Source organism: Saccostrea echinata, unplaced genomic scaffold (genome assembly GCF_033153115.1).
Source record: "Saccostrea echinata isolate AGI-Se365-2 ecotype Australia unplaced genomic scaffold, CSIRO_AGI_Sech_v1 ptg000064l, whole genome shotgun sequence".
Classification (NCBI taxonomy): domain Eukaryota; kingdom Metazoa; phylum Mollusca; class Bivalvia; order Ostreida; family Ostreidae; genus Saccostrea; species Saccostrea echinata.
The window spans coordinates 5,203,195-5,347,373 of record NW_026889813.1 but is presented as its reverse complement, the minus strand read 5'-3'; the positions used below and the strand labels follow the sequence as shown (position 1 = coordinate 5,347,373).

General features: G+C 33.6%; 4 protein-coding genes across 8 annotated transcripts; 2 read left to right on the top strand and 2 right to left on the bottom strand.

Annotated features, from left to right (window-relative positions):
• Positions 1 to 1,222: 1,222 nt before the first annotated feature.
• LOC133175917 (uncharacterized) lies at positions 1,223 to 18,455 on the bottom strand. The gene is made up of 3 exons (XM_061311053.1): positions 17,517 to 18,455; positions 13,905 to 15,046; positions 1,223 to 1,458 (listed from the first exon to the last, which is right to left on the bottom strand). Exons 1-3 carry the CDS (start codon positions 17,545 to 17,547, stop codon positions 1,312 to 1,314), a joined length of 1,320 nt encoding a protein of 439 aa, XP_061167037.1. The 5' UTR covers positions 17,548 to 18,455; the 3' UTR covers positions 1,223 to 1,311.
• Positions 18,456 to 33,162: 14,707 nt separating this feature from the next.
• On the bottom strand, positions 33,163 to 41,020 carry LOC133175613 (sodium- and chloride-dependent glycine transporter 1-like). The gene is made up of 13 exons (XM_061310724.1): positions 40,867 to 41,020; positions 38,827 to 39,004; positions 38,474 to 38,605; positions 38,158 to 38,340; positions 36,733 to 36,835; positions 36,219 to 36,351; positions 35,331 to 35,694; positions 34,791 to 34,903; positions 34,474 to 34,608; positions 34,055 to 34,154; positions 33,826 to 33,926; positions 33,544 to 33,705; positions 33,163 to 33,421 (listed from the first exon to the last, which is right to left on the bottom strand). Exons 1-13 carry the CDS (start codon positions 40,987 to 40,989, stop codon positions 33,203 to 33,205), a joined length of 2,046 nt encoding a protein of 681 aa, XP_061166708.1. The 5' UTR covers positions 40,990 to 41,020; the 3' UTR covers positions 33,163 to 33,202.
• A 6,242-nt stretch (positions 41,021 to 47,262) lies between these two features.
• LOC133175831 (kinetochore protein NDC80 homolog) lies at positions 47,263 to 63,205 on the top strand. The gene is made up of 16 exons (XM_061310960.1): positions 47,263 to 47,340; positions 48,393 to 48,642; positions 48,857 to 48,968; positions 49,577 to 49,663; positions 51,493 to 51,678; positions 52,637 to 52,720; positions 53,059 to 53,152; positions 54,133 to 54,239; positions 54,353 to 54,497; positions 54,657 to 54,862; positions 55,360 to 55,500; positions 56,262 to 56,351; positions 58,736 to 58,828; positions 59,284 to 59,414; positions 60,109 to 60,211; positions 61,941 to 63,205. The coding sequence occupies exons 2-16, from the start codon at positions 48,398 to 48,400 to the stop codon at positions 62,049 to 62,051; spliced, it is 1,935 nt and encodes a 644-aa protein (XP_061166944.1). The 5' UTR covers positions 47,263 to 47,340; positions 48,393 to 48,397; the 3' UTR covers positions 62,052 to 63,205.
• A 12,390-nt stretch (positions 63,206 to 75,595) lies between these two features.
• LOC133175934 (solute carrier organic anion transporter family member 5A1-like) lies at positions 75,596 to 115,105 on the top strand. Of its 5 annotated transcripts, none has more exons than XM_061311082.1 (12): positions 75,596 to 75,699; positions 96,213 to 97,082; positions 99,207 to 99,533; positions 105,019 to 105,183; positions 106,252 to 106,332; positions 107,829 to 107,961; positions 108,417 to 108,597; positions 108,805 to 108,992; positions 110,218 to 110,282; positions 110,504 to 110,632; positions 112,334 to 112,434; positions 112,639 to 115,105. In XM_061311082.1, exons 2-12 carry the CDS (start codon positions 96,320 to 96,322, stop codon positions 112,783 to 112,785), a joined length of 2,280 nt encoding a protein of 759 aa, XP_061167066.1. In that variant the 5' UTR covers positions 75,596 to 75,699; positions 96,213 to 96,319; the 3' UTR covers positions 112,786 to 115,105. The 5 variants fall into 5 exon arrangements, with proteins under 5 accessions (XP_061167066.1, XP_061167068.1, XP_061167070.1 ...); XM_061311084.1 differs by lacking the exon at positions 75,596 to 75,699 and adding an exon at positions 86,859 to 86,907; XM_061311086.1 differs by lacking the exon at positions 75,596 to 75,699 and adding an exon at positions 93,073 to 93,095.
• Positions 115,106 to 144,179: the final 29,074 nt, after the last annotated feature.

Genomic DNA, 144,179 nt, shown 5'->3' with positions numbered 1-144,179 from the left:
TGAATCATGTTCGCTTTCAAGCAGACAGAGTCTGTCGTTCCGTCCGTCTGTCTGTTACTTCTTTTGCGTAGATAAGCATGCATCACATAATCGGGCCATTTTGCAGAACACTATACAACTTATAATTACCATTAACGGTTTGTTTTGCGCTGTACACATGCCACTAAATGCATTTACTCCAAAAGTGCATTTACGATCTGCACTTTTAATGCAGTTTCGTAGAACGAAGACTGTTTTTGTCATTGAAAGCGCACCCAAATCACGTATATGTAATTGACGGAAAGTAGTTTGCTTTTGACTTAATAATAAGTGACCACTACAGATTGACAGACCAGAGTTTTCAAATAGAAGTCTTAACTGTCAGATACAGAAGCAGTGAAATGTCAGTCCAGCACTGCCTGAAGACCGGTTCCTTAATTGAGGTCTTTTTCCCGGATTTGAGATTATAAATCAGCAAAGCATTGACGGCTGCTCTGGGACTCTGTTTCAATCAAAGATACCGTGGAAAATAATGATTGAAAATCTCACTATTTGTCAATATACTGCAAGCAGTCCGAAATGAGGATGAACATATTTCAGCGATGAGCTGTCCAGCTGATAATTCAATTAATCATAAGATGGAGAAAAGTCACATTCATGTTACATGACGCTTACTCGCTCTTCCGTCCTCGCCAACAAAAAAAATCAGATTTAGCTCAGATTGGCCAATTTCTTTTCGTTGTCACAATAAATGCCATTTCAAGGGGGAAAACGTTCTGAGTATAATAAAAGAAATGTTTACTTTTTCAAGTCGAAAGAGAATTTTTTTTTTATCCAGCTAAACTCTCTCTGTCTAAGTTTGCGTAATTTAAATCGTCTGATAAATAATTGTGCCAGACATATTAAGTCTCCGGTTACAATGAAAGAAATGGTTCTCATTAAGGAATAGATAAAAATTTATGGATACGTGTCCTCTTTGTAGTTTGTTTTAGATTATTCCGATGTATTCGAGCTTTTCATTTATTTTCTGAACAAGGTACATGTACGTGTTAGATCTAGAAAAAAAGAGTAAATACATTATATGAAATCAAACTGTGTTCTTTTTTTTCTTTTTTTTCTTTTTTTGATTCTCTTTAAACATGGAAAACAAATTCCATTGAAAAGCCTGCCCCAATCAAATTAGTCACAGCTTACCCTCAAAATATAAAAAAAGTATTTAAAAAAATCAAATGTATGAAACAAGTTTTAATTAAAATGGAAATCAACGGTTTTTAAATTAATAAAGTCTTTCCAAAGCTCCAACATTCAAACATAACAAGGTTAGAATTTACATCACAGAAGGTAAACAAAGACTAAAATCAGTCCTATCACAAGTCCCAAAACTCCGCATGCGCAGTAGATAGTTCCTCTGTCTGCTTTTTTGCCAACTCGCTCCAGCTCTCGGATTTCTCGATCCAGTCTGTTCATGTGCTCTTCACTCTGAAAAAAAAATAAATATGGCCATATATCGGGATGTGTAAGAAATGGAAATCCAAAAGAATATTCGTACTAAAGAAAAAAATTCGTCTTTTGCTGAAATCATTCTGCATGAAAATAGTCCAAGAAGAGACAGGAAGGTGATTACAATAAACATTTACAGTTTCCTGTTTCGACGTGTTCAACGTGTTTTTGACCAGACTTGATCTATTCTGCATTTTTAGAGCACTGACTTAAATAATTTTTTGCAAAAGTTAAACTTGAAAACAGCGTGAATACAGAATCTGAGAGCATTATCCATGTATCCCAGTCTTCTTTCTCTGGGCCATAGTAAAAAAAATAAGGAAGTCGTGGTCAGTTACGTTTTTACATACATTGTACATCATATGTTTATCACGTGGAGAATTTTGAATTTACTGAGTGGAGGCAAAAAGTTATGATGTTGTAAATTTTGCATTCACCTCTACTCGGTACACTCAAAATTTCAAATTTTTCACTAATTCTGTTGATTAATGGATGACAAGATTTATTTATTTATTTTAATTTTTAAGGAAGCTCTATAAACACTGCTCATTATAGAGTGCTAATTCTATGGTAGTTTTATGCAGTTAGAGTGATCTGCCCTTTGATGAGGAAAAAAGGAAATCTTCAGTAATGACACAATCTGATATAGATAAAAGTATTTTTAACATTACATTAGGCCAAGATAAAGTATAAATTGAAAACATTACTTGCATCTATTTTCCCAGTTTAGTATACTGATTGATTGATTATTGTTGTTTTACGCCGAGTCGGCATTATTTCAGCCATATTTCGGCGGTATGAATTTAAATATTGTAGGAACGGTTGTTTAGTCATCGTCTCAAGCCACGGTACGGAGTCCGCATATGTATAGCTCTCTCCTACATCGTCTCAAGCCACGGTCCGGAGTCAGCATATAGCTCTCTCCTACACGGCCAGAATGGGAGAGGATCTTACATTTTGGCCGTGGTTTGCGACGATGTTGTTTAGTATACTACAGTGATTCCTGTTCACTAATACTTCATTGTCTTTGAACACTTTTTCTGGAGGAATATGGCAGGTGCCCTATGTTGAAATTGTACTATATAAACTCAGTATGTATACCTATGTGATATACGTGTAATTTTCTCAAAGTCCGAAAAACATTTTTCATCAGTGTTTACAGCTTCCTTAAAAACATTCTATCGGAAATACAATCGATGTAATTGAATGAATATTCGTATACTCGCTGTTCAGTACAGCTGCACTGCCTGAATGCATTCATCAATCCATAGTACAACAACAACACATATTATTTCCCGGAGGAAAAATTAGACTTCATTTGAATGAAACACGAAACATCTTTTAAACGTTACCTAACTGCTTCTTATCCAGAATTTTCCACACATTTCCTTCTGATAATAAAAATTATGCATGATAACAAAATTGTTTTGCGTAACACTATTAAATAGAGGATTATTCAATAGATATTCAAGAATCAATTTCTGGCATTCTGCTCCATATTAATACATCAACTTTAGTTGCACTTCATGGATTGAGAGATCTGAGCACCACACGTACTTGTACACCCAATGGTGAAATTTGTTTCTTTAGGGTTGTGTTGTCATGTGTTTTTATGATCAAAGAATTCCCCTTTTTTTAGCTCACCTGAGCCGAAGGCTCAAGTGAGCTTTTCTGATCACATTTTGTTCGGCGTCCTTATTTAAACTTTTCACATTTTCGACTTCTTCTCAAGAACAACAAGGCTAATTTCAACCAAACTAGCCACGAAGTATTCTTGGGTAAACGGGATTCAAATTTGTTCAGATGAAGGGGCATGTTATTTTTCAAAGGGGAGTTAATTATGAATTACTGAAAAACTGATGGCATCTTTTAAAAATCTTCTTCTCAAAAACCACTGGGTCAGAAAATATGCTTGTTGTTAAACGTCCCTCTCGAGAACTTTTCAGTCATACAGAGACATCACCACTTGCCGGTGGAGGGCTATACTCGACACTTAGGGTCATTGTGCAGTGAGGGATCTTTTTTGTGCCAACATCTACTACGACACGGGACCTCTATTTATAATGTCTCATACGAAGGACCGGTCTCCACGTCCCGCAGTTGATTTGAACCTGCGACCTTAGGATTAGCTCCTTACTCCGCGACTCTAGAGCAGAAGCTCTAACCATTGTGCGCCATGCGGGCGACCAGAAAATATGGAACTTATGTGAAAGTATCCCAGGTAATGTTAATTCAGGTTTGTTCAAATCATGAACCACAGTGGTAAGGTGGGGCCACAATTGGTGATCAAAATTATACATAGGAATGTATAGGGAAAAAATCAATAAAAATCTTTTCTCAAGAACAACAAAGCCATGATTAGTCATGTTAAATACAGAAGTATCCTCAAGTAATGTAGAATCAAATGTGTTCTAATCATGGCCCCAGGGAGTAAAGGGGGGACACAACAGGTGAATCAATGAAAATCTTCTTCTCAAGAACAGCAAAGCCACGATTAGTCATGTTATTTCAGAAACATTCTCAAATGGTGTAGATTAAAGTTTGTTCAAATCATATCCTAGGGGATATGCGGGGCCACAATAGAAGATCAAACGCATAGGAATAAATCTTGAAAAATCTTCTAAAACCATGATTAGTCAAAGAAATATTGAAGCATCTTCAGTTAGTGTATAGTTTCAAGTTTGAAGAAATCATGCCCCCGGGGGTTATTTGGGACCACATGTATATATTTAATCTTTTTAATACTGAACTTTCTGCTTTTTTTCCTGGCCAATGTGCTAGGTGAGCGATGTGACCCATGGGTCTCTTGTTTTTCGTTGTTTTCATTTGGTTAACTTTATTATAATTATATGTACATCGCATTTGTGTAGGATTTTTTAACTTATAGAAAAGGTCTAAATTATAGGCTTTTCCGGTAAAATTGTGCCAAACTGTCTGAACGAATTACATAGTACATATTCCAGAGTCAATTTTTCATATTATCTACGTCTAGTGATCAAGCCTAGTTAAATGTTGCTTGAGGGATTTGAAAATTTGGTCGTTGATTCAAAAATGATTCACTGACTCTGATTGGTTGAATTATTGCTACTGCTCACAGTCACTAAATCTGACATACATATTTTTCTAGTGTCCTGGGGCATTATTAGCAATGTTTCCAATTTCCATTAGAACTGCAGGCAGATAATTTTCTGAAGTATTTTTTGTTTTCATTCACACCAATTACCTATTATCCAAAGGTCCTCAAAAATGTTTAAATATGATTTAAGGAAGTGGACCCTGCCATCAAAAGTGGCAAGAATTTTTTGTAAAGTATATTTTTAATATCTACATACATAACTTTATCAAAAATCAAAGAAAAAAATAGCAGTCAATATGCGTCTTTCGGCGCTACGGTATACAGGCCTATTTAATATGACCTTTTTGCACTACAATAGCAACTTGTACATTACTCACTTTTTCAGCACATTTTTTCTTATACTTTTTTATCTGAATGACTCAAGAAACCAAACACAGTCTTATAATTTGTAGAGTACATGTAGATACATTGACAATTTTTAACCAAAAACCCCAAATTATTGCGCATAATCAAGTATACGACCTTTTTGCACTCGTAAAATGCGATTTTTTTAAAAAAAATATTTAACAAGCAATGAAATTATTTAAAAGTCTTATTACTAAAATTCTAGTGATTTTACATCAAACTGGTAAATAATATATTTTCAGGGGAAAAAAATGAAAAGTGGAGGTCAATGTAAAATTGTTGTTGATTTTGAGATATTGCCAAAAATATGTTGATTTTAGGCTAGAATTTGAGGGGTTTTTCCCCTGTACATTTACAATATATTATCTATGTTTGACAAATTATGACGACATAATTGATAAAAGTTAAAGTTACATAATGAGTCACAATCATGTGTTTCTTTTAAGATATTTGTATCATTAAGCAAAAGATTTGTGTAAAATATGAATATACATGTATTTAAGTTTTGGCAGTTAACTGCACTGCAAAGCAAGACAAGTTTATCTTTTAAAATAGGTAGGTGAGCTATAGCGCTCTAACCACCATAAAACATCCGAACCATTGGTTTAATTTGCTGAATCGATTAATTATTAAAAGTAACAAGCATTCTGAGAGTATTGCATTAGCAATACTAGTCCCCTACCGGCAAGTGTAATCTGGTTCCCGTTAAAAATTGAAAATGCCATAATTCCGTCAAAAATCAATGAAGCGGGACGAAATGCAAACTTGATCTATAACTAATCAAGGTAAAGTCACATACCAAAAATCAGCTCAATATCTGAAAGCGTTTAGAAGAAAATTGCGGAAAACCCTTAAAAATTGAAAAGGCCGTAATTCCCTCAAAAATCAATGAAGCGGAACGAAATGCAAACTTGATCTGTAACTCATCAAGATACACTTACATACCAAAAATCAGCTCAATATCTGCAAGCGTTTAGAAGAAAAGTGCGGAAAACCAAGTGGGACAGACTGACAGACAGACAGAGGGACAGACGGACAGACAGACAGACAGACAGACGGACGGACAGACTCAGAGGAAACCTATAGTCCCCTCCGGTTCCACCGGTAGGGGACAAAATTGAAAATGCCATAATTCCGTCAAAAATCAATGAAGCGGGACGAAATGCAAACTTGATCTATAACTAATCAAGGTAAAGTCACATACCAAAAATCAGCTCAATATCTGAAAGCGTTTAGAAGAAAATTGCGGAAAACCCTTAAAAATTGAAAAGGCCGTAATTCCCTCAAAAATCAATGAAGCGGAACGAAATGCAAACTTGATCTGTAACTCATCAAGATACACTTACATACCAAAAATCAGCTCAATATCTGCAAGCGTTTAGAAGAAAAGTGCGGAAAACCAAGTGGGACAGACTGACAGACAGACAGAGGGACAGACGGACAGACAGACAGACAGACGGACGGACAGACTCAGAGGAAACCTATAGTCCCCTCCGGTTCCACCGGTAGGGGACTAATTAAGACACAGTGGTACACTGGGGGTGGTGTTTGGGGACAGGGGTCTCAATTCAGAATGGTGAATCTAGAGTGAACTGTTGGCGGTGGCATAAATGTGCTTAAAGCATTCGATCTGTAGTTTACTGTAATTTCAATTCTGATGTGAAAAATACAATTATTTAAGAGATCTGTAGAACCAATGAACACCTTTATTAAAATATTTCATTGAGCACCTTGAATGAAATATTTCAATATGATACTGTTTTTAGCAACCGCATCTTCTAGAGCCTTTCCGGCAAGCTCGGAAAACATATCCGAGGTTGTTTTTCCGAGCTTGCCGGAAAGACCCAGGAAGGTAGTTAAGGAAAGCTAGGTTTTAATTAAGATTTTATAAATAATTGATTTATAGAGTCTTAGCATTATAAGACCTGAGTTACTGTTACTTTTTGTACATTCATCTACAGGATAGAGAACAAAACACCAAACTTCAGATCATATGTATTTTCATATGTATATGATAAAACGAAATTGATATGGCACAGTTTATCTACAGTAGTATTCTCAGAATGCCATACCGTGAAGGCGAGAATGCGTATTCCAGTAAAAAAAGACTAACGTAGTTGCTAGCGCTCGAGAGAGCTAGCAAAACGATTGCCAAATATATAAAACCCAGAAGAACAAAGGTTGTATCTACCGTATGGTTGTTATAGTCCATGTCGAGGTCACGCGACTTTTATTTTTGGCGTAAAACTTGTTAACAACATTGAATTGTATCATGCAAAGGTTGCAGAATATGTTCTGCTAATCTTTTTTTGAAATTATATCAAAATCTCGGTCTTCCGACATTCATTTCTTGGAACTTGATACCATGGTAACTTCTTCAACTTCCATGCGCAGAAGGGGGAAGTGAAGCAATATTTTCGTCTTGGGGCATACAAAATTGTTTATTCTCTCTATGAAAGTATATTTTTTAGGTTCTAAAACTTGTAATTCTCTGAAACCTTATACTTTCAAGAAGTGAGCAAAAGAGCTTCGTTCACGTTATCCATAAAAAGGCCCTGTCCATACACTGATTAACTGACCAAGTCCCAATGTCCCATTTCAAACATCAATATAAAGTAGAGACTAAGTGCTTTCATTTCCTATCAAAAAGCTTCCACATAAAAGAGACACAGGCTTTGTGAAATTGGAATATTCTTGAATTTTGAAGAAAGTGGGTGTATTTGAGTACTTTCAGCAAAGAATAAAAATATGAGCCCACCCCTCGATCCAAAAAAATAAAACATGGATTATAATCTTCTGAAACAGTTCTTTCATTATATGATTGACCATTTTGGATCAGAGATTAGGGTCTATGGAAAAAATATTGAAAAACAGCTTAAATGCATATGTTTAGCGATTTTTGAAATTTTCAGGATATGAGGATAATGAGGCAATTCATGACGTCATAATACATGGACTAGCGAGAAAATTGCGTCATTTTTAATAGATATTAAATATATTATACGACTCGTATATGCAGTCAACAAGGGTCCAAGTGAAATTTAATGTATTTTCAACTAAAACTGAGCCGTTTTGATTTTTCAGAAATTCACAGAGCCAAAAAAGGCCCAAAGTAAGCCTTGTTCTTTGCATGGGTAATGCAAAAATTCTATTTTTGTCAAATTTCCCATTTTTGCGTCACGGTTTGGTTTTTTAATATAATAACTAGTCTATGAGTAAGTTGTGATCAACAAAGATTAACTTGCTGCACACAAAAAAAGTCTAAAAGTAGTCTGCATCGATTTCTAGGAGGCCAAACTTAACAGTGCTGTAAATATTTTGTAATAGATACTTGATCATTTTCTTCTAGACATCCTTCCTCCACAAAATATAGTTCCTTAGGTAATTGTCTTTGTAATTTAAACGTAAGTTTTTAAATTAATATGGTTTCATTGAAATCGTAAAATCCAAATACATTGTTAAAACATAAATATGACATAGAATTTTTAGACTAGAGATTCAGGCAAAAATCTATTCAAAAGCTGAGGATCGAACTCTCTTAATAAATTTCACACGTCCAGAATGGTTTCCGATTAACAATTATATTTCCGACTTCTCTTCCAGGATCCAGATCATGCAGGCCATTAAAATTGACATAAATATTGTTTTGACCATGAACATCGTCATGACCGTCGTGGTTTCAAATTGGTTCATACGTTTTCATTTTCCTTTCTACTTTGTCTACATCTTTTCGAATCCAATCTCTGCAGATAGAGGCATTTTGCTAATTGCTAGTAATCTGATAAATCTGCCGTGACTCTGGTGAGCGCTCTACATGTAGCCAAAGTGTCTTTTGAATTAGCAAAATTATTGATATCAAACAGTTCCCAGTGCTTAGTTAGGATTCACTATCGACCTTTATTATTTATTACTTTGCATTTTTACGCTTTTTGATAAAATTAGGAAATGTATAATAATTAAATGTGGAATTATTAATGCTCATGAGATGTTTATGAAACAATTTCAATGACAGAGAACGGGAAAGAAAAATTCAATATCGAACATTAACAGTGACAAACAAAAGAGGGACCTGTATTTTCTCCTTGGAGACTCATCAAAACTAACAAAAACATATGACTTTACCTGGCCATCAATTATTACATAAACGCACTGGTATCTACTGGTGCACGGTAACAGTTGAGCACAAATTACATTAATTATTCAAGTATTTTTTGTGTAAAATTACCATACTAATATTGTTAGAAAAAACATGAATGTGACAATAAATTTTCAAACATCGTGCATTCTTTATAAGAAAAAGTGATATATTTAATAATTTTCAGCGTGACATTTAAAAGTTTATGAATTACTAAATAAATGGGTTTTTTAAAATCACATGTCCGTGTCAACTTGATTGATACATATTCCTAATGAATTCTACAACTGTTCTATAAAAATATACCCGTGCCACGGTGATATTTCTCATCACCGGTGCACAAGCATATCTTCATCCGCTGGTACTTGTAAGGGTATATAGGGTTCTCATCAAAAAGGCTTTCTTGCCGACTCGTCCAGCATTTAAAACCCATTGTTCTTAATCCATGTGCTTTCTAGAATCCGTCCATTCAGATAAAAACCTAATTAGAACCCGACACGGGGTGCCGTTCCGTCTCCGAACCCCCTAAATACCCCGTAAATGTGGGATCGTATATTGATTTATCACATACCCACATTCGTCCAGTGATAAAATAAGCATGAAAGCATATTACAAATCAAAATTAGTCAGAAAGATTTTACAAGCCCCGAAGGAAAATCTAATGCTTTAACCTGGACTTGTTTACTTAGTATTATATGTCCTAATGTTTCTAATCAATATGGAGTGGTTGTAGTATAAAACTTTTATCAAGACAGGGAGGTGCAGTTTTTATGCTGATGCAACCATGTAGATGTAATATGTCAGATCAAACTATGAATAAATTTTAAAAAAAATTCCATAGTCATTTTTAAAAATTAAATTTGACGATTTCAATAACTATATGAATATTCTAAAAGAGTTTAAAAGTAAGGACTGTAAATATTTCATTTAAAATTAATCAGGCTCTATGCAGTGTATGGTACATGTAACTACTGCACCCCCTGATGCCGTTAATCAGAAAGATGTTCCTACAACTGAATAATGTTTATATTTACTTTTCTTTCGACCATTTAATATTTTAGATTTTTTTTTTACTTCTACTTCCGTGGGATTCATCACATATATTCTACTCTTAATTCTCAATTTAAATTCTTTCATCACTTAATGTTCGATAAATATTCAATGGAAAGATCTAGTTTTTTTTTTCTTTTTTCTTCCCATGTGTTTCCTCAAACTCAATTTAAATGAGTGTGCAGAGAGAATTTTTTTAATAGTTTTTTTTTTTTTCTATCTTTTCAAAATAATGAAGGCACTTACTTATATGAGCTATAAACATATTTTCATAGATTTTTTTAATCGATGAATGAAAATATAAAACAAACAAATATTTCGTGGTATTAAAAATATATTTAAAAATATAAAAATACAGAACGCACAAATCAACTACGCAGACATTTTAATCTTATTTACATTTTAAAAATTTATATTCATTGATATCAAAATATAATTAACGCAAACATTTTTTTAGTGTAATCAGGTGCCCATAAACCTATTCACAGTTTTATATTATGCACGTCGATATTTGCCAAGTATTAGTGATATTATTTTTTTAATCGAAAAAGATCTTTTTAAATAAAATATTCAACTTTGACTAAACCTTCTCATAGCTTATCAAAAAGAAATATATATCTCGTAAAATTGATACTGCAAACATGCATATTTATTCTTTAAACTGTAACTAGTTGACAAAAATATATTGAAACAAGATTGATTTACTATAATTCTTTGGAACACAATACTAGTACTCTGAAAAGATCATCTTTAAATGGTTGACAATGATGTTTATTTATTCATCATTTATTTAATTATTTTGGTCATATTGATAGCAATAATTGTATTTTTCAGTAACGTTTTATGGAACGATAGCTCATTTCCCTATTTTCAAAGAAGAAAAAACAATAAAAAGACTCAATGGAACTAAATCAACAATTGTCTCTTGATTCTAGACGCGTTGACAAACATATTTAAAACTAAAACTTTCTATATAAAATTATAAGTATGTTAAATATAGTTTTATAACGTTAGTAACTTGTTACACCTCTCCAATAAGAGTATTTGCGTCGTCATCATACTTAATCTCAACATAATCTTCTATACACATATTACATGAAATTGTGTTCTTACAACATTGAATATATACATGTACATGTAGCTTATATGCTCCCTTTCCAAAACAGAAGAGATGATATAAGTCTGGCGTTTAATTATCCACAATTTTAACCTACATTATAAATAGTTAGCCTACCATTTCCAATTCTAGTTGACAATTTCATTTTGAAGGTCAACTCTGTGGTGGTAATCAAACACACAGAGACATTAGTCATATTATTTAAGAATTTGTGAACAGTGGACACACTGTTCTCCCATGACTTTTACTTTGAAATTGTCATTGTACGCATTTGTTGTCCACTATCATTTAGATTCACATCAATAAATACTCGACTAGGTTGATTCAGTGAAACGTATTGCAAAAACTGTTCTACAAGACGTTACATTTAAAAAAAAAACATTTCCACCACAAAAAATTACACTGTTAATGCAATAATTTAGAATGCTCACACTTTCTATTCCAGAAAGTTAATTATATCTTGCAGAAAGCCCTACGTGTAGCTATACATAATGAGGGAATAACAGAGAAGCCTTTTACTAGAATTACAGAGCAGGGATGGGGGAGAAACTGTTCAGTAAAATTTAAATAACTTAAAGTATCAATCTATACATACTCCACTGAAGAAAATGAATGCTCAGTTATTGACTTCTTTTGCAATAAGAGCTTTCTCTACAAAGTTATGTTTTTTACTATCATCTTACGATATTGAATTACTGTTTGAACCCCCTACTTAAAAAGTTTTCATTAGCTGGGATATAAATTTGCTTTTTGTTAATTCATGTACAACTTGATCAATAGCATATATGTAAGAGCGGTCTGATTATCAAATAATATACAATACAATAGGGAAAACCGTGCTTATAATCTAATTTACATGCAATGAGATTTTACTGCTGCTCTAAATAGCGGTATTATTCTACATTCTCAAAAGATACCTTAGCTTTTAGAAAGGCGAACATTAGTGATGCAAGAATGAATCAATCTGCTAAACAAAAGCAGAACTCAAAGAAATTGATTTGTAAACAATTGCATATGCATCTTTTCTTTCAACAAATACTACATCGCCATTTGTTTACATTTGAAGGCTACTTCTTCTTTCATCAAGGATCTAAAAATGGCAAGAGGGGCCTTGATCGAATACAAGTGTTTTGGCATATACAATTTGCATCACTCTACAACGAAGCTTTAAGCCATCGTGTGCTTCTGGAATTCCCATATTGTTAAAATCATTAGTTTATTGGACATTAAGTGCATACATGTACTTCCATTGTAAACTCAACTCAAACAGAAACGATAGATATTTAGAATAGGAAGGCACTGAAGCCTTGGAAATAATGGAATTTTTAAATTAATATTTTTGCATTGTTCATTCAAACAAAATACCAATGCTGCTCGTAGTTGTTACGTCATTTTAATGTTGAACGGGGGTGTTTTCTGTGAATCAGTCGTTTATCAGTCACATGGTCAACAAGACTGGACAGCTTCTGGTATCGGAATTACGTCACTTCAAGGAATCAAAGTGATTCACAAGATTAGTCAGAATAATTAGTACAGTGTACCTTTAATCAATAAAAATGTAATTGGGCGAGGAACTGTGAATTACAGAAGTATTTTTCGTGGAATTTGTTTCAATGTTGCTTTGTTGTTCACCTTTTTTTACACGAACATGTTTAATTTTTTGTCTTCAATGTAACCTTTATAATAGAGAGTACATTCTTGTTTTTCTATCATTATCTAGTTTTCCTCGAGTCATTTTTGTCAACTTTTTAAAGTTTTCTGAATAAATTATTTTCTGGCACGAGCTTGTAATGGACAATTTTTTGTAAACTTTGAGAAAACGTATTTCAGTACAAACTACCCTGGAAACTGCTCAACTGCAATTTTCAATCTCCTCATGTTCTGAAAGCTTTTGTCAAAACCAATCATAATCTACTTCCTAAACATTAAATAACTAGCATGTTAATGTGACAAACTTGGCTAGACAGCTGGATTAGGCGATATCTCGTTCTGGAAAGACAGGAAGTGACGCAATGTAATCATTTTACAAATCTAAATTGGGAAACAACTTGATAACGTTCTGGTCTATCATCGGTGTTTTCTGATGTTTAGCGTGGTCTGAATTTATCTTTTACGTGTCATTAAGACAGATATATAATCGATTGGGAAGGCTATCATGGACCGAGTGTAAAACGATTTCATTTTGTCAGAAGACTGCCGCCCCCAAGTTGTTACAGCAATCCTATCATCTCCTTCATCACGAATGAGAATAATAAAGCTTAAGTTTCCCCCAATGTAGCAATTTATTTTTAGCTACTGTTTCATACATGCATTTTGATTTTTCAGATATTTTCATCTGAATGAAATTTATGAAAATAGGCTAGAGGTGGAAATTTTTTTAAATTTTTTTTTTAACATCTAAGAGTATTGTTCAAGCGCACAAAGATACAACTTTGATTACCACTCAGGAAATTGAAACATATATTACAAATTGCAGAGGATATAATATAAACAACCCATATACTTCAGCCATATTTCTTACTAAAACTGTATCTTCAGAATTGCCAAATTATTTTTTTTCATTGATTAGAATACTGATACCATATTAATTTTAAAAAAAAATTGTTAGCATTACACAACAGCTAACAATTTGACTCACTTACCAGAGTGGTGGGGAAGTTATTAATGCTGTTAGAACTGCCACCGGACGCCACAGTGTGGTAGCTTCCTATAGTGTCGCTATATCTCACCGTTTTCTTCCCGCTGTCTCTTTTGTGCTTGGCGTCATTATAACCACTTGGCCCTGGCTGTGGTGAAATGGACCGTGACGAAAACCCGGATAAAGGTCGACCCTTATTCCATATATTGCAAGGTTTCACAGACAAACTGGATTCAGAATCTGTCACACTCGTCTCGTGTATCACGTGTGAATGTCTCTCCAAACTACTCGGTAAACTGACCGTTTGGTCCACAAAATCGTCTGGCACATTTTGCCGCGTTTTTTGCCACCTAACGCTTTGACTATGTTTTACAGAACAGTTTGACTCGGAACCACTGGCGCTTTGATGAGACAAAAATGGCTGTCTCTCTGAAGTCCCATCTTCCTCGTGATATGACGATATAAGCGTTCCATTGCACACAATACGTGGTCGCAAATCTATGTTGATGACTTCCGGTTCTGTTTCATCTGGATAGCTGCTGTTGTTTAATAGTAAATCCGACCCAGACAACGCTTCCGTTTTAATGTCCCCACAATCAGTCGGATATCCATAAACATTTTCATTAGTTTCAGTTGCTTGATCATGTAAATCATCAATTGAATATGTATTTCTTGAGGTTGAAAACTCAGTTTCTAAATTTCCATTTGGAAGATTTCCATTAACTTTAATATGACCAGGTGGTCCACCATTACACATATGATTCTTGTCTTTTCTGTGTATGTTGGCAATGGCAGGGTGAACACATAGACTATTTGACTGTTCGCCGGACCCGTTTATGTAGTGTCCTTTATCACTTTGGCGTCTTTTTTCACGTGCTATTTGGCAACAACTACCGAACTCATCCTCTTGTCTCACACGAGACTGTCCATGAAGAAGCGGGTCACTATTCCTGTGGTAGAACAACGATGCAGGTAACCTAACGTCCGAACAATTTTTGGGAGTAAAAATAACTGGAAATCCATTTAACCCATCTTTTTGAAATGGTAATAATTCCAGGGATTTTGAAGTGTTATTATTTTCTGTTGTCGTTTTCTTTTGCAACAACTTGACAGCATCCATGCACGAATATGCTAAGGTTTGTGTACCTGCAATACAACAAAACAATCAATCTTGGCTGAATTACACAGCACCAAAACACCTTCAGACGATTCAGTATCCATTAAATGGGTGATTATCCAAGCCCTATCTGCATAATTCGTTCTCACCTCATTTTACTTCACGCAGCTATTTCTAAAATCGAAATACACAGAAGGATGAGGAGGCCTAGTCTTTTTACCATAGAGAGAATGCGCCTTATCAGTTCTTGACGTTTGTCAGTCATAATTGCTTCGTGCCATACATAAAATCTTCAGCTGTACCAAACATGAAATAACCAAGGCATGCGTTGTTTCTTATATTCCATCTCAAGGGGATTTTGATAGCTTTGTGCTATAACCACTATTCAAAATTTCTTCAAGGAAATTCCTTCTCCGAGAGAGGTGCTTGTGCGAAAAGATTATCCCCAATGGGGCCTATGACAGACCTAATCAATTCATTGTATTAATATCGAATAAAAATTGCTCATAGTATACTTTTGTTAGAACCGGGAGTGGCGCATTTCAACAAATATTGCCATCGGTAAAACAGCTGTAAAATCAATTTAAAAATATACAAATGTTTGTAAAAATAATATCATGCATGTAGTTACAAGTCTTCATCTGCCATTTTTTGGCCTTGTTTAAATTATGTGATCTCATTAGTTAAAATAAGAATGATGAAAACTTAATGCTTCCCTCGAACCACAGCCTTATTCATTATTAAAAACTTTAAATAACCGTCAAAACTTATTTTACGTCATCTTATATTCAAACAGTATATAGGGTTTCTCTTGGCAAATAACAAGATATGGACATCTATTCTTGTTTATAAACTTTAAATGCCTTAGAAATATAACCCAAATCAATATATTTTATCTACTACGCCCAATTAGTTAGTTGGATAACCATGCAACACAAGGAAAAATGACGATCTATTTACTCTCGTTTTTCGTGAGTGGATCAAAATTTTTGACATAACTCTAGAACCCAACTTAAGCCTCTTTATTACCTTTGCATCCTTTTATACGTGTTTCACTTTTTAAAAATATCTCTTGTTTGGTTTTGTGATGAAGTTTTTGAAAAGAAGGTCCGAAAATTTTTGGAAAGATTTAGATAAATCGATACAAAACCCTCACTTGTCAGAGGGGAGAAGTTGACGGTTCTTCCAGCGGAGTTGTTTTAATTACACACTGTGCGGGTCCTAATAGATTACCCTCCATCGAAGTTAGGATCAAGATTGTCAGAGAATCGATACATATAACTGAACTATTCTTTCTAACCATTTCTCAAGTTTCAAACAACTAAGGGATTCACATTCGAGGTTAATACATGTAGTTAAAAAAGCGATAAAAATATGGGAATGCTTTATTTTCAGAAGGAATATTTTTATTTATAAAAAAGGGAAGAAGATTTTTTAGCTTTTTCTTGATGTATACTTCTAAACAATATTAAAACTTATGGATTTAACCCTCAGCCATCATGCTTGCGTTTAAACATTTTTAATATGATTACTTTACTATGATAATTTTGGTTATTCGAATTACACTGCCAATTCATATATGGCATTACATGAATTAGCTTTGAATGTTTTAGATTGATTCTGCCGCCCCCCCCCCCCTCCATTTCGAGATATTCTCAAAAATATTTCACTGATCCACAAGCAAGTTCTTTCATTACACCCAAGTTTTTTTTATTCTAGAAATTCCACTATTACGAGAACGACGTTTTCTGTAATCAGTAGACCCTTTGGATATATTCCTTGCACCACAACCCCCTAAAGATAGTCCTGACCATTCAGTTTTCATTAATCACATACAGACAAAACCCGGCTCCTTTCGTCTTAGTCGGGTTTTCCTCTTCACTTTTCAATAACTGTTGTTAATTTGTCCAAATTTGATTTTGTAGCCACGTTGGAAGCGCCTATGGATGTACTGTAATTGGACTTTCTGAGTGGTTTATGCCCACAGTAAACCCGAATCGCTACAGCTGGTCTTTGGTTAACCCTTCAGAGTCACTTTCTAGTACTATATATAGTATATATGTATATCAAAGGGTAATAAATGGATACGGGACAAAAATTAGAAAGGGAAGGCGTAGTTAAAGCAGTAACCAAAATGAATGTTGTAACATATCAATGAACAATGCAAAAGCTATTTCACTAAAACAATTTGTTGGGAATAGTTTTTTTTAATACACAACATGTGCAAGTAAATTCAAAATAAACTTGTTCAAAGAAAATTATTTAGGGTAATATGTAATAAAATTGTAAAAATAACATGTCTGTCTTACAGCAAATATCAAAATACTATAGAGAATAGCGGTATAACAATTTCAATTTTTAAAAAATAAAATATACGCAGTAAACAATTTGAAACTAATTTCATTCAAAAAACGCTGAATAGTAAGGCAGTAAAAGGATACAGAAATATTGACTATATTGTACAACTTAATATTAAGAAAAGTAATACAAATATTATACCTTGTAAACTGGTCCCCACAGACGTGGCCATTTTGTCACTGGTTTCTAACAGACATGCGCTAAAAGTGATCTAAGAATAAGTTCAGAATTTCATAAACGGAATCTGATTCTTTGGGGGTTCAAAGCACATTGTTGACTGCAAGCTTTCGGCAATTTATTTACATGATCGTATTATTATTAATACAGAAAGGTGCGAATCTCGGTTTATATTAAAAAGGCTGACCGTCAAAGTTGCTACTGTGGAATTGTTTCATTTTTGAAAAATAACAGACACAATTTCAATAATCTAAAGAAATAAAGGAATAAGCATGGTACTAAACATTTGACGATCGATGCTTAGAAAGCACTGTTTTGACGCCATATCGATCCAAATCACGTGACTCTTGGTCTTCAGAAATAATTTGATCTTCCGTGAGATGACAAAAGATAATGATTTATGAATTTATGTTTAAATTTTAATACGATTTCCAACACGGCAGATTAAAAATGAACTATTCTCGTGTAATCTGTGAATTCCAACACACTATAGCAAGTACAAGTGAATTAATCCAAGAATAGCTAGATTTATTTAAGACGCACAAAAGTATTCCGCAACACAAATTGGAAGTTCAGAAGAACATTCCAAACGAATCACAATTCCTTAATACAGCTCACTCTAAATAGTTCAAAATCCTGTAAATTCGTTGAGGTTCACAATCGCTAACCGGAAGTTGTCTGTCTTAGCAATGAAAATGCTGCTGAACATAATTTAAAGGGAAGTAACTGTTGTATTTTTCAATTTATTGATCTGTTTTTTGCCATTTATTGATTAGAATTCCGAGATGGCGGTCGGGACACAGCGTTTGCATTGATTGGAATTCTGGCCAGAGAACATTAACGGTTCTCAACGTCCAACGATGTCCCCTTCCAAATTAACTAAGTATATGTTCACAGAAAGAACTGCCCTGCACCATCGACGTTTTTCACTTATATTTGAAGCCCTAAAACGATTATATTCACACGAACATGATGACTCTCAGCTTACACAAATATTTATGTTTTCTGGGTTTTCTTTTTTGCACTCTTATACAGATTTCTTTTAGCTTCATTTATATTCTACATTCACTCGCTTCCGAAACGAGCATAACAAATTGTATTCGAAGAAATCAATCAGAAATAATTATCGTTTCATTTTCTGGTGGGATTGAATACAGAAAATAAAGTTTGATTATTTTATGAGGTAACATTGATTAAACTTTATGATCGGAAAGAAATGCTGTTAAAGGAGAAAGTTCCTATAGTTATTTGTTTTCTTTTTTAATTGATGTACGGTTTAGTATAATGTTATCATTCTTAATTGAGATAAGTTTGTTTCACGGAGATAGCTTTTTAGATTTTTGAATATATAATAAAAATTAAATTGAATACAGTTAAAAATTAGTAAAGCTTTATTGGTACAGTTAAATAATGAATATTATCCATGCTTTTAGATCCCACGGGTGGATTGGGGTAATTTGTTGGCAGTTTCTTTGTTCTTTCAAGCAGTTGTCTTGGTAATGATCTATTTCATATTGGGGTGTAGAAAACAAGAAACAAAGCCTGTATGAATATCCCATCTTATATATAAATTTTCATCACACTTGAGCATCTTGCAAGCAAACAATGTGCGTAAAAATGTTAGTGAACCAATGACTAGAAATGTTGGCTGGATTGAGATTTAATGATCATTTATATGAAAGGAGTCCCTGGTTATTGAAAATGAATCTAAAAATGAAAAGACATTGTGAGCAATTATTCGTCTGCAATATACATTGTATATTCCATAGGTAAAGTGTCAGGTTTGAAGGCCAGAAGTTTACTGTTGGTCATATACTAGTATAAGCAAATGAACCAATGTTTTTTTTTTCTTTTATTCTCCTGAAATTTTTAGAACCAAATTTAACGCATAATTAAGTAATACTAGTAATAAATAATGGCAATTGTGAATTTTGTATCCATTAAGTATGCAGTCATAACGAAAAGATCTGTCCTAACCGGTACTGATATTCTTCTTCCTTTTTTAAAAATATAAACAAACAAAATTCTGATCAGTTTTTCATCTCCAGAAATTATGCAATATTTTTAGTTACTTACATGTATGTGTTAAGGTTTTAATTACAAGATTTTCCATAAATATTGCCAAAAGTCATGTATATTCAAAGTCACGGGGGGGGGGGGGGGGTAGATTATGAATTACATGTATTTGTCAAAAATTTAACTTACTTACAACATAAATACAAGGTGGTAGTATGAGAGACAATTTTGACTTTCATAATTTTTTCTCCCAGTAGCTCCATCCAAAATGTGTATATATAATAAAAGGCATTGGTCTCTGCAGGAAAAAGTATAACGTTCAAGATTGTGTGATAATTTCGGAATTCAAGCTTCAGTATACAAGCTCGATTCTTCTATTTAAAATTGAAATGAATAAATGTTAATGATCTTGAAACCTGTCCTACTGTTCGTCCTTCAGGTTCAACTACATGTATAAGTAAATTAAATCACTGAAAAAAACATCACTTAATTTACTAAATAAAGTGTATCTATCCATGTAATTTTTTTATTAAGTGTGTGTCCTTTTTTGAGGAGCAAATATATAAAAACATCACTTCAAAGTATTGAAAAATATTAGAAATCATACATGTTTAGAAATGCAAAATGAACTCTACATATACTAAGTTATTTTTGTTTTCTACGCGGAAGGTTATGAAGACTATAACACCTTTGAGAGAGTTTCTATGTGTATTAAATTTTCAATATTAATGTCACTTTCAGATGCTGGAGAAATTTATGAAATACACGGGAGACAACCCAACCTTGAAGCGTGTCGAAACTAACTTTTATTGAGTTGCGATCCTTACTAAATGCCTATATTGTACAATTTACTCTTCAAACATTATAATTCAGTTTAGTTTACAGTTTTCAAAGTTAAGAAATATTTTACTTTTCTCAACGGTATTTTGAAATAAAAAATACTGTTAAAAATTTTTATTGGATTCCTAAACATATATTGGCTCATGGAGCACTTATTTTGTGGGCGAACGACTTGGTATAAAATATATCAGGTCTGCCCTGTATGAACTAGGGAGGGGTCTCCTCCCTCCACCCCTCCTTATATGTTACCTGTATATACTATACAATAGAAAATAAAGTAACTTTAAGGTTGTGTCCCTTATAATAATATTCCTGATGCTCTCTCTCCCTCTCTTTTTTAATTGCTTGTCAAAGATTTTTGTAAGTTTCCCTCAACCCCCAACCTCCCGAAATAAAATAAATTCATTCCTCCTTCTTTTTTTTTTTTTTTTTTTTTTTTTTTGCCCAAAAGGGATGGGGGTGAGAAGGTTACATAGGGGATATATTTTCTTTTTAAGACCATTCAAACCACTTTTAAACATTGAATTTTTAAATCTTTGAAACATAAGATATAGAACTGTTTATTGTTCTGGCTATCCTTAGTCACTGGGCAATCAGGGACAGCTATAGTTTGGTGGCATGTCTTGCGTCATCTTTCTGTTTTGTTTATTATCGGTTTACTAGTGTATTGTTATCTTTTGAAAACACGTGCGATACGAACATGTGTTACGAACATGTGTTTTATCAGATTAACATCCGTTTCACTTAGTGAAATACTTACCAGCTTCATTACGTAAAAAAAGACAAACCAAAAACAGTTATTCATATAAAGAATGTACCATTTTGGCTTCAAATTATTTTTTACCTTGTTTGGTTTGAATTTCTAAATATTTCATTGCAGTTTACACTGAAAATCCTTTTTTTTTTTTAAATTTGTGAGCATTTCTTTCACTCTCAGTTGTTAACTGAATATTACTGATACGAGTCAAATATGTATATATATATAAATTGAGTCAGTGCAGGTCCATAGCATCGGTTTTAAAAAGGGGGGGGGGCTCTCAAAAACATCTGACAAGAAAAAAAAGTACTCGAAAATCCTATAAAGTGGGTGATGGGGGGTAGTGTTGGACCTTTCTCTAACTTTTTAGTACATTTTATATCAAATGCTGGAAATTTTCTAGTGTTCGACCTTACAGCTACAGAAAGTGTGTGTGTGGGGGGGGGGGGGGGGGGCACCATCTATAAATGAAAATTTACATATCAAAACTACAGCGAAACAGCTGAAGACTATACTCAGAAAAAGGTTGGGGGGGGGGCATGACACACCTTCCCAGCGTTCTCATTGATCCAAGTTTTAAAAGTAAATAGTGAAATATATAATATCCATAACACTGTGATCGAAGTACGAGTCTCTGACGTATTACCGGGCTGGGTTTTCCACAATTTCAATGGTTTTCAGCTATAGGAATGAATATTATTTTGTTACCTTATAAGCAATGGTTCAAGTCACATCATGTTTATATAAGTATTTATAAAAGCCATGGCTGTAGGAACCGCGGACGGGAAACAAAAAAAAAATTGCCCACTAAAATAATTACGGGGGTATCAAGGAATTTTTGCTTGATAATGCCCACCCAAACTGAAAATATTTAACTGTGCTCACCTAAACTGTAATTGCTTCCTACGGCGGGCCTGCAAGTGCAATTGTCTTGTGTTCTATTTCTTGCACTCTATGAATAAATTCATCTATGTATAACATTTGAATGTTTGTGGTTCTGGAATATGTTGTTCATACTTGGCCTTCTCACATTCTTTTTTCTTATAATAAAATAGTAGGAATGTAAAAGTAACATCTTTGAGATCAGGAAAAAAAATGTAGATCAAATATATATGGTCATTAGATCTAGATAGCATTAAATTTTGATATAACGGAATAAGGTGAAGTATCAGTCTACAACTCCAGCCTTTTAGATATAAAATTCACTTTTTGAATTACATGTAAGTGTTTAATGAAATAGTTTTGTCATAAATATAAGGTACAGTATTAAGCAAGAATTGTACTTTCAATATAAAACGAAGTTATCATCCAGTATAATGCAAAATGTGCACTGAAAAAGAGGCATTTGGGGGGGGGTGTTTTGGGGGTTTTCCTGATTTTACAGGACTTTCCAAATATTGACATTTTCCTTGGCTTATTCGACCACTTTCTTCTAAACACATCATATAAATCTCCTCACTCAATCTACAAGTCATTTTATCTCCAAGTGCAACGAAACAGAGGTACTTGACAATATAAACATTCGTCATATAATTGAAGATTACATTTACTCAGAAAAATCAGTAAGCACTTTCCGAGGTGTGATAAGAATTTCTCATAATATCAAATGCACTAAGGAAGAATGAAAACTTAAGCGCATGACGTACTTGAGCATTTTCACACAAACTGAAACTGAACAGGATTTGAAGTAGTTTCATTCAGGATATACTCAGTCTGGTAATTTGTTAGATTTCTGCTGTAGCACAACATATTTAAAAATTTTGATTGACATATTGTATGCATCGGGGCTTGTCTTCCGCGGATTATTAGAAAAAATAAAATGAAATAAATAAATAAAATATTAATTAACTTTTAAATTTCCTTATTAATTAAATCATTCTAATTCTACACGCAAGTACACTGTATATCTTGAAGTTGCTGTTAAATAAATGCTGGGGCCATCATTAAAAATATCTTTGTTTCCCCTAACCCGACCCTAAAATTTCAATTTGGGTAGGTAGGTAGGTAAACTATTTTTTTTTTCTGACAGCAGTTTTGGAAATACATTCTGAAAAATTAAATGATATCTTTATAAATAAGAAAGAACAAAAGAAACCAATTTTTTAACCGAATATCATACAAATGAAATTTAAAAGCAACATTTGTGGTAAATTAATTCACAAATATTATTCATTTGAACTTGTGAAATATCTCAGGTCAGCATAAATTTATTGAAATTGAATTTTTACAAAAAGACAAGATTTCCAAATACTCAACAATCTGCCATCCGAGTATATTTTTTCAAACCTACTATCATCTTCGAGTGCTTACACAGACAAAATGTCAAGGGTCTGGCGCAGTAATTGTAGTGTTTCGTTTTGGAGTCAAGACGTAAATCAGGAGCTTTTTTTCTAAGTCACATGTCCCGACGAGGGACGTGGAGACTGGTCAGTGGAATGAGACCGTAAAAAACGTAGTTCCATGCAGTGTTGCAGTATACATGTAGATGTTGGCACGGAAAAGATCCCTTATTGATGCTTCATGATCAATGGCCATAAGTGCCGAGAAAAAGTCTAAATTAGGAGCCCTCCAACAGGCAGCTGTTCAAATATTGTCGATATAACAATTTTTAAAGGTATTTTAAAGCAAAGAAACAACCTATTTTCAAGGGCCTAACTAAAGTAAAATACACTGGACGTCTCAGGAAGCCGTACCATAAGCCAATTTTAAAGATTTCAACACTATTTGAAAAGAGTGTACATGTACCTGTATAAACAATATTTAATTCAACCAAACCATATCTAAAATGATTAAAGGTTCATATATCTAATGTTATAGTCACGAAGTTTACCCCATAAATAAAAGAAATGAAGAAACGACATCTGAATTATATTCATCAAGATAAAATAATTATACAAAGACATATTTACAACTCCTATGGTCCTATATTGTAAAAATAGAATCATACATGAAGTGATAATTAGATCGAAACGAATGAAATGCAGTGATATTTATTGATATGCATCAGTGCAAACACAAAGTGGGCCCCTCATTTGCTCATGAGACAGGCTTTTCCATGCTTACTACGTGAGTTAATTTTAGAAGACACATTTTCAAATACCATCTTAACACTCCTTAGTCATGGTATATTTAATTCACAAAATGTTCCCAGACTTTAGGATTCTAATAAGTTAAAGATATATATTAAGACTGATACATCGCCATTGTTTTATTGCCTGACGCCACGTGCGTCAGGCAGTATAAGGATTAATGTTTCAGGGATCCGAAACTAAGTGATCATTCTTAATGAACTAGATTTTCTGCAAGCTGATTTACATCGGAATTTGTTACCTGCATTTAAACAAATACAGTTTGCAGAAGAAAGAATCGTATAACTGATGCAAAATAATGATGTGTTTAATTCCTTCAATTTTTCTGCATGCACATATTTATTCTTTGCAATTCTTTGTACGAACATGTCCGTGTAACATTTTTTCTGCGTTTCTAAACTACTGGATCAGTCCATTTGCCTTCTACAAAAGGGGTGACACAATCATTTCGCGCCAAGTGTCACGTAAATTATCTTCGCGCCTTTTTCTTGGGTTGTTCTATTGAATGGGTGTGATAACTTCTACGGAAACAAAGTTTATTCTTTTAACATGATTCTTAAGCTCCAGATTTTTTATTAACAGTAAATTTTATCTCATTTTTTAAGAGAACACATTGTAAATGGACAAGCAACACTAAAGCAATGGATTTGCTGATTATTCTTACTATTTATTCCATAAGTGGACTAGTCTAATCATAAACAAACTCCCTCCACCCAGTAAATGGGACATCCCTTCTTGATTCTGTTTTCCACCTAGCCTTTCTTTCAACATTACATTTATTAATAATGTACGTTACAAGGTAAGGGTTTTTTAAAAAAGCTTAGAAAGTCAGCGAGTAGCATATTATTTCATGCTTTGTGAGGAACAAGGGTTTCCTTTTAATACAGTGACAAGAGTGTCGGTCAGTACCTGTAGCGGAATGGGCTTCACTCCCGTAAGGTTCTAAGTAAAGAATCGGCAAAATGGAGAAGACATCAAGATCTGTACTGGTTTTCGTTTCATAAAAAAGCACATTATTTTAATTATGAGAAAGGTCCTGAAATCGATTGAAAAGAAAAACTAACAATTTCAAAACTGTATATAAAGATGTATTTTAAGCTCATTTATAATACATGTATATAGTAAGACCATCATCGCGTGAGTTTTGTCGGGGGGGGGGGGGATTATTAGTATCTTGTTTTGCGCTAGCTATAAACATGATAAAGTGTACAGGTTATTTACTTTGATTTCTAGAGTAGCATTGAAGCATTTTTGTCTCAAACACTTCAAGACAACTTTCCCAGTTAAAACTGTTCATAATTTACTTCGTCGTCGAGAACGACGGAAAACAGACCAGTCTATAAATAGAGGCCGTCTCATCGATCTATCACTGACCATGAAGAAGTGCGCCATCTAGTAAGAGAGTACATGTAATATGAATTTCTTTAAAACGAATCATCTAACTATTTTCCCAGAATTATCAGTGGCGGATCCAGGAATTTCATAACGGGAGGGCGCAGTAGAAGGCATGGGGTCTGGGGGCTGTATTGAAACCCCAGTGGATCCAGAGCAAAGCCCTGATTCGCCCCCGGAAGTTGACGAATTCTTACAAATAAGAGGTGTTTTTTCCTTGATTTTAGGATAATGAACATATAAGTTCTACATACAAAAAATTCAAACGGGGGGGGGGGGGGGGGCGCACGCCCGGCGCGCCTGTGCTGGATCCGCCTTTGATTATAATCTACGCTGTAGCGCACTTGCAGTTTCATCCCAACGTAACTAGTCAGCCCGTGGGCTAACTAATAAATGACCAAATAGTGGCATGTCTAAGATATTCGTTAATCTGTAGTATTTGGTTATGAAATTTGATAAAGTCAACTGTACATCTTGTATAATGAAGTATAGCAACTATGTCGCTCCTTGATGACGGAAACGTTTAGCACCTCTCCTGCATATACGTTCCATAGATATTGATTGATTAGTCAGGCAAGCTTTTTGAAAACCTATTACTTGTAACACGAACTAACCCTGTGTGGCCACATGCTGTGGGCGCCAAATGAGAGTAAAACAAAAGCCACCGTTCTGATAAAAACGGATTTTGATGAAATTGTATTTTTAAAAGTTGATAAACAATAAAAAAAAAATTTGAAAAATTTTATTAAAAAAAACTTTTCTGTCGGCACGATTTTAGTGGGTCGGTCGCGTAAGGGGAAACAAAGGTACTTTTTATTTTGGCCTGGAGTTCCTCACTGACAATATCTATGTATTCTTTGGAGACCAGGTCTTCCAACTGTTGGAATTCCAATGGACACAATTTGTGTTCTTTTTATCAATTAATAAGATTAATTTTTTTTTTTTATCAATTAATAATAATTTTACGTCGACTCGATATATATATATTATATTATATATATATATATATATATATATATATATATATATATATATATATATATATATATATATATATATATATATATATATATATATATATATATATACATGTATATACCACTGAAGTCGAAATGAAGAAGATACCAAAAAATAGTTTGCAACATTTGTTTCATATGTGCATGTTTAATTGACTACAGACATTATAATGGAAAAATAGCACTGAACTAGCTTTTCCATCGTCAACTTCCCCTATTTATGTAGAAATATTGAACTTTCACTTGCATGTGGTTTTTTCCCATTTGATTTGATACTCTTCCATCCATTCGGTGCGCAAGAGCATGTTTTGAGTGCGATTACAAGATTAAATTTCAAACCGAGGAACGTTACTGTCAAATGAGTTGATGTTAGAGGGCCCTCAATAGCTACAGATGTGACCAGTAGACAGGGGGTACATACTTCTCTTAGGCACATGTTCCCACATCTGGGGTTTCCAGGGGTTCATTTTTTTGCCTTTTATACCCTGTTTAAAAAAACAATATACAACACCTGCAAACTCGCCATATTGAAAAAAATCACACACCCCCTTTCCGGTTCAGCACCTGATTCTGTACTGTAAACTAAAAATATACTGGAGTGTCATGGTACGATTCCCTACATCGATAATTTCATGATTCCTTGTTTTTGCTTTTCGGCACGCGTTCTAACAAAAGAAAACGGTTACCATTTCACTCCAAATTACTTTGAAGGAACGGAAGTACACAAAATCGCGTCGCCTCCTGACATTTTCATGGATATGACGCAAGGGGCATATATTCGTTATTGCTAGCGCTCTCGAGCATGACAATTTCGTTTTATCATTTGAAAATAAATATAATGTGAAATTTCGTGTTTTGTTGTCTAACCTGTAAATAAATGTACAAATATTAACAGTAACTTAGGTCTAACAAGACTGTAGATACTAGTTATTTCTAACATCAAATAAATAAAAACCTAACTACATGTACCTTCCCGGGTCTTTCCTGCAAGCTCGGAAAAAAAACCTTGGATATGTATTCTGAGATTGCCGGTAAGACCAGAGAAGATGCGATTGCTACAAAACAGTATCACACTGGAATGTTTTAAACTGAATTGTTAACCCCCCCCTCCCCCAAACACCAGCCCCAGTACACCACTGTCTCTTCCTATAATATTGATAATTAATCGATTCAGCAAATTAAACGAGTGGCACAGATACTAGTATCTGCTTCTGTGTTTTATGATGGATACAGCGCTAGTACCAGTCAATTTTAAGGTCAGATTGTTTATTTTCTTTATTGGCAGTTGAGGTCAGATTAATTATTTTCAAGGCCAGGTTAATTATTTCCAAAATCTCCCCTCCCCCTCCTCCCTCAGAATCAAATGGTCGTCCCCTAACCAAGTTGTGGATGGTTCTAATCTTGCTGTTGGTTCATGGCCAATTTTTTCCGCAAAACTGGAGTTTTCATAGTCGTTGGGTAAGACGTTATTCGAATCCCATGGCGGGATTTTCCGATGACATCGTAGAAACCGAGGCCGAGGTCCCGTGTTGCAGTAGGCACGAAAAGGTGGTGACTACTAGTTACCACTTTTTCGTGCCTACTGCAACACGCGACCTTGGTGTCTACTGTTCCTCGAGTACCTAAATTATCGTATTAAAAATAATTGTACAGTTTAAGTGATTCTTAGAATCCATGATTTTATCTCATATGTCTTTGTATTATTCACACTCTTTCAAATGAAAATTTAAGCATAATACAAATGTATTTCTGTTTACTTTATGCCGTCAGTTCGTCTATTTGTCGCACTTTCTCTTTATCGGATCTCATCAAATTCCAAGACAGTAACAAACCAATTCTTTTGCGATTGACTCTTTCTTTAATTGTACTTTTGATTTAAGCTCATGGCACCCCCTTGTGGGCCAGAAAGGGTCGATCATTTCAAATTCCGCTTAATCGGTTTGCTAGTATGTAATTTTTTCTGCAATGGTTGCAGCTAGCTTTTAATCCCGTATTAGCAAAAGGAGAGACATTCTATATATGTTAAATGTTTATATTTACGTCTGTATAAATAATTGTATAAAGTATAGGATTAAGTATGTGAAATATTGGATTATTGATCTGCATGTCAATGTACGGTTTATTCATAGAAGAGCTGCTTTAGAAATCTTTCATTCAGGTTGCCTTGAAAAAAAATTTCTAACAGGTATAGCCTTAATGGATTAATTAAAAGTTTTTTTTTTTGATAAGAAATAAAGGAGAAAATATTCATTGGATGTAAATATTCTTCATTTAGTTCATGATAGACCTGTTGTGTATATGTATATACCGTTTATGAACATTCAAGTTTTGGATGCTGCGTTTGACCTCTACTTTTGCGTGAGTACTCAGGTTTAAGGTTTTCCACCAGGCCCAATTCTGAAATTCAGAAATATCCAGACGTCTCAAAATGAGTGAAAAATTCTCGAATGGGACGTAAAACAACATACAATCAATCAATCAAAAGTATCCATTACTTCAACTCGGACTTGACATTAGAATATAATGAAAGAAAAAGTGAGCAAGCTCACATACCCCACGCTCCCCCAAAACTCAACAATGCAACATGTTTTAAATACACAGTATAATAATTCAAAAAGGGGCATTACTTGCAAAAAATCATCACATCAAAACTTCTTGCATACATGAATAAGGACATTCAAATCTTTGTATATTACAAATTTAATTGGGCTGAAGTTTCTAGATAAATAATGGAATCAAAATTTCTTGGTAATATACAAATCGATACATTATGTCTGAAATACCTACAAAGTTTCAGGAAATTCAGTGCTGGAGTTATGCTGACAAACTGTTATTTAAATTCCTCAGTGATTTCGATTTGTTAATGAGTGTAAGTCCATGTCCAACACATGACAATTTACACATTTAAATAATTGATGGAAACAAAATTATGATGTAGTCATATGAATTTGTTTATATACTGTACTTATGAAATTATTTAAGGCAAAGCACCAATTTGAGGGGGGGGGGGGTTGAGAACTATCCAAGTTCTTGTGTTGCACTAACAAACTGTTCATCTCTATATTCAAGATATGGCCAAAAATCTAAGTTGAAAAATGCCGAAATTCCCAGAAAAATAAAGGAATCGGAATTTCCTGGTAATATGCACATCTCTACACTGTGTACTAAATATCTGCAAAATTTGACCAAATTCTGTGCAGTGGTTTAAGAGGAGTTGCGCTGACAAACTGTTCATCTCTATATTCAAGATATGGCCAAAAATCTAAGTTGAAAAGTGCCGAAATTCCAAGAAAAATAAAGGAATCAGAATTTCCTGGTAATATGCACATCTCCACACTGTGTACTAAATATCTGCAAAGTTTGACCAAATTCTGTGCAGTGGTTTAAGAGGAGTTGCGCTGACAAACTGCTCCTCTCTTCATTCAAGATATGGCCAAAAATCTAAGTTGAAAAGTGCCGAAATTCCCAGAAAAAATAAAGGAATCGGAATTTCCTGGTAATATGCACATCTCCACACTGTGTACTCAATATCTGCAAAGTTTAACCAAATTCTGTGCAGCGGTTTAAGAGGAGTTGCGCTGACAAACTGTTCCTCTCTATATTCAAGATATGGCCAAAAATCTAAGTTGAAAAGTGCCGAAATTCCCAGAAAAAAATAAAGGAATCGGAATTTCCTGGTAATATGCACATCTACACATTGTGTGCTAAATATCTGCAAAGTTTAACCAAATTCTGTGCAGCGGTATATGAGGAGTTGTGCTGACAAACTGTTCCTCTCTTTATTCAAGATATGGCCAAAAATCTAAGTTGAAAAGTGCCGAAATTCCCAGAAAAAATAAAGGAATCGGAATTTCCTGGTAATATGCACATCTACACATTGTGTTCTAAATATCTGCAAAGTTTAACCAAATTCTGTGCAGCGGTTTAAGAGGAGTTGCGCTGACAAACTGTTCCTCTCTTCATTCAAGATATGGCCAAAAATCTAAGTTGAAAAGTGCCGAAATTCCCAGAAAAAAATAAAGGAATCGGAATTTCCTGGTAATATGCACATCTACACATTGTGTGCTAAATATCTGCAAAGTTTAACCAAATTCTGTGCAGCGGTATATGAGGAGTTGCGCTGACAAACTGTTCCTCTCTTTATTCAAGATATGGCCAAAAATCTAAGTTGAAAAGTGCCGAAATTCCCAGAAAAAATAAAGGAATCGGAATTTCCTGGTAATATGCACATCTACTCATTGTGTCCTAAATACCTGCAAAGTTTGACGAAATTCTGTGCAGCGGTTTATGAGGAGTTGCGCTGACAAAAAAACAGGACTGACGGACTGACTGACTGACACACTGACTGACTGACTGACTGACTGACGGACGGGTCAAAAACATTATACCCCCCGCAACTTGTTGCGTGGGGTATAATAATGCAAATACTGTCTTAACTTGGGCATTTCATTTTTTGAACGATCAGGTGTATAGGCATTTACAGCAGTTCTAGTCACAAGTACCTGCAAATCCTATACGTAATCAAACTTCAAATTATGTGAGAAAAATTCAACACATTTTTTCAAATTTTACTATTTTTATTTATTTTATCTTTTTTTAACATTTCAAAAATCTCCACGAATCATGCCTAAGGCAAATAACAAAAGCTACTATCAAAATTATTTCAAAATGTTTGCAATCAGGTAAATGTAAAATACCTTCATTTTATATTACTGAACACATCACTCGATTAAACACTCTTTAAATGCATTGGATAAACGAAGAGATTCAGCTTTAACTAGTGTAAAAGGGGAAATATGAATAACAAGGAGGAAAATGTAGATGGCATTTAAACAATTGTTCTAAGTAGGAAAAAAGAACAATTTTTTTTTTGAAAATGATACAGATTCTGACCTTGAGAATGTATCAATTTATAAATAGATTCATCACCTACTGAAAAAGAGTTCGCATTCAACAGCTTTGAAATATTTGAATTAATAATATTTTAAACTTTTGAGATTCAATATAAATCGAAATGAAGGAAAATGCAGTAAAAATGATAAGGATATAATAGCAGGTTTTTTTTTCCTGAAGAACAAAACAACTCACGTACGTAAAAAAAATATTCTTCGAAAAAATAAAAAGTACGCAATACAAAGGTACTGGAAATTTTTCATGAATGTAAATATGAACAAATTCATGTTTTATGAATTAAATTCTATATTTAAAAAGAACTTGATAAAATAAATAAATCTACATGTATAAAAGAATATTACAGAATACGGATTGGTAGATATTGCCCCACATAATAACGCTTCACAATTTTGATAACTCTCTTGAACTAAAATTAAATTGATTAATTTATAAACAAAATAAGTAATCAAATTAAATGAAAGTAACGAATTTAATTTGTCTCATTTAAAAAAGAATTAAACGCTATTTTTTCACTGATTGAAAAAAAAACCCCAAAAGCATTATTTATAAATATAGCAGAAATTAAAAGGAATGAAAGACAAGGGTATGAGTTATCTAACTTTGTGAGGCGTAGGGCTTAATACCTTAAAAATCAATATTCCCTGAGTAAGCTGCCACTAACAAGACTAAGGAACAAAAAGCAACATTGCCATACATAGGTAAGCCATACAGTTAAAAAGATTCAGCGATAAAAATTATCCATTATAGACTAGAAAAATAAATTTATTCGGTTCCCGTAAACATGATGCCTAAATAAAGTAACAATATAGTCACGTCCCTGACAAAAGTTCTTGGGAATCGAATTTAGAAATAAAGCATGGACATGTTATACACTGACAGAAAAAACGTACTACAAGTCTCGTTCTACCACTGTGCTGAGATCCAAAAAAAAAGTATAAGTAGCCAACCATAGACAATGAGACATTTATAAGAATCATTGGTTGTACAAGCGGGTCTCTTGCTATACTACACTGAACACTGTTGGAGATAAAACAATACATTGACTAAAAAAATATTGTTCGATATGTACAACTAAAAAAAATAAGTGAGATAATTTAGTGAAAGAGGATTTGTAACCTCCATGATACATGAATCATAAATTAACTGAAGATGCGTAACCTCGATGACACATGAATCATAAATCAAGACGATATTTGTTTGATGGTGATATGTGTATATCATATGACGTCATTGCAAGATATCTGGTGTATATTTTCAGAGTTTCGGATTGAGGACCAAAATATACAACTTATATCCAAATACCCATGGATATATGTAGTCTCGTATCTCTTGGTTCAACAAACTTCGACAAGATTTGGAACATGTCTTCTTTTTTGCTGCAAGAAAATTAATCCCAGGGAAACTCAAAACTGACTATCTTGGCTCCTGTAATCATTCATTCCTTTCATCTCTATCTTATGTTTCATTCGCACTACAACACTCTACTAAGCCATGTTTCTAAAAATGTCAGATGGTACATGTGACGCGTGTGACAATGGTTATTACATTAAGACAGCTACACACCAGAACAAAAATAAAATAAGCATCACAGACTTAAAAGTTTTTGTTTCTATCATCATTCAATGGTCACGCCATATTTGGGCCGTTGAGAACATTGGAAGAACTGAAATGAGGAAAGTCTGATAACGTTGTATTGGTAGTCATATTGGATATATTGCTGCTCATCAGATGAGCGAAAGCGCTACGGTCGGACTTGTAGGACACACCATTGTCTCTATACTCAAATTTCTTGTTAGCTTCTGAGGGTCCCCAAGACTTCAATGGTTTGACACCTTCACGTAATAACTGAGTAACAAGAAAAAAAGGAAACATCAATAAAAAGAAGTTTTAATTTTTTTTTTTTTACTGAGATTGTATTATTTAAGACTTTCCTTAGATCTTTGAAAGTTTGGGGGTGTTATATTTACCTTCCATCCTCCATCTTTACAGTACTTGGCCAGGAACCACAAGGGTATAACGATAATAGGAAACATTACGATTAGCCAGCCAAGTGCTTTTGCCCATTCAGGATATGTCTGTCCGTCAAGATCGGGCTCGGAATACATAACAATATTCATTAAGACAGTGACCTACATAAATAAAACAAATTTAATACATCACAAATATATTTTTATTCTCTTTTACAATTTTGTTAATTTTGAATGTATTTTCTGTTTGAGAAAAGAAGCTTACAACAAAGGCCTACTTACACCTATAACAAGCAGTGATATAAATTTCCAACAAATTTCCCAATACTTCTTTGGTCTGCTTCCAAGCATGGCATAAATATTGTCCGAAAATCTGTTATATCCTAGAAAAGGCAAAATAAAATGTTATCCCTTTAATCACTTTGAACTAAACCTTTCTTTAAGTAACCGTTTAATATTATTTTCATTCGCCTAATTCATAGAAGAACCGGTTTAAAAAAGAGTTTTATACCGTAGATCCAGCTGATCGCCATTAATTCAAAGAGTCCGACAACAAGCAGAGGAAAGCCGCCGACACTGAAGTCTACCAAGTTCAGCAGATAAATTCCACCCTGTAATGAATTTAACGTTAGTAAAATTTGATTTTTGTGACTAGCATTACACAAAGAATCTGTATTCAAACATGCGGAAAGAGGTGCTGGTTCATTTAATTCATATGCATTTACTCTCTGTTAAATTTCTCAGTTTGTTTTATGTCGTAAAGATTTTTTTTTTGAGTTCTGAAGCAGATCCTTTTAGCAAATGTACTGCAGCAAGTACGTATAAACTATCAAAACCTAGTTCTTAAGAAAGTAGAATTTTCGTCATCACCGATTAAAGTGACCCACACATAAAGCGGATGTCCTTCTTCCGTTAAACAATCCACATTACCTTGCAAACCATCGGAAGTCCCAGTAAGAAGCTACAAGCGGTAAATACAGTGCGGAATATGATGTTGGCTTTTCTGGGCTGAATCTGTTGAAATACGTCTGTAAGGGCGCTAAGTACACATTCCACAATGGAGAACTGAAATTTAACAAATAAGAAATTGAGATATTTTTAATATGAAACCAAATGCTAAGAATTCAAGAAATATTCAGTTTGTATATCTGGCTTATCATAAACTAGGCCTATATGTGAATTTTAAAAATATCTTTACGAGACCAAACGCTCAATACTGTAGAAAGTAGGTTTTTTGCATCTTTTACCTCAGACCCAAAACCAAGGGTTGCCATCATAATGAAGAAGAGAACCGCCCACATAGGCGCGACTGGAAGACGTGATAAGGCTTCGGGATATACAATAAAAGCCAGTCCAGGTCCTGCAGAATAAAATAGGAAGCAATTAAGGAAAGCTTTTAACAAAATTCTATATACCAACTGGAATCTGTATATTCGTACTAATGTTTCATGTTAATCATATTATCTTTTAACTTATTAAATAAAAGAATCAAAGTTACAAATCTCAAAATTATTCTTATGACCGTAATTTTAGTCTTGTTTATATGATGTTTGGCTATGGAAAAAGAGAGAAAAAATCGAGGGATTTCAGGGAAGTATGCACGAAATATACATGTATCATTCCATACTTTGAGTAAGTTTCTACTATGAAATGTCATCATCTTATTGTACTTTATTTTATGCAAACTTTCCTAAGCTAAATTTGTCAACGAACAACACCGTATGAATGACGTATAAATGGTCCTAAGACAGTTTTTATTCTTTCGAATTAACTAATGTGGTGCTGACCTCCTTGTGCGACTTCTGAAACGGGTACATTCTTTTCCTGTGCCATGAAACCCAGAATAGAGAAGATGACAAAACCAGCAAAGACGCTTGTACCACAGTTGATGATGCAAACAATCAGTGCGTCACGATAACAGTTGTTTTTGAATTTGTTGTAACTAGACATGGCAATCAGTCCCCCTGAGCATGCGCTGAGTGAGTAAAAGATCTGTGTACAGGCGTCGCTCCAAACACGTGGTTCCAAAAGCTTTGCAAAGTCTGGTTTTAGGTAGTATATTATACCATCAGCTGCTCCTGGAAGTGTTACACCTCTGAACATAAGAACGACCAGCATGACGTAGGGGAAAATGGCGGTGAAATACACAACCTGCAAGATTGAAGCATAACTTGAATAGAAAAGATGATTAAAAGCCTCATACTTTTTTTTTTTATACATTATTGACTAGAAAATTGCTATGTGCATGGACTTAATACCATGATGTGAACTTTCTGCTCTGAAATTTGAGTGTTATTTTACAAGTAATTGAGATAAAATGTTATTGCCATCAGCCAATATTGCTTGGGCGATAAAAGAAGGGTAGAAGCATTTAGAACTAAATCAATCTTCGAACATGGTTTCAAGTAAGATTTCTCATTGATGCTGAAGACCTCGTGCCAAAAACACACACTCAGAGAGAAGATAATGACCCTCGAGTCTAGGAAACCATTATACACTGATTGGTGATGCTAAATTATGTTTTTTTCAGAGTGAAGACACATTCTGTTAGAAGAGATGGGACCATATGGCAAATTGCCTCGGACATTGGCAGGGAAAACATGCTTATTTTGAGCTCGTTCTGAGGTTAATTACTCATCGGGAATAATCAATACTGATTTCCTCAACACACGCACCTTTCCGAGTGATTGTATTCCTTTCAAGAGAGTTAGGTACACAATTATCCATGCTGCTAGCAGAGTTAAAACCAGATATGGCTGAACTGATCCGATCTCATCCAATCCTGAGGATTTTCCAAGGACGTGGCGGCTGCAAAAAAGCAAAATAAACACAAGGTCAAGATTCGGCAGTTCAGAGGTTAATGTCCTGAAAAATCAATATACCTTTTAAACGTAACATCAGCAATTGATAGGCTGGGTTACTTAGTGTCCAATTTTGAGGTCTGATTGATACTTTAAAACAATCACTTTGTTTTAATTATCTCTATACACTGATATTTGCTTATAAATTTAATATAAAATTTCACTAGAGACTAAGCTCAGAAAGTCATAGATTAAATGTACAAATGCATGCCGATGTGTGTAGGTAAGTGTAATAAAATATAAATAACACACACATAAAATATGTGTATATGTATGTGTAGGACACACGTGTGGGATCCCTTGGGTCAAACTCAAACATAGGGCTTACTTGTAATACTCCTCACTGGGGGTTGTAATTAGACTGTGGTGGATTGTGGTGGTGTTTTCTATACCCGTCAAATCCCCAAAAGTCGAGTTTTGAGTGCTGTTTCCTAAAACATGCAATAAAATTTAGTTATCCTTGAATATTCGTGTAATATAGTTGTAATATTATGGAATGTTCTTGATAATCGAAGTATCTTTTTCAGCATCCTAGCTGATATTTTCACTACATGTAACATAATGTTGCGATAATATTTAATATTCAGTATTCTTCATGAGGGAATACTCGTTCATCATTATTGTATATAAACCAACAGTGTAAATATTTAAATGCCATTTCCGTGAACTTATATTCGATCTGTAACATCCTGTCACTGACCCCTGTAAATCTCTTCCGGTAAAACTTCTCAGATTTTTCTTAATAATACGATAAATCTTGTCTAAATAATTATTTATGTAACCTTTGCAATCCGATTGTTGATTTTCTAAAGAACAAAGTATGACCTCTAAAGCTGTGACTCTTAAATCATTATGCTATAATACCTGATGAATATTTCATGATCTTTAACTCCCTATTGAGCCCCCTGATGCGCGCGGACATGCTTAGGAGGCTTAATTGAAAACACATCCTGGACAAAGAATGCCAGGCGTTCAGGGAAAAGAAGCGCCAAAAGAACTCGATCATTGACCACCTGTGTAGCGTTCTGGTCTGTTTGACCATGCAAGCGGTTTGTGGATGGAGTCAAAATTTTATAGTTCTATCATTTTATATAGCACTGATTGAAATAGAAATGTCTTAATTTGACAGAATCGTATAAAAGATTAATACTTTAATCAGCATGTTTATCTAAAAGTTATACGCGAATAAATATTTCATTTACAAGAATCAATATAATCAAGAAATTGCTTTCAATGCGGTGGTCGTGAACATCTATGCATTAATTAGGAATATGTTTACACATGTAGATATCACTCAAAGCATAAACATTTTAGCTCTATCTAAACTTTGGTTTCTGAGAAGAATCTTGTACAGAATGTTGCCTTGGTAACGTTCCTAAGTTTATACAGAGATGATTCATGACAGGAATTTTATTTTAGAAAACACGTTATTCACAGCATTGAGTAAAATTGGCTGCTGTTCTTAAGTTTGAAAAAAAATCAATGCGCATTGTTTCTGAGAAGTAAGTTCTGTAAATGAACTAGATGACTAAGAAGATAAAAATTTAATCTGCTTTAAAGTTTGTTTGTTTTTTTTTTCCTTTTCAAATTGGAATGTGAAATATACATAACAGAAAACGCATCTGAGAGTTTGCCAATATAAATAATTAAATATACACTGTATCTAAGTTAACAGAGTAATATGAGTAATAATTTAATTCTTGGCTTGGCTGAGCACACTAAAATTTTGCCAGTTTTATATATAAATCTATACCTATCGTTTTCTGGTTGCTATAATCATATTCTCGGCAGAAGGGTGTGTTCCACTCGTTATTGCATGAAGTCCAAGGAAGTTCCGAAGTGAATGAAGCGACCAAATAGTACAGAACATGGGATATAATAACATTATAATACAGCCCAATCAACCAAGAAACGATTACCATGGCATATCCAACACCTGTCAGACAAAAAATTCAGTGTTTAGTTATAAATAATTATTTACAATTTTCAAAATAACAAGCACAGAATTGAAATACCCCGGTAGTTGATGACATCATTGAACCAAATGGTGATGCAAGCACTGAATTTACCTTTGAACAAAGGGTTTATTCTCCAAACAGAGATAGGTCCCAGACTTGCGTACTGGCCAATGGCGACTTCAAGATAAAATAGGGGCAATCCCACCAACGCCAGCATAATAGTGTAAGGGATAAGAAATGCACCTGAAAAACATTGTTTACAAAATTTAATGGAATTCTTCAGGTATGAATGAACTTTAAAGGTGTGGGGTTATCAAATTGATATGCAAATCATTTGCAAACACTCTATCATTGCCCTAAGTAACGGCTTTTACGAACTTAACAACAGTAAATGAGTAATTGGTTCTTTTAAGTGTCTTATATCTTATTTTGAATGAACATGACAAAAAGTACAGGAGTTCTACCTCCTCCGTTTCTGTAACAGAGATATGGAAATCGCCAAACATTTCCCAAACCAACGGCATAACCGACACATGTCAGAAGAAATTCTAATTTCCCGCCCCACTGTGCTCGGTCATCTCCGGAGCTCTCGCTACTTTCGGTACTCCTCTGACTCAAATCGTCACCATCAGCAATCTCTTTCTGCATAAGGACAAAAAAATATAATAATGAAAATTTTATTCAAGTTTTTAGGATCTCACCGATGCTCATTGACTGAAAAGGAAATAAATTGTTTTCAAACACATTGTCCTGAACAATTCAAGTAGAAATACATGTAATTTAATTGTTTTCAAAGGCTTTTCAAAGGAATTTGAATGTAGAACTATTGGATAGACAGTTGCTATGTCATCAGTGACGTCACGGGTACTTTTAATTACCACTCGATGTAGCTTGATATCCTCAGAATTCCCCAACATTCCTAAACCAAAGTCATAGCTAGAACAAATTCACATGTTCTGCGGTCCAGACTGTATTAAGAAGAAAATTATAGATCCTGGCTCATACCAGTCAGTCAAAGGTGTCCAGACAACGGTAATCTACTTGCACCATCACCATAGCCTATTGATTTTGTATTTATTTAGAAAAACACGAAACGATCGATTTTCCAGATCAAGTCTGCATTATAAAGGATGTACGTCACGAAATTCACTTCTCAAACCTTTCAGTACACACAATTTCTCGTTAAACTTGATGGAACCAGATTATTCTGGCCTTGCTTCCGTATGAATGAATGGTTGTCTCCCTTGGGGGATTTGCACTTTCATAACACGGTGAATAAGTTTAATTACACTGCTTTTTTTTTAATTTCTTTTAAGAAGTACTAAAAAATGAATAATGAATCAATTAACACAATGTGGCGTTTTCATAAATGTTTGTACAATTAAGAAATTAATGAAACCCCTAATTTTTTCAAGAGCAATTTCTCAGCAGTAGAATTCATAAAACATCATCCCACGGTAAGGCTTAGCACTAGTGGGCGATATGATTTTCAGCATCCGTTTGTTTGACATTCAAAGAACAATAGAATTGAATAAAAACATTGATTGTGCTTTATCCTTTGCCAAAAGCATCGCGAAAGCATGTCGATCATTTGAAGTATCTTGCAAAAACGCTCCCATTTTCCTTTCAAGAATTTGATGCTATTTTTGGCTCTCTGACGCACGGAGGCAGACGGTATATCGATTCTGTTCTTCATCATACAGATGATAATTGACCAAAACATTATATCGATTTCGTAATTGCACAAGTCAAATTTGGTATACGTATATAAACATAAACAAAAGATGCATTAAACACGTGTACAAATGTGAGCAATATGTTTATTGTCTTAGTAAGTCAATCAACTTGCATATAGTAGCATCTTCAACATATTCAAATAAAGGGATCATAAACCAAACTATAGGGGGTATAACATTTTTTTTTTCTTTTTTAGTTTTACAGCTTTCACATACACGTGTTTCCAAGAATTTTCTGACTACTTCCTTTTAGTTTAACGTCAGCAGGAAGGAAAGGCGCGATGAGATCTAAATCTCTCGTATCCCCTTTTATGTACCCCTGAGTTTGGGCGCAAAAAGTTTAAATCCCAAGCAAAACCACGTTTTATTAAGAAGGATATGGGGGCCGCTTTTTAAAATATAGGATTGACCTGTAAGACATTCTTTTTATTGATAAGATGTAGTATTTGTCTCGAATAAACATATAAACATAATCAATTGCGTCACCCCAAGTGGGTTTTAAAGCAGCTAAACTAGATCGATCGATCCTGACTACCTAGAGCAAATCTCCATACATATTTAAAAATCATAATAAAATCGTAAATAAACTAATACTGGGGAAAAAATTAAATGAAAATTACAAATTTTGATTACAAATAATGAAATCTGAAAACCCAACCACAGATTATATATGATTTCCTCGTTTTGGTGGCAATTTTAAAAAACTTGTTCCTTGATAGAAAGAAATTTAAAAAAAAAAAGAAAAGAAAGAAAACATTGTTTACTCACCACAGCAACGACTTGAACTTCGTCTTCAAACATAAATTCCGATTCCGATCCATCTGGCGATGTTATGCTGCATGATGGAGCGACCGCTCCCTGGTCCGCTGTTGGATCAATTAAATCTCTCATTTCTTGATTTTTGATTAAGTCTTAAATTATATTGTTTGATTATATAAAAGTTCCTTTGTGAAATAAGAAGATAAATATTATTGTTTATAAATAATTCAGAAAGAATTTCAGTTAACGTGTTTCTTCCTCAACGATTCACACACTATGTTTGTAAATACTGGGAATAGTACTATATTATACCAAATGACCCTTGACCTTAGATCTGATTGGCTGAAAAATCTACGTCATGATTCATTCATAATACTTCATGAAAAATTTCCATTATCTGATTATTGATATTTCGAAATCCATGCCATTACTTCTCCAAAGAATACAGGTCGACGTTTTTTATAAATATTCTCACACAGAATGAAAACGCCACTCCCAAATTATTGCTATGCACAAGTGTGCATGAGCTATTATAGATACGGTAAAATCTCGTTTATTGCGGGGCAATGTCTGGTAGAGACATCTGGCAACATGCTTTCACATAAGACTAACATTAACATATTAAGCCCCCCCCCCCTTTAAAAAAAGAAAAATAATACACATGCATGTTATGTGATTGAATCCGAAATACTAAGGCATGGAAATAATGTGAATATAATAACATTAATAATGCAAATGATAGAGTATGACCAATATGAGACGTCTTTGGCACTCACCTATCAGGCCTGTAGTGTGCGGGGGGAGGGCCCGGGTCAACTTTTTCTGAGTAAAGTCTTTTTGCTGTAGTTTTATTATTTAAATTTTCATTTAGATGCCCCCCCCAAACTTTTTGTTGCAGAAAGGTTGAACACTGGCAAATTGCAGCATTTGGGGAAAAAATGTACCGAAAAGTTAGAGAAAGGTCCAATAAACACACACACACACACACACACACACACACACAGATATGAAATAGGATTTTTGAGTTTGGGCAGTTTTCTCTTTTCTTGCTTGTCATTTTTTTTTCGAGGTGCCCCCCCCCCTTTTGAAAATATATGTAACTTGTAAACCGAGCATGGTTCTAATTGTATTAAAATGCAAAATGCCTTTGTGAATTGCGCAAATATATTAATTAAATATATTTCTTTTTACAAGTGTCACAAAAATTCAAGGTATTTGATATTTCTTCACCACTAAATGCGCAACATACTATAATATAATACATTTTTCTGCATGGGAAAACTTGATATGTAAAGAAAAGTTTAATTTAACAACGAGTCAAATATTGTTAAAGTGGAAACCTTTTTTGATCCACAGAGCTATGATCTGAATTGCTTTGAAAAAGCAGAACATGGAGAAAATTTCATAAAAAATGTAATTTTTAGAGGTAAATATTTTAATTGGTCTTCTCTATTTCCTCCATTTCTGAATAACTTCCTACTGAAAAAATGCCCTTCGTTTCGATTGGAATAACATTCGGTGTCACGTGGAAATAAATTATATCATGGAAATTAATATTATTATTATATTATAGTTCAGGAAGAGATCTCGAGTTTTAATTGTTCATTTTAGAGCCGTAGATGAACAATGGAAACTTAATAAGTATTTAAATCGTAATACGTATTTACATCGATTTGGAAGGCGTCCGAGTTACACAAAGTGGCGATTGATAACATTTCTATAACTGAAAATAAGACTATTTCAGATAAAATCCCGGGTCATGATAATTGTGGATTTATTATACATGTACTATTTTTGTTTTCATAATGAAGTTGTACTGAAATGAATTACATGTTCGGTTTCTCGATCCGAAAACATATTCTGATTTATAGTTTTAGTACCTGCGCACGAACCTTTGCAGTCGTCACATGCTTAGGATGCTAGATATTTATTAATTCCCATTTTCTTGAGTAAAAATTTAGAACATGGAACAGGAATACCCCCTTTTCACTATTTAATAGTTTCTGCGTGTAACAAGTTGTACTTTTGGGTGCCGGATACAAATGAAATATGTACCTTCTCGGTTCCAGTTTTCAGTTCTATATATACACTTGTATTATAAATACATTGTAATGTCGTGACATGCAGTGCACTTTACACAACGACAATATAGATTTCTTCTTTTCGGTATTCTTTGCAAAATTAAAGTGCATGAGTTAAACACAATAGTAGCGATTATATGCATGTATTTATTCTGAAATTCCATTTATATTTAAAAAAAAAAAAACAGAATCGAAATTTCAAACTACTGCTAACTTCAACTGCAAATAATGAATTAATTTTTTTGTTTTGTTTTTCGCATGTTATTATACACACAGGACAACACAACAAAAGCTCGAAATCAGGTATTGAAAAAATTTCAAACTCACTCATTACTTAATACATGACTTCTATTTTTTTGATTTTGGGCGACATATTGCCACCTGCTAGAGATATTTGAAAAGATTACCTTCTAATACATTCGTTGCAAGAAACGTGTGACTATTTGTAAGTGGAATTCATTTATTTATCCTCTTGGAGTTTTAATTGTACTCATTTCATATACTTTAGTTATGTATGTATTGTTGTTTTTATCACTAAATATTTTTTCAATATTTTTTCTCAAATAAATAATTATTTTATATAAATTGTAAAAAAATAATTTCTCGTTAAATTAAAAAATAGAATATTTGTAAAATTAAGAGGTTTTAAATTTTAAAGGTATATTTAAAAAATAATTCACGATACTTTTCTTTTAAGAAAACAAGAGTTGTCTCCAATTATTTGTAGTGAAACGTTTTGGATATGGACTTGGCTCATTTGAACATTATTTTACTATGTAATAACGCGTAAATAGATTAAGCAGCAGGTTTTGTCTATATAAGCCCTCTCCATAGGTAAAATATTAGCAGTCTGATTAAAACCAGCCCCCCTTCTCCTTTCACTCGTCAGGAGTGAAAGGAGAAGGGGAGCTGGTTTTAATCAGACTGAAATATTAGGAACTTGAATCCACGAGATTGTAATGTGTTATAAAAAAAAAAATAGTAACAATTTTATAGTACTCCATTTTTTAGTAATTTTAAACCAAACTGATTTAAGAAAAGATACTCGATTTGTCCAGTACATCATTACAATAAAACCAGATCCTAATTCCAGATTCTCTATCGCATGAAAAGGCCATAAAAATAAATGTACAGTGTAAGTAATAATGACAGGGTACCAGAAAAACGAGATAACTATTTTTTTTAACCTTATGAAGGGATTTGACACCTAGGTGCTAGTCCGGAACTGGGCTTAGATTCGGGAGGGGGTCGATCGTTCTTCCTACTGTGAATGTTAGGAATTGTTTAAAAAAAAAAAAAAGGATATCAGACGAAACTTCTCCAATATATTTATTTACATAAATTAGTAGGATGTGAAATATCCCTATCTTTCAGTGTGTTAAATTGACAAGTAATAAGTCTTAGTATTTCAGTTTAATTTTCAACAAAAAATAAGCATAGAAAACTGGAAAAACTTTGAAAACAGACGGATAACATTCCATGGTAATCTACAGTTAAAATAAATATGTTAAAAAGTGAAATATACAAATTGGAAAAATATATAGAAATGGAAAATATCAGATGCATTTATTTTTTTTATTAAAAGATTCTTATATGGAAGAGTTATTTTCCAAGGGTTAAAATACTCTGGTGCTATTTCAGAAATAATGAGCATTAATTTTTTTCAGACTTTTGAAAAAATGCAGTGAAAGTTTTCAACTTTGAACTGTTCTGAAAACAACAGATGATAAATCGCTTTTCAAGATGTGTCTCTTTTAACTCAGAGCAATAATTTATTGCAACCAAAATTCTAAAAGTTTGGGCTACTTGATGTTTTGAAACATATTACATATAATGCAAAGATTTTAAGGTCCCAAACTTTAGATAACTCTGCTTTCACTTTGGATCTAACCAGGTTACAACATGTTCATATATACAACAGTTGATTTGTGACCAAACAGTTACGGTAACCTCTTGAATGAAATAACAAAGAAGGCTCGATAATAAGCACTAAACCAAATCAAAGCAATACTTCTAACGGAGATTACGTCATAACATGGAGGTATCCCAAACTACCTTAACTCATACCGGACTTATGACGGAATAAGAAAAATAACTATTATAATATAACACAGGTATATATTATTTAAAATACATAAAGAAAAAAGTGAGAGAGAATTTGTTTACATATAAAAACATTTATCAAATTCAGTGGCGCAAAGCGAATTCTGTTCAGTTTTGTGTGTTATATAATGCATCCTAAAGAGTGTTTGATCCTCTGGTTATCGTGTTCCTTTGTGCTTATTCGTTTTAAACTGTGACCCATATGATATAATTCACATGTATGGAAAGGGCCGCGTATTAAGTTTTTAGAACTTTTGCCCAATCCCAAATGTAAAATTATGTTCAATCTAGTGGTGCAAAGTAAGTGAAATAAAGTAAATGTTCCTGTTATTATTTGCGACGAATTAATCAAATCCCCCCACCCCGTTATGTTTGTGCGCGTTTTCAATTTAGTCCCACGTAATGTTCGGGTACGTTTTATCTAGGCTGATTTGAAAAAAAGAAATCTTGGTGAGAAAGACTGAACCTATTTAACCCCCCCCCCCCCGTGCCCAACAAAATCGGATTTTCAAGTTTGGGATTTGTTTTTAAAATTATCCCTTGACCCCCCCCCCTTCCAAAATTGTTTGATCGGCCACTGTCCATATGATGTCATAAACATTTAATTGATTAATGAAATCAAATCCTTTGAATGATGTCATTTTTATGACTATAAAGTCTGTGTTTTATATTTTGGCTTTTTTGTTTTTTGCGAATAGGTAGGTTTTTGAATGATGGGTGGACGCTAAACAGAAAAAAAAAACTTGGAATGGCCTAAATTAAATTAATGACTGTGACACTTCGTCAATGAGGTTTAAATTTTCCACTATGTCAAAGGTCTCAAAGAGGAGGACTTTCTTTTTAAATCGGGGCTTCCGGATAATCAATCGAAATAGAGTACACATCCAGAATCATTTTATTTTTTGTACCGAAATTCCTAACTATTTTGATCAATATATTTGTGTTGATTTTTGTTTGATTCAATCAAAATCAATGAAAGCGTGCAATTGATGTCGCCAGGTTCTATAAAAGTTAATGAAGCTGTTAAACTTGAATATTTTGTGTTTTCATTTAGTACCTGTGCCAGCTTCTTGGGCACAAACACTTTTCTGTCTAGGTCGAAGATGAAGTTTCTCAGCAACCTTCAAGTTAGTCAATTTGAAAAATATGATACTGTCGCCACGTTACTTAAGTTTTTATATATTATTCAATGGAATATATTTAATCATTAATAGCATATTACGGTGTGTGTATGTGTGTGTGTGTGAGAGAGAGAGAGAGGGTGTGTGTGTGTGTGTGTGGAATTTGTTTTCATAATTTCGAAATTATGATGTCTAATTTGAATAAAATCTTTTAAATGTCATCTTTTTTGACATCATTAAAAATTTGATGCCAATTTAAGCGCTTGAAGTTGTCGCCAAAAACACATGTGACTGTGTACATTGACTGTACTTGTTTACCGATAAAGTCTGTTTTGTTATATTGTTGCAATGTTTAATAATTGCTTTTGGTGAAGAAAATCAAATTGGGTAAAATATACGTATACTATGATTTACTCTTAAACAGTTAAATGCGAAATTTCTGTCCACCATTTAAAGAATGTAACCCTCGATCGTGTCTTGCAAAAATAAAATAAAAAAAAAAACAAACTTTAGAGACACTAATGATACATTTAATAATTAAGTTGAACGGTCTGATTTATTTTCTCAGGATCTATCATCAAGTCATCACCAAATTACAGACCCTTCATGTACTAAACGCTTGGAGTAATGGAATTTTCATTAAAAATTATGACTATTACGACAAGGTAACAAGTGTTACATTAGCGAAAAAAATGATAAAATGTTGTCCTACTTTAAACATTCAAAGAAAAAAAATTCACCATACTTAACAGCTGCTTAACTTGAAATGACTTTCGAAACTTACATATGCATTACGAAAGTACATATATTAAGGCAAAGCTTCATTTTCACAACAATTTTGTTAAAGTATATAAGGATCTTAATTTTTATGTCGTTAAATTTCCTCAACATATGCACCTTTATTTTTTATTGGTTTTGGGTGTACTAGCATTTTCCGGAATGAGATAGCTGCAATAATGTAGCCCTCTCCGGTTTTTTAATCTGATATTTTCGGGTCTCCCCCCCCCCCCCCCAAAAAAAAATGGAGAGGGCAGCTAGAATGAGAGTGTGCTGTATTATTGATCAATACGGAAATCATGTAAACGTTTTTATTCCACTTTTGTTCATAACTATGCGCATGCGTATTTGAAAGAGGCGCGAAAGCGGAAATGTGTATGAATTTGTAAACAAATACGGTGGTATGTACATTTGGTCAGTTAACATCTGCTTATTAAATACTGTACCATTTTTTTTTTAATATTTTCCTCCTAGCTCATGAGGAAAAAAAGTTAAAATCAAAATAGACAAACTGTATCAATTTTATGACAATCCCCAAAAATATTTTTCATTGATTTTTTTTTTTACGTACATGTCATCTGGTCTGGTACAATCACTAGGTGTAGCTTGGATTACCTACATAGCTTTTTCACCTTCCTGGAGTAGCTTTCTTTATCTACCAGATCAAACATTTCTTAAATTAGCATTTTTCTCGGGATGTGCAGAAAATCGCACTTTCATGCAGAGTTAACTTTCAACTTTACAATCATCTGAAAACAGTTCATGAAAAAGTCACCCTTGAAAATGTGTCTTTTTCTGCGCAATTGCAGTCAAAGTTCTTAAAGTTTTGGGGCCATATACGAGAGTTAATTTGTAACCTAACAGTTACTTCTTGAATGAAATTAACCAGTTCTGGTTAACATGATAATTGATTGGCAATGTGAAGTAATCATACTTATCCATGCCTCATTGCACACAGAGTGGTGTACAGTCACTCAAACAATGAAAATACATCTATTGTTTAAAAGTGTTCAGACACAGCACTCTGCTTTGAATTGCTTTTTTAAAAATCCCTAGTATAAATATTAGTAGTAATGTACTTGCGATTTTTTTGTCTTTTTAAAATAAAAAGCGAAATTATGAAAAGCTGCATTGAAATAGCTAAATAGAGCTACGGTAGGTAATTCTAGCTACGTAGCTATATGTACTGATTGCAATGGACCTGTGTCATGATATGAATTAATGTGTTTTTCGGAATATATCATCTGTAAAGTAATAAAGTTTCCATTTTATGCAGATTTTAAGACCAGTTTCTGCATATTTGGATTATGTCACAGATGGATCACACTGTCTGTGTAAAAAAAAAATATAGATCATGCTTATGGTATAACAGTTTGATTGGAGAGCAGAGGTTCAAATCAAGTCACAGTAGAGAGAGACCATGAACAGGAACCTTAACTCTTGTATATTCCAGCTGTCATGCGGAGGTCCTCCTCTCTGGGACGATCGTCCACCTCTCACTATAGCAGTGCTAGCAAGCGAACATCCTCTGCCTCCAGGTCCTCTGTAGGTGGACGCCCTTCTGTGGGAGGTGCTGGTCCACTAAGGGTGAGAAATGAGGATAACTCAAAGATCACAACCTCCTCTAAGAAAACTAAGCTCACTGGATATGGATATAGTGGAAGTTCTACTGGTGATCGGCCAACCAAGACCCCTAACAAAGGGTACCTCCTAATTTTTAATTTCAAAATGACTGATTTAAGAAAATATTTTAATATTTTTATTAAGTTTTAACTTGTTATCTTGACTTTTAAATAAGATTGATACATGATATGTTTGTTGATGCTTGGTGCATTGGAAAGGAAACCAATTTATACTTTTAAAATCAATACTATGTATAAGGCTAAAGGGAATGAATTTCGCTGAACATCTCTGTAGGATGAGGAGAAGCAGTCACATGGGGGTTCCAATGGTGAATGGCATACCAAAAGATCCCAGGAAAATTTCTGACAGAAACTTTCAAGCCAAATGTGTTGCAAAGCTAGTAGAGGTAATGTATTGTGTTAAAATATAATGATCAAAATTCAAGCAAAGCTACATGTCTTGAAGTCAGTTCCCGTTGCCAATGTTTTTTAAAGAAATACCGTAGATTCCTTATTTTACGCGAGTACTTAATATCGCGAAATGGCCCAAGGGCGTCAAATTGCGAGAACAAAAATTCGCGAATCGTTGATTTATCTAGAGATTTTACATACATTAAAGCACTATGAAAATAAAAGCGAGTAATTTTATTTCGCGAGTGATGCTTCTCGCGTAAATACGCCATATTTTATTCCTCGCGTATATTTAGGAATCTACAGTATATAACATATCAGTGGGAAAATTGGGTGTACTATCATAGTAAGTATTGATAGATTTCTTATAAATATGTGTCATAATGTGCATTGATAATTGAAACAGTGATTATTTAGGGTTGTCTCTAAGACCCAGGGACCAGGGAATTTTCCCCCTATAATGATGTAATCCCTGGTTATTTTGGTATTCTTCCTAAATTCCTCATAAGGGGAGGAATCCCAGATCCCCTTCTCCTTTTTAAATGTGCCTTTATTTCAATTTTTAGGGACAATCCTGTAATTTATATCAATTGATTTATTTCAGTTTTTATCAGAAAAAGGATATCCTCACAAATTATCTCCAGAGATTCTCAAAGCTCCTCCAAGAAAAGATTTCTTTCATATATTTGAGGTATTTTTTCTTCTTATTTTTGGTGTTACTACTATTTTGTTTATCAATATAGGGTGAATTTACCATGCATCAGACACCCTTGTACTTCAACAAGGTCTAGCGATATTGCTATCGACAAAATACTATCAAAATAGAACTTAACATTTAGTATGTGATTAAAATATGAATTTGAGACACAATTGTATGCTATTTATTGAGAAAATATAACTAAAAACGGAATTTTTTCATATGACTCAGAATTCACCATGGATCGGACAATATTTCCATGCATCAGACAAACAGTATTTGAACCGGAAAAAATTCCTACCTTTATCACGGTGCTTTAAAATTATTGATATGGAAATACTTTTATCTTTTATTTAAAGATTAACCTTCAACTTAAATTTAATAGACGATATCACTGCACAAATGTGGAGAGATTTTAGTTGCCTTACATTGCCTTAGAAAGGCTTTAAAATGCTAATTATACGTCAATTCGCACCTTTGTCTCATGGGTTATTATACTCTGGTTTGTAGAAATAAATTGAGTCTAATTGTAAACGTCATACATGTATATCGATAACTTGTATTTTCCCTGAAAGTTTAGAGTTTTTATTTTCTGTTTCCACAAAAAACAGCTGTCAGTTGGGATTAATATGAAAATGGAAGTGATTACCCATGCATTGGAAAGTGTCCAGTGCATGGTTAATTTGTGTCCGATGTACAGTGAAATGAAAATACTAGTAAAAATCAACTCTAAAAAAAAATATACAAACATTGTAGTGAAATTTCTTTAAAAGTTCTGTAAAATTACCAATCATTGACAAATTTCACCTAAGTCCGACTCGTTCCATTGAAGTCTAATTAAAAGAACGACAACTCTAAAATGTTGCAAAATCATAAAATTCTGGTAACTCCCCTTTGATGATGTAAAATATGACGTAACTTCAAGGCCATTCTCGGGTTATTTTAATCACAACACAATAAAAAAAATTGGCATCAATAAAAAGTTTAAATCTTCAGCTTCAAGACAGAAACAAGTTAAAACACAGGAACATTCAGGTTTAAAGAAAGTTTATTGCTTAAAGTTGTCCGAAGCAAGGTATGTGTCTGATGCATGGTTAACTCACCCTATTACAGTAAAATATAATAATACATGTATTACACTGCATTCTTATTTTGTGGCTTTTTACATTTTATTTTACATTTCCTAAGCTGGTGATCAGTATGATAAAGTAATGGTAAACTACATAATTATGTATTTTATCTGCACATTACACTTTCACAATCATCTACAGTCTACATGTACATTTTAAAAGCAGTCTACCTACATCATAACATGTACTTTTCAGATTTATTTAGTGTTTATTTCTCTGTAAATCTTACATTTGTTGCCAGCTATTGTGAATGAGAAAATGAATTTGAGACTGTTTGATGGGATCCAGATATATTAGCAAATACAACTACATGTATCAGTGTATTATACAAAGGTGAAATCGAGACAAAGAATTTAAGAAAAAACAATACTGCAGTCATATATCTTTTAAACTTTTAAATACTAAATAATGTTAATATACACTTTTATATATGTATCATATAAATAATTTAAGATAACTTACATGGTAGTGAAATTAAATTGATTTGAATATAAGAATAAAAATCATTCACAATATTATCCTGAGTTCCTCTTACAAAAGTATGCTTGAATTTTCTTTTATTTTTTTTTTCCCCTGTTGTAAGCTGGCACATAAAATTACCGGTATCAATTGAAGATAGATGCCCTAAGAAAAACTTTCTGAATTCAATTAACTCACAAGTGAAGTTCAACTAATACAAGCAATATTATTTAGTTCCTCTACAGTATGTTAACACCAAGATACAGGATAGGGAAAAAACCAGAGGAAGAAATTCCAAAAATCTTCAAGGAACTAGGCTATCCTTTTATGATCTCCAAGACGGCCATGTTTGCTCTTGGTTCACCTCACACTTGGCCCACGATCCTGGCAGCTCTTGTGTGGATGGTGGACTTAATTAAGGTATCACAGTTATTTTCCTCTTGAAATGGATGTACAAGTAAATTTTTTGGAAGAGAAGCTTTAACTGATTTTAAAAAATCTGAATCTAAAACCATGCATTTATATATAAATAAAGTAAAATTCGGTTTTAGCGAATTCGGTTTTAGGGGACCTGGGAATTTACTTTGCTATATTCGTAATTCATTATATCTGTTTAACGAATTTCATAAAGAATACATAGCAAATGCACAATGAAGATTTTTTCATTCAAGTATGACTACGAAATGTATTTCAGGACGTATAAAATACAAAATTTACCTTAGAGATCAAAAGTTTTTGGATGGATTGAGTTTCAAATACAAAACCTTACAAAATTTATGTCAGTTCAATATTTTAAAAATTTAGATCTTTGAAAATTCGCTATAAAAGATGTAAATTTTGTTATTTTTAACTTCTAGGGGATGCAAAATCAGTTTGATATAATCATAAATTTGCTATATCCAAGCTTGTTATATCCATAAAATTTTACAAGGAATTGTTATGAATTTGGCCAGGAATTACAAAAAACGACGCTATATCCGTAAATTCCCAATATCTGTATTTACTAAATGAGTTTTACTGTATATTTTTTTTGCACATGTTAGAAAGAGCAGCCTTAACCTACATGTGCATATACATGTACATTATGCAGTTTCAAGATTGTTCAAAGCACGGTGGTGGGCCATATATCAGGAAAAGTTTTAAACAGAATTAGATAGAATGTCAGAGTATATAAAATTGACTTTAACCCTTAATATACTGTTAATTTCATAAAGGCCTTTAATCTGGTGTCAGACTACAGTAAAGGATTTCATTGATCTACACACTGAAGTGTATTAATTTGTTAAAAAGAGAAACAATGACTTGCAGTAGGTGAGCTATTTGCTCCATTCTATGATACAAACTATAGACTGATATTTATTTTGTGATTTGTTTTCAGTTTGGTATGCAGGTTGGAATGTCCATTGATAGTTACCTCTTCCCACCAAATGAAGACGAGTTTGATTCCTTACCAGAATCACAGGTTTATACATTTAGACTTGACCCTTTATTTCATCTACATTTTACATGATTATCTTTCCATTTTGCATTTATAATGTATCGTTTACACTTGAATAATTTTTATAATTTTCTTGTAAGTTAATTTTTCCTCTTATGGAATGAAAAGGGCATCATTTATTTGCATATAATAATTATTAAATTGCAAAGAAATCCATGTTCAAGATGAAGAGAGAGAAAAATTATCAAATAAAGTTTAAGAGACAGAAATTGAATTCAGACGCTGTTTAATTAAACAGGATTTATTCCATAACTTGTGTAATGTGAACCAAAGTTTCACTGACTTAACTCTTTTGTCTTTAGATTTTGTTTGATTATGTTGAGAAAACATATGCTGCCTACATGGAGGGGTATGATACATTTGAAGATTATGACGAACATCTTTCTAATCATCTAAGTAAGAAATTTCATTGTATTTTCCCAATTCCTGAAAGTATATAGTAAAACCTTGTTATCTCAAACGGGGCTGAGAAAACCTTTCAGATACCTGAGAATTTTAGATATTGGTTTCGGTTAAAATACAAAAAGAAAAAGTGGATGGAATTTGCAACACACTTCAACATATCCATGATATTAGATACTGTATATTGATGTTTAAGATACCAAAGTTTATCTGTATTGCATTTTTAGCAAAAAGTGGTTGGAATTTGCAACACACTTCAACATATCCATGATATTAGATACTGTATATTGATGTTTAAGATACCAAAGTTTATCTGTATTGCATTTTTAGCTCACCTCAACGAAGTTGGGGGAGCTTATGTAATACCCTCAGCGTCGGTGTTGGCGTCCCAGGTTAAGGTTTTTGGAGCAGTTTTCTTTTCAAGTACTTCTATGGCCTATATTAGTCAGAGATGCATGGAGGATGCTTCTAGTGTGTTTCAGATGCTGCAATTTCAGCTAAAGAATGACCAGGTTAATGTTTTTGGAGCAGGTTAAAGTTTTTGGAGCAGGTCTCATTTCCAAATAACTATAAGCCCTATAATGACCAAACTTGCTTGGATGGTACATCTAAGGATGCACACTACTGAACTTGCTTTCTATTTGAGCAGTCAGTCATGCAGTGACAAAATCAATCATGATTTTATCAGCCAATGCTTTGTAATCTGGCCATACATACATCAGCTGTTTAGCTCACCTGAGCCAAAGGCTTAAATGAGTAATTATTATCAAAGTTTATTTGTTGTCTGTTCATCCATGTGTCTTTTATCTGTTAACTTTTCTTATTTTTAACTTTTTTTCAAGACAAATGAAAGGCAGCCACAAATCTCAAGGATAAATCAAGATTACCTGCAGTTTACAGAATATATACAATGGCACCTAACACTATATATATCACTTTTAGGGGACTGAAGATTTTATTTTTTTTAATCTCAGATCAAAAACTTTATGGCATAAGTGGTGGCCTAGAAAACTTAGATGATGAGAATAAGCGATTGGAAAAAGAGTTAGAAAGTCTGGAACAAGAAATCCTAGAGTCTCAGGTATAGTTACAAGTAATTTGCAGGAGAATTTAATTTTCTGAATTGCTCTCTCTCTCTCTTTCAAATATTTGATCAGATACAGAATACTGTACAGCAAGAACATATTATTACAGGAAAAACTCAAAAGAATGCGAGAAGAGGAGGTCAATGCAAAAGAAAACGATGAGAAAATGGTCAAATACCTGAGTGAACTAGATGATTATGTAGAAAGCCAGGAAAAGAACATACAGAGTTTGGATGAAGAGTTAGAAACTCTTGGTATTGATATCGCCTTCTCTTTCTTTCTTTCTTAAAGCTTTTTTCATTTTTGTAAAATGCAAATTATCAATGAATACTGTTTTTATCCCAGTGAAATCTGCTCATTTCTTTTGTGTTTAAAATGCCAGTAAAAACATAGATAGCTGGGGTTTTTTGCAGTTGCTGATTTGAATAACATCAAGGCCAAAAATCAAGAGAAGCAGTTAATCTTTGAGTCCCAGGAATTCAGTCCCGAAGATATAGAACGAATTAAGATCAACAGGAAGGACATGCTACGTCAGATTGATGACGTGGAGGTCAGAGTGGCCAACATTGACCAGGAGATCTGGTCAGAGGAGATGAAGGCATCTAAAATGTTAGAAATGGTCAGTTATTGAATGATTTGAAACAAGATAGCAGTCAAGGGATTACTTATATTTGTTGAGTTTGAGGGGATTAAAGAAGTTCTTTACTTTTTTATTTCTATGGTATATTAGATCTATGCCTATGGGCCATGGGCACATTTAAAATGAAATGTTTAACTTTAAAAGATGTCCCTGATATTTTTAATTTGGATTTATCTTTACTGTGTAGCAAGTGGGCTTGCTTTTATTTGAGGTGTTATACTGTAAAATTACTTATTTTTGAGGGGTCACATTTTCATGGTTTAAGGACAAGTTACTGGTTTGAGGGGAAAGGCAAACCACTATACTGTATTACAAAATTTTAATCTTTGTAGGGGGTGTGAATTTGTGGGTCTCTTCATATCACAAAATCAAAGAAAATTAATCTCCCATGTACACGTAGGCACTGTGTGCAAATTGATCATTTGAAGCTACTTTAGATGAGAGTAAATCAGTTGCTGTGTTTGTTTTTATTGTAGGTGGAATCCTCTTGTAATCAGTACAATGATTTGGCCCAGCGGTTAAAGCTTCTGCCATCTACAGCACAATATGCTTGTGGTGTGGACTATGAGTTATCTCCCTCTTACAGTGCTCGGGATAAATTCACTGAAGTTGTCAAGGTATCAAACTGAATGCTAGATAGGTCTTTGAAAAAATTCCTATTATTTCCAAAATTTTGTCCTATCTTTCATGATTTATCCAAATTTGTGTTAAATTTCAAGAAACAGAGACTATATTTTATTAGATATCCTGGTCCAATCAATGGTGTACAGGAATTTATGCTAGGCTGTATTCTATACACCCTTCTGCCTTTGGCCTCAGGATGTAAATCTCTGTACACCCTTCATTGGACCTGGATAACAAATTTATTATTTTCTATGTAACTAAATAAATTCTTTGTAAACCAAAGTCCAATGAATGATGTTTCAAACTATCAATAAGATTTACATGTACAACGAGCAACAAGGCATCGTGACGTCATGTTATTTAGTTTTTGTGATAGAGAATCTGTGCATTTTGACATCACATTATTTACCCCAGGCTCCAGCCAGGTGTACAGAAATTTACAACCGGCTTGCTTACCAATCAAATCTTGTGTGACAGGCTAGATAGGATGTAAATGAATTTATTCACACATTAGCACTAAGATTTCAAAATTATTTGTCTTTCCTGGCCTTATAATGACCAGGTCTCAATTTCAACATTTTATACTTCTTCCAATCTCATTAGGTTAATAAGCTAGCACACTTCAGTATATTCAGTATCAAAGATCTGTTTTATCCATATTTTGAAGAATGGTAAACTTCAATGAGAAAGTATGGGTGTTTAATGTGTGGAACCTTTCTTTCTGTGCTCAACTGATAGATGCCTCTATTTATAGCCTGCTCTGCATTCCTTGAAAGAACAGTGGGCTGAAAGGATGCATGAGAAGTCAAAGGAGCTGATGGGTGAAAAGGACATCTATGATCAGGTAAAATACTTCACAGATTTTATAGTATTGAAGGCTATGATTGTGTTTTATAAAAAAAAATCTGCTTACTTTGCAACTCAAACAATGTTTAATTCTGAAAATAATCATTGTCCTTTGTACCTAATAGATATAATGGTGGACAGAATGATAATGTTAGGTAGTCATTGCTTCTACATGCAGTTTTCATCTGGTTAAAAAAAAGACACAATGTTCTTTGTCTGTCTGAGTACAAACTCAACTTTCATCTTAACTACTAATACAGTTTCATGTTTCGAGCCATCCAATTCAGGGATTTATCAGTACCTTCTCAGGGGCCGAAATTCGGCCCCATTCCCAATTGAAAATGAGTTCAGTTTTTCCCAATTTGGCAGCATTTTTTCCCAATTGGTGAACAATGCTTTTATATTTAATTATCTTGGAAAAATACAAAGTAAAATTGTCAGATTGTCTGTAATTTTCATCTATTTAACTCGTTTAGCAAAGCTACAGTCATAACGCATGTTTAAAAACACTGTAAAAACATTGCCAACTTTTAATCCGAATTTCCTCCGTTTTTCTGAAAACGGTGATATTGTGTAATTATATAGATTTATTAAGTTATTTCCACCTACTCATCTACAAGTGAATGGTAAGGACTGTAGGCATTATTTCAGATAGAAAAATATATTTCAATGCATTAATACTTCTTAAAAGAGGACTTTGAGAACTTGTGTACTTAATATAGTTTTTGCAGGAGGTTTATAATCTCCAGAAACAGATTCTATAATGACCTAAATCGGAATCTCATATACAGTGGCTGCAACGTTATTGTTGACAAACCAATCGTGTAGAATCGTTCGTGTAACGTGCGTGATCGTTCGTGTAACGTGCGAGATCGTGCGTGTATCAGACTCAATCGTTTGCGGTTTTAATCGTGCGTGATCGTGCGTTAAGAAACGTGTAAATTTCGTTTTGTAAGTTTTTATCGGAATATTATTTATTATACAAGCATTTCGCTTATCTTAATTTTTTTCAATCCAAATAAAATGAATGAAACGCGATTTACATAATTGAAAGCAGAACGAACTAATTATCGCTTGGAAATAAGCAATATAGCAAGTCGTACAATATTGTGTTCTCGTCAAATCGCGTGACTTTTTGTGATAAACCGTACTTAGATGTTTAAGGATTTTTTCTTTGATGTTAATTATGTTTACTGCTAATTATGGTCAAGATATTTTTAAAATCAATAAATCAAAAATAAATATTTTTTACAAATAAATAAATAAACAATTCTCTACGCTTACATAAATATTTAGTCCGCGAATGTACATGTACACGACATGATTGTCGGGGTTTCGTTTATCAGTGTTTATCTCTGGAGCTTACTTTTAACTATTTTTATAATTTCTGCAAATAAATGATTTGTAAAATAATTGTTGATTTTAGAGATTCACAAATGGAAACATGGATTAAACTTATAATTTAATTCATTTTTATGCCAATTTTTTTCAGACTTATACCTTTCTGCATATTATGAAATCTAATTCAATCAAAACTCACGGTCCACCTACATGTACATCTTCTGATAGAAGGGGAAAAAAGTTTTCTTAAGTCGGAGAATTACGTAAATAATTATTTGTTATCTAATGTATTTCGTTTCAGAAATATCCATTTCTATTTTTTCTATTATTTTTCAAAGTCGATGAAATAATATCAATAGTTATTTGAAATCTAAAATAAATATCAAGGCTTATTTCGTTTTGAAAATATACATTCCTAAAGAATTTGAACTATTTTGCGTGAAGAATCGTGCGTTTGCGTTAGCAATCGTGTAAGATCGTGTAACGTGTAGAATCGTGTGCGTGAGGGATCGTTCGTGTAACAGGTTTTATCGTGCGTTAATCGTGCGGAATCGTTCGTGTAACGTGATCGTTCGTGTAAGTTGTCAACAATAACGTTGCAGCCACTGTACACATGTACTACCCTAAGTTGTATACATACTTTTTACTCATTGAAGTCCATTTTCTTTTATTAGTCTATTATTCATAATTCTTGTATGATGAAGTTGGATCATATTTAATTGTCTGTTTGATAACCCAAATTAAAGTTCATGCTGAAATGTTAAATGAATAACACCTGAATACATGATTTAAGCAACATTTTTAATTTTTCCCAATTTCATCAAATAGCCAATAATTTTTTCCCAATTTCCCAAAAATGACATTTCCCAAAATAGGCTGATAAATCCCTGCAATTTGTCAATGTGATTTGCTAGGCTTATAAGAAGACCACACTGAAGATTCCTAGTTATATGCAAAGAATTTATTACTGGGTGATTTTGTGAGAAGCATCACTCACCAAAAAGAGAATTATTTAAAGCTTATAATACGTTTAATTTGTAGTGTGTTGCTGATTGTTTGGATTTAGAAAATGAACAGAAATTAAAAGAGAGCCAGTTAAAGCGATTAGAAGAAGACATCGAGTTCAAAAAGCAGGTCAGTTATAGAAATGTACTTACATGTACATGCATGTGTATGATGTGCATGTAAGTGATAATTGCAGAAATCCATGTGTATAATTACTTATTTTACATAATTTACGTCATATTTGTTAATATTAGTATTTTTTCAATCAGAGTGTTTGTATATTGACAGTTATTTGCCTCAAAAATATAATGAATTTGTATTAAACAAATGATATATTAGAACAAAGATCTTTCAGATGTTAATTATGCTACAGTATATAAAAATATTGAAATACTGTAAAAGTCTAAGATAGCAATGTACTCATAGGGCCAAGATCAGATGACTAGGAAATACTGAAAAAAAAATTTTGAAAGTCTAAGGTGGAAATGCCAAGACCAAGTGACAAGAAAAAAAGGACATGTACCACAGAAATTAAAATCCAAATAAAGGTTTTTTGAAATTATTTGTTTTACATTGCAATGTAGGTACACCAAAAAGAGTTCCAAAAACTACAAGAAGAAAAGGAGAGTCTGGAAAAGGAGTTATCTCAGATGAAATTCTCCTCAAATAAAACATTAGCCGATGGACAGAAAGAATTGAGAGACACTCAGAAAAGGTTAGAACAAAGAAGATGCGGTATTTAACTTCTACTCTGCAGGAATCGTATGAATGAATTTTTCAGTGGTAAATTGTCCAGTCAAGCAGACATTTTGGTGGGCTTAAAATATCAATGAACTTTTCATTGCTGCCAAATCCATATCAAATGAACCACATTCTTTAGTTTGTTATAGTGATATTATCATCCTTATACTGCATTCCTGTTTATGAATTATTTTCATAACATGAATAATGCAAAGCATAAAATCAATTCACTAGTGTAGGATGATCATAATGTGCAATAGTATTTTTTTTCCTCACACATGTAATAACTAGAGATAATTTTTTTTTTTTTTTTTTTTTTTTTTTTTAACATGTATATGAAGCAATTCTGTAGGATTTTAAAACTTTAACAATCATATATACACAACTGTCTAAAAAACAAGTTCACAAAATAAGGTTACAGTATTTTTCATAAGGATTTGATACTTTAGTTCAGTAAACTCTCTGTAGGACAGAAGAAAATTTCAACATTTATTGTATTTATTGAACTGAGACATAGTTGAGACTCAAAGTCATAACACATCTGGGACTGTAGATTGACATTTACCTATCCTTGGTTTTCGTTTTGTCAGTATCCTAGATTCTGAACTTCAGATGTTCATGAATGTAAATTGTATGGAATAAAATAGCCATATTGTTATATGTTCCAGTGTGGAGAGCAAAATAAGATCAATGGAATATGATGGACAATTGTATGAAACCTTCTTGAAAAATGCCTTGTCCAAGATGATTGACCACAAAGAGAGAATTGAGGTAATTCAATATGTTAAATCCTTAAAGTGATTTCATTCTTTGTATTAGTAGTGAAAAGAAAATGGGGTTTAAGATGATGTGAATTGGGGGCTTTTTATTCATGGGTTTTCAATAGCTGTGAATGGATAGAATTAATGTATCCTCTTTGAAGCAACTTTGAATGACTAAGAATTATGAGAATCAATCTAGCTTTTGTTTACAATAGTTTAAAATTATCAAGTTTACACTTTCAAGTACAGTGATGGCATCCATAGCAAAATGGTTTTATATTCACAAAAACTAGCAAACAAAAAAGTCCATGAGATATGGAAAAAGGGTATTTTGCAACAAAATAAAATATTTCAAATTTTAATAAGTTTTTCTGCTTGCTGCTGAACCATTGTTTTCAACCTTACAGTAGATACATTGGCATCCTTTTTCTGATCACATTTTGTCCGTCGTCCATCCGTCCGTCTGTCTGTCTAGCTGTCTGTCCGTCCGTCTGTAAACTTTTCACATTTTTGACTTCTTCTCAAGAACCACTGGGCCAATTTTGACCAAACTTGGTACAAAGCATCCTTGGGTGAAGGGGAATTTAAATTGTTAAAATGAAGGGCCAAGTCCCCTCACAAGGGGAGATAATCAAGAGAAGACAAAAATAGGGTGGGGTCATTAAAAAATCTTCTTCTCAAGAACCACAGGGCCAGTAAAGCTGAAACTTATATGGAAGCATCCTGGGGTAGTGTAGATTCTAAATTGTTCAAATCATGACCCCCGGGGGTAGGGCCGGGCCACAATGTGGAATCAATGTTTTACATAGAAATATATAGGAAAAATCTTTAAAAATCTTCTTCTCAAGAACCACTGGGCCAGAAAAGCTGAAACTTATGTGGAAGCATCCTGGGGTAGTGTAGATTTTAAATTGTTCAAATCATGACCCCCGGGGGTAGGGCAGGGCCACAAGAGGGAATCCAAGTTTTACATTGAAATATATAGAAAAAAATCTTTAAAAATCTTCTTCTCAAGAACCACTGGGCCAGAAAAGCTGAAACTTATGTGAAAGCATCCTGGGGTAGTGTAGATTCTAAATTGTAAAAATCATGACCCCCCGGGGGAAGGGCGGGGCCACAATAGGGAATCCAAGTTTTACATTGAAATATATAGAAAAAAATCTTTAAAAATCTTCTTCTCAAGAACCATTAGGCCAGAAAAGCTGAAACTTATGTGGAAGCATCCTTGGGTAGTGTAGATTCTAAATTGTTAAAATCATGACCCCTGGGGGCAGGGCGCGGCCACAATAGGAAATCCAATTTTTATATTGAAATATATAGAAAAAAAAATCTTCTTCTCAAGAACCACTTGGTCAGAAAAGCGAAGACTTTTGTAGAAGCATCCTGGGGCAGCATAAATTCTAAAGAATTCAAATCTTGACCCCTGGGTGTAGGGCGGGGCCACAATAGGGAATCCAAGTTTTACATTGAAATATATAGGAAAAATCTTTAAAAATTTTCTCCTCAAGAACCTCTTGGCCAGTAAAGCTGAAACTTATATGGAAACATCCTAGGGTAGTGTAGATTTTAAACTGTTAAAATCATGATCCCTGTGGGTAGGGCGGGGCCACAATAGGTATTACAAAAAGATCATCTGGTGAAGAACAGCAGGGCCAAAGTTATTCAGGTGAGCGTTGTGGCCCATGGGCCTCTTGTTTTGTTATACATTTCTTATATTTGACATATTTTCCTGGCTTTAGGGAGTTCTAGATCATATGACAGAGAGACTGGAGGAGAAATTGAAAGAGACTGAAAAATCACAAAGGGATGAAACAGGAAGTGAAGAAGTCAAGGGAGGAAACAGGAAGTGAAGAAAGACTGAATCAGTCAGAAGAAATGAAAACAAATTAATCAAAGATTGATGCCAAAAAACAGATTGTTCAGAAGAGATGGAAGGATTATTCTATAGCTCTAGCTGTTCATCTGTTCCTGTGTCCTTGTCACACTTGTTATCTTTTGACCGTTAAGATTTAGGAACCTGACTTGAATCATGTCCTTGCAGTAAATTTGGAAATCTTTTCATCAATATATTTCTGCAAATTTGGGTTAAAATGCTGTATATTAATTTACAGTTTCTAAATTTTGTGAATTCACATCAGTGGTAAATTTTTGGCAGACTGTAGAAAATCGGTAATTCTGAAATGCAGTATATTGGATGGATGCTGTGGTCGAATGTTTTCACTCGTTAGTGTTATTGTCTACTCATTTATGTCTGATGGTATTTGTACGTGCAAGGATAAAATCATGTACACAAACCTTAAAATTATTGATTAAGAATAAATATATTCAGGTTCATTTGATTTTAAAAGGGTATTTCAGATCCAAGTTTCTTTAAAAGAAATGTTTGATTCAAGAATTCATTTGTATTTAATTGACTTTTATTTCTTTTTGATTTATTTTTACAAAAAGTATTTTTGTGAAATCATTGCATAAAAATTTCCAGTAAAAATCCGACAAGAAACTTTGATATGTCCCTTTAAATGTATCCACTATCTTTGATTGATCAGAAGTTGTGGATTTTAGTAAGCCTACTGCTTGTTATAATATCCTAATGAAATATTGGTAGTAATGTTCTGTGTCTTTGAATTCATGCAAAATCAAATTGCTGTCTATATTTTTAATTACAATGATGGGGCTTTTGTATAAAATGTTTGTCACGTGACCTTTTGAAACTCCTAGCTCTTTAACTTTTAGCTTGACCTTTTACCTGTATTTCAAGCATATTTCATACTGTTAACATGTATATCTGCATGATGTTTTTATGTGTATGTCTTGTCACTAGACTTTTAAATGAGAATTATTGAGCATACTGATTTATGAACTGAAGTAGCTGCTACTTTTTTCTTTTAAAGTTTTGCAATATTTTAAAAATTGATAGTGCTTTGTTATTTAGAATGTATAAATTGTTTATTAGGTAATAAATAGACCTATTTAAAGCACTAGAGCTACATTTTAATTATATACATGTACCATATGTACAGTAAATCTGGCAGTTTGTTCATTGATTTTCTGTTTAATATTTTTCTATTTGTCACAGGACCTTTTTCAGATATCAGAATCCATAATAGCATTGTATGTATTCATTTGTGATCAATATACATGTAAGTGATTTTCTCATTTTAACAATTGATGATCTTTGACAAATGTTAAAATGTATTTAAGTTTTGTCGTATACAAACTTTGTACTTCATTAGTTGTATATGTACATTGTGTTTGGTCGGTCGGTAGGAAATACACGGGTTCCTCTGTTTTTGATCATTAGTTATTGCATAAACAAAAGCTAAAAAACCCATTGTTAGTTTGTTCTGTGCTCTAAATATGAAATCATTGTATTTAAAAAACAACTTTATTAAAGTCTTTAAGGATGTTATTTGAAAGCCTTTGGACATATATAGGAAATGCAGTGATTACAAATTACTGATTACAATTTTCTCTCCAGCAAAGTGAACTTGCTTAATGCAAGAAATGCTGTAATTGTAGGTAAACTCCACTTGGAGCAGTGGTTAGCAAAAAACTCCAATTCTAAAGCCTACATTAATTAAGCCAAAAAAGCCAAAAAAAAAATTGTGTTTCTGGGTTGACAGTTAAATTTTCTTTGCTAGGCTTTTTTAGCTCACCTGAGCTGAAAGCTCAAGTGAGCTTTTCTGATCACCCGTTGTCCATCGTCCGTCCATCCAGCTGTCCGTCCGTCTGTAAACTTTTCACATTTTCAACTTCTTCTCAAGAACCACAAGGCCAATTTTAACCAAAGTTGATACAAAGCATTCATAGGTGAAGAAGAAGCTAAATTGTTTAAATCAAGGGCCAAGCCTCCTTACAAGGGGAGATAATCAAGAAAAGGCAAAAATAGGGTGGGGTCATTAAAAAATCTTCTTCTCAAGAACCACTGAGCCAGAAAAGCTGAAACTTATGTGGAAGCATCCTGGGGTAGTGTAGATTCTAAATTGTTCAAATCATGACCCCTGGGGGTAGGGCGGGGCCACAATAGGGAATCCAAGTTTTTCATTGAAATATATAGAAAAAATATTTAGAAATCTTCTTCTCAAGAACCACTGGGCCAGAAAAGCTGAAACTTATGTGGAAACATCCTGGGGTAGTGTAGATTCTAAATTGTTAAAATCATGACCTTCAGGTGTAGGGCAGGGCCACAATAGGGAATCCAAGTTTTTCATTGAAATATATAGAAAAAATCTCAAGAACCACTGGGCCAGAAAAGCTGAAACTTATGTGGAAACATCCTGGGGTAGTGGAAATTCTGAATTGTCAAAATCATGACCCCTGGGGGTAAGGGAGGGGGGTCACAATAGGGAATCCAAGTTTTACATTGAAATATATAGAAAAAATCTTTTTCTCAAGAACTACCGGGCCAGAAAAGCTGAAACTTTTGTTGAAGCATCCTGGGATTGTGTAGATTCTAAATTGTTAAAATCATGACCTCAGGGGGTAAGGGGAGGGGGGGCACAATAGGGAATTTAATTTTTACATTGAAATATATACGAAAAATCATTTTCAAGAACCAACGGGCCAGAAATACTGAAATTCATGTGGAAGCATCCTGGAATAGTGTAGATTACAAATTGTTAAAATCATGACCCCTGGGGATAGGATGGGGCCACAATAGGTATTACATGGGGGAAAGTCTGGTGAAAAACAGCAAGGCCAAAGTTACTCAGGTAAGCATTGTGGCCCATGGGCCTCTTGTTGATCTTGTAAAAAATATACCCTCACATATGAGTTTGTATGTGTGTGGGGGGGGGGGGTTACATCTTAGTCCAAAACTCTGTGTTTGACTTATTAGAAAATACCAGAAACATCAGTATTTTTTTATGACAAGATGTAATACATGTATTTGAGTATTTTCTCATGTTGAGAAAAGTTGACATATTAATGTAGGTAAACACAGTAGGAAACAAGCTAATTTAGAGATTTGTGTCCCACACTTTAGAAAAAAAAGAGCTAGAAGAAACACAGAAAAAATATGCAGATGGGGAAAGAAATAAAATTGTCAACCTTGACTTCTTAGCTCTTGGCCTTAAAGTAAATAGAGGTCTTTTTTATGTAAAAGATATTCCTGACCATAAGTTTCATTGCAAAAGGTTACAGAGAACTAAAGTTAACATCAGAAAATTATGTATGCAATATAAAATTTTTTGACCTTGGTCCTTGACCTCAAAATCAGTAGGAGTCTTTTTATGACATATTGGCCAAAGGTATAAAAATTTCATTGCAAAACCCCAAAGACAACTAGAAATCACCAGGAAACCATTTAATGCAAGATAAGATTTTTTCAACAAAAGGGGTCTTCTTTAAATCATTGGGAGTTACGATATTTTTTAAAATTTCATAGAAAAAGCTCAGTGAAAACTAAAGTCATTACACAGAAACCATTTTTGTATTGTATAAATTTCTGACCTTTTGAATTGAATGAAAATAGGATTTTTTTAAAGTCATTATGAGTTTGATAAATTAAACTTCATAGAAAAAGCTCAGAGAAAACTTAAAGTTATTATATGGAAACTATTTATTGCAAATCTCTGACCTTTGACCTTTTGACCTCCATAGGGAATTGTGATATTAAATTTCGTTGAAAAAAACATTTAAAAAACTGAAATTGTTATTTGCAAGGTATGAATTTCTGACCTTGGCATTTGACCTTTTGTTCTCAGAGTCAACAAGCATTCTGAGAGTATTGCATTAGCAATACTAGCCCCCTACCGGCTAGTGTAATCTGGTTCCTATTGAAAATGCCGTAATTCCGTCAAAAAAATCACTGAAGCGGAGCGAAATTCAAACTTGATCTGTAACTCATCAAGATACATTCACACATTCACGCAAGCGTTTTGGGAAAACGTGCGGAAGCCCAAGTGGGAGAGACTGACAGACAGACGTAATAGGTTACTTGGGTTTCCACAAATTCACATTTACAAATCTCTCTCTCTCTCTCTCTCTCTCTCTCTCTCTCTGTATAGGGAAAATTCTTTAAAATTTCTCCTGCAAAACTGCAAGGGCACATTAGTCATTTGAAATTCAGAATCGCCTTGTCTTATGGATTCAAGTTTGGTTAAGTCAAGACGCTTTGGGGTTTTAGTGGGACTACAATATGGGATCAAAATTGCTCATGGGAATATAGACGGAGAACTCTGAAGAAGAACAGAGGATCAAGATGACTCGGTGAGCGTTGTGGCCCCTGGGCCTCTTGTTATTTGTACCAAGTCATATTGAATTAAGGTTCATCATCCCTCTGTTCACTCATATTAAATTTTGATTTTGCCCTTTACGCTTGTGATTTTCCAAGAAATATTATTGATTTTTGAAATGCACACCATATCAGCATACCATGGGGGGGGGGGGGGGCAAAATTTGTCAGAAATAGCATTTTTACTTCACAATTTCAAAAAGGAATGATAGTCATTTATCCTAGTGAGAGTTAATTCTCTTATCGGAGTATCAATGAACCTTAAGATGTTAACTTTAGGAGAAATACCAATTTTAGTCAGAATGTCATCACCGATCATCCAAATTAAAAAAAAAACGTACAGAAGTATATGTATCTTATGTACATGTCATCAAATTGTGTACCAAGTTCTATTGAAATAGGACTAAAACTCTATAAAAGTTGCATTTTGATTTTAAAAGATTTACAACAAATGTTGAACAAACCAATTGCAACCTAGCCATACCTGATTTTATTTCCGTCATTAATATATTGTCCTCATTCCTATTATTTTGATTCCATTTATGGCCATGGTTAATACATGTAATATCGGCAAACTGAATTCTGCTATTACACCTTTTTTTTTAAACAGTTTTAGGAACAATCGATTGAAGTTGAAGAAATGAAGACAGTGAGTAAAAATATACTTTAAAAAAGGTGTTTTTCATCACAATTGTACCACCAGCCAAGGTCCGATTCTTGCCAGATTATGAATTTTCAGGAACGGAATACTAATACATGTATTTATATTTCCAAATAAGAAGAAAAATCTGCCCACACCCCCTCTCAGATATCTAGTAATCATATGCCTCTCCACTCCCAATATGGATGTGCATGAGAGGGACCCGTTGTTTTAAGGATAGAAAATATAACTTTCAGCATTTTTATTCGAAAAATCTTATTCTAGTAGTCTTATATACTTTCTAAAACTAAGGCAAAACAAGATGTGTTTGTGAAACACAATGCCCTGTATGGCATCTCAAGGTTATCATTGTTTAAATATATAGGCAAAATCCCAAGGTCAAGAGTTCAAAAAGGTTGGTTCCCAAAGAAAGGTCTAGTCACAAGAAATATACATACAAAATATATAAAAGCCTCAGCATCAACCATTCAGAAAATATGGTTAAGGTTAAAGTTTTACAAAAGTATGTTATACTCCAAGGTCATGATGTAAAAAAAAATATTTGTACTAAAGGAAAGGTCTTGTCATACGGAATACATAAAATATGAAATCCGTAGCACCATCAGTTCAAAAATAATAGGCAAGGTTAAGGTTTTTCCAATTGTAGGTCAACTAAAAGGTCAAGGTCATGAGGTCAAATATAATGGTACCAAAAGAAAGGGCTTGTCACAAGAAATACAAATGAGATTTGTGAAAGCCCTAGCACCAACTGTTCAAAAAATAAGGCCAAGGTTAAAGTTTTTCAAAAGTAGGTCATAGGTCAAGGTAAAAAATGTTGGTACCCAAAGAAAGGTCTTGTTACAAGGAAAACACTTGTGAAATATAAAAGCCTTAACGGTAACGATTCATAGGTTATGAGTAAGGTTAAAGGTTTTGCGGGCAAACAGATTTAATCAGATTAACGGACAGACCAAAAACTATAATTATGCCCCAAATCTTCCATTACGGGGGCATAATAAAAATTAAAGAATGGGGGCGTGCAAGATGAGGACAATCCCCCGCTCTGAGACAATATATTTCTCAATTTTCAATGTTCATGGAAGTTTTACTTTTTCAAGAATTACAAGTATGTCAGCAATGTCATCTTTGACATATTTGATTCAAATATTTTATTGAATAACTATTACAGATTGATCATTCGTTTTTAAGTGGACTGTTAAAGCATATTTAGTGGAAAATGGGTCCATCAAAGCCTTTTAAAATGAGTATGGAATATGCATAGGTTAATGTCCCCATTTACATAAACGTTTAAATGACGAAAAAATGAATGTAAAATCTATTTTATATTTTTTTAAAAAAATGGAGTCTGAACCCATTCTACATGTATATAAGAATTAAAAATTTCTGAAAAAGTGATATGCTTCAACAAACTCCTTTGTTTAAATCACACTGAGACACTGTAAAAGATGATACTGACAACACAATTTGAAAAAAAAAATACATCTCTATGAACTTTTAGAATTGAGAAATGTCTTGGGACGGGGCATTGTCCTTGCCTTGTACGCCTGCATTCAAAGCTTACCTTTTAATTGCTAGATAAAGAAATGTGGCTTTTCTCTTGGATTTTATGAGTTCCGAAAATTGTATTTACATTTTCAGTTGAGGGGCACTATCAACTACCAAAAATTCTTTGACAAGCAAAAAAGAAAACAAAAGGTCATCAGACGTTTTTATTGAGGAGACACAAACATATACTAACTATGTTTTCTTTAGTAATCTATATATCGGCAAAATTAATGGGTTTCTACGGCCACGTAAAGTTAATATCACAATTTAAAATAGATTAAAGTATTCTTGACATTATATTAAACCGAGATAATGTAACTGAAAACATTATTTGCTCATATTTTTCGAGTGTAAGTTAACATCTGTTCACAAAAAAAAACTTTGTCTTTGAACATTTTTCTTGGGGAAATAGTTTGTTGAAAATAAAGTAGATAAATTCAAAAAGTACACCTTTATATAGTAGAATTTTACCAAGGTCCTAAAAACATTTTTCATTAGTGTAATAGACAGACATACGGGCGACTGTTGCAACAGTATACCTAAATTTTCTCCAGAAAGCGTGGCTAAAGTAACAAACGTACAGACATGGTATCCTACGTACGTGACCAATATCATTTAAGAGAATTTAATTCAGTTTATTATTTGAAAAACAAAACAAAATAAAGATCATTAAAACAAGAATTAATGTGTGCTATTCATTGTTAGACTCTAAGATTGATCCTTTAAAATCTTTTCTATCTATAGACTAGTCAGCCAGTGAAAGTTATCGGTACGACATCATTTTAACAATTAGTATACAAATGGGTACTCAACAATAGACCCGTGAGCCACAATGCTCACCTGAGTCACCCCGCAATGTTGTCGTGGAATAAATGTGTGATATATTAAAGAATCATATTAGAATGTTAAAAGACAATAAACATTTTACCATCCATCCCTTCGTTTTATTATATAGGAGGTGATAAAAAAAAAATATAGAAAGACTACCTGAACAATATGTTATGGTTCAGCAGAAAAAGTTTGACAATATCGTCTTTATAATATTCACTATTATAACTTATTTTAGAAGAATTTGGATTTATTTTACATCTGGAAATCCAACTTATATTCGGTTCACTTTTTTACAATGAAATTCTTCAAAATCACATTTCAGTCATCATTACTTTCATCATTGCAGGTGAGTTCGCTCTACCCTAGCTATACTGGATTCATATAAATCCTTACGAACAAAGATAAGGGTCCAGCAAATGCTCTACCAAGCCTCTATCTTTACCCCACACACAATTATTAAATGCTGTTAACATCGAGAACCTTCAAGCGAACTGTGCTACAACATATTCTAGAAGTGGTGTAAATCAAAGGTGGATTTTCAAACACTCCAAAGAAATTTTAGAAAATTTAAAATTACAATTTGTTTTCAGAAGTTATGAACATCAAAATGTACGACTTTTTTTAATTTAGTCATCAACAACAAAATATATTCGTTAAAAATCACTCTGATTCTACACACACATACATGTACATGTACTCTGAAGTTGATATTAAAAGGATGATAGAGTTCCTCACTGACAACATTTATGTAGTCTTTGTAGATCAGGTCTTCCAGCAAACTGTTGGAATTTCGATGGACACTAATTGTGCTTCTTTATAAGCCGACCTGTTTTTATATTCTCAGAATTTCAAAAAAAAAAAGAAAAAAAAAAAGAAAAAAAACTTCTACATGAGAAGAAGAAAAAAACTTACTTTGGCCTTCAACTCGACTTTCAGATATATCGACGGCGCGCGTTTTATCAATTAACAACAATTACTTCCATTCATATGTAGACATATCCCAGTGAACTCGAAAAGGAAGACACAATGCACAGAGTCTGCCATATTTGTTTCATATTTGGTTGTTTTACCGAGTATACAATAAGGGCCAGCTAACAACTAAAATGAATTACAAACAAGATGACTTCAGCTTTTTCATCGTCAACTTTCCTTATTTAAGTAATATTCCAACATCACCTGCCCATGGTGTTAATGTCTCCCAACTTATTCATGCTCTGAGTACGATCAAATTTTAAACCGATGCAGGCTAATGACATATAAATTGGTGCTACATGGATTTCAACAGCCTCTTTTAAAGTCATCATTTTGTAAATTCTTTGGTCGTTATAATGACTTTGTTAGCAAATATAACGTATCACTGGGTCGTATTTTGACAGACATAACACACGATAATCGTTAGGTTTTTGTTTATACATGTACACGTCAAATAGAAGGCGAGTAAAGTTTCTTGTGTTAGAAAAGGAAGTTTTTTTTAAAATATTAATTATTGCTTTTAAAACTATAAAAATAAAATCAATAAGTCAAGGTAAAATAAAGGTGTTTTCTTTGCCTTCACATTTGATACCACTATGTTCATATGTACATGCTTTGAGAGGGTGATTCACTTATCCGGACGATTCATTTATCCGGACGATTTCGTTGGGGACGGAGGCGTCCGGATTAACGAGGCGCCACTGTATTATACATGTACTAAAATTGACTACAGAATTTTCACTCTCCCTAAATCAATACATAGCCGACCAAATCGTCTGCATGACTGGGTCATAATTAAGAAAAAAATAACCGAGGAAATCAGATGCCAGTGGATGATACAGATGTGTGCCAAAAGTGAAGATAATCTTATTTTTAGGTTATACCTGAGTCACGCAGGTGACCTATTGCTATCTCTTTTCGTCCGTCGTCTTACGTCGTCCGTCGGTCGTAAACTTTTCAACATTTTCAGCTTCTTCTCTGGAACCAGTGAACCAATTTCAACCAATTTTGGCATATAGCATCTATGGGTTAAGGGGAACAAAAATTATGAAATTCGTGCCCCTGCCCCCCTGGGGCCTGAGGGGTGGGGCCAAAACCATCAAAATTAATGCAATCTTTAAAAATCTTCTTATTTACTCCTGGACATCAAGCAGTCAAACTGTTGGCATGATTGTAATAAGTATTGAGCCCTCTATTTAATTTGTGAAATTCTTGGCCCCAGGGTCAGGGGTTCTGGTGCTAGGGCGGGGCTCTGTTGATTATATAGTGAAAATGCATTATTCCTGAAAAAAATCTTCTCCTCTGCTCCTGGGTATTCAGGAATCAAACTAAATGCATAGTTACAGTGGCTGCAACGTTATTGTTGACAAACCAATCGTGTAGAATCGTTCGTGTAACGTGCGTGATCGTTCGTGTAACGTGCGAGATCGTGCGTGTATCAGACTCAATCGTTTGCGGTTTTAATCGTGCGTGATCGTGCGTTAAGAAACGTGTAAATTTCGTTTTGTAAGTTTTTATCGGAATGTTATTTGTTATACAAGCATTTCTCTTGTCTGTTTTTTTTTTCAATCCAAATAAAATAAATGAAGAGTGATTGACATAATTAAAAGCAGTACGAACTAATTATCGCTTGGAAATAAGCAATATAGTAAGTCGTACAATATTGTGTTCTCGTCAAATAGCGTAATTTTTTTTGTGATAAACCGTACTTAGATGATTAAGGATTTTTTTTCTATGATGTTAATTATGTCTACTGCTAATTATGGTCAAGAAATTTTTAAAATCAATAGATCAAAAATAGATAATTTTACAAATAAATAAATAAACAACTCTCAATGCTGACATAAATATTTAGTCGGCGAATGTACATGTACATGTATACGACATGATTGTCGGGATTTCGTTTCTCAGTGTTTATCTCTGGAGCTTAATTTTAATTATTTTTATAATTTCTGCAAATAAATGTTTTGTAAAATAATTGTTGATTTAAGAGATTCGCAATTGGAAACATGGATATTACATAATTTAATTCATTTTCATGTCATTTTTTCAAACTTATCTCTTTCTGCATATTATGAAATCCAATTCAATCAAAACTCACGATCCACCTACATGTACATCTGATAGAAAAAAAAATCAGTTTTCTTAAGTCGGAGAATTACTTAAATAATTATTTGTTATTTGTAATCTAGAATAATTAATAAGCCTTACATGAATTTGGTTCCAGAAATATCCATTTCTATTTTTTTTTTTTTCATTTTTCAAAGTCGATGAAATAATATCAATAATTATTTGCAAACTAAAATAAGTATTCAGCCTTATTTCGTTTTGAAAATATCCATTCCTAAAGAATTTGAACTATTTTGCGTGAAGAATCGTGCGTTTGCGTTAGCAATCGTGTAAGATCGTGTAACGTGTAGAATCGTGTGCGTGAAGGATCGTTCGTGTAACAGATTTTATCGTGCGTTAATCGTGCGGAATCGTTCGTGTAACGTGATCGTTCGTGTAAGTTGTCAACAATAACGTTGCAGCCACTGTATGATGAGCAAGTGTGTCTCTTCCAAAATTGTGAATTTCGTGGCCCCTGTTCTGTAGTTAGTTCTGTAGTTAGGGTGGGGCTCTATTGATTGTATAGTGAAAATGCATTAATTCTTTGAAAATCTTCTTCTCTGCTTCTGGGTATTAAACAAACTAACTGAGTACATAGTTATGGTAAGCAAGGATGCCTCTTTCAAAACTTTGAAAAAATTCATTGCCCCTGGGTCAGGGGTTCTGGTGTTAGGGTGGGTCTCTATTGATTATATAGTGAAAATCATTAATACTTTGAAAATATTCTTCTCTGCTCCTGGGTATTAAACAAACTAACTGAGTATACAGTTATGATAAGCAAGGATGTCTCTTTCAAAATTGTGAATTTTATTGCCCCTGGGTCAGGGGTTCTGGTGTTACAGCGGGGATCTATTGATTATAAAATGAAAATGCATCAATACTTTGAAAATCTTCTTCTCTGCCCCTGGAGATTATTTGAACAAACTAAGTGCATGATTATGATAGGCAAGGATGCCTCTTCCAAAATTGTGATATTGCCCCAGTGTCAGGGGTTCTGGTGGAAGGCAAGGATGCCTCTTTCAAAACTTTGAAAAAATTCATTGCCCCTGGGTCAGGGCTTCTGGTGTTAGGGTGGGGCTCTATTGATTATATAGTGAAAATGCATTAATTCCTTGAAAATCTTCTTCTCTGCTTCTGGTTATAAAGCAAAGAAACTAAGTGTATAGCTATGATGAGCAAGATGTTTCATTCAGAATTTTGAGTTTCATTGCCCTGTGTCAGATGTTTTGGTGTAAGGGTGGGGCTCTATTGATAATATAATGAAAATGCATTAATTCTATTAATTAATCCTGTCTGCTCCTTAGTGTTGAGCACATAAACAAATTGCATAGTTATGATGAATAAGGGTGCTTCTAACAGAAATTTTAGAACTTGTGGTCCTATCCCAGGGTCAGGGGTTTTGGCATTACCGGGGGGGGGGGGGGCTATTGATGATATAGTGGAAATGTGTTAATTCTTTGAAGTGCATAGTTTTGATGCTGAGGGTAACTCTTCCATATTTGTAAATTTCTTGTCCCTGGGTCATGGATTCTGGTGTTAGGGTAGGGCTGTCTTGAATCTGTAGTGAAAATGCATTATACATGTGAAATTCTTCTCTGCTTCTGGGCATTTCAGAGGCAAACTGAATATAAGTTTTAATAAGCAAGGGTATTTTTACCAGATTTTGATTTGGTCAAGCAATCAGGTCCTGGGCTGCGGGCTCTATTAATTTTTATTCTACTGAGAGAAGTTATTCGCCTTTTCCATTCAACTTTGATAATTAATCACTGTAAATAATGTATTTGAAAGGTTAATAGAATAAGAGAATTATGCTAGAATTTTTATTTTATGATACAAAAAGTACTTTCTTAGTTTTAATGATCAGGTAGACCTGTATATAATAGATAAATAAAAACGAGACAAAGATATCTTATGAAATGTTCTTCAAAGACCAAGACAGGTCAATGTGAGAGGTTATATACATGTATTATGGTGTTAAAGATAGTACAGAAGCACTAATAGTTTGTTAATAGTCTACATGGTGATAGTGATGAGAGGGGGACAGATTTCAACTTAATTTATGAGTTGTTACTGAATATTAGACCTATTTTGTTGATCCTGATCTTCCTAATTCTCTTGCTTTTGGGCAACAAAGCTTCATCTATCAGTTGATTTTATACTCTATGATCCTCCCATGCAATTGTTGTATTATACTCAGGTGACCGTTAAGGCCCTTGGGCCTCTTGTTTCTTTATATATTTTATTGAAAACAACATTTTGTAAAATCACTGGAATGACAACATTTCTTGACAGATTTTACCACAATTTTCTTGATAATCCAAGAAACTGTTATATTTAATAAAACGAATAGTTTTTTTTTTATCTGATCATCATCAATATTTAAAAAATATTGTAATTTAAGTGGGACATGAAATTTTAAGTCATATGCACACAATGAGTTATAAAGTCAACATTACATTGATCTTGAATTTTAGAACTGATGTAAATGATGAAATATCCTAAAAATACTATTAAAAAACTAAATATGTTATAATCTTTTAGAAAAAGATAAGTACACATTTTATGGTTTAAGTACTGAAATAAGTAATGAAATTGACAAAAATTTACCATTTGCCAGCGATTCAACTATATGTGGTTTTCAATAAAATTTATAGAGAAAAAATAAAATTATTTTCTTTTTTGGCACAGATCTGTACGTGCACACGATTCCTGTGGATTATTTACACCCATGTTCTTTGATTTTAAACAACAATATATCAAAAATGTATGAGAAATTTAAATATGAATTATAAGAAAAAATGATTACTATTAATACTCTGAACGTCCTTAGATCTAGAAATGAAGTAGAAAATTCTAAAAATACCTGACCAATCCCATGTTTATATTTTTTCGTTATTATTTTGTAAAAGATCACATCGATGAGGCAGGAGTATGCATTTACAAACATACAGAGAGAGAGAGAGAGAGAGAGAGATTTTAAATTCCCGCTAAAATTTTGAGCATCAGTTTTTGACCAATGAAAGTCTTTCCCTATAGTCATCTCGTGCAATCTCATCAGAGTGACTTCCGCTAATAGTATGTCTTGAATGAAAACGTCGAACAGCTGAGAAGATGCTCGATTAGTGCAGTTTGTGATCACCTGAAGGTCTGTATTGATGATTTCTTACATACAGAAGGACATCTTTGAAATATTATGATTGCTGACTTTGTGTCAGCGATAAATCCTTGGTCTGAATAATATAGACTTTATGTATTGGTTTTCCCCATGGCCTTCAGTTTTGTAAACAGGCGCAAGACGATGCTTGACGCATCCTTCCACAACAAGTGTCTTTGGTATCTGGACTTCATCAGTAGCCTAATAGAATTGTAAAACATTCATGTTACCTGGATAATTTAAGTTTTTATTTGTGACATAAGTGTAGGGTATGATTTTTCATTCATATGAGTAACACCAACATGCATATTTCAAGCTCAGTAAATGTGTATGTTCAAACATTTGTGAGTGAAAGGAAATGGTGACTTCACAATGATAAATAGATTTTTGAGTACAGCTATTTGTTCTACTGATTAGAGGAAGCAGCTAGTCCTTTTAATATTGTTTCATATCCATATGTAATATGGTTTGGGCCGTGGATATCAGCCTCATGGGTAGCTAAGTTGGTATAGCACCTGACTTGTGATACAGGGATCCCGGGATCCCGGGTTCGATTTCCAGTCCAGCCATACATGTTCTCCTTTCCTGTTACATAATTTGGCGCCATTGGCCACCCTGGACTTGCAGGTGAAAGTCCTAATGGGGCAAATAAGAACTTGGGTTGTATGTGTCTTCAAAGACGAAAACAATTTAAAAAGGGAGGAATGTAATAGTTTGGGCCATGGATATCAGCCTGAATAGCTTAGTTGGTAGAGCACCTGACTAGTGATGCAGGAGTCACCGGTTCGATTCCTGGTCCTACCATACATTTTCTCCTTTCCTGTTAAACATACATAATATAATTTAGATACAGTTCATGCATGTAGCTTTCATTTTTTTCTTTTGGAAGACCTGCCAATCAGTAAAAATATTTTATTAGCTCCCCTGGCAATTATTTGACAATACCATCCCTTTCCCATTTTTTGAATGATGTTATTTTTAAAATTTCATCATAACATCTGAGTTCAAAATTATTATAAATACCTGGTAATCATGAAATTAACATATCACAAGGTGAGGCCAAGTAAAATTGCTCTACTGTTAGCATAAGGAATGAAAACAATTATAATTATATTTTGATATAATTTATTAAAACAAAATAATACCACATATTTGCCAATTCAGGTGAATAGATAACCATGTAAGGAAAATATGAAAGGTGAATGCCATGTGTTACCAAGGAATCATCATTATTCTGTTGCCTTTCACAAAGCTTAACAAAATGTTGTTTACATAAAATGATTGTTTTCTTGAAAATATGTATGTATGGAGAGGAAATATTTGTCTTCCTTTAACACACTTAAATTAGATGCTTGTCACTTTTAATTGATATATACAAGATCTTTGTCATACACAGTGTGAACACTAAAATGTAAATCAAGGCAAAAAAACTAATATCAACAGGAAATAAACCCTAAAGATTATGAATCTGAATGATTTATTATTCAATATCAGTTTGGTAGGAGCATATCATAACCTTTTTCACTTTCATTGTTATGTCAATAATGTATTTTCAATATCATCAATATTTATTGAAATTTTTTAATGTACAATTAATTTGTGCACAAGTACAGTAGTATTGAGCAAAGTTTAAGAAAACATGTAATATAAATTATATGCTTTTTGCATCCAGTCATAAACTTTATGGGGGTCTATTACCTGTAATATTGGTGCATGAAAAGTCTCAGTATCTAAAATATAGCTGATATATTAATACATGTATTAATAGATACACTGCGTATAACATGTCATTTGTATATAGTATATAAACAATATATGTATGGGTTCATCATGCTGATTGTAACCAGCATGTGTTGTTGATAATGTCAGAATCGGACAATCTTTCTACATGTAGCTCTGAGCACACAGCACTAAGAATAACACTGCATTGGCACAATCCTATATAAACTGAGCAATTACCACTGTATTGCTTGGGAATTCATTAGAAAGATATCATGGAGTTTGCCGACATATATTAAAATAAGATTTCATTATTTAGATTAAAGAATTTGATGCAGATCAGCTTCATTCAGTTAAGGAAATGTTTTAAAAAGTTATTGTTTATTTGCAGTAGATTTCAGTATTTTGTAATTTTATGACATTTTTTAAAGTGGTTAAGATTTCGTTATTGATGCATTTTACTAAATTTGGGCAGCTATACTAGGGCTTCTGATGCCTGTAGAGAGCAAGGAACAATGTTGATTCAAATACATATACATGTATACAGTCCCTGAAACGTTCTACTTTCCCATTTTTCCGTTCGCTCACCGTTCGTTCACCGTGCGTTCACCGTTCGCTCTCCGTTCACAGTTTTGCGTTCAGCGTTCACCGTGCGCTCGCGTTCACCGTTCACAAAGCGTTCACCGTTCGCTCTTTGTTCGTTCACAAAGCGTTCACCTTGCGTTCAGCGTTTAGTTATCGTTCAGTCTTTATTGCCATTCGGAACTCCGAACTGAAAGGACTTATCTTTTTTTAAGTAAGGATTTACAGGTTTTAAATTTTATAGTTAACATATCGTGTTTAAAGAATCATTATTATCAGAAATACGAAAATATTTATTTCTAACACATTTTTTTTTCAAATAATACAGAAATACATGTTAGAACTAATTCTGAGGATTATAAACAGTACCATGGATATCCAGTTAATTAAATATCTTTAGAGCGAATTAAATTGATAGTGGGGATTGAAAAAAAATTGTTTAAAACGTAATACATTATAAAATTTTTTTCTACTTTACATATATAAAGTCTTTAATTAGAGAGAGAGAGAAATGCCTTTATACATGTAACATGATTATCATTAATATAACCAAAGTGATTCTCCAGTAATGATATTTTTCACCATATCTTTATATGTTTGCCATTCGATATGATTAAGAGCCCCCCCCCCCCCCCTTCCCTCTAAATCGGTTACTTAGTACATGTATGTCCAGTATATTTTAATTAACATTTAAAAAGAAGTTAATGTGTTTTGTAGCACAAAAAATTCAGTCTCAAAACAAACTTGTATCTAAACAAAGTCATTAAACAATAGTAATTCAAAATATACATGTGCCGGCGGTGATATTTTAAATTGGCAGGGAATATATTTCAAATTCAAGCGGTTTAATCATTCCAAGTGTTTATTCCCAATGTATTTTATTCATTTATTATTTTTTAGAAGTGTTGGAATCAGATCTAGAAATGATAAGAAAAAATGTTTAACTTAAAACTTCTTGGAAATAATAACACTTTGCCTTCGGTGTGACGAGACGTTCACACTTGCACAGTGTCGAACGATTTTGATTGACAGGTCAAGCACGTGGACTTCGTGTCAACTTGAAGCAGGAAAATAAAAACCGATTATGACTGTAAAACAAATGGATTTTTTGATAAAAATGGTTACTTTCATTGCCTGATATATTTGGAAAAAAAAATAAGATTTTTTATTTGATATAGGTACAAACATTTGAGGAAGGGGGGGTAAAACCGAATCTCTCTCTCTCTCTCTCTCTCTCTCTCATTTGTCTGTTTAATAAAAACTATGACAGCATATTACTTAAATATCAAGTTGTGAAAATTTAATATATAACAAATAATATGAATGCCTCTTTGTATCATGTTGTCCGAGTATAATCACGGCCGGGAAATGTCTACAGATACATGTATAAGTCTGCTCAATAAATCATCATAAAAAATAAAACTGACACATCAGTATATTATTGCATTAAAATTTTAAAATACTGGCGTATTTATGCAATACGTCCACATACCTTTGTAAAATATTTTATTTTTTTTTCTCATTTTTTTTTTTTACACGGAATCGCCTTGGCACGGATATACATGTATATATATATATATGGTTGTTACAACTGTTGTAATTCATTCTATAAGTCCGTAGTTTGCTCTTCTAAAATCCACATTATTTATAATGATTTTATATATCAAATAAGAATAAACATATTTATTTTACAATTAGATTACTACAGCGTTCGGTAACAATTACAAAAATTTTACTTAATGTGCATGTATCGTCTTTCTTAGGACAGTTTTCATTGATTTGTTTATTTATTTATTATTCATTTATTTTTTAGCACCAGGCATACATACAATAGAATAGTTTCAATGCAAGGAAAAGATCAGAGGCATTCCGAATAAATCGTTCATCTTGCGTTCACCGTTCGTTCACCGTTCACTTTGCGTTCGCGTTTGCGCTCCGTTCGCGTTCTGCGTTCGCTCACCGTTCACCGTTCACACATCGTTCACCAAGTTGCGTTCAGCGTTCACACATCGTTCACTCACCGTTCGCTCTGCGTTCGTTCAGCGTTCGTTCACCGTTCGTTCAGCGTTCGCTCACCGTTCAAGTGGGAAAGTAGAACGTTTCAGGGACTGTATATATGCAAGTATGGTGACCATGTATAAAACAAATGCTATCAAGGAACTTTTACAGAATAAAATATTTTGAAACACACATTTGATAATGATTTTTGCAAAATAAATTTCCTTCATTACTTAAAATCCTACTGGAAATAAGTATAATAATACATGTATATGTTATGCTTCAATGATTACTGTAGCACAGAAAATTCAGTATAAACATGCAAATAAAAATTTGATGTAAGAAAATAACATTTGCAAAGCAATGCAAATGAAGACATTCAACTGGTTCCATTTGACAGTTTGGTGTAAAATTACTCCATTAGAGTCGGAAATTACACAAGTTTATCAGCAGAAATCATTTATAATCTGAAATGATCTTTTCAAGTTTGTCAGCTTCTATCTTTTCTGGAATAATTTCACAATCCAAATACGTTTCATGTCTTAAAACAGTTTGGCAAAGGAACGTCTTTGTTCAACTGTAAATTTAACTAGAAGATAAAAGATTTGTAATATAAATCAAGAATTTTACAAGCAGATGAAAGATTTGTATTGTCTAACTGCATTTTAATCTAAATTGTTGTAGATAAGCTATTTTCTTGGAGTACTCTTTGAAGATTAAAAACTTTAATTTAGCATAATTGAAGGAAGGCATCTTGTACTATCAGATTTTGGCATATGTAACTTAAAAGTACAGTACGCACTTTGGCAAGAATTTATCTTTCATGCTGAAACTCCCCATCTGGCTTTATGGAAGCTTAATTAATCTATTAGTGGATCATGATTAAATATAGATTTATTTCAGTTTCCTACCATTTTTCATCCCTCATCAAGTCTCTAGGGTTTCACTAGTGGTAAGTTTCTGTAAGCTTGTCCATTAGTGAAAGTTAGAAATTACAGAAGTGATAGATTGATAGGGCCTCCATTAATTAAAGAGTCGTAATTAATGTTTAGGGATAGACTTTCACCAGCGCATGCTAGTATCTGATAAATGAAGTTGCTTTTATTAGAAATAACAAGGCATACATGCCATATAAGAGTGCATTATCAAATAGTTATGAAAGCATGTATAATATTGGTATCTTTAGGGTATGCTATAGAATCGATAACTTGTTATCATATGAGTGGCTTTTTATCATCTTTTCTTTCATTGACATCATCATTAATGTGATAGAGGAGACTAAAAGACAGAGAGGCAATGGGAGGTTCACATCATAAAATAGGGTGTGAATACAAAGGGGAATAACTCTAATGCTAACTCGAAGTACTCCAATTTGCAAAAAAATAGGGGCACTGTGAGGTATGTTTATTCTAAGTAATATTTGCAATTTTATTAGTCTAGTATTAACATTCAAATTTTATTTATGTAATTTAAACCTCAATAGGTTTGCCTTATCTAATAACATCACAATTAAAAAACTATGTCTGTTATGTAGTAATAATTATATAATATATATGAGAGATGGCATCAATCCATTCCGCATGGAAAAAGTTTCACTTAATGTAAGCTTGCTGTTTTGATATGTAAAATCAAGTTTATACGTTTTGTGTAAGTACCATGTAAATAAGTCTAAACTTTCATTTGGGATGTAAATGATGTAGAACAGGTGAAGGTAATAAGTTTATTGAAATGTTTTTATCATTTTAGACACCAGGTTTGTTGCAGTTTTATGTTAGCATATTTTAGGAACTGCATCTTTAAAATATGTTAACTCTAAAGAAAATATAATTATACTTGTTTGAATGATACATAAAGTCTCCAGGTCTTATCCTCATTGTGATTTTGGATATTAATTCATTACGATTTACGAACCATTCACCTTATAATGGAGCTGAGTTTAGTGTGTCTGTATGCAGGGGCTTGCTCCCAGCATGTAAAACATATTGATTAAAAAAAAAAAACATGTATGAACTACTAAAACTTGGTAGTTAGTATATGTTTTGTTTTTAATATAAATATTTTTTTCTATGCTGGGATTATATATTTTAGCCCCTGTGCTGTATGTAAATATTATGAACTGAATGGACTTTGACAATGCTGACAAAGGAGACTGAACTGAGTACACAAATGTCAATCCATGAGGGTAGTGGGCCAAGTACTTTTAGATGGCAGCTGAATAATTCCCATGTCCACCTCCACATCTTTGTGTATCAGTTGTATCCTCTTCTTTGTTTTCTGTATGGTATAGTCCTGCAGAGTCCAGTTTTAGGGTTTGCCATGTGATTTTTGTAACCTGTCTCGGGAAATGTCCTATTTACTATTTATTTCTCACGGGATCATCAGTTTCTAACTTTATTATAGATAATTTGACCTTGGATTTTGATTTTTCACATAAGAAATGAAGTTAATTAATAGCTACCAAAGTCATACTTGTGTAACCTGGGCTGGGGCAGTTTTATGCAGTGAAGCAGTTTACAAAAATAGTGTGTAACCCAGGTTATTCAAGTATACCTCAGATGATATTAAATTTATTCCTCATAATTTAATTGTCTATCATTTAATGTAAAGAATAAGACAATTTTTCCTTCAAAAATGCCTTCAAATTACAAGTCTTCAATTTATGTCAAGCAGATTGATATATTTTTGACTCGAGTCATTGTGACATAGGCAGGAGATCTTATATGATATAAACAAATTTTTCTATCCAGTCAAATGGTGCATTACAACAAAAATTATTTATATAATTATGTGCTTATAAATAAAGCATTTTTTTTCCTCTATTATGGGTGACCTATCTTGAATATCTAAGTAGGATGACATTTTTTTTTAACAGAGAAAATCTTTGAATTGACTTTTGATCTGAATATAGGGAAATGAAACATTTATCTCCATTGAGATTAATCTGTTGATTTTCTTTCTGATTTTACTGTAGGTAAATTTTCTGCTAGGGGACCATTTTACAAAAAACTTACGACAAAGACGAAATACTTTAATAGAATGTAAAATCTTGCCAAAAAAATAATTATGTTAGAAACTGCACTCATATTTATTTAAATACATGTATATATTAACGAAATTCTATTTAAAAAGATTAAAAACTTTTTTAGTTTAATGTAAAAGAGATAGTTATTCACAAAATTACATTTTGATCAGGCCTAGATAAATAAATAGTGTGTTTCCGGTTCCCAAACTGACCCTAAAATATATGAGCCAACCCTAAAAAATTTATTCACAGATATCTTTCCAGGAGTAAACTATTCCAGTTTCACTATTAGAAATCCTAATCTCGATAACTTCTGTGTTTCAGAAAATGCATATTTTATACACATTAATCAGAAATGTTTTGACAGTAATTTCCCTGGGGAAAATTGGTAGTGTGCTTGCCAATAAAATATTAAAATAAAATAAAATGTTTTCCCTACCTAACTACCCTATTTTTTCTTAGGTTGGAATAGGAAACACACTAGTTATTTATCTTAATTGGTCTCATAGTCTTACTAAGTACATATGTATTCTGAATACCAAAGGTTTTGTTGACTTTCACCTTTTAATTTGAATTATTAAATCTTTTATTTTGCATAGGAAGATCAGGGCTCGAATATAACTTTTTTCCATACTTGTCCATTCGGACAAGTGACCAAGACATTTACTTGTCCGAACTTCAACTTCACTTGTCCGAAATTTTTTTAATAAAGATCTAATACTGTCAACTTGAAAAATGAAAACTAAAAGTCCATTAAACATGACATGTGCTTGAATTATTCGTGATGTTATTGATAAATACAACAAACACATAAAACGAAATTTTATCTGACAACAACAAGTGAACCTGTCAACATCAAACAGAATCCAGACTTTGTTAAGTTCGTAGGTTCCATGCCTTTTCAGTAGTATGCAATTAGTGAACCTCAATCCCGATTGAATGTGAATCGAAGTCCGGTTTTTGTGTACAGCTTCCGTCTTGAAACTACCGATTAACTTTCAACAGTCGTTCTTTTTATTATTTAGTAACTCCTTTACATTAAAATGCACTTGTCCAATCGGACAAGTGCCCAGCAATATTCACTTGTCCGTAATTTTTTTTCACTGGTACCAGACATGCGGACAAGCGTTAATGTCGAGCCCTGAAGATGGGTTGTTGATGTTTTCTGGACTTATGTTGAAGAATTTCAGTGTTTACTTATTAGATTTACATCATTATAACTAAGTCAAAAGTAGCTGTGGACACCCCCTCCTCGAGAAAATGAGGCGTTAACAGCTAGTTCCCCCCCCCCCCCCCCCCCCCACCACCACCACCACCACCATAATTTTAAAAAGAATGCCTTTTGCCAATTTTTATGGCGTCGAGCTCTAGAGCTCAAACATCATCTAGTTCTTTTCTTATTGTGCAACTTTTGTTTTTGGAAAAGTTCATAATTAAACTGGATGTTTATTGACACTCCCCGGTTCTTTGAAAGTTCATTTGAAAGACTAGTACAAATAGTGAAGATAAACTTATCAAAAATATCAACATCTATCTATATGCAGTATATGGACAAAGAAATATTAATGTTGCATATATATGTTTATAAATGTGTTTTCTGTTTTGCACTTTGCACATAACTTACGTAATGAAATATGAATGAATTGGATCTTGGCAAAGAAAATTCTGTTCATTGCACATTCTGAATGCTTGAGACACATATAGCTAACACATACCAGGAAAAAAAGGGTGTACTGCATTGAACCTACCATGTTTGTATCTACATCAACAGAAAAGTGTGAAAAGTTTAGCTACAGCAGAACCTTGGGACTAGGTGCAGCTTATAACTGATCAGAGAGATCAATAGGAAAATAATTTAACCAAGACCACCTGCTTATAATGAGGCCATTTTCTGCTGACTTGGCTGTCAGATGTTATTGGTTGAAGTTTGCTCATGGAAAGTGTTCAATACCCCATTACCAATTAATATGGCCCTATAGATTTTAGTGGCAAAACTCTCTGTAGGTTGATTGCAGGAGATCACCCACATATTTCAATGTACCACTGCATGTGTGTGCAACAGGTTGTGTTAAATAGAGACTGGGTGTTTGTCAAGTGCATGTATAGATCATGTTGGAAATGATAGGGTAAGTTAGTAATTTAGGTATCTATCTTGTTTGTCATTTAAAGTAATATGGTCATAAAGTCTACAATTATTTCAATAAATAATTAAACTTTTGATGATGTAATATATGTTGTTCTTTTCTTCGTTACAGAAAAAAAATTGAGATAATTAAAATTTTGAAAATTCAAATTTTAAAACCCCAGATATCATGAAGAAAACAGAAAATCTATAGTAAATTTGGGAACCCTGACATCTCAAGAATCAAAACATTGCAACAAGATGATCAATAATTTTATAATATAGTTATAAAATTTCTGTTTCCTAACATGCCATCGTCAGAAACTGATGATGGGTTTGGTTGGGGATCTGGAGCGAGACTGACCTTGGGTTTGCAAAGATGGTAATGCATAACATCTCAATGAATATAAATTTATCAAAATTAATAAGAATTTCCTTGGGAAAGTCATTTTCAAACATTATACATTTGACCATATATTCTAAACTTGCATTTTATTTCATCACACTAAAAAAAATGCAAAGTCACTAAGTTAGTTGTACTCAGAAAATAATCATAGTACTAAAATAAAAAAATGTTTGAAATTATCCTGGAATCTAAATGATCTTTCTAGATTCTTTTGAGTGTGATAAAGAAATTACTGGTATTCACCAGGAACTGAGAAAAATTTCTGTCCATAGTATGAAGTGAAAACCACAAAATTTTATCTAGTTTATACAAATGTAGTTTCAAATTTATCTTCAAATTCTTATGACTAAAAAATTTACATAAAACATGGCTGCATGATTATACAATGTACATGTAATACATGTATACAGAGATATTGGAATGATCTCTGATCAGACACTTTAAAAAAATCAGTTGTCCAGCAGTTTAATGTCCAGCATCTAAAATGTCTGGGTGGAATGATACTGTCATAAATATATATCACATGACAGATAAAATAACTTTATTTAGGTAAAAAAAAAAAGATATTACAGAAACATGCTGGGGTCAAGATCATAACATCCAGGCCACGTTTTCTTTACTTTTTGCTTACAATTGATAAGAAAATCTTTTTTTTCCCCCTCAGATATATTTAAGAGTGTAATGCAGCATATAAGGTCACAACAAAGTTGAGGCCATAGTTCCTCCTCATATTATTTTATTATTTAAAATCCATATTCTCTTAAACCTGTTGAATCATATATTAAGTATCAACTCTTAAACCTGTTGCATCATATATTAAGTATCAAGATGATGTCAAGCATAATGTCTGTGCCTAAACTAATATAAAAAGCAATTGCATTTTATGAATACTTAGAAAAATATCAAAATGCCCTGAAGCAGTTTATGGTTGTCTCTTCAAGGGATAAATTTCTATAATTTAATGAGATTCTTCCATTGTTTTTGTCAATATGTCAATGTACAGGTATAAGCAATACACCTTGACTACGATGACTGAACATTGATAGATATTTTTTTTAGTAAATTGCGTCGTAATTCCCTAACAAGTTTCATTTCCATAAAGTATCATATCAGATTATGTAAAAGACAGTCATACTCTATGAACGCGATTAGAGGTAGTAATGCGTGCCTTTGATAAACTTGTGTTTTATGAGTAGACCCATTTGTCCTTCAGCTATTTTTCACAGTTAGAGGTCAGTGAGGGCCGTTAAAACATGTGTATGTATGTCTGTCGTAGATGTACAGTGTAGAATAAAACTGTTTGCACGATTCCTAGAATTTAGTGGTGCATTTAATCATTGATTTTTACAGGTAAGATCCATCAAATTCAAAGGAGTCAAATGCAAATTTCATGAGGATTTATTGATTCTAGTCAAGGGTCTGCTTTACTATTTTTTTTTTTTAAAATATCTATGCGCAGTTTTCTGAAGAAAGTTTGGGCAAATGCCCAATGGCATTGTTTAATATTGTGATTGCAGGGGCATGCAACGTGTCTAATTTATTGAAAATGACCTTATTTTTATATAATTGGTAAGTCACTGGACTTGGTCTTCTAGATTATGCAATGCTTATTAATTTCATGCCATGTACATATTTTTAACATTTATCATGTGGATGACTCTCTATATACTGGTATATCCTTTCTTTATTTACTGAATTCAAAGTAAAATACCCTTTAATATAATTAATGCATGTATGTGGATAAATTTGTATGCAACTGCATGCATGTCATGGCAGTAACATAATAAAGTATCTCTGTTGTTCAAAATATTTACAATGCTCATCTCAAGTTGAAGCAACAAGTTTTTACCAGTCTGTGTAGTAAACTGCATTCATTGGTCAGAAACAAACATCTCTGAACCTCTGATAGTGCTTTCCAATACATCAGAAAGTTCTCTGTATAGGTTTTTTTGGGGGGAGGGGTGTTTCTTGTGTTTTAGGCATATATACTTTATTGAAAAATTCAGATTTTCATCAAATCGCATTGATTTCTTATTAGCACAGGGCTAATGCTATATGTTTTCTTACTGAGGAAATAATATATCATTCATCACTTTTATTCCTTAGGCCAAAGTTTATTAATTTCTTGGATTACAGATTCTCCCCCCCCCCCCCCCCCAATTAGAGTCCATCTGGAGGAAAAAAGAAAATAGAAAAATACAAGGATATTATATGCATCATTTCTCGACGGCCATTTTTATATGTTTACTTGGTTTGATTAATAAATACAAAATCTAAGAAGATACAATTTTGCAAAACAAATAGCCATTACCAGATACAGAACAATAAGTTTTGGGTTTCATGATTTTACATTTATGAAATTAATTTTTTTTTCAATATCAGTTTGAAATGTTAAAAAGAATTGGCAGAATTGATTTTATTTTAAAAAATAGAAGTTTCCATTTAATTTTTTTTTTTTAGTAATTTCTTAGAAATTGGTTAGCAGATTTGTAATTGTGCCCTTACTAGTTAAAAGGTTGTTTTTGCTTTGTTTTTTGCCTCTGTACAGTGATTGAAATCTTACACTTATCTAGAAAGATTTATTTATAAATATGTTCATTATTTAGTGTCAGGATTTTTTAAAGGACAAGTTCAAAAAAATTTTCTCATACATGTAATGACTAGTCACTACCAGTATATTTTTCAACCTTAATATACATTTAGTACAATATATGAAGGTTTTTGTTAGAAAGTTTTATTGCACAGTGAAAAGGCAAATCATTCAGTTTGTTCTGCATGTCATTAAAAACTTGCTTGTGTAGAAGTTGATGGTTTTGCTGTCTGTGGTTGATTGCCATATCATGTCCTGTCGTTGAAGTCATTAAACCCAAGATTGACAATGGAGTTCCTTGAATTCTAATGAAGCTGAAGAAGCTAAAAAAGTTAGATAAATGGACACAAAAATTTGAAAAAATTAAGAAAATTTTGTTCATTTTGCAGAAAATGAAAACTAACTGTGTTATTTTCAAATTGGTAACCCAAAATCAACTAGCTGGTATTTTTCACTCTTCAGTTGTTACAAGATAGATTTTCATAATTATAATGGTATTAACCGTATTATCATTGTATCACAAGTTTTTAAGCTCACCTCTACAAAGTTTTGGGAAGCTTTTGTAATATCCTTGGCATCAGCATCCCAGCTTAAAGTTCTTATCAAGTACTTCTATGCCCTATTTTAGTCACAGTTGTATGGATGAGGCTTCTAGTATATTTAATTGTACTAATCAAGGTTTCAGATGCTGCAAGTTCAGCTAAAGAATGACCAGGTTAATGTTTTTGGAACAGGTTAAAGTTTTTTGGAGCAGGTCTCATATCCAAGTAACCATAAGCCTTATATTGACCAAACTTGAATGGATGATACATCCATACTACTGGACTTGGTTCGGATACTGGATCTGACCTACATTTTCTGGATGAGTGACCAGGTTAAAGTTTTTGGAGCAGGTTCATTCTAAAGTGACTATAAGCCCTATGCTAACCAACTTTGCGCTGAAGATAGGTTTATTGATGCACATTACCAGACTTGCTTTAGATGTGGGATTTTACCTACATTTTCTAGATGAGTGACCAGGTTAAAGTTTTAGGAACAGGTAGTCATTACTAAGAAACTATAAGGCCTACTTGAACCAAACTGCCGCCAGAGAAACCCAAAAACTTTCAAAACCGTTCATACAGTATTATAATTCCTACCACCAAAATGTGGCTGAAATATTGCCGACTCGGCGTAAAACAACAACAATCAATCAATCATGAACCAAACTTGCATGGATGATGCATCAAGGGATGCACACTACAAGAGTTGCTTCAGATACTAGATTTGACCTACATTTTCCAGATGAGTGACCAAGTTAATGTTTTTGGAGCAGACTCATTCCAGTGAATCTTCATTACAGACCTGTTTACTCTTACGATTTCGTCGTATTTTTTACGGATTTTGAGTCTCACGTTTTGCTCTTATGAAAATACAGAAGTCGGAAATCTGTTCGTTTGGACTTTAGCAGTTAGTTTTCGCTAGGATCTATCTCAGTTTGAAGCTTTTTTAATCGCTAAAGAGAGATTTCAAACACTTAAGTGATGTCGGGTTGCTAAAACGTTTTAAAAAATGACAAAAATGTTAATCAGAAATGTAGTTGTTCTCTAGTAATATATGTAAAATCAATTGAAAGTGAAATCTTACTGGCAAATGCCAAATCTCACTGACAAATCAATTAAAAACTACTGAGAGACAACAATATGGGTAAACAGGTCTGTCATTATTTTTAGTCCTACCTAGACCAAACTTCATGGATGATACATCAAAGGATGAAGAACACTCTCAAACTTGCTTCAGGTGCTGGATTTGACTTACATTTTCTGGATGGGAGACGTCTTGTCAAAAATTTTTAGAAGTCAATTCCCATGTAAATGCAAGCCCTATCAGACTAAAGTTGCATAAATGTTGCATCTAGGGATGCACACTACTAGATTATAGTTAAGTATGTGACTTTGCCTTAACATTCGTTGAGGTGATAACCTTTGATTACTTATGTTTTTTTTTTAAATAAAAATTTTAGTCAGGGAATAGGTAATTGAGATTGAAGCTTTGAAGTCAAATGTATATATGCAAAAGAGATCTTTCTATATATATTTTTTTTTGGTGTAAAGTAAGGCATATATGACTTGAAATATAAATAGAGTATCACGATTGATCATTACTGATGATAGAAGAGGAATGTGGTTGATGAATTTCTGTGTTTACAGATATATATTTACTGAAACTTGCATTCATTCATGGTCATCTGTATAGTTATTTATGGCACGCCAATTTCACAAAAATTAGCGAAACTTAGTTTCACAGTCGATAAACTAGGTTTATCGACTGTAAACTATAGTTTACAAACCGTGAACTATAGTTAACGATTCGTTAACTATAGTTTTAATCTGTAAAACTATATTTAACGGTTGTTAACTATAGTTTACGAATGCTAATCTAAGTTTATCTGTCTGTAATTAAACGTTAACAATAGATTTTGTTGATAAACATAGATTCACATCTGTAAACTATAATTTACAATCGTGAACTATAGTTAAGAGTTGTTAATCATAGTTTCACAAATCGTGAAACTATATTTATCAGATAAACTATGTTTTACATTCGTTAACCATAGATTTCTGTTGTAAACTATAGTTAACTGTCATTTATACTCACAAACTATATTTAACAGACGTAAACTATACTTATCGATCGTAAACTATAGTTTTGAGAGCTAAACTATAATTCACATTTGCCAATCATAGTTTATCGTAATAAACTATAATTCACACTCGTAAACTATAGTTAAGAGTTGTTAAATATAGTTTATGAAACTAAACACCTGTTAACTGTTAACGATAGTTTTCAGTTCGAAATTTCGCGGCACCAATCGCGAGAAGCAATAATGGGGTATATGTCTCTGGTTTTATCAGTGCGGAGAATATTAAGGACACGTGTTGGGCATTATCTAAAGCAAAGACCGAGTTATATATAATCAATATTACTTTCTCTATTTAAACAGGATTAATTGTATTTGTTTTAAAATGTCGTGTATATATACATTTCCTATTTTAGAAATATGATATATTTTTTTTAATTTTTTAAAAGACAGAATACTACGAGATATTTGCTCAAGCAGAGGAGGGTGAAGCGCGTTTTACAATGTGCCAAGCATTTTCCCGCCACATCTCATCACCAAAACAAAGAAACTGAAAGAGAGGAAATGCAGTGGCGGATATAGATAGGGTTGTGGGGGTTTCAACGTCCTCCTTTGAATTTAAGAGAGAGAGAATGAGAGAGAAGTCCCAAATATTTGTTGTGTTTGTTCCGTGAAAGGCCACTTTTATTTATGTATGAAGAAAATTTGGTTGTTGAAAAATAAATTCCGCGCCTGCAATGTTACATGTACTGTGTTATGTCTTTATTTACAGATGAATATAAGATATACATGTATTTTATTAATGACAGATCACGCATTTCGGTCTCTATTTTTCTCTTTTAAATAAAAAAAATAAAATTTTAATCAATAATTTTCCAGTCATTTTTCTTTTTATTTCCAACTAGATTAACTTAAAAATAATAGAACATTTACTTAATATAACACCAACAAGAAATATACATGCATATATATTTAACAACAATTGACGTTACATAGCAAAATCTTATAATGCTGTAACTAGGATTAGCCGATCTATAATTTACAAAAAAAAAAAAAAAAAAAAAAACTATTGTTAACTATAGTTTTGATCGTAAACTATGGTTTAGAGTCGTGAAATCTAGTTTCACAGAAAATTGTGTATCTCGGATACAAAATAAGAGATTCTGTTCCTAAACTGTGTTTCTCAAGTGTAAAACTATGTTTATTGCATTTTTGTGAATTTGGCGCTTTGTATGTCTGTAAAGTATACTTTACAAAGCCTAAACTATAATTTACATTTGTTAAGTATAGTTTAGAGTTGTAAATCATAGTTTACAAATCGTGAAACTATATTTATCAGATAAACTATATTTTGCAGTAGCAAATGATTGTTTTCCGTGTTAATTATAGTTTACGCTTGTGAAACATAGATTATCGTGTAAACTATAGTTTACATATGTGAAATATAGATTATCATCGTTAACTATAGTTTACGGTCTGTAAACTATAGTTTACAGTCGATAAACCTAGTTTATCAACTGTGAAACTATGATTAGCTCATTTTTGTGAATTTGGCGTGCCATAGTTATTCACCCATATATTTTTCTTATACATACTGTACACAATATAGATAACTGTGATTGTATGGCTGTTGAACTAAACTCAGAGAATATGATACTTAATTGACTTTCACACTTGTAAAAATTTGTTGATCCATTCTGAATTCTCTCAGCAGCCCTGTTTACTGTACTGCCTGTTGATCCCTTTCTTTTGGTGCAAGGTTATCTTGAATGGGCCAAGGCCTAATTAAGATTTTGATAGGAGATTCTTTCATGCGTATGTATAAACAAATAATTCTAACAGTGAAGGTTTAAACAGTCAGTGGTTTCTGTAATCTATATACATTCTGTACCAATAAAGATGTGATGGCTCCCATTCTTGGAATTGTATCAAGCCAAGATAATACAATGTATACATAGTGTCGATTATATCTCAAATAAGACGTGATTTATTTCCAATAGAATCAGGGTAGCATTTCCTCTAAGGAAGAAACATTAGTAGGACATAGACACAGGGAAGTAGAAATTTTTTCAATAATGGAATTTTTGAGAAGAAATTTTGCTTTAAAGAAGGAAAATCTTTAGAACCTCAGATCAACAGAAGTGATGATAAGAAAGCTAATGGTAGCCGTAGCACTGTCTGTCTGATTAGTAAAGTTTGCTTTCAGAAACAGACAGATTCCTCTGGTCAATCATTGGTTAGTTTATGACCTTGAGTCTAATAGAATTTGGCAAAACCAAGGTTTTGCTGACTTAGTTCAACAGATTTGAGCCACAATCTGGCAGCAAGGTTAGTCGTTAATTATCATGATAATTATTTTACTGTCTTTTCTAGTCTCAAGTAGGAATTATGAATTATTTGATTATCAATGATTAATAATGTACTTGCATTTTTATTGTGTACAATTACAGTTATAGATTTGAATATTGCTGGGTAATTTGCTTAGTTCCCTAAGGGTCATTTAATTAAGTCTCGTGTGGATTCCACCACATGTTGGTCTAAATCATGTGCTGGACTCCACCATGTGCTGGAGAGAACACATTCAGTAGTGATTCTTAGTCAAACCACTCAAATGGAAAGTTTTAATGATTAAATTTAATGAAAAACTCATTTCCATTAAAAATAAAGAACAAACAAGAACTGATTTATGTCTTGATTCTTATAGAGGGGAACCTTAATTGTTAATCTGTTAATCTGCTCACCAATAATCAAATTGTGGGGAACACAATTTATTTTTATTTATTTCAAATTATAACAAAGAATTTTCAGTTATCCAGAAACTTCATTAATTTGTCCATTAATAGATTTCTTGGCAGAACAAGCTACAAGTGGACTGATTTAACATACAAACATGTTGTTATGTGTAAGCTACCTAGCTATGGCGATTTATTTAGCTTGACCAGAGGCACTGACTTGTTGCTTTCATAATTAGGAATAAAAATGGTATTTTCTTTAATTAGATAATAATTACCAACACTGACATTCATAAATATAGCTCTGTATAGCCACAATAACTGGGTTTTTTCCCCCTGTGAACTATATATATATATATATATATATATATATATATATATATATATATATATATATATATATATATATATATATATATATGCTCTTCTAAACTTAAGTATTTTTTTTATATATAAGAAATAATTAAGGTTTGTTTAGCTGACATAATCTGTAGGAAATACATTTCAATCCTATGACAGGATTTTCTATTATACAGGATATAAATGAGGGTATTATGTAGAAGAGTCGCAATAATGGATGATACCAAAAAGGTACGGAGTGGGACTAACAAATTTTAAAGTTGAGGGAATGTTTCCTTTCTGGACTCATTAATTGGTATTGTACAGTAACTGTAAAACACGGGTTACAGTGAATTTTCAAGGACACCCTATATTTCATTGATATGTCTGTAATTCATTAAATCCATTTACATGTATTCGCATTTTGTAGCATGGATTGAGAACATTTAAATAAATAATGTGTATAAACATGATAAAGTAGGATTAAGCATATTGTCCTTTATGTCGTTAATGAGATTAACAAGATTAGCCAGGTCATCTTGTAAAATCTGGACAGGAAACTAAGATGATAAGACAGCAAATTAGTTTGTGGGAAAAGACGGGAAACTTTTTAAAAAGGGAAGAAGGAAGATAATATAAACACTGCAATGAAAGCCTTATCGATTAATTGAAGAAACCGATTCTTGAAATGACATACCCATAAAGGGCATATTAATCATATTTATTTTATGAGGGTTGATCCAAAAGTGATGTCAACTGCTATAAAATCTATAATCATCCAATGTTATCAACAAAGTTTGACATAATAATACCACTGTCTATTTTGATATTTGCATTAAAATTTCTTTCTATTATATAAAACACTTTTTAAAATCTTAAAATAAACACAATGTAAGGTTTTGTTTATTGCCGCACAGCAAAAATGTTATCATCATCGTTATGACGTTACTTTTCGTACTTGTTTTGAGATCATCCGCGTATCTTTTTTAACCTCTCACGTGCTTCTTTTTAATAATTTTCACTGCTATTTTGCTATAATCCGTCTTGTTTTGGGTTGTAGTATTAAAATTATTTGAACTTTGTCCATTAAATGTTATTTCTAAATTCATTCCTTTTTCCATAAATCTAATGTATCATCAGATTCAAAATGAGTGTCGAAGAAAAATGTCATAATTTTAGGACAAAAGTCAAAATAGATAGAAATATTAGAGTATTAAGAGTTTTGTTGAAAACTTTTGATCATTCATAGGTGTCGGAAGCAAATTGAAAGTGGGGTGGCTAATTGAAAGTGGGGGGGGGGGGGGGAGGGGGGGCTAAACCAACGAAAAAAGGTAAACCCCAATTTTCAATGCTTATATTGGGGGGCTAAACCAACGAAAAAAGGTAAACCCCAATTTTCAATGCTTATATTATCTCTATCTTTGAAAATAAAAGTGGGGGGGGGGGCTAAGCCCCCCTCCCCTAGCCCTCCCGGTTCCGACGCCTATGTTATTTATGATTTTATAGCAGTTGTGACATTACACTACTTTTCGATCAATCCTAGTATAAGTGTAATTTTATATTCATATTAAAATTTGTTTCCTGAACTGGACATGCTGTGATATATGTTAGCTTCAGGGTGAAATTTGAAGATATGTGTCTTCCTAAATTATTGCACTTGTTTGATCAATTTGTACAGTGTATTACCATGATTAATATATTGTTAGGTAGAGCATTTATGTTCAACAAATAAACAATTGTAGGTATAAAATTTCTTAAAATTATAATACTATATCTTTAAAAAAATTCATAAACTTTGTTTTTAAGTTTCTAAGTACATATCGATAAAAGTGACACAGTAAAAATTGAACTAGGTCAAAGTTTCATACCTTGTGATTTGTTGATCGCACTTACCAGTATATTGAAGGCAGGTGCATTATTTGGGTAGACAATTGTTTATTTTGTATGATTATCAGCAGTTTGCTAATACTGCTGCAGATACATGTTAGATAATAGAGTAATGTCAGCTGTCTTGTGTACAGGCAGTGTGTTATTTATTCTATGTGGAAAAGTCCAGACAACAGCAAAGATTAAAACTTGCTGTATTAAAGGTGGTCATTATCAGTAAGGAAGTTTTATTCGTGTGTGATTGCATGTGATTTGAGTAATCAAATGTAGAGGACAACCTTTTTCTTTTCTTTCCTTGTGAGATTTTTTTCTAGTATAATTATTGGCTTGATTGCCACAATTTTTAGAAGGAAGCATTTGTTCTACATAGGAAATAATTAATGGTATTGTTGTGTAAAACTTGATGTCATATTAGGGAATCTTGCTGTTCTGTGAGCTATTAAGAGTGTTTAATACACTGTCATATTTTTCTCTCTCTGTCCTACAGGTTACCATAGCAGCATTATAATGAAGAAAAAAGAAATCTGATAGCATGGATCATGAAAGTGTTTGGATGAATGCAGATCAGCAAGAGCCCTACAATACATACTCCTAATGGCTGATAGGCCAACACTACAGGAATTGGAGAGCCTCACCCTTCCAGTACCTGAGGAAGATGTAGGAACCCCAGGGAACGTAAGTCAAGTCTCCTCGGTGTCAGCTCATAGTCGCTGCCTACTAGTCAAAGGCAACACGCAGCGAGACGTTTACATACAGCAAGGCCTGGAGTTCAGTCGTGGGGAGGATACTCGGTTTGGTATAGGAAAATGGAGACCACAGTGTTTACAAAGATGCCTCAACATCAAGGCATTTGTGGTGTGTATGAGTGTGCTTCTGGCTGTCTCAGGGACCTTGTCTACAGGATATTTGAACAGTGTGCTTACAACGATTGAAAAACGGTTTGAAATTGGTAGTTCTATCTCTGGACTTATCGCAGCATCCTACGAATTTGGTTCTCTGGTGGCAGTTGTATTTATCAGTTACTTGGGAGGACGTCGTCACATTCCAGTATGGATAGCAACGGGGATCTTCTTCATGGGTCTCGGAGCATTCCTTTTTACTCTGCCTCATTTTATTGCCGAAAAATACACTGTGTATCGGGGTTTATCTGTCAATAACACAGAAGAAAACATATGTAAAATCAATAGTGATTCCTTGGGGGATGGATGTATTGACAATGACTCAGGGAATTGGATGTATGTTTTAATTCTGATATCCGCCCAGATAATGATAGGCACTGGCAGTACCCCAATCCTTACCCTAGGGACAACTTACGTTGACAATCACGTCCATAAAGATAAAGCTCCAGCATATTTGGGTAAGCATTGTCTGCTAAACATAGTAACAGAATTACAAGAAGCTAAACATAGTAACAGAGTTATTAGCCATTCTGAAGTCTACATGTATACCAAGTTTTATTGAAATTGGACTGAACTGCAGAAGGAGTATCTTTTTGAAGGACTTTCACACATAATTCAATTCTAAGTACCCATGACAACATTTTTTATTGAAATCAAATACCCATACACAGAACTGTAAATCTTGTTATATACTGGCTGGTTTATAGAAATGAGACCTTTTACTAGAAAAGAAGCATTTTGAAAGAATTTCAAAGAAATATCTATTTAAAGTATTAATGGCAACTCAATTGAAATTCAAAACCAAATTAATCAATAAACTTTATGGCCAAGGTTATAGTCTTTCAAAAGTGTATCAAACTCCAATGTCAAGGTCAAAGGGACAAAATTTTTGGTACCCCAAGGTTAAAAGTTTAATTTTTTCAAAAGTAGGGCAAACTCAAAGGTCAAAGTGTCAAAATTGTTGGCCGCAGAAAAAGTTCTTGCCACAAGGAAAACAAGTGTAATATAAAAGCCCTAGCACCAGCCATTCAAAACATATGGCCAAGGTTAATGTTTTTTAAAAGTAGGTCAAACTCCAAGGCCAAAGTCAAAAGGTAAAAAATATTTGTACCATGGGAAAAAGGCCTTAGCATAAGGAATACATCTGAGAAGTATGAAACCCATAGAACTACCTGTTCAAAAGTTATGGCCAAGGTTAAAGTATGGTAAAATTTTGCAAAAGTGGGTCAAACTCCAAGGTCAAGGTCCAGAGGTCAAATATGTTGGTATTCAAAAAAGGTCATGTCGCAAGGAATACACGTGAAATATGAAAACAATATGCAGGCCATAGCTCCAACTAATCAAAAGTTATGGGCTAGGTTAAAAAAAGACAGACAAACAGACGGACAGAGCAAAAACTATGTCTCTGAATATTTGATTACAGAAGCATAAAAAATTAGCAAAATTTATTTCAGTACAAATTTATACTGTCTTTAAAAGAAAAAGTTGCATAGTATTACAAAGTGAAGCTTTCCAAGTAGATTTACATGTAATTGTGTCCTGCCTTCTGGCTTGAATTTTTTTTAATGGTCATCAGAACTTATATGCTCAATGATATCATCAGTCCAGACAAAATTTTACTAGTTTTGCTAACTAAACCGACAGTTGTCAACAACTTGACAATGGCTTCTTGTTATTGCTTTAAATGAAAAATTGGTTAATAAAAATAGAGCAATATGGGGAATCTCTCTAAAAATGTACACTTCCAACAGTTTTGGTCTGATTTCAGTATGATTAAGTGTTGTCATAGATACTGAAAATACAATATGTGAAAAATCCTCAAAATTCTTCTTGTCCTTTAAAGTTGTGATTTGATTTCAAGAAAAAATGGTACAAGTTTAGAGAACAACAGAATATGTGATTCTGTTAAAAAAAAAGAAAAAGAAAAAAGTTTCACATCAAGTTGCTTCTTTTCTTTTCTTTTCCTTTATTATAAGTACAAAGCAATAGAGCTCCAGTCTCATTAGAGACTTCTGGTTAATCACACAGTCACATGACAGTAAACCTAATTAAAAGCATTGCACAGGAAATGTTGAGTAATTTCAATTACATTTTAACATTGACAATCTGTTATATTACTTGTTCTAAATGTTTTTTATCGTGTCCATTAAGGACCCTCTATACACTAGAGGAAAATATTTTTTGGACATTGAGAAAATTATAGTGTGTAAAGGTGTAAGTATTGAGCTTATCTATCACATTTTCAACATAGGGTGCCTTGCATTTATCCCCAGGAAAAATGTTCAAAGACAACGAAGTACTGATGAACATAAATCACTGTTGTTTACTTAAGTGGGCAAAATACATGTATCTGCAAATGAAGTGTTATATCTATTCATCTTGGCCTTTTAAAGTGTTATGAATGCTTGATTTGATCACAAATTAAGTAACAAATTGTACATTTCAATTTATTTTATTCTTGATCAAAGGGCAGATCACTCTATTTCCATAAAAATACCACAAAATCAGAACTCTCAAGTATGTAGTGTATAGAGGGCTCTTAACTCTTGTATAGTAGATGATAATGTTCTTGTCCTTTGCAGCATTTATTTATGCCTCTGGAGTTTTGGGCCCTGTTCTGGGATATGGACTAGGGGCACTGCTATTGCAGTATTATGTGGACATGTTTAGCTTTGAGGTCAACATCCGACCTGGTGACCCAGAGTGGATAGGGGCCTGGTGGGGAGGGTTTATCTTATGTGGCACATTCCTCATGCTTCTTGTGTTCCCTTTCCTGTCATTTCCGAGGACGCTGGTGGCCGAGAAGGCTAAACTGCTGGAGTATAAATATAGTGAGGATATACTGAAGAAAGAGAAGAAGGAAGACCAGCAGTCAAAGCATAGTAATGAATACGGCAAGACTATTAAAGGTAAGGGATACAAAACATAGGAGGGGAAACATCTACACTGTAAAAGGATAATGGATACAGAATATCCCTCAGACTGAAATGTCACAATTTCATTGGTGTAAAAGTGACATGTGACTGTATGCTAAATTTCTCTGAATGGCAGGTGAGAACTATCGGGCGATTATATGCATGACTTCTAACCATCTCTATTTGAAATCATATAATACATGCATTTGTCTCTCACATTATAGGCCACAATAAAAACAAATCATTAATTATCAATCTCATGGACAGTGAGGCTTTGATGAGATTGATCAACCCAATATATTTCTGTAGATACATGTAGTAACAAACCTTATGTGATTTAATTTGTCAAGGACCATAAATAAAAGAGAGAAACTTCAAACATACACTGTAAATGAATGAGTATAAAGATAACTGGACATCATCATTCATATTGTTGAGTATAATTCTCACCTGCCATACATGAAAATATAGCCACTGGTCATGATACATTTAAACCAATAAAGTGCAGCATTTCAGTCTGAGGGAAAATAAAGAAGTATGAGAAAATCTAACCTTGTCAAAGGTGTGGGATATCAAAGTAAGTGTCTGGCCTCTGGGTAATGCAGTGATTTTGCACCATCTTTCTTACAGTATGACCATGGTGACATTGGATTAGTTGTCAGAATTAGGATGTTAGTGTGAGAGAGAGAATATCAAACGTAGTCAACTTGTCAGACCTATGAATTTTATTTTTTAAATGTACTCAGATTTTTGGACCTGTAATGAATACTGTAATGTATGAGAACATTCCAATGGAAGATACTGATAGCTTTCTATTCAGTCATTTTTAAATAAAAGAAGCTTAGATTTTCAAAAAATAGATCACCAACAGTATTTCACTATTGAAAATGTAATAATATGGTAGGGTTACTGGGGTAAATGAGCATAAGACAAACTTAACAAAATGAAAGCATGAAGGTAGCACAGAACTGTATTAACATTGAAGTCACAGGAATGTCATTGATCACCAAGATAAAAAAAAAAAACCCTGGGTGACAATGAAGAAATAATTCTGGTGATAAAATTATCAATGGTAGGAATTGGGAGACTTGAAGAAGAAGAGCAATCAGAATCATGTTAAATTACTGGCTGGGGAAGCATTTACTTTGGAGTGTCATTCATCTTGCAGTGCTAAATTGCTTCATTTTTTGGCCTAAATGATGTAATGTCTTTTATAATTATGGCATTTATGGAATTGTAATTCCAAGATGACTTCACTTCTTCACATTGTAAGTGACTTTATCTTTGAGAAAACTGTAAAATATTTCATTTGCAGAAAATGTTTGTTTTATATACATATTTGGAAAATTGTATTCTAACATTATTTAATGCTATGTATAATACTCTATGGCTTGATTTCTGAAATATTTGCTTAATACCTGAAAATTAAAGTCTTATTAATTCATCTGTCTTAAAGAAAAAGTAACTCGTTTCTGAGTACAGTGTAAGATCTATCTCAAAATCTGTTAGATAATCCTCTTGACCTAAGATGAGTGGCTCTCAACTGAAGTATGAATGTCTAATATATGTGGTGGATTTGAGATTGTCTTACCACTAACACTAACAAAACTAATCTCGGCTATAAACCCCCATAAATGACGGTAATACAACAAACAGCAACAAGTGACTCTGAAGTATTGATCGGATATCACAATCCATTTTAGTTCTACTAATATGATGGACAACGGTTCCCATGGGGATTAAGGCGACTGATTATTCTGTCACATCTCTTAAACCACATCTCACTAATTTCTGCTCACCTGAAGGTTTCATTCAACCCAGATTATTGAATTTATATCAAATTTCTTTTTTTTGTCTCTCTCATCTATGGCTTGTAATTGCCAAGTTTTTTTTTTCTTCTTTTTTCTTTTTTGAATAGTAGCAATTAAGTCTGCAAACACTATTGATGTCTGGAAAAAAGAAATTACTGAATTCAATATTTTTTTCTCTCAGAAATGTCAACCGGCTGTCATCTTTTTCTTTCTTTTTCCTCATATAGGATTGTCTTTAAGTATTTTATTTATTAACGTTTTGATACTTATATGTCTAAAGAATACTAGATTATGATACAGTGTTGCCGTTGTCATCTGGACAACAGTAATCCACAGATTCACCATCTGGACAATATGTTAAGAATTAGATACACTTATGTATATTGCTTTAAACAAGTTAATATTAAAAAAGCTTTTATGAATATAAGGTGATTAAGTTATCTGGATGATCTGCTCTGGAAAATTGTGCTCGATGACAAAGCTGCATGGATTAATGAAGCATGAGTTCAGAGAGGCAACAGTCTTTTTCAGTGCTTATTGTGTACACACCAACAGTAATGGATCTTTTTGTCAGAGTTCTGATAATTAAAGAAATGTACCAATTTCTGCAGATTCTTTAAATCAACAGTATGAAAAAGACAATTAGCAGGCAAAAACATTTAAACAATCACTAAAACACTGCACAGATACTAATACAAACTAATAAGTGATTTTCAGATAGTTTTTTAGTGGTTTTAAACTAAGGAGATACAATATACCTAGTAAAAATGTAATGAATAGAAATTATTAAATTTAAACACATACATATAATTTTGGCATAAAAAACTTTAATTTAAAAATTTAAAAAAAAAATTATTTACCAGTAGATAAGAAATAATACTTTTCGCAAAAGAAAAAATGTGTTTGTGAAACTAATGCAGAGATCAAAAATTTTGTTACCCAAAGAAAGGAATTGCATCAATGGATATACCTGATAAATATGAAAAACCAAGCACCAACCATTTAAAAGTTATGGTCAGCTTTAATGATTTCTAGAAGTGGGTCAAACTCTAGGGTCAAGGTCAAAGGGTCAAAATGAATTGTATGCAGGGGAAGACTTCGTCATAAGAAATACACATGCAAGATGAAAAAGCTCTAGCACCAACTGTTCAAAAGTTATGGCAAAGATAAAGTTTTTCAAAAGTAGGTTATACTCCAAGGTTAAGGTCAAAATCGATTGTAGCCAAAGGAAGATCTTGTCACAAGGAGTATACCTGTGAAATTTGAAATCCTTATCACTAACTGTTCAGAAGTTATGACCTACGTTAAAGTTTTTTAAAAGTGGGTCAAACTCAAAGGTCAAGGTCAAAAGGTAAAAAATATTGACACCTATGGAATGGTCTTATCACTATAAATATACATTTAAAATATGAAAGCCCTAGCACGAACTGTTTAAAAGTTACGGCCAAAGTTAAAGTTGGGTAAATATATGCAAAAGTGGGTCAAACTCCAAGGTCAAGAGGTCAAATATGTTAGTACTCAAAGGAAGGTCTTGTTACAAGGAATACACATGTGAAATATGAAAGCCATAGCTCCAACCAAACAAAAGTTATGGGCAAGGTTAGAGTTTTTGCGAACAGACAGACAGAAGGATGGACAGACGGACAGGGCAAAAACTATATACCCCCAAATCTTTGATTATGGGGGCATAAAAAAAAATCCAGCATGCTGGAATTGAAGTTAAGATCTACATTGTATATCACATTTTATTACATTTTCAACAGTGAAATACTGTAATTTATTTACTGAATAAAAGTGATATTCTGACACAGTGTGAAAGGGTATCAAAATCGTATTCTCACAGTGTGAGAATATCAGAAGTGCATCAAAACTTATGATTTTCCTTCACTTCACGAAGAGTGTTTTTTAAAAAAAATCCCTGGCCTGTTATAAGATAGAGTTAATGAGCCATCCTGCCAAAGTTTTTCCAAATATGTCATTGAAAATCCATGTTTACAACATTTTTTCAATCTTGCAATTGCTTATAGCTATGACGTCTCAACCGCTCAACTATGACGTCACAGCCTATGACACTGTGTTACAAAAAGTCAGAGGCAAAGGAAAAATCTTTAAGAAATGTAATAAACAGAAAATTCAATGATTTGTAGATGAATATGGAATTTATTTCACTAGTGAGACAGGATTTTTCATATTTTCACTCGTGCTTCGCACTCGTGAAAAAATCAAATAATCCTGTCCCGTTTGTGAAATAAATTCCATATTCAACTTCAAAACATTGAATATCGTCTATTTATGAGTGCATATGAAAGTGCTGTGCTTTATTTTCTTGGAAAGGCAATGAAAAAGTACAGGACAATTAAAATAAACTGGACCTTTAATTCTGCTGTTGTGATGTGCTCATCATCAGAAAATTATGTCCGCCTGTTATTTCATTTCCTCAATGATTAATCTAGACTTGTTTATATCTTTGACTACATTGAATTACTTTAAAAGTACAGTAAAACTTGTCTAATCCGGACACCTTTGGTCCCAAAGAAACTGTCCGCATTAGACAACATTCCGGATTAAACATTTTAAACAAATGAATTTGCCAAAAAGTACCTAAAGTTTACATCGTATTATGCAAGATTTTGGATTATACAACATCCAGATTAGACAAGTTTCACTGTAATTATGTCATAATATGTTCCATGCCAACATGATTCACAAAGTCATTGGGCATCATAATTTCTGTTTTCCTTCATATCGTTATAATAATTTTTTTTCTGGAATAAAGTATGAATTTCCCCATTCATATTATTCTTAAATAAATATGGTAAAATTTATGTGCTGACTGGATCTTTAATATGTTGTGTCGTGGTCAGGCAAGTTTGATTGCCGCTGGCCATGCATGCAGATATCTCAGTTAGTATAGCCCAGCTAACTAGTGATTTAGGGGACCAGGGTTTGAATCCTGGTCTGGTACATTTTCTACTTTCTGGTTATTGTTGAGATAAAAAAAAAGTACATTTACACATAATGGTCATAACCATGTACACTTGTAATACTCCTATAAGTAAAATATTTATGCACAAGAAAATTCTTTGTTAAAAATCCTTCATCTTGGACAAGTTTCCACACATAAATTCATTTACGGTATTTAAATGTTGAAGGAAAGTCCATATTAAGGTCCTGCATGTAAGAATATACATGTATGCAAATTCACTTCATTAAAATTTGCATCAATTTGCATTCACTGCACAATCTCTCCTTCCTGAAGTTTAAAGGAGAGACAGCAAGCATATAGTGTGATGAATGATAGTCTTTATTTATAGTACCTACAAGTAATAAGGCTTGTTTGTACATATAAACTTAACCTACAATTGGGAATGTATGTAGAGGAATTGGGCATATGTCCCTCAGTCAAAAAATAAAAAATTATGTGTTTTAAAGGTGATTGTGTAGTCATATATCTTGTACGTCGTCACCTCACTGCAGACATTGTTTTTTTGTAGTTTCTTCATTAATTTATGCAGTTGACATTTTATAATACCTCATCTTATGCTACAATATGGTCTGTCATTTGTCTTTTCTCTGCTGCACAACCCACTAAATTATACTGTTAATGAACTCTGTTTTATATATAGGTACAGTGTAACTAACTTTTTTGTCTGCTTCCTTGTTTTCAGACATTCCCCGTTCCATGCTGTCCCTGTTGAAGAACAAGGTGTACTTGATTACCTGTCTGGGGATCTGTTGTGAGATCTCTATAGTCAGTGGCTTTGTCGTGTTCCTTCCTAAGTACCTGGAAACACAGTTTGGCACCTCCACCTCCATGGCAAATCTGTTTACTGGTGAGATTGGGGTTTGTTAGTGATGAATGAAATGAGCCACATTTGTTGGTGTTTATTTTTACCAATAACACTTACCACATACTTTCTACACAAAGTGGAAATTAAAGGTCATACTGAAACCATATTTTTTTGCTCATGGTCACATATAGAGTTATTTTTGCTTGTAACAAAGTGCCTGGGACAGTCGATTTTGCTTCATTATAAACGTAATTTGTTATATCCATTGAGATCACACATTTTAGCGTCAATTCATTATAAGCGTGTTCCCTATAAGTGTGTTCCCTATAAGCACGTTTGCTATAAGCCTGTTTTACTGTAGCTTCCTCTTGGTTCATTACCGCTCTGTTCATTCATGTGAAATTTTGCTTCAATGTGTAGGATTTTCCAAAAGAAATCTATTTTATAATTTAAATGCACACAAGTATGCATTGTAGTGCAAAATTTGTCAGAAATGGGCATACAATATTTGTTTGATTGTTCTGAATATCTACTTTTAATCATTCATTTTCATGACAGGTGCTTTGCACAGCAACACAGACAAGTTTTTTTCAAATGGTTTCTGTTCTCAGAGGGTCTTGACCAAGAAGAATCAATTAATTTCCATGAAGTACCAAAAATGATCATCATTTTTACCTTGCACTTATGTTAACATGGAATAGAGTACCTTATCCTCAAGTATTTGTATAAATGTTTGATTGTGTGTCGGTGCTATGATGTACCATATGTGAACATTTCAGCCTCAAACTGTTCATTGGGAAAAGGTGGTCAAGGGAAAATAGCCCATTATTTTTGTGCACTAAAGGCAACCATTATTTTTGTGCACTAAAAATAAGGTCATATGAAAATAAGAATTCAGAAGGGGTTCATTTGAACTTTAGTCTGACACAGAAATTTGACAATTAAAGGATACACTGCTTTGCATAACCCAATTTAACATAACTTTATTCTGCTTAAAACTTTCATGATAAAGTTGCAGTCCCCTACTGTAATGTTTCATCGTAGAATTTTTATAATCATTTTAATTTTGTGCTAAATAACAAATTAAGCAAACTGATTTTTTCCTTACAGGTGCTATTGGCATTCCTGGAGCAGTAATTGGTATTCTAACAGGGGGATTTCTTCTGAAGAGGTTCCAGTTAAAACCAAAAGGTAAACATTTCTAATGAAAAGGGTAAATAATCAGAATTCCACATTTATTGCAAGGAATATCAACATTGGTTTATTTGTCTGTCTGTTGATTTTTTTATCCTGAAGTAGTTTTGATTAGAATTTGGCATACACAACTGGGATTTTTATGAGATGAATATCAATAAAAGGGAGAGTGCAGAATGAATTTGGTCAGGGCAAAGGCCAGTGAAGCGTGGTGTTTAACAAAAGCCCTTTGTTTTTAAAATTTAATATATGTTATTTCAATGGCTAACTGTTATACAGTTATCTTTTAGTATGTTGATACTCTCATTTATGGACAGTGGAAAGATGTAATACTTACAGACTAGATTGATGGGATGAATAGTGTTCTACAAGAGCATGGATAAAATGATAGTATTGGATAAATGAAAGTAGAAAAATATTTGAGTCTATCAGATTTTTCCAGCTAAATCAGCTCACCCCACATGATATACAATGTACTATTCATTATTAGAATGCACTTGTGTCAATGGTATTCCTGGTTTGAGTGTTTTCATGAATTATGCTTTTCTTTAAGAAAGAGTAGTAGTTTCTACTTTTAAAAAAAAGGCAAAATTAGAGAATTTTGATGCCCTGCTTTTGCGGTTTTATTGGTTGGGGTGCAGTTATTTGTGGTATAATGCAACATTATTGTCTATCTCTTCATGTGCAAAAGTTCAATTTGAAAATTAGGTCAAGCTGCCAAGGTCACAATGTCAAAAATAATAGTTCTCCCTGAAAGGTATCACAGGTACATGTAGAAATATGAACACCCTTTCTTCTCTCATTCAAAAGTTATTACAGATGTTAAAATTTTTGAAGAATAGGTCAAACTTCAAGGTCGGGGGGGGGGGGGGGGGGGGGGGCAAAATTTATAGTATTTTTGGAAAGGTCTTGTCACAGGTAATGCGCGTATTAGAAGAAGTTTGTTTTAATGAAACTACATTTACATGTATGCTAGCAGGTAGCTCCACGAATTCATGACTAGGACTGAGTGTGCACATTTCAGCCAAAAAAATTCTAAGTAGATGTTAGTGCCCAGGGGTGCTAAGAGTAATAGCACACTCTCCAATCACAACTATCTGACTTTCATATTACTTTTCATTTGTGTGAATTGATGAGAGAATAGCTTTTGAAACAATGTGTTTATGAGATAAAACATTTATTGTACTTTATCAACACAATCATTCAGCTATCCTTGAAGAATAATAGCACAGCCAGTCCATTGGGCTAAGTAAATTTTGTTTTCCTCAGCTAAATGATGGTTTTGACCTTATGAAAATCAATACATGTAATAATAATTGTATAAAATCGACAGTCAAACAAGGATAAATGACTTTACAATAACAAGAAATTTTCATACCATTGACCTACTGTGACTTCAACATGATTTATTTTATTCAGCTACAGCTTTAGCAATAACAACCTATGGAAATAAGGCAATCCTCTATTTATTATTGTATTCATTGTAATTACAGGAGCCATTCAGCTGACCCTCTTGCTGGACTCCCTTGCTTTGCTTGGTTTCCTGTCCTTTCTGGTGCTGGGGTGTGAGAATCCCAAGATAGCAGGAGCCACCTTTCCATATCATGCTTCTATCAACATGAACAGGTAAGGAGTTTTCAGAGTATCTCTCACCTGGGGAAAACATACAGAGACAAAAAAAAATGGTGACTAATAGGGCATAAACAAGACATGTAATATCATGGCAAGAATATTTAAGACGGTATCACTGTAGAAAAAAAAAGTATTCCCCCATTTTTGAAAGCTGAAAATTTTAGCAAACTTATCGATATCAATGTGTTCATCCAGGAGAAATTACTGTATACAGGGAAATTTTTGCCCCCGTTTTATTTTCGTCCCTTTCGCCCTTCTCACAGGTGAACAAATTTGAAACGGGTTGAATTCATAGAACATAGTATAATTTCTTAAACAGAACTGCATCTGGGTGAATTTAAAATGGGGAAAATTGTTTGCAAGTGTGAAAGGGTGAAAATAAGACGGGGCAAAAATAACCCTGTATACAGTAATTGTATACAATTTTTTACTTGCATTTTTTTTTTTAGTTCAGAGCTGGAGGAGTTTGAGATAGAAGCCAATCTGACGTCCACTTGTAACATTGGCTGTTCCTGCTCGAATAATGACCTTGAGCCAATCTGTGGCATTAATGGCATTACGTATTTTTCACCTTGTCACGCAGGCTGTACCCAGTTCTTCTCTCATATCACAACAGAAGAAAAGATGGTGGTAGGTGGCAAATAAAAGGAATTATGTTCAAACTATGTAGAATCCAGATATTGTTAGGTTTTCTGTTCACTGTGAAAAATCACTATTCAATTAGACAAATTAAACTGCATGAGTATGTTTTTAAAACTCTCCATTGCCTTTGGTCAGAAAATGTAGTTATGATACAAATAAACTGTACAAACATATAATTCTGTCTTTTGATTACAGAATTTCAGTGGTTGTTCTTGTATCATGGAAAACTCGAGCATTTCCCCAGAAGTGATCATGTCCCCCGTGGCAACCAGTGGACCATGTAAATCCACCTGTCAGAACCTGCTACCTTTCCTAATTCTTCTGGTGATCCTCACCTTTACTGTGGCTGGCACACAGATGCCCCTCCTTATGATTACACTCAGGTATCTTACAGATATATAATAAGATACAGAGATATACAATAAGATACAGAGATATACAATAGCACACAGATGCCCCTCGATCCTCATGATTACACTCAGGTTACTTAAGATATACAATAAGATACAGAGATATACAATAAGATACAGATATACAATAGATACAGAGATATACAATAGCACACAGATGCCCCTCAATCCTCATGATTACACTCAGGTTACTAAAGATATACAATAAGATACAGAGATATACAATAAGATACAGAGATATACAATATGACAGAGATATACAATAGCACACAGGTGCCCCTCGATCCTCATGATTACACTCAGGTTACTTAAGATATACAATAAGATACAGAGATGTACAATAAGATACAGAGATATACAATAAGATACAGAAACATACAATAAGATACAGAGATATACAATATGACAGAAATATACAATAGCACACAGGTGCCCCTCGATCCTCATGATTACACTCAGGTTTCTTAAGATATACAATAAGATACAGAGATATACAATAAGATACAGAAATATACAATATGACAGAGATATACAATAGCACACAGGTGCCCCTCGATCCTCATGATTACACTTAGGTTACTAAAAATATACAGTAAGATACAGAGATATACAATAAGATACAGAGATATACAATATGACAGAGATATACAATAGCACACAGGTGCCCCTCGATCCTCATGATTACACTTAGGTTACTAAAAATATACAGTAAGATACAGAGATATACAATAAGATACAGAGATATACAATAGCACGCAGATGCCTCTCGATCCTCATGTTACACTCAGGTAACTCACAAATATACAATTGGATCCAGTTTTGTGGTGAAGTGATAACTCAAAGGGTTTCAACAAAGTGTTTTCAAATTTTGTACATAAGAACTTTATTGTTATAGACTTTGGGGCCATATCACTTTGACTGTCTGTACATTTCTTTGAATGAATATCAATGTCACGTTGTTTCTTCTTAATACCATAATTATATTACAGACTTAGTATAGTTGTCACTTTCTTTTGAATGGAACAGGTTTGATAATAATCAACAGCAAATTGATGTTAATTGAAAATCATTGATTTCCTTTTTAAGTTAAAGTTGATAGATTTAAAATGCTTATATTTTTATATTTTTTCAAACCGTCTCTTTGAGTGAGCTATAAATGGAATTTTTTTTTTTTAATTTAATTTGTTTTCTGTTGTAGGTCTGTCCATGAAGAGGAGAGATGTTTTGCCCTTGGTCTTCAGTTTGTCATTCTGAGATTGTTTGGTAGGTTTATCCAGGGACATTTCATTGTATTTACTTCTACACTAATGTATCTCCAAGCTATAATGTCTTTAAGGATGGTAACAAGAATCCAAAATACACACCTAAGTATCACTAAATGTTACTGTTATTGAGGTGAAAGTAGAAGTAATATGTGATAGTGTGCTTATAATATCTGCATGTCAGTGTCATTTTGTTGCTGATATTTTTTCACTTATTTGTAGCGTACATCCCCTCTCCTATAATGTTCGGGAACACCATTGATACAGCCTGTCTATTATGGAGGGATTGGTGCGGAAGTTCGGGGTCATGTTCAATCTATGACATTGTACAGTTTAGATATCGATATATAGGTATGTTATTAAGTATAGACATTGAAAAGTTTTACATCTAAATATGTAAATAGAAAATAATATTCAATTTGGGCTTTGTAGTTATTTTTGTACCTCAGGTGAGCTTGCCTAATTCTTTAAAAGATCATTCTTGTCTTGAAAAGTCTACCTCTAAGACAAATAGTGTCCCTGTTTTGAAAGTTATGTTTTAATTGATTTAAAGTTTAAAACCTTTGTAGTTAGCCAAAATCATTTTCTAGCTGAATCATGAATTCATCATCCTCTAAGATAAGGATGATGCTTCATTTAGGGAAAAATTTATTTCATTATTTAGAAAGTATAAAATCTTAAAATAATTTTCATTGCATCTGAATACTGTAGACATACTTTTTTCCACACGGGAGATTTCTGTGCTAACTCTGCAGACACAAAAAAAATTGTGGAATTTCATCCTCACAGACTACAAACTCTATGTAGGCAAAAGCATGTCATATTCATTATAATAACAAACATTTTGAGAGTAATGCATTAGCAACACTAATCCCCTACCAGGAAGTGTAATCTGGTTCCCATTAGAAATTGAAAATGCCATATAAAAATCAATGAAACGGAACAAATTGCAAATTTAATCTATAACTCATCAAGGTAAACTCACATATCAAAAATCAGCTCAGTATCTGCAAGTGTTTAGAAAAAAAATTCAGAAATTCTTTAAAAATTAAAAAGGACATCGCTGAAGAGGGATGAAATACTAAGTAAATCTGTAACTCATCAAGATACACTTATAAATATCTGCAAGCGTTTAGAAAAAAGAGTGGAAAACCGAGGACAGACAGACAGAGGGACAGCTAGACAGACAGACAGATGGACAGAGGAGGAGGAAACCTCTAGTTCCCTTAGATTTCACCAGTAGGGGATTAATAAATGTGACGATCATTTTGCATTCATGGGGAGTTTAAATTGTGTAAATATTTTGAACTGACTAATTTATTTATTAATTTAATGCAACTTAAGTATTAATAAACATTATCAGTGTGTTTTCTTCTGAAATGAATAATAATTGATGTAAAACTGCATGCCTACTGGTGTCTTAGGATCACACCTTGTGACACATGCAAATTAGGGATCCAATCCCCAGGTTGTTTACACAGTCAATGTCTACCAATTGGCTTCACTCGTAATCATGGTGATTGTAATGAAAAAAAACATCGGTAGTTGAAATTTTGATGCTATATATTAACATACTTTTATTATGAGTTTTTAATAATAAATTGTAAAAATAAAACAGCATGCATCATAAAATATGTGTATAGATAAAAGGTTTGAATGGCAAAAAAGTTGCATGTCATAAAACTGAAGAAAAAAAACAACACATGAGCGCAATCCAAGAAAATGTAATAATTACTGCTTACGTAAACTTAATTTAAAGTAGTACTGCTAGATGAAAGCATTTAACAGCGGTTGTAAAATGGAGACATGATACCAGTACTACAGTTTACAATTTTCCATGGAAATATGTATCCTCAGACTAAACAGAAAATGCAAATCTGCGGAAACATGACCCCTCAGACATAAATGATCTACAGTATCACTGAATGAATATATGTGTATCTTAGACAGTGGAACATCAACTTAATTTCATCTTTTAATGACTGTGTGTCTATGGATTTTTTTTCCTCTGCTTTGAAAACTTCGATTTTCCATGTTTTCTTTTAATTTCAGGAATTTCAGCTGGTCTGAAATTTATGGGAACTGTGTTTTTCCTCGTTGTATGGATTCTTATGCGTCGACAGATTAGAAGAGATTTACAGTTAAATCTTCCTGTAAGTTTTCATCCAGAACTTTTAAAATATATAATGTGATGCTTTTAAATCAGAAACATTTCTCTGTTAATGTTTATGTACTGCTTGTCAGTTCCTCAAGTACCACCTGATTTGAGAGCATTTCCCATTTCTTGTAAGTTTAGATCTCTGTTCCTAGGTAGAAAAATAGTTGTTTCAATTTAAACTTCAAAATTTTTATTACAGGTTGGTGATATTATGTCTTCTATGAATTCCATAAATAAGTTAGACCTTGACTACCCTCAGCGCCACTCCCTCCCCCGACGGGGGTCTGGAGATCAGACTCAGGCCATGGTTGAGGACCACCAAGCACCAAATGAGTCCAGCCTGTGATATTTATCAAATCAAAACATATATCCTCACTCCGTATTGCCAATGTTTGTAATTTTAATAACATGTACAATGATTGTATATCACAATTTTTTTTTGTAAATATCAGTTGTAATATCATTTTTTTTTGGCCACTGTTTATCCCACGTGTCAAATGGTGTATATACATATATATATATTTATAATATGTATCAGACAATTGTGTTCATGTTACGTTTTCCTTGTTTCAATATATACAATGTAATTTTGTCATAATATCTTGTGAAAAGAATTTCCTTCATGCAGAATGATAATGATAGCTTGTTGACTCTTTAAGGTATTGACGGATTGTAGTCACAAAGCAGAGGTTATCAGGATTATAATAGTTGTCAGTAATGATAAATCGCCCAAAACGGCATTTATTGAATCGGCTTTAGATGTGCAATGTACATATCTACAACATATATTGTCCTGTATATCACTATGTAAATTGTCAAATAATTGTGAAGTTTTTGTCCTGTTTTTTGAAATTATCAAATATTTGTGAAATTCATGTTTTTGTGACATGTAGAAGTTCTTTGTGTTGTTGATGTTCGTGTGATAGTTACAATGTAGCAAACATTTGTATCAGGGAAAGGGAATAGATGAAGTTAGAGAGATTTTAAAGTGATGTGGTTTATAACTTAGTGTTTATTTTGAAAGTCTTTGCGTTCAAGTGTATTTTTTCTTAACCAATGTCAAAATTTAAAAAAAAAAGTTAAGTTCTCATAAGAAAAAGGAAAATTACAAGTTAATTACATTGCAGCTTTGCAACCTATAAAATAGTTGCCATGTCGAGGATATTCCAAGTTTTTCAAAAAAATATTGATAAATCTTAGTTTACCAGCAAGCTGGCTCAATGACTATATCTCAATATGTAGAAAATATCTGTAAATTTCTAAGGAAAGTAAATTCTCAAAAAATTGGAACATTATTTTTACACCTGCATCCCTATGTCCAAACACTCAAAATTTCGCACCATATTCCTTGATTTTTTTTTTAATTGATAATAGTTTTGAAGGTAGAATAATAGAACAAGAGATATAAAATATGTTTTAAGTTCTAATTTAATGATGTTATTCATGCCTAAAAACAACAAGCACATTCACACTTTGTTTAAGAGCTCTTGAAGGAAGGTACATGTAACTTATGTACAGTTGTAGGGATTGAAAAGTGTTCCAAGGGAAAAAACTCTGGCAGTCATGCATACTGAGCATTAGATTTATATAACTTCAGCTTTGGCATTATAATTATTAGTGCTAATAAAATATATAACAAAGAACTTTTTATTTTAAATAGGAATGAAGAAAAAATTGTAAGATGGGTCAGAGCTTATATAATCTTGTATTTACTGTAAGTAATTATTTATTAATACTCCCCAGTATAAATAGCAATGCAATATACATGTGTTCAAGGAGGAATACAAAACATGTTATTCCCAATTGTAGCCCAGAAAGTGTTCAGATTAGAAATATTCAGTCAAAGTTTTGATTAGTTCTTGCCAGATTGCTTGTAGGCCATATATTTTATAAATCATAAGTTAGAAATTACGCAATACATGTATTTAGAGTCGAGGCTAATTTTTAGTCAGTGAGTTGCCTCTTTATATTGATAGTGAAATTATGCTTGCCAGATTACTTGTATTTTATTACAGGAATGAATTATTTATATGTTTGGAAAGGAGTTTCAATGTATTGGTTATTTATTTTCATCAATGTCTAATAATTTCAGATAATGAACTAGTAGTTATTTGAGAATTATAATTGCATACCCCCAAAAAACAAAATTGACATTCATATGTCCCCCCCCCCCCCCCCCAACCAACCAACCAACCAACCAAAAAAAAATATGATCACTCTGAAGAATAAATATAGGAAATGAAAATCAATTTAAAAAAAGATGTTTTGTGAATAGAAGACTAACTTGAAGGTAATTTAATAGAGCTGATATGTTAAATACAAAAGTTTTACGTATTTCATTGGTACTTGATTGGGCATACATATGTAATAAGAGGAAGTTATATAGTTCTGCTTGTAGCAATTTACAAATTCCTTTCTTTTTTGTAAAGTTTGATGCTATATAATATTTTTCACCTTTTAATCTTTTCTTAATCAATGCAATTTTACTGTGTTTTTGTGCATTTGCTCTGTATTCCATGTTTTTGTTCTTGGCAGTTATTTTCCAAAATAAGTTAATTGTTAAAATAATGAATCTTTTGGAAATTTGTTATTAATCTTGGTTTTTGTTTACCTAGAAGTGATCAAATGTGATACATGATCTGTTTTAAAATAAAGTTTAAACACTATCCATTCTATTCTTGAAATTCAAAAGGCCTTTTGATTACTATTAAAAGGCTCTGGCACCTCTCTTCTTAGGATTGTCCATTTGCTAGCCATTTGCTTTGTTATAGACACTTTGCATTTACATAATCATATTATGGATGCTTTTTTGCACATACTGGTATGCTTCGAAGGTAGTTGCAAGTTCAAACTAGTGATTTTAGACTTTATTAATACAATTCAGAATTAGATGATTTGCAGTCTCATTACAAATTGATTATGTAACACTTATCTGTGAAAGATGAATGGAGAAAAACTCTAAAAAAAAATATGAAAGATAGGTACTATGGGTTTTTTTAAGGGTAGGTGAGGGCAAGTGGGGTGGGGGAACAAAATCTGATGTGTTAAAAAATAGGATAGAAAGTCAAACAGATGCATTGTCCACCTTGAAGGGTACTTAGACAAAACAAAACATCTGTATTAGCTTGTATATACTAGAAAGTGAGTTTGACTTTCAGAATATAGATGATAAGATTTACACTTTTGCGGAATGATGAGATTTACACTTGTACAGGATGTTGAGATTTACACTTATACAGGATGAGGAGATTTACACTTGTATAGGATGTTGAGATTTACACTTATACAGGATGAGGAGATTTACACTTGTACAAGATGTTGAGATTTACACTTATACAGGATGTTGAGATTTACACTTGTATAGGATGAGGAGATTTACACTTGTACAAGATGTTGAGATTTACACTTATACAGGATGTTGAGATTTACACTTGTATAGGATGTTGAGATTTACACTTATACAGGATGAGGAGATTTACACTTGTATAGGATGTTGAGATTTACACTTATACAGGATGAGGAGATTTACACTTGTACAAGATGTTGAGATTTACACTTGTACTGGATGATGGGAGATTTACACTTGTACAGGATGTTGAGATTTACACTTGTACAGGATGAGGAGATTTACACTTGTTACAGGATGAGGAGATTTACACTTGTACAGGATGAGGAGATATAAACTTTTACAGGATGTTGAGATTTCACTTGTACAGGATGTTGAGATTTACAACTTGTACAGGATGAGGAGATTTACACTTTTACAGGATGTTGAGATTTACACTTGTACAGGATGTTGAGATTTACAACTTGTACAGGATGAGGAGATTTACACTTTTACAGGATGTTGAGATTTACACTTGTACAGGATGTTGAGATTTACAACTTGTACAGGATGAGGAGATTTACACTTTTACAGGATGTTGAGATTTACAACTTGTACATGATAAGGAGATTTACATTTTTACAGGATGTTGAGATTTACACTTGTACAGGATGAGGAGATTTACACTTGTACAGGATGAGGAGATATAAACCTTTACAGGATGTTGAGATTTACACTTGTACAGGATGTTGAGATTTACAACTTGTACATGATGAGGAGATTTAAACTTTTACAGGATGTTGAGATTTACACTTGTACAGGATGAGGAGATTTACACTTTTACAGGATGAGGAGATTTACACCTTTACAGGATGTTGAGATTTACACTTGTACAGGATGTTGAGATTTACACCTCTACAGGATGTTGAGATTTACACTTGTCCCGGATGAAGGAGCTGGTTATGGTAATTTGGTAGGCTTTTCATATTCACTAGGAAACCTTATGTACATATAAATTAAACTGTTCTTACTCTAAACACCCCCTGTATAACCACCATACTTATATTTCATTCTTCTAAACCTGTAAGAATACTATTAATCATGTATAAATCTGTCTCACTCCATGCTGCAAGTTACAGGTTTCTGTGTCCATTCTATTTCCACAAAATATACTGAAATTTATTTATAGTTTATTAATCAGGTTACAAACAAAGCTTATTTGGCCAACTGTTCAGTAAAACTCATGTAATCTCATGAGATAGGAGGGAGTATATCCCATTAATATCAGCTGTAAATGAGGATATATGAATCCCAATGCTAATCTAGTCGTGAGATTACATGAGTTTTACACATTATCTAGTCAAAATAAATTTATATGTGAAATATAGAAATTCAGTTTAATGTATGTTTCCGTATTAGTAAATTATGGACCTGATGTGTATTTTATATTTGTTCTGCCAGTGACCTTGATCTCGCCACAATGACCTTGGGTCAAGGTAATGGCTTACCGGGTACCTTCAACTCAAGAATAATCTTCATTAAAGGAGATGGGCGAACATAGCGTGCAGAAAGCCTTTAGCTTCAGAAATATAAAAATCATGTTCAGTTTGTGAATTTAATATTTAGAGTAAAGTTCTCATTATTGAAATTTATGTAATTGTGATAAACAAAACTTTTCTGAGGAAAATTTTCTCGGCAAAATTTATTCTTTTATTAAAAAAATTAATGTGTTATTCGTGGGGTTCGAACCCTAGCAATAAAAATCCTGAGAATCATTTTCTTTCGAGACTAGCACGCTAACCACTAGACTAAACAAGTCCTGACGAACAGTGGCATTTAAATCATGTTTGTGATATGACCCTTGACTTAATGGACTTCAAGTATTTCTCGAAAAGATGCGAATGTTATGTCATAAAAGTATATTTTTAAGGTATAGTGGGTCATTGCTCCATATTTTTGGTAACCAAAAAATGTATATTTTTATGCAAACTTTGAGGATTAACTTTCAAAAAGATGGAGCGAAGACCCACTCATATCGAAAAATAGTGTTATAGTATGCGAAAATGACTCTTCTTGCCCGCTTTAGTGTGTGTCTAATATTTCACAGGCAAATAATTTCAATCTTTGAGGGATTTTTGCAAATTGTAGAGATTTTACATAAAGTATATTTTAATGTTAGACGAAATATCAAGGAAAATTTTGATATAATAGAAATTTAATTTTTCATCTCCATGTTCACCCATCTCCTTTCAATTTCCAATACTTATCCATTGGAGAGTAATAACCTAGACAAAATTAAAAAAAAAATTCAAGTGACCCTACACTTACCTGAATGATCTTGAGTCAAAGTCATGACAAACCTTTAGGACATAAGTAATATTTGTTTGAGGTATGGACTTCCTATGTTTTTCCCCATTAGAAAGTTATGAATAAATTGAACATTTTTTTTTCTGCCAGTTGCCTTGGAATTGCCAAAATGACCTTGGGCCAGATCATGACACACCTATAAATCATAACCAATCATTGCATCAAGTATCAAATTCTAATTAGCCTCTATTGGGGAAGTATAGAAGGAAACAAATGATACAATTACTCTGCCAGTGGCTTTGAACTTGCTGGAAGGATCTCGGGTCAGTCAATACATATCCTCAATTCATATGCAATATTTGTGATAAGAATAAGGCTCTTATGTTTTCCAAGTCAAGACGAGACTAAAGCATTTTTTCTGGAAGTGACCTTGAACTTGATCAAATGACATTGAGTCAAAGTCATGACACCTATTTGTATGAGATATGAACGTCCAATGCTTTTCCATGAGGAAGGTGTAAACCCAATGTATAATTAAAATCAGACTTCTTAAATCCGCGCCGTATACACTCTTACGCAGAGTGTATACAGCACAAATCTATAAGAAGTCTAATTTTATTTAGATTGGTGTAAACCGGACACAAATTTTATCTTTTTTCTGCTAGGGGCCTTGTAGTTGCAGAATACCTTGTGTCAAGGTCATGCCATATCCTTAGGTTGTAAACAATCTTTGTACTAAATATGATTTTCCATAATTATTCTCCATTACAATACAGTACAGGCCACGAGTTTTCCCCGTCGCACGGTGGAAAACACACCGTGTGAAATGGTCTGTGTTACACCGTGTACACGGTGTAGCACGGTGTGTGTGGATTTGAAATACACAGGTAGGCACACCGTGCCGCACCGTGTCTAGAAAAATCCCAGCTAATGCTCCCCATGTCGCACCGTGCCCAGAAAATTCCCTCCGTGTCGCACCGTGTCCATAACATTATAAAGATAATCTTTTGGTTCTGATAAAAACTTTGAAATTTAAAAACAATGAATCACTTTGATTTATATGTATAATTATCGTTTTAAAATCTAGAAGACATTGACTGTGCTATGAATCGTACTAATGACACATGTAGTAGGATTAATTAAATATCGGTAGCAGAAAATTTAAATGGTTTTGAATTTATCGTGCGCCCAGAAGTTCGTATTTAATTTTAGTAAAGTTATTTAGTTACATTATAAAATTATAATTTGGGTTGAAATTTTTAATATCCGAAGAATTTTATTCTATGTGCTCATGCAACGAAGAAAGACTAAATAGCGTAATCCATCGATCTGCATTACATGTAGAATACGATCCGAGCTGCAGTTGTTTTAGTACACAATCAAAGCATTAATTAATTTTATATTCCCGAGTAGAGCACATTTATGTTGTTAATCTTATATTATTCTGAATTTATAAGCGAGAATCGACAGCAAAAATACGAAATCCCTGTGTACAATAATGTGCGTATATTTCTCGTAACAGATTTTCATAAACTAGTATTTTGAAAATCCTTTCAGTGTAAGTATGTAATAAATTTGTCTTTAATTGAAAAGTGTTGAAAGAAACAATGTCAGAGAGAGAGAGAGAGAGAGAGAGAGAGAGACCATTTCGCATAAATCTGTAAAAAACAAAACAAAAACAAAACAAAACAAAAAAAAAAAAAAAAAAAAAAACACATAAAAAAAATCTTCGTTTTATAATGTCCAAGAGTATTTCTCGTAACAGACGATTGTCTTTATCTTTTCATAAACTAGTATTTATGCTTTTAAAATCCTTTCAGTGTAAGTATATAATAAGTTTTTATTTGAATGAAAAGTGTGCAAAGAAACAATGTCAGAGAGAGAGAGAGAGAGAGAGAGAGAGAGAGAGAGAGAGAGAGAGACTGAGATTCTTATAAATTTAACTCATCGTTTTATTTACATTACCTAAGTCACAATTAACCATTCTATAAAGTATACTATTTAAATTCCGTAACTTCGTTTCATATTCAACTCAATTACATGTACAACATGTGTTCAATCATTTTGTTCTCCACAATACACGAAATCCTCGTGCTCTACCTGTCAATCAAAATCTCACAGGTACAACGCTAGGTGGCCCTGAAAGTTTGTTTACGCGGAAAGTAATTCTCTTGTGATTTGAAACATTCTTATGGTCAGTTCCGAGTTTACACCTTTCTTTAAAATATATTTGGGCACAGCCGGAGGGCCGGGGGGCTGTGTGTTTATCACACCTTTCAAATTCTTTCGTCCTGACCATATCATGTGTATACCAACACACTCAAGTGACTTCCAGTCGAATTCATCTACCAGGTTACAGGTTACACCACCAGTTTACCACACGTGTACTTTGACTTGTCAAGATTTTAAACTTACTTGTAAATTGTCCTTTTTCAGACACATATAAATAGATTATGACTGTTTTGTTTGACAATAACGTAACATATAAATCCACAGACTTTTTAATTAGCTGAATCATATCACTTTCGAGAAGCGAGAGGGGGGGGGGGTAGCAAACATAATGCATGTAGCTTGAAAGAGGCTAGTTGATTTTTGCTTCTTCCTTAACACCATGATAATACTTTGACCATGAGAAGCTTTGTTCTGTACATCCCCGCTCTACATTCGCTAACTGATTTTTTTTCTTAAACCGTACGACACATTTTTCATAAAATAATCTCAGAATAAGGTAATATCAGGGACCTAAATACTAATAGTATATAGGTCCCTGATAATATTTGTACAGTAGTTGAAAAGCAGATTTGAGTTACCAAAAGTCGGCTTTTTGTGTGTGTGTGATATTTATCTCCATATTTTACATGATTACAGATTGCAATAATCCTTAATCGAAAGTATAATTCGCCGAGTAATAATCAGAGAGCAGAGTTCATGTGTCTGTATCTGACACGTTTTTTGATTTTATTTATTCAGATGCATATTTTTTTTTAATTCTTTTTACGTAGAAAATGATTTATAAAATAAACCATACATCTGATAGATACCACATATGAATGCATTCATACGGTAAAAGAGATCTTGTTACAGAAATGACTAATTTAAATGAACACAGTTATAATCGAGAGAAAAGACAACCAGGTAATTAATTTACGCAAGTGTATTCCTTCGTAGTAAATTATAGTCTGACTATTGAACAGTCATATTTTTTCTCTCGTATAGTTAGGTTTTTGAAACGTGACTTACATGGATGTACGTACACATTTTGAAGAGTTTGTATTTTGCTGGACAAGAGCACGTGGATCTTAGATTTCATGGCATCTTATTTGTTCAAACATCTGTATATCGGTAAAGAATTAGTAATATTTAAGAGAAAAGTGAAAAAAAATCTGATTTTAAAGGAAATTGATATAATTGATTAAATAAAGAAATGAAAAGTTTTTATTATAAGTTCTGCGTGATATCGTAATGGGGCACTGTGATACACCGCGCGTACACACCGTGTTACACGGTGCGCAGACACCCTAACTTCAAAGACGCCGACATTGATCGAGGTCCACGCTAAAGCGTGGACTTTCGGTCCACGGGGCCCCGTGTTTTTCGGGGAAAACTCGTGGCCTGTACTGTACATACTATGCTTGAGTTTTACATGATCTGAGTATATATACAAAAACCACTAAATCAAGTAAATCTTAAGTCCCCTGTGATCCTGCTTTAGAAAGTGCAAGTGTGACTGTGACCCCCCCCCCCCCCCTTCGCTCCCACTCATTATCCAGAGTTGTCTTCCGCTACGCTCACAACACCTCTGTCAACGCTCGTTGCACAAGATTATGATATTGTCAAATTGTAAATCAAAAGTTGGTATAGATTTGAAAAGGAGATGGGTGAACATGAGCGATAAGCCTAAAGTGTGACAAACATGAAGATGAAAAATTAAATTTCAATTATATCAAAATTTTCCTTGATATTTCGTCTAACATTAAAATATACTTTATGTAAAATCTCTACAATTTGCAAATATCCCTCAAAGATTGAAATTATTTGCCTGTGAAATATTAGACACACACTAAAGCGGGCAAAAAGAGTCATTTTCTCATACAATAACACTATTTTTCGATATGAGTGGGTCTTCGCTCCATCTTTTTGAAAGTTAATCCTCAAAGTTTGCATAAAAATATACATTTTTTGGTTACCAAAAATATGGAGCAATGACCCACTATACCTTAAAAATATACTTTTATGACATAACATTCGCATCTTTTCGAGAAATACTTGAAGTCCATTAAGTCAAGGGTCATATCACAAACATGATTTAAATGCCACTGTTCGTCAGGACCTGTGTAGTCTAGTGGTTAGCGTGCTAGTCTCGAAAGAAAATGATTCTCAGGATTTTTATTGCTAGGGTTCGAACCCCACGAATACCACATTAATTTTTTTAATAAAAGAATAAATTTTGCCGAGAAAATTTTCCTCAGAAAAGTTTTGTTTATCACAATTTCATAAATTTCAATAATGAGAACTTTACTATGAATATTAAATTCACAAACTGAACATGATTTTTATATTTCTGAAGCTATAGGCTTTCTGCACGCTATGTTCGCCCATCTCCTTTGTCCACAGAATTTCCTTCACTTGCATATGAATGTAGTAAAAAACTTTTTGTAGATGGCAAGAACTCATGGTTCGCATTTATACAGAAATTAAGAAATATTCTGAATATCAAAGATGAAGTAATTTGTTAGGGAAGCATAAATTTAAGTCACTCTGTCATAAAACCTTGTTAGATTATTATGTAAAAAATTGGTATACAAGTCAAAAAAGTTATACCGATGGTAAATTGAGCACATATGTAAAACTCAAACAAAATTGGGGTTATGAGAATTATTTATCAGTAGTTAAAAATTTTCATCACAGAAAATCTCTATGTAAATTAAGAATTTCTTGTCACAGATTGCAAATTGAAGTGGGAAGATTTAACAACATCCCTCGAGAAGATCGATTATGCAATAGATGTAATTCTAACACTGTAGATGATGAAACTCATTTTTTGATAACATGTAAAAAAATATGATCATCAAAGAAAAGAAATTTTTCAGTCAATTAAAAGTAAATTTCCAAATTTCTCGGCGTTAAATGATGAACAAAAACTTTTTTGGTTACTCAATACTGAAGACAAAGAAACTCTTAATTTTGTGGGCAAATTTATAAATGATAACATGTTGTAGTAGCCATACGCTTTCATATATGGTATTCCCTTTAACTGAAATAGTATAATATCATTGTTGAAATGAGCAATTATGTCATTTACAAATTGTTATATACTATATCCATTGGCATGTCTTTTCCTTATTATTGTAATACATGTAATTTCATACTTGTCTGTTATGAGCTCTAAATAAGAAAATAAAATGTTCTGTTCTGTACAAATTCTAAACGGTGAAAATTTGAAATTCAAATAGTACCTATAATCCCTCAAAACGACTTATTTTCAAAGTTTTTAGGGAACTATTTTGCGGAGTAAAAATTAAAATCTTAATTAAAAAATCCTTTTAAGGCGTAATGCATTAAAATAAATAATATTTTCCGATAAGAAATATAAATAAAAACGATTGATAATACAACTTTTATTTTCCAAGAATCTTGTATAACAAGCGTTGACTGAGGTGTATGTGGGAGTGCAGCGGGAACGACAACTCTGGATAGAGAATGCCATGCCCCCCCCCCCCCCCCCAAAAAAAAAAAAAAAATCAACAACGCACTACAATTAAAGAGAAAAAAAGAAATAAAAAACTTCTTGTGTGTGTTTTTGTGTGTGCAAGTGTGTAAAGGGGGGGGGGGGCAAAAAGAAAAAAAATAATCAAAATGGACGTTAAGGATGAGATGGGATGGGGTTCATCATCAATAATGCATCAATTAAAATCAAGGACGGGGGGGGGGGGGGTCTAGCCTTAAGAACCCCATCTTTAATGTGTCTGATTTAAAATTACAAGCTGCTGTCAGCATGTAATTACTATGGCGGATCCAGAAATTTCAGGACGAGGAAGGGCGTAGTTGAAACAGGCGATGATCATGGAATTTTTCTAGGCCTAAAGTCCATTCTAAAACGCAAGGAAAAACCTATTTCGGGGGTGATGGTGCTGAGGCCCAAGTTTTCGGGGGGGGGGGTCCAAAGTAATTTTTTTTATTTGCTTTACCATATCAGTATAAATACTTTTAATAACTCTGCAAATTCCCGGGGGAGGGGGGGGCGGCGGGTTCGGACGACCCCCGACCCCCCCCCCCCTCTAGATCCGCGCATAGTTTAAGTATAAAGTGTGATCCTCATTTGTCAAAATCCATTTTTTTAAAAAATTAATATTGGATAATGTGGTGAAATTTTTAATAGTATCGCTTAGGAATTGGAAGAAAGTTTTCCACTCTTCATTATATAAAGATCAAATTCTAAGGAAATGAATATGTTTAAAAATTATATAAAATTATATTTATAACCTTACCATTTATGTCTAGTTTCGGGATCTAAATGTGCATTTTGCATCGGGATCGGCACGATGATGTAATGTATGCAATTTGGCGGGACCTTTGTTGAGGCTGTTCAAGAGTGAAAGAAGGCCGAAACGTATTCAAATATCAGGTACTCGGGTCTTGGCATTTAAAACTTTGAAAATGTTATATTTATGTCTTTGCTTTGTTACATTTTCTGTTAACAGTTTAAACCTCTCGTCTGAGGATTACAGGTCAGCTGCAGGTGACTCACAAGTGTAGCACGAACAATATTAAATGCACTCAACACAGCTGAATTAATTTTTTTTAATTCAGGCATAAATCAGCAATAATTTTTGAATGCAAGTTTCCAGCCTTAAAGGGGATGTGCAGCCATCTTGTACATATTCTGGTCCAAAATAAGAAATCCCAAGAATGGACTTATTACCAGATTACAGCACCAACCTTGATCTAAGTGTTAATGCACTTATTACCTGAGATAGTCCGAAATATCTGACGTTTTCCAGGCTTTTATCACGATTTTGATATTTTACATGCCAGGAGAACGTCAGAACCGGCGCCATTATGAAAACTGGGAATTTGACGCCTCCGGTTGGAGGCGGCATTCTCGGGTTTATTTTCGATACTTGCGAACCCAATTAAATGTCAAACTCACAACTTATCAATAGTACAATACTTTTAGTACTCACCAACATCGTTTTATGGTTCATTTATAAAATATACAATCCAATGAAAACATTTTATCTGACTGTCGAGATGTGTTTTCATCTTACAAGTCCTGTATTGAAATGTGGAGTGATGTTTTCTTTTCATCGATATTTGTGAGTACTAGAAGCATTGTGCTATAGATAAATTGTGAGTTCGGCATTTAATTCGGTTCGCAGATATCGAAAATCAACTTGGTTGGAGACGCCGAAATTTCCAGTTCTCGTAATGGCGCCGGTTCTGATGTTTTCCTGGCACATAAAATATCAAAATTGTAAAAATGCCAGGAAAACATCAGATATTTCGGACTATACCTTATACTGTTAGAGACGAATATTATGGAATAATTAGTTTTCTATTGTTTAGAATGAACTTGCTGCTTTAATGTGTTGCATCGCATCGTCTGATTAATGACAATTAAAATGTGATTTTAACTCCACTCTTGCAAACTGGGAAAAAAAAATGTCCTGTTTATTGCTCTAATTATCTCAGCATATCATTCCACAAAATGTGGTCAGCACAATGCATATTTCTTCTGTGGATGGATGCATTTTTACAGTTTAATTATACTTAAAATAATTGTTCATAGTTTGTTAATTCCTTTCAAACTAATAGAAAAAGATTAAGAAGTCCTAAACGTGTTTACTATGGATCTCATTTCTATGGAGATAGAAGCAGAATGTCCATTATTTCCGGTGAAAACATCTGATCGAAGGTAAGACACGTTTTGGGTATGTAAAATGTGGCCCTTTGTCTGAATCCTGGTAGTGAACGTAATTATTTCTGCAGACTTGTAGGGTTTCTAAAGACGCTATTATAACATAGATTTTAACATATTTGGGAAGAAATTGGCAGTTTTATTCTCTATGAAGACGGTTTAGTTGCTATATAATCTTATGACAGGCCAGAAATTATTTTCTACTTAATTTATAATAATAAATGATACTGTATACAGGGAAATTTTCGCCCCCATTTTATTTTCGCCCCTTTTGCCCTATCCTCATTTGGGCGAATTTAAAACGGGGTGAATTCAAAGAATACAGTATAATTTCTTAAACAAAACTATGAGTGGGCGAATTTAAAACGGGGCAAAATTGTTTGCAAGTGTGAAAGGGCAAAAATAAAATGGGGCGAAAATAACCCCGTATACAGTATTTAAATCTATAAAGCGCTAAATATAATTAAAAATTACTCTAAAGCTCTGTACAGTAAAATGCTGATAAAAATAATTTAAGAACTATGAATAAATTAATTTAACATATATGTGTTAGAAATTATAACATTAAAATTATAAAATATATCTAGAATTACACACATACAATTACGTCTTTAAAAAAAAAAGGGAAATATATTAAGAATGTCTTTGGAGATTTGTTGCTTAACCTTGTGCGGCAAGTATTTAAAAAGCTATTCTATAAAAATGTGTCTTTTATAAATGCCTTTTAAAAATGTCCTGAGACTGGACCTGTTTTATGTCATTTGGAAGGTTGTTCCTCAAAAATGCTGCTGCTTAACTGAGCTGGCATTTGCCGAATGTCTTTGTCCTGATTTTTAGCTCACCTGAGCTAAAAACTGTCTTTTATCTACAGTTGCTCACTCTTGTTACACATTCCTTTTGCCCCCTCAATTTTCATTTTTTTTTTGGGAAAATATTGAGGAAATTAATCCATTTTCAGATTTTTCCAATTTGAACATATTTCACACCAAATTTCCCAATTCTATTGACCCTGGACCCAGTTTATAAATGGTAAGAAAACCCCTGACTTGTTTATACTCACATCAGAGTATATATTCACATCAGAGCGAGGGTATTACTAGTGAACATTGGCTCACAAACTTCTTGCTTGATTTTCTTCTCAGTTCACTATTGAAAGATGGCTGGACATTCCCCTTAACTTATCTATAAGATAACCCTGTTATAAACAAGAGGCTCAATGCTCACATGAGTCACTGTGGCCTTCCTGTTTTTAGCTCACCTGACTGACCTGAGCTGAAAGTTCCAGTGAGTTTTTCTGATCACCTGTTGTCCGTCATCCATCCATCCATCCTTCTGTAAACTTTTCATATTTTCATCTTCTTCTCAAGAACTGCTGGGCTAATTTTAACCAAAGTTGGTACAAAGCGTCCTTAGGTGAAGTAAAGGAGAATATAAATTGTTACAATGAAGGGCCAACCCCCCTTCCAAGGGGAGATAATAAAAAAAAGACAAAAATATGGTGGGGTCATTAAAAAATCTTCTTTTCAAGAACCACTGGGTCAGAAAAGCTGAAACTTATGTGAAAGCATCTTGGGGTAGTGTAGATTCTAAATTGTTCAAATCATGACCCCTAGGGATAGGGTGGGGCCACAATTGGGAATCCAAGTTTTACATTGAAATATACAGGAAAAATCTTCTCAAGAACCACTGAGCCAGAAAAGCTGAAACTTGTGTGGAAGCATCCTGGGGTAGTGTAGATTATAAATTGTTCAAAATATGACCCCCGGGATAGGGTGGAGCAACAATTGGGAATCAAAGTTTTACATTGAAATATATAGGAAAAATCTTTAAAAATCTGCTTCTCAAGAACCACTGGGCCAGCAAAGCTGAATCTTGAGTGGAAGCATCCTGGGGTAGTGTAGATTCTAAATTATTCATAATATGACCCACAGGGGTAGGTTGGGGCCATAATATAGAAATCTACGTTTTACATTGAAATATACACGAAAAATCTTTTAAAACCTTCCTTTCAAGAACCACTGGGCCAGAAAAACTGAAACTTATGTCATAATGTGGAAGCATCCTGGGGTAGTGTGGAATCTTAAATTTATCAAATCATGACCCCCGGGGATAGGGTTGGGCCACAATAGGGAATCCAAGTTTTCCATTGAAATATATTGGAAAATTCTTTACAGATCTTCTTCTCGAGAACCACTGAGCCAGCAAAGCTGAAACTTTTGTGGAAGCATACTGTGGTAGTGTAGATTCTTAATTGTTCAAATCATGGTCCCACAATAGGGAATCAGTTTACATAGAAACATACAGGAAAACTATTTGAAAATCTTCTTCTCAAGAACCTTAGGGCCAGAAAAACTGAAACTTATGTGGAAGATTCATGGGGTAGTGTAGATTCTAAAATGTTCAAATCATGGCCCCCCCTGAGGTAGATTTGGGCCACAATGAGTATTACAAGGGGGGAATCTGGTGAAGAACAGCAGGGTCAAAATTACTCAGGTGAGCATTATGGCCCATTGGCCTTTTGTTCATTAAATAGAACATTCTATCGTTAAAATAATATTGTCCTATGGACCCAGTTTTAACGATAGAATTAGAATTTGTTTCCTGTGTTGTCAATGTAACAAAATAATCAGGGGCAGATAATTCTAATCTTCACATATACTTCAAATAACCCAGAGAATTGCGAATGTCAACATCACGTGTAAATTTGAAGAAAGAGAAAAAATCGTTGAGAAAATGAGTTTAATTTTTGTCTTTGTATGGATTTTTTCTTAGGGTAAAAGGCATATGTATACAGGCTCAAAAAGGTTTGCTATGATTAATTTGGTAGTTATTTTCAGTGCAATTGCCTTTGTGTTCTTTAGAATCATTTCGGAGCGGATCCACTCCGATTTGCGACATTGCAACTACTGTACGTGTACATAAATTGGCATATTCAAAATTTAGCGCATTCACTGGGTATGGAGTTGTTGGCAAAATCATAAATTAGCGCTGTACATAGCTGTGTATTGTATATTGTATTTATAAATGATTTCTTGGTGGTATTCGTGAATTAGCGCATTGTTGTCTGTGCCAAAGCCGCTAAAATATGAAGCCCGCTTTTTATACGCCCGTCTTAAGACAGGATGTATTATGTTATAGCCTTCATGTCCGTCCATCTGTTAGCTTTTTCGTGTCCAGCTCATAACTTTAATACTATTAGGTCTAGAATTATCAAACTTTGTCAGCTGATACATCTTGGGTAAAGTCTGTCGTGCATTAAAAGTTACTGTAGGTCGCTCTGACCTTTAATTCAGATGCTATGGCTAAATATAGAAAAATCCTGTCCGGCTCATAACTAGAAAACTATTAGACTTAGAATCATCAAACTTGGCCAATTTATGCATCTTAGGTCACTGTGACCTTTAATTTAGTGAATTTAAAAAAAAAAAAACTGTGTCTCTATACTATTAAATTACACAATCCCCCAAAATGTAAGAATTTTGCTGTATTCTTACTAAAAAAATGTTAAATCAAGAAAATACTCATTTTTTAGCTCTTCTGAGCCAAAGGCTCGAAGAGCTAATGTTACGGCCATTTGTGCGGTGTGCGTAAACTTTTTAGAATATGGGCCATAACTCAAGAACCCCTTGGCCAATTATTGTCAAATTTGTCACAGGGTATCCTTGGCCCAAGGGCTCCCATTTGTAGTAAAACTAGGTTTGTGACCCTTAAACAAGGGGAGATAATTAGGAAATAGAAACAAAAGTACTGGTTGCTAAAAAATCTTCTTCTCAAGAACCACAGGGCAGATTATCACCGAACTTACACAAAAGGATGAGGATATGTTGAAGATTAAAAATTGTTTAAGGCATCACCCTGGGGCAAAGGGCGTGGTCTCAAGGTCACTTCAAAGTTGACTAAAAATTACATTTTATTAAAATGTTGATATTTTGCTTACTATAAGGACTAGGATCATCAAATCTTGTCAGTTGATGCATCTGAGGACCTCATTTCATGTTGACTCAAAAGTAGGTCATGGTGACCTACTTTTTAAATTTTGTGGCCATTCTTTTTCAAAATGATTTAGAGTCATATTTTGAACAATTTAAGGCCTATGATCATCAAACTTTGTCAGTTGATGTATCTTGGGTCCTCGGAGTATGTCGACTAAACAGTAGGTCACCTTGACTTACTTTTTGAATTTTATGGCTAATCTTTTTCAAAACAATGAAGTTCATTAATTCGAATACTGAGAGGTTTAGAATCATTAAATCTTGTAAGATGATGCATCTTGGGGCCATAAAACATATTTATTAAAAAGTAGGTCACCATGACCTAATTTTTGAGCATTTGCAGGCTTTCGATTTCAAAGCCTTTTAGAGGCATAATGTGGACATTTTAAGGCCTATGTTCATAAAACTTAGTAGTTGATGCATCTTGGGTCCTCAAAAAACATCAACTGAAAAGTAGGTCACCGTGACCTACTTTTCAATTTATATGACTATAATTAAATATTTCGGGTACGAATTGGCTTCGAATCATCAAACTTTGTCAGTTGATGCATCTTGGGTTTTCGGAGTAGGTCGACTGAAAAGTAGGTCACTGCGACCTACTTTTGAAAATTTATGTCTTTAATTAAATATATCAGGTACTAATTGGCTTAGAATTATCAAACTTTGTCAGTTAATGCATCTTGGGTCCTCGGAGTACAACAACTAAAAAGTAGTGACTTACTTTTGAAATTTTATGGCTGTATATAATATTTTCGGGTACTGTTTAGCTTAGAATCATCAAAATTTGTCAGTTGATGCATCTTGGGTCCTTGGAGTAGGTCAAATGAAAAGTAGGTCACCTTGACCTACTTTTCGATTTATATGACTGTAATTAAATATTTAAGGTACGAATTGGCTTCGAATCATCAAACTTTGTTGGTTAATGCATCTTGAGTCTTCGGAGTAGGTCGACTGAAAAGTAGGTCATTGTGAATTTATTGCTTTAATTAAATATTTCAGATACTAATTGGCTTAGAATCATCAAACTTAGTTGATGACAAGTGATAAGTAGGTCACCATGACCTACCCTCAGGTACTAATTGGCTTAGAATCATCCTGGGTTCTCAGAGTTTCTTATCTAAAATGTAGGTCATGATGACCTACCTTTGGAATTTCAAGGCTTTATCTAACTATACAGGATACTTAGAGGCTTCAATTAGAAGTGATAGGTTGTACAGTTTATTAGAAGAGCGATTCAAGGTTCTTGGGCCTCTTGTTTCATTATATACTTTACAGCAATCTATAACAAATGTAATAAGAGAAATTCCACCTCTCCCATGGGTGTAATCATCAAGCACTGGTCAAGGAGAATTTTGATAACAGAAAATTACATGTCAAATTAGTGAGAAATTAATGAGTTTAGTGTGAGGAACTAACTGGTAGAGCATCTCTGATCAAGCAGGTGTTATCTATATCTTTTGGGAATTGGGGAAAGGAATCAGCGTTGGATTAAATGAATCTATTTGGCTAGCTTTTTAACTTTTAAAATGAATTTGGTGAGAAGTAATTAAAACTAACTTGATATTGTATAATAAACTAATTTGATATTGTATGATATAATTTGGTGTGGGGGAGGGGGGAGGGGTATTGGAATCAGCATGTCAGTTTGTCTGTTTGTCAATATTAACTGCAGCTTAAAACCAGTCTGACATAAAATCTCAAGAAAATCATCAAGTATTTAAAAAAAAAAAATGTTTTATGGTAGATAGTTCCTACAAATCTAAGAGTCATGCAGTAACCTTTTTAAAAATATTGCATCAAGATTACACAAGTTTTTGTTTCTTTTTATAAATCTTTGTAAGAAATTAAAAAAAATCTCTGTTTTCAACGGAATTACATAAATATGCATTTTTATTACAATACAGACTATTAAAGCAGATAGTGCAGATCCATTCATCCCTTGGGAGTAATGAATGGACATGCATCCAGTTAAGGATTATGATTAATGAGTTCAGTGTATAGGCAGGATAGCTGTCTCAATCATTTCTGTTAGAGCATCTCTGATCAAGCAGCTTTTATCTGTATCCTTTAGGAATTAAACAGAAAAACTGCTTGTCAGTTTATAGCATATGTCATTTGATGGCCAGCCTTTTATTTTCAAAATGAATTTGGTATAGATTAAATTGTTAAGACTATTTTGATAATTTAATATGATATTTTTATTTAATTTTTAGCTCACCTCGACGAAGTCGAGATGAGCTTATGCTATACCCCCGGCGTCGGCGTTAGCGTTGGCGTCCTGGTTAAAGTTTTAGGAGCAAGTCCCATTCCCAAGTAACTATAAGCCCTACCTGGACCAAACTTGCATGGATGATGCATCTAGGGATGGACACTACCACGCCTGCTTTGGATGCTGGATCTGACCTAGATTTTCCAGATGAGTGACCAGGTTAAAGTTTTTGGAGAAGGTCCATTCCCAAGTAACTATAAGCCCTACCTGGACCAAACTTGCATGAATGATGCGTTTAGGGATGGACACTGCCACACTTGATTCGGATGCTGGATCTGACCTAGATTTTCCAGATGAGTGACCAGGTTAAAGTTTTTGGAGCAGGTCCATTCCCAAGTAACTATAAGCCCTACCTGGACCAAACTTGCATGGATGATGCATCTAGGAATGGACATTACCACACTTGATTCAGATGCTGGATCTGATTTAGATTTTCACATATGAGACCAGATTTAGATTTTGGAGCAGTCTCATTCCCAAATGACTATAAGCCCTACCTGGACCAAACTTTCATGGATGATGCATCTAGGGATGTACACTAACAAACCTGCTTCGGATGCTGGATCAGACCTAGATTTTACACATGAGTGAATTTTAGCAATATTTTAACTAAATTAGCATGGATGATGTATCTAGGGATGAACACTTCCAGACTTTCTTTGGATTCTGAATTTGACTTACATTTTCTAAATGAGTGACCAGGGTAATTATGGTCCCCAAACGAAGTTTGGGAACATATTGTTTTTACTCTGTTTCTTATTATTAAGGTCTTCCGTCTTCACGGAAGACCTTATAGTGATTCTATTGTTTCTTATTATTATTATTCTTTTTTTTATAGACAAAATTTTGTGCACGCGATTTCTCGAAAATTATTTAATGAATTTCTTTGAAATTTTCAGGGATAAAAGGTCTTTATATGAATTTTATATAAAATTCCGTTTTTTGGTAAATTCGGTTCCAGTGCCAAGTTATGGACAATTTCCTGATTTTAAATTGAAATTTTGTCCTCGAAGGATCTAAGAAACGGCTAAAGATATGAACTGGAGACTTGTTAGAGATGATAGGATACGACTTCTAGATTTGCAAAATTGCCTTTTCGTTCGTCGTCAGTACTTCCGGTTGCTTACGGAAGTGATCAAAGAAATCGTTAAATTTCAACTTTCCTTTTTTTAATCAATACTTACATCACATTATTGCATCTCTTTTGTAGTTTCGAAATATGTTGGTCCCACCGGAAACAAAAACGTCAACTTCCGGTTATAAGAGAAAAAACGACATAATTTGAGTAGTTTTCTTTCCCATTAACATCTTTTGTAGATAAAGTATTTGGAATGAATTTTAAATATGTTATTCAGACAGCAAATGTCTAGAGTATTTTCAAATATCTTTGTAAAAGTCACTTCCGGTCGCGTGTTTTTCTGTCCTAAAAATGAGAAGTTGTCTTAGCAAGATCTCGGAAAGGGTAAGAGATTTAGACACCAAACATATATGAGCAACAGACCTTAAGATGTAGGTTAAACCATTTGGGTTCAGAGCATCAGCCGTCACTTCCGGTCGTCACAGGAAGTGATCAAAGAAATCGAAAATTTCAACTTTTCTTTTTTTACTTAAAAATTGCATCACTTTATTGCATGTTTTTTGCAGATTCGAAAGATGTTGGTCCCACCGGAAACAAAAACGACAACTTCCGGTTATAAGAGAAAAACTAAATAATTTGAGTATTTTACTTTCCCATAAATATTCTTTATAGATAAAGTATTTGAAATGAATTTTAAATATGTTATTCAGAGTGCAAATGTGTAGAGTAACCATAATAATCTTTCAAAAATTCACTTCCGGTCGCATGTTTTCCTGTCCTTAAAATGATAAGTTGTCTGAGCGAGATCTCAATAACAGGTAAAAGATTAAAACACCAAACTTTTATGAGTAATAGACCTTGAGGAGTAGGCAAAATCATTTGGGTTAAAAGCATCAGTCGTCACTTCCGCTTGTCACAGGAAGTGATCAAAGAAATCAAAAATTTTAACTTTCCTTTTTTGAATTAAAACTTGCATCACTTTATTGCATCTCTTTCGCTGTTTTGAAATATGTTAAATTCCACCGGACACAAAAACGTCAACTTCCGGTTTTAGGAGATAAACTACGTTATTTTGATATTTGACTATCTGATAAATATTGCTTATCGATAATGCACCTGAAATGATTTTATGTATGTTGTAGATACTGCAAATGTCTAGAGAAAAGTCAGAGATTTTTTTTTATAAATTTCACTTTCGGTCGCGTGTTTACCTGTTCTCAAAATTCGGATTTGTTCTCACAATATTGCTTGGCAACAGTAAACAACTGAAGTCTAAAACTTTCAGGACTGACAGTCAAACATCCGTTTATTTGAATTGTGAGAAAATCTTGTATCGCCGTTACTTCCGGTCGTGACAGGAAGTGATGCAAAAAATTTAATGGTTAGCACGTTGGATTTTCACGCTGACGACCAGGGTTAAATCTCCAGAGTGTCTGAATTTCTCTTATCACTTTTTCAGCTTGAATTTTCGTTTTTATTTTCAGAATCGGACGGAAGACCTCTCATTGCTCGCAATGAGTTTCTAGTTATTATGTTCCCCAAACGAAGTTGGGGAACATATTGTTTTTACTCTGTTTCTTATTATTAAGTCTTCCGTTCACAACGGAAGACTTATAGTGATTGTATTGTTTCTTTTTATTATTATTATTATTATTATTATTATTCCTCCCAAATTTTGTGAGCGCGATTACTCAGAGATGGTTGGATAGATTTTCACAATTTTTCACATGATAGTAGGCTGATATATGAAGTTTATATAAAATTCCGTTTTTTGAAAAATTCACTTCCGGTCCGAAGTTACGGCCGAATTTCCAATTTTTAAATGGACTTTTGTCCGGAATTTTTCTCGGAAACGGTTTGAGGTAAAGATGTGAAATTTACAGGGGTATTAGATCATGACATTCTCTTTGTTTCGAAGTTGTTTTCGTGTGTTTCCGGTACTTCCTGTCCGAACCGGAAGTGAACTTGTGTTTGGTCAATTTTCAACTTTTTTGTTTTTTAATATTTTTTCAAGATATTATTATATATAACAGAAGTTATTCTACAAATACTAAATATATAATTTGTTTTGAAATCAGATTCCACATTTTGCAGATTTTCGGTACCCTCATTTTCCCTATTTACCTAGTGTGTAGACAATGGGCAAAGAAAGATAACTCTGACTTGTAAGTGAGAATAGAACTTTCGAGATAAAGGCGGAAATAGTATCGATGACGTCAGAGACATATACACTCTCCATATCAAAATATTTAGACGTTTTATATCCACTCTTCAAAATTTAAGAGGACGTTGGTTACCACTTCCAGTGCATGTAAAGTTTGAAGTTGCCAGTGTAGTGTAAGTCTGTATTGACAGTTAGTTAATTTACACATGAATATATCTAAAAAAAAAATTAATATATATATGCTAGGTAGCTAATTCAAGTAAATATATTATAAGCACTGAATATACATTTATAGTGATGGACAGGCATGCAGTTTTATCTATTTCGTATATTAAGTTCAGAATACGATAGTTATAAGCCTTCTATAATGCAGACGATTTATTATTCTCTATGATCTGAATGCGAAATTATCCCGATTTCCGAGTTTTACTTTCGATATTAAAAATATTACATACAGTCAAAAAAGGAATTAAGCGATAGAAAATTGTAATACAGTACTGTTTTAAAGCCTTTATAAATAAATTGATATCTGTCACTGAAAAGAAAGAAAATCAATCTATAGATTAGATTTGGTTATTACATATATATTTGATAAAAGGTTAAATTATTTATAACACATGATCTATACTCTATATACCCAAGGAATTATAAAAGATGTGAAAAGGCGACTCTTGGATTTTTGTGAAATACTCAAAGAGTTAAAGAGTGTGTGAAATAATGGTACGCTATATGTTTCTTTTGAAAAAAAAAACATGATAAAAAAATTGTACAAGTCTGTTGATATGTGGGATAAGTATATCTGAATGAACACAATTTTATGCAGTGATATATAATCATGTACATGCAACTGACGTCCGTACTTTTCCTTGTAATTCATAAAATTATCTTATTCCTTTGAAGCCTCCCCCCCCCCCCCGTCTTGAATTTGAATTATATATTCGTTTTAGATTTAAATCTGGAACATGTGAATAGCATTACCATTTACATGTATACAGAATTTCATATTTTATAATTATGAAATGTTCAATTTACATGTCTGAGAGAGAGAGAGAGAGAGAGAGGAGAGATTCCCTCTTAATCCCGATCCAGACCAAAAATTAGTTCTTTATCGGTCACACCCATTCTTTATTAGATGTTTTCTGATTTCATAGTCAGTCATGGTCACATCCTGTATATTTTTCAGCTTAAAAAGTATCACACGAAGTGCACGTGTGTTGACCTGTCAATCAAAATCACTTGACGCTGTATGCACTGCAATTAAGTAGCCTGAGTTCGAAATGATCTTGAAGTATGATCTTTAAGTAAATCTGCTGCAACAAACTTGTGAAAAAAATAGAATAAAATAAAAAATAAAATATCTCGGTATTATGAACTTCGACTGTGGGACGTGGAGACCGGTCCTTTGGATGAGATCGTATAAATCGAGGTCCCTTGTCGCAGAAGATGCTGGCATAAAAAAGATTCCCCACTGCTCAATTGCGATAAATGCCAAAGTATAGGACAAAAATTTACAGTCTCCACCGGCGAGTGGTGGCGTCTCCATGTGAGTGAAAAATTCTGGAGAGGGACGTTAAACAACATACGTATAATCAATCAATCAATCAATCGATTGCTGAAGAATTACTGTAATTGAATAATCTGTCTTATAGGTATGTTGTCAAATCTTGATATTATAACTTTACAAAACTCAGTGACTTTACGTTTAATGTGATACTAACTTAATTCATTATATTTTTTTATAACACCATCACAATTATGCCAAAACATACACACAGTGAAGTTTATGATAGTACGGTGTTCGTTCGTCTGTTTGTTTGTCTTAGAAATGATTGCAAACATTTTTTTTTAAATTGCTAATGATATACGTATATCTCTCATAGGTGCCAAATGTATTATACAAGATTGATAATGAAAATCAAAGTACCTTAAGTACTGAAAGGACTTTTTTCCAGTTATTTTTTTCTTTCACAGTAAATATGATATGTATGGTTTTTACACAGAAAAAAGCAAATTCTTACAGATTTAGAAGAACGGAAGACTTTTTTGTTGCCATGGCAACAAGAGTCTAGTTATTATTATTTTTCTTCTTCTTCTTCTTCCTGGGTACTTTTTTGTCCACGAGTGATCTCGTCAACTACCCATCCGATTGAGGTGAAACCTTTCTAGGGTTAATAGGCATGTTATGTAGATTTGCGGAATCAAGGTCATTTTGCGCGCACGTGCATGCATGTGCGTGCGCGTGCAATGCGTAAAATGACCAATATACTTGATATAGCTGTAACTTTTATATTTTTTGATGAAATGCTTTGATACTCAGAATATAAGGATATATTAAAAGTGTAAACAAGATGACATGGTCAACATGCATATGCATGCACGTGTGCGCACGCGCAAAGCGTAAAATGACAAATATACTTGAAATACTCGTAACTTTTATACTTTTTGATGAAATGCTTTGATACTCAAAATATTTATATATATTAAAAGTGTAGACAAGATGACATGGTCATCATGCACATGCATGCACGCATGCATATGCATGCACGTGCGCGCGCGTGCAATGTGTTAATTGACCAATATACTTAATATAGCCGTAATTTTTATATTTCTTTTATTAAAAATATACAGATATATTAAAAGTGTAGACAAGATGATTTGGACATCATGCTCATGAATGCACATGCGCGCGCGTGCAATGTGTTAAATGACCAATATACTTAACATAGCCATAACTTTTATATATTTTTTATGAAAAGCTTTCATACTAAGAATAAACAGAGATATTATAAGTGTAGACAAAATGGCATGGTCATTATGAACATGCATGCAGGTGCGCATGCGTGCAATGCTAAGATGACCAATATACTTGATATAGCCGGAACTTATTTATTTTTTGATGAAATGTTTTGATACTCAGAATATAAAGATGCATTAATAGTATAGATGAGATGACATGGTCATCCTGCACATGCATGAACGTGCCTGGCGTGAAATGCAAAAAACGACCAATATACTTCATTGCCTTATTTAATGAAGCTTACAGGAAATAAGACACCAAAAGGGTGTTGGGGAGCGTTTGGGGAACATCTGTAACGGTCCCCGTTACAATTATAACTAGTTATTATTATTATTATTTTTCTTCCTGGGTACTTTTTTGTCCGTGAGTGATCTCCGAAACTATACATCCGATTGAGTTGAAACCTTTTTAGGGTTAATAGGAATGTTATGTAGATTTGCGGAACGAAGGTCATTTTGCGCGCACGTGCATGCACGTGCGTGCGCGTGCAATGAGTAAAATGACCAATATACTTGATTTGGCCATAACTTTCATGTCTTTTGATGAAATACTTTGATACTCAGAATATAAGGATATATTAATAGTGTAGACAAGATGACATGGTCAGAATGCACATGCATGCACGTGCGCGCATGCCCATTGATTGAAATAACCTATACAAATGATATAGACTTAACTTGTATATTTTTTGATGAATTGCTTTGAAACTTAGAATATAAATATATATTAGAAGTGTAGACAAGATGACATGATCAGCGCGCACATGCATGCATTTGCATGCACGTGCGTGCGCGTGCAATGAGTAAAATGCCCAATATACTTGATATAGCCATAACTTTTACATTTTTTGATGTAATGCTTTGATACTCAGAATATATAGACATATTATAAATGTAGACAAGACGACATTGTCAACATGCATATGCATGCACGTGCGCACGCATGCAATGCTAAAATGACCAATATACTTGATATAGCTGTAACTTTTATACTTTTTGATGCAATGAGTTGATACCCAAAATATGTAGATATATTTATAGTGTTGACAAGATGACACGGTCATCATGGACATGCATGCACGTGTGCGCGCGTGCAATGCGTAAAATGACAGATATACTTAATATAGCCGAATTTTTAGCTCACCTCGACGAAGTCGAGATGAGCTTATGCTATACCCCTGGCGTCGGCGTCGGTGTCGGCGTCGGCGTTAGCGTCGGCGTCCCAGGTTAAAGTTTTAGGAGCAAGTCCCATTCCCAAGTAACTATAAGCCCTACCTGGACCAAACTTGCATGGATGATGCATCTAGGGATGGACACTACCACACTTGCTTCGGATGCTGGATCTGACCTAGATTTTCCAGATGAGTGACCAGGTTAAAGTTTTAGGAGCAGGTCCATTCCCAAGTAACTATAAGCCCTACCTGGACCAAACTTGCATGGATGATGCATCTAGGGATGGACACTACCACACTTGCTTCGGATGCTGGATCTGACCTAGATTTTCCAGATGAGTGACCAGGTTAAAGTTTTAGGAGCAGATCCATTCCCAAGTAACTATAAGCCCTACCTTGACCAAACTTGCATGGATGATGCATCTAGGGATGGACACTACCACACTTGCTTCAGATGCTGGATCTGACCTAGATTTTCCAGATGAGTGACCAGGTTAAAGTTTTAGGAGCAGGTCCATTCCCAAGTAACTATAAGCCCTACCTTGACCAAACTTGCATGGATGATGCATCTAGGGATGGACACTACCACACTTGCTTCGGATGCTGGATCTGACCTAGATTTTCCGGATGAGTGACCAGGTTAAAGTTTTAGGAGCAGGTCCATTCCCAAGTAACTATAAGCCCTACCTTGACCAAACTTGCATGGATGATGCATCTAGGGATGGACACTACCACACTTGCTTCGGATGCTGGATCTGACCTAGATTTTCCGGATGAGTGACCAGGTTAAAGTTTTAGGAGCAGGTCCATTCCCAAGTAACTATAAGCCCTACCTGGACCAAACTTGCATGGATGATGCATCTAGGGATGGACACTACCACACTTGCTTCGGATGCTGGATCTGACCTAGATTTTCCAGATGACTGACCAGGTTAAAGTTTAAGGAGCAGGTCCATTCCCAAGTAACTATAAGCCCTACCTGGACCAAACTTGCATGAATGATGCATCTAGGGATGGACACTACCACACTTGCTTCGGATGCTGGATCTGACCTAGATTTTCCAGATGAGTGACCAGGTTAAAGTTTTAGGAGCAGGTCCATTCCCAAGTAACTATAAGCCCTACCTGGACCAAACTTGCATGGATGATGCATCTAGGGATGGACATGGCCACACTAACTTCGGATGCTGGATCTGAACTAGATTTTCCGGATGAGTGACCAGGTTAAAGTTTGATGAGCAGGTCCATTCCCAAGTAACTATAAGCCCTACCTTGACCAAACTTGCATGGATGATGCATCTAGGGATGGACACTACCACACTTGCTTCGGATGCTGGATCTGACCTAGATTTTCCAGATGAGTGACCAGGTTAAAGTTTTAGGAGCAGGTCCATTCCCAAGTAACTATAAGCCCTACCTGGACCAAACTTGCATGGATGATGCATCTAGGGATGGACATGGCCACACTTACTTCGGATGCTGGATCTGAACTAGATTTTCCGGATGAGTGACCAGGTTAAAGTTTAAGGAGCAGGTCCATTCCCAAGTAACTATAAGCCCTACCTTGACCAAACTTGCATGGATGATGCATCTAGGGATGGACACTACCACACTTGCTTCGGATGCTGGATCTGACCTAGATTTTCCAGATGAGTGACCAGGTTAAAGTTTTAGGAGCAGGTCCATTCCCAAGTAACTATAAGCCCTACCCGGACCAAACTTGCATGGATGATGCATCCAGGGATGGACACTACCACACTTGCTTCGGATGCTGGATCTGACCTAGATTTTCCACATGTGAGACCAGGTTTAGATTTAGGAGTAGTCTCGTTTCCAAGTAACTATAAGCCCTACCTGGACCAAACTTTCATGGATGATGCATCTAGGGATGTACACTAACCAACCTGCTTCGAATGCTGGATCTGACCTAGATTTTCCACATGAGTGAATTTTAGCCATATTTTAACCAAATTAGCATGGATGATGTATCTAGGGATGGACACTTCCAGACTTGCCTTGGATTCTGAATCTGATGTACATTTTCCAGATGAGTGACCAGGGTAATTTTTTGGAGTAGCTATATAATATTATGGCCTGTTATGATTAAACTTGCATAGATGGTGCATCTAAGGATGAAAACTTCCAGACTTGCTTTGGATGTTGGAAGTGACAAAAATTACCTTGATTACTAAACAGGTCAAAAGTTTTTTGAGCAGGTCTATAATTAAATCAAACTTGCATGGCCATTGATCTTGGGATGTACCCTAACTAGAAAAAAAATATGATGTGAAATTTGCCTTACATGTAGATAACATTCGTCGAGGTGAGCTTCGTAATCTTTGATTACCTATGTTTTTTTTATCTTTTAATGAAATTTGAATATAAAGATGTATTAAAAGTGTAGACAAGTTGACATGGTCATTTTGTACATGCATGCCCGTGCGCGCTCGTGTAATGCGTGAAAAAACCCAATATACTTCATTGCCTTATTTAATGAAGCTTACAGGGAATAAGACACCAAAAGGAAGTTGAGGAGCGTTTGGGGAACATCTGTAACGGTCCCCGTTACAATTAATACTAGTTTTGTTTTGGATCAGCTATATAAAATTATGGCCTGTTATGATTAAACTTGCATAGATGGTGCATTTAAGGATGAAACTTCCAGACTTGCTTTTTATGTTGGAACTGACCAAAATTTTCTTGATTAGTAAACAGGTTAAAAGTTTTTTGAGCAGGTCTATTCCAAGTAACTATAAGTCCTACTTAAACCAAACTTGCATGGATATTGATCTTGGGATGTACCCTAACTAGAATAAAAATATGATGTGAAATTTGCCTTACTTATAGATAACATTCGTCGAGGTGAGCTTCGTAATCTTTAATTACCTATGTTTTGAAAATATCAAATTAATTTGAAAGATGTGGGGGGGGGGGGGGGGGGAGGGAGGCGGTGCAGATGGGTATTCGTCAAGGTCTAACACAACCAGTTGAGAAATTTATTATAATTAGTACCTGCACTACAGGAAATTGTATTAACATCAAATATTATAAGGAATGGAAAAATCATGGAAATCTTTGAATTAAGGTTGACATGATTTTCTTGCACCCCAAACTGTTTAATTTATGATACAAGTAACTCTTGATGGCTCGAACTTCGATCTCTCGAAGTTCTTGATCGCTCGAAGTGAGTCTCCGGTCCCGAATTTTTCCCCTATATAACTAAGCAAATTTACTCTTGATTTCTCGAACTCTTGATCTCTCGAAACCCTTGATCCCTCGAAGTCATAATGCGGTCCCGCTATTCGTATTCTATAAGAATTCACCCTCGATACCTCGAAGTGGCTACGTGTATACAAGGTTATATAATTAGCACCTTTACCTGGACATTTAAATGCCCCCAGGCAGAAGACGCGGGTCTTGAGGAACGGGATGTTTATTCAGGTGACACTTATGCTGCAAGGTGATAATTAAATTATAATTAATTATATTTTGCCTATATGCTATTAAAATAATTATCATCGACTGTCTTACGATAATTTAGAGACGCAGTGTCAGTGAAAAGTAGTAGTTGGTTCAGGGACCGTTATTATATAGGTCCCTGGTTGGTTAAAAGACGAAATACTAATTAAATTTTTATTTCGAGTCAGTGTCAAAGTTAAACGAAATATGAAAAAGCAGAAACAGCCTCAATGTCTATATGACGACTATTATTGGTCAAATACTTACAAAACTGTGTTCAATGATCATGTTTGGAATAGTCAATGCTATGTAGCTGTAAAATGTTGTTTTCACGTAACGAATGCGTAGTATGATATCCGTATAACAAAGAATAAATAATTAAATATGAAATGACGATATACATTTTTTGCTTTACTCAGTTTAATGAAATATTCATCTAAACTACGAAAATATATCGTTGTTTTATAAAAACCACATGCAAAAGTTTAGCATTGCATGAAAATCATTACATCCGGTAAGACTATTTTTAAAACCTGTCAACAAACCCGGAAAATTCCGGACTCTTGAAAACTTGAACTCTTGATCTCTCAAAGTTTTTCCTCGGTCCCGCGGACTTCGAGGTATCGAGAGTTACCTGTAATTGAACAATATTTGACGGGCGTATCATGCTGTGGTGGGGCTCTTTATTTAAGTACACATACAGTATATGGGACATATTCTAACTATGGTAAGGGCTTGTCCCAAGACACAATTAGATTATTATACACCCCCCCCCCCCCCCCCCCCCCCCCCCCCCGCAAACGAAGTTTAGGGGGGATTTATTGGAATCACCTTGTCTGTCTGTAGATGAGATTTTGTCCAGACCTGTTCTTGGAGAGTATTGCATGGATTTGTCTGAAAATTTGTATACTTAATATGCACTATATGAAGGTGTGCACCTGCTACTTTCATTGTGATTGGATAATTTTTCTGCATTTTACAGATGTTTTTTCATTTTTTTAACGTGATTTTGTCCGGACCTGCTCTCAGAGACTATTGCTTAGATTTGTCTGGAAATTTGTACACTCATTATTCACTATATGAAGGTGTGCACTTGCTATTTTCATCATTATTGGGTTATTTTTCTGCATTGTACAGGTGTTTTTTTTTTCATTTTTATTGGCTTAGTCATTTTGGACTTGTATAGGTTTAAGACATACAATCTAGAATTGCCAGTTGGTACATCTGTACAAAAATGTGAACTGCAGCTTAAAACTACTC

Excerpts from the sequence above, each read along its gene's own strand:
- LOC133175917 (XM_061311053.1), bottom strand. The coding sequence starts at position 17,547 with ATGGCCACGTCTGTGGGGACCAGTTTACAAG. Across the intron at positions 15,047-17,516 it reads TGTGGGGACCAGTTTACAAG|GTACACAAACCTTAGCATAT; the intron begins GTATAATATTTG and ends GTTGTATTGCAG. Across the intron at positions 1,459-13,904 it reads ATAACTTCCCCACCACTCTG|AGTGAAGAGCACATGAACAG; the intron begins GTAAGTGAGTCA and ends TTTTTTTTTCAG.
- LOC133175613 (XM_061310724.1), bottom strand. The coding sequence starts at position 40,989 with ATGAGAGATTTAATTGATCCAACAGCGGACCAGGGAGCGGTCGCTCCA. Across the intron at positions 36,352-36,732 it reads CCCAGTGAGGAGTATTACAA|CCGCCACGTCCTTGGAAAAT; the intron begins GTAAGCCCTATG and ends GCTTTTTTGCAG. Across the intron at positions 35,695-36,218 it reads GAATACAATCACTCGGAAAG|GTTGTGTATTTCACCGCCAT; the intron begins GTGCGTGTGTTG and ends TCAATCTTGCAG.
- LOC133175831 (XM_061310960.1), top strand. The coding sequence starts at position 48,398 with ATGCGGAGGTCCTCCTCTCTGGGACGATCGTCCACCTCTCACTATAGC. Across the intron at positions 52,721-53,058 it reads ATTCCTTACCAGAATCACAG|ATTTTGTTTGATTATGTTGA; the intron begins GTTTATACATTT and ends TTTTGTCTTTAG. Across the intron at positions 54,863-55,359 it reads CATCTAAAATGTTAGAAATG|GTGGAATCCTCTTGTAATCA; the intron begins GTCAGTTATTGA and ends TTTTTATTGTAG.
- LOC133175934 (XM_061311082.1), top strand. The coding sequence starts at position 96,320 with ATGGCTGATAGGCCAACACTACAGGAATTGGAGAGCCTCACCCTTCCA. Across the intron at positions 107,962-108,416 it reads GCTTCTATCAACATGAACAG|TTCAGAGCTGGAGGAGTTTG; the intron begins GTAAGGAGTTTT and ends TTTTTTTTTTAG. Across the intron at positions 110,283-110,503 it reads TGTCATTCTGAGATTGTTTG|CGTACATCCCCTCTCCTATA; the intron begins GTAGGTTTATCC and ends ACTTATTTGTAG.